The following is a 144,179-nucleotide window of genomic DNA, read 5'->3' as shown; positions in this document are numbered from 1 at the left end:
TGTTCTCCATCCATCCATCCTTCAGATTTCAAGGACAGCTTGTCCTGAGCAGGGTCACAGTGAACGGCTGTATCCCGGAAGCACTGGGTGCAAGGCTGACAAGGGTTACACCCAGTACGGGACGCCAGTCCATCGCTGGGTGTTTGTAAATCCAACCACCACATTAGAATCGATGCAAGCAATAAACAATTTTTTGAAAACAGATAAACGAAGAACATACAATAAGTTTCCAAATTTTAAGGAATGTTGTTACGCCTTCAGTTTTGTTATGTAAAAAGATTCTGATCTACGTCTTTTCCTACATATGCATTTCTTCCATTTAATGTTCAGAAAACAAGAGAATTGTTCACTTCAGCACTCCTTTAAGATGAAACCGATTAAATGTATAGAATCAACTTAAATTTTAATTTTCTTAAATGCATCAGCTATGAATATCAATTCAGAGGAGTGTGTTTCCCACTTTAGGAGCGGTAATAGGGAGATGTGTCGTGAACTAAGAGCTGCGCAATGGAGACACTGAACAGCAGAGACAACTGGGATGTGTCTGGTGGTGGTAAGCCCGACCGAGCTGTCCCGAGCAGGGTGTTGGGGTGGCAGGACGGCCGCTCTCATCAATCCCGCGCTTTGTGATGAATTACAGCTCAAATGCCATGTGTGTGGGCAGGCGGTGGAGCTGGGGTGGGCTGGGATGAGGTGGGGTAGCGGTGCTGATACTCAGATAAACGCATTGGCTGCACGGCCCGAAAAAGATCTTTCTTTTCACATGTTGTGCGTCTTTTCGCTGCTCCCACTACAAACTCAGCAGATTTGTCATGGCGACACAGCAGTCGACATCAGCCCGCCGCCTCACCATCCCTTGAACCAGGTGAAAAAGACGGCAAGACGATGCCCTAGGATGGAAATAGTAAATGTCAGAGTTGACGGTTTGCAAAGCTCAAAATGCACAGCAGAAATAGAAAGACACACACACACTCACACACACAGAGAAAGAGGAGCTGTTGAAGATGCAGACGGGCTTCTGAGCGTGCTTTAAATCTCACACCTTCACGAGGATCCGGTAAACAAATGCTCAATCCCATGGGTGCGATGCCCTCACAACCGCAGAGATTTCATTTGCTCCCTCTTGTCTCAGTCTGCGGGCTTATTTTTAGCTTTTGAAGGCACAAAGGTAGCAAAAAAAAGAGAGAAAAAAAAATAATAAAAACAGTTCCCTGCATTGGGGGACTGAAATAACAGGCACCTGTTGCTCTAACCACAGTGTTTACAAAGAAGTCAAATTAGAACGTCGCCGTGGCAACTGCGAATTTAATCACAACCCACAACACTTGCCTGGAACCCAAATGTATTTATTCAAAGGAGCCGTAATGCTGATTTCATGACTGCCCATCGCCAACGCTGATATTTGCGGTACATTGGCAGGCAAACAGGAGCTCCATGAGAAAATATGCACACGTACATATACAAACACGCACACAGGGCAAACAGTATTCAAATCTACATTTCCAGTTAAAAGTTTGAGTGCACCTGCTGAAAGCTGGTTTTACTGTGTTTTCTGTTTAAAATGATTGACAATGTACTGCATCGTTTTTATCAATAGTTAAAAAAAAAAAAAAAAAAAAAGCAGGTTTTCTAGTCCCCAGAACAACTACATTTTGCTTTACTAACAGCTTTGGTTCTGAAGTTGTACTCAAACTTTTGACTGGTTCTCTAGTTTTACAGACCCTACTTTGGCAGTTTTTGAGTGAAACAGAAAAAAAACTGAAAATTGAAAAATGCATTGACTGAAGTACAAGTCTTGTTTTGAGCCCTGCTGCATTTTGGCTGTGAGAGCAGTAATAAGAGAAGTAACTGTCTAAGATTTCTTAGCGTGTGCAATGTGTGCTCTGTTACTATGCCAGGAGGACACGTTGCCGGTATCTCATCTTTAAAAAGATCTGAAAGGGGATGTTGTTCCAAATGACTGGACCCGTGGGAAGTGAAGAAGTGTCTGCGTCCACGGGTTCAAACCACGGCACTTACAGCGTTTCCTTATCTGTGCTTTCTAAAACACTTCTGCACCTCCGTGGCAATATTAGCTCCTCTTCAGCGATGCAAATGAGTTCTGCGTTAACCCAGGTGCCCTCGATGACAATGTTTAGCGCACTGACGGCGCTTGCTGGGCATAACTTGTCAGGGAGTAGAAGTCTGGCCCAATGGCACAGCAAGTGCCTAGGTGGTGTGAGAGGATGTGGGTTTGATCCCCGCTCAGTCTGTGTGAAGTTTGCATGTTCTCCGTGTGTCTGCCTTGGTTTCCTCCCACTGTCCAAAGACATGCTGTTCAGGTTCCCCCATAGTGTGAGTGACAGAGAGAGTGTGTGTGTGTGTGTGTTCCACTGGTGTATGGATGAGTGACCCAGTGTAAGTAGTGTATTTAGCAGTGTAAGGTCTTCTGGTGCTCTGGTTTCCTCCCACACTCCAAAGACATGCTGTTCAGGTTCCCCCATAGTGTGTGAGTGACAGAGAGAGACAGTGTGTGTTCCACTGATGTACGGATCTAGCAGTGTAAGTCACCACGGTGAATAAGGCGTGTGGGCTGATAGCACTACGTAGAGCTCGTTGGAAGTCACTTTGGAGAAAACGTCTGCTAAATACATAAATGTAAATTCACAGAGTCTGCGCTTGAAGTACTCGGGAAAACACAGAAAACCCAATGCATGGGAGCCTGCTGTTGTACCTTTGTGTGAAGCATTCAATCTACACCGTTCCTGTTAAATGCCGCATGACCATCAACACTGCTCATCACTCACTATGCCTCAACCAAACTGCTGCGCTCTTCCACCTCTGCCCACTCGGTGGTCCCATGCCCAAAAGGTCCAAATGGAAAGCACAAGGTTCTCAGATATGGTGGATAATCTCCCTCTGCTCCTCAGAAGTGCTGAATCCCTCTCAAGTTTCCAGAAGGGTCTCAAAACACATAGCTTTTTGGACTCACTTCTCTGGATCTCCTATCTACTCCATAATTTTTTATAATTTGTCAGTAATACCCATCAGCTGCACATGTTCCTACTCACATAACATTACAGTTCATGTAACCATTTTCTAAAAGCCTGTTGGAAATTCTCTACCAATTCTGTATGCAACTACCCATGCCGGTTTAATCTGCGGCATCTTTGAATGTTGTGTGTCTGCATCTGGCTTTCCATCTGCTGCTAAAATGCACTTCTCTTTTTGCTTAGTTGTATTTTGCTTTGGATAAATACATCTGCTAAATGAATATATGTAAAACATAAATGTAAAGTATCCAGCGGGTGAGGTTTGGGCCGTGCCGGACAACAAAAAAAAGTGTCAACAAAGCAATGTGATATAAACAGCGATACACGAGGAGGCCGGGGCACGCTTGCTTTGGTTTGCACAGGAGCCGTTAGGAGCTCGGGACGAGCGGCCGGTCCAACAAGAATGCCGTGTTTGGCAGGTCTCTGACTTTGGCCTGAGTTACGGCGACAAAGCTGTTTAGAGGAAGGGTTCACGAAGCCTCCCTCGTTCCTCACCCCGTATGTTAGGTGCGTAACGCAGCCCAAGAGGGCAATAGAAATGGGTAGATATGGAGGCAAAGACCGAGACTGTGCATTGTCTGCTTTCGGCAGTCAGGCCTGTCAACAGGAAAAAGACTCCCTCGGAAAAGTACTCCACCGTAGACACACTGTATTATTGCGCGAAAAAACTTTTGACGTGCATAGATAACAAAGGTTAGCTGGTTTTCCTCTCATTAATCTCTAAAGCAGTGGGAAAGTGATTGTTTATTCTCTGTTTAATCAGACATAGTTAGTCTAAAGCTGTCTGAAAAATTTAGTTCTATAGCATAGAGCATAAAAGAACGTTTGTAATAATTCCAGATTTAACATTTTCACTATGTTAACATTAAATAACATTAAATTTTATCTTGAGTTCTTTGTTCCAAGTCTTGTTTATTCACATTCTACATATAATATTTATTATTAGTATTTAATTAGTATAATTATGGGGGGGCGGTGGCGCTCTCTGGTGGTTCTGGGGTTCAAGTCCCGCTTGGGGTGCCTTGAGACAGACTGACGTCCCATCCTGGGTGTGTCCCCACCCCCTCCAGCCCTATGCCCTGTGTTGCCAGGTTAGGCTCCGGCTCCCCACGACCCTGTACGGGACAAGTGGTTCGGGCAATGTGTGTGTGTGTGTGGTATAATTATGTACGTTAGTATAGTATTACGTGTTTCAGAGTAACTTTCAACAGGGAATTATATTAATTTAGTAGATGGGAGGAGATGTAGAGTAACAGTGGGTACAAACACGGCCATTCACGTACCTGTCATCACCATGACAAAGAAGCAGATGAGACTGAAACTGACCGCTTGTCCTCCTTGCGGGCCGACATCCTGTTTTGTCACCTTCAGGTTTTGCCGGATTAATAATTACTTAAGACATGTTATTAAGTGGCTATCGGTTCGTTGGAGTGTCTTGTCTGCACTCTCCACCAAGTCCAAACGTTCTGGAGGAATCCATAGTCTGGACGGGTCCTCCTTTGAGTTTCCCAATCACAGAGCACCCAGGCCTTCCTCGTCCACTGTCGCATGGCATCACGGACCTCGTCCAGCACTCGGCAACCCGTGGACAGCTCCTAAGGCTCATCTTCATTTACTTTCTGGCACATATTTGTGACTCATTTACATTACATTCATATTTATTCATTTAGCTGATTTCTCCAATTGGTATTGTTGGTACTTCACGCTGTTGTACAGCTGGGTAATTTTACTGTGCTTTCACTTATCTACCTAACGCACCATTACTACCGCACTACTCTTGGCTTCGTAAAATCTAAGTGTGTGATATTCTAGATGAATCCCACGTTTATCACATCGGTTGGCCTTTTACACACAATGGATGCGAAACCCTGACGGAAAGGAACCTCTACAGCGAAGCGCTCGCTGATATCTTGTCGACGTGCCGTGACACCGGCCTCCGGCACCGAACGAACACGGTTTGAGCTGAAGGTAATGTAGATCAGTGCAGAATCGAGTGAACGCACTCTGGATTGCAGTACCTCTAATGAGTACAGTACTCACAGTACTGTCAGTACTCTAGTGAGCAGTCACCCAGCGCAGTCCAAATCCGGAATGAAAGGATGGACTTTTTGCTGTGCGCGAACAGTGGGGTCGGGTTTCCCCTGCTGGTGAAATCCTGAACTGCAGCGACTGAATTTCACTCGCAAACGTTATGAAGCTCAACTCCTCAAGCTCTTACCTACTACCTAACTGCACCCTTCAGCAGTGACTGCATAAATAATACGCATCTCTACTTCCGTTCGGTTTAATATCAGCTGGATTTCAGAAGAATTTTCATCGGTTGGCTGAGTCACTGATACATGATTTATCTATTTCCCTTTTCTTGTGGGCACTGTTCAGCGGGAAACGGCGCTCTTATAAGGGTGAATATCGAGAGTGAGTTTCCGAAGAATTCTGCAGAGGAGACCGCATGCAGCACATGAAAAAAGTCCAAATTCAGCACTTTCTATCCCCAGACCTCTGCAAATAATTCGATGAAAAAGGTAATAAAGCCAGAAAAAGCAGTAGATATAATAGAGCTTAGTCATCTCTTAGATACTTACATGTACTATAATGTAAGATAATGCAATCTTTAGTTTTTGTTTCATGCTTGCAGATTAATACAGCGTGTACATTAATATTCACTTTCGTGCTTTGGCTGCTCATAGAGAGATTTTTCATTATGCTACATTGAATTCATTTTGGGAGCGTGAGGTTTCATGACACCACCTCTGCATTTAAGGAACATGACTCCGTTGTGCAATTTCTTTTCAACATAATGAACATTCAGCTGAAGACAACCATTTGAAATTGCAGGTCAGTGAATAGCGATGCCGCTGAACTTGTGTCCGAGGGGCAAAACCGCGGGCCATTAAGGGAGAGATATGGGGTGACTGGGGCTCTTTTTTTTTTTTCTGTAAAATGAAATAGTAATTGGAAGCACATGTTGTGTGGTGGGCATGGTGAGAAGCAGCTATTGTGAGGGGGCTGTTGTTGGGGAGAGGAAAGGCAAGGGCAGTTTTTAAAGTGGGGGAGGGAAGGTGCTGCATACACATGTGTGTTAGGACCGTTGCGAACGCAAGCCTGGCAGAGCAGGAGGCCGGGAGGGAGACAGAAGCCTGGTCTAAGCTCGACCCTCTGCTGCAGAAACCACAGCGGTCAATGTGCTATTAGTGGACAATAAATAAATGTTCAACCCCACGGAGACCACGATGGTCTGTTGTATCACACATCTCCGTCTTTAGAATACAAGCGTTGTAGAAGAAGCAGAGAAACCAAAGAAAAGCCACAGTAGATAATAAATAAATAAATAAATAAAAAAATATAGACACACACACACACACACACACTGTATATACATACAAATATATATATCTTTTGCATATAGCAAATTATGTTCAAATGAAATTCTGTTTCTGGGGGTGCGGTGGCGCAGTGGGTTGGACCGCAGTCCTGCTCTCCGGTGGGTCTGGGGTTCGAGTCCCGCTTGGGGTGCCTTGTGATGGACTGGCGTCCCGTCCTGGGTGTGTCCCCTTCCCCCTCCGGCCTTACGCCCTGTGTTGCCGGGTAGGCTCCGGTTCCCCGTGACCCCATACGGGACAAGTGGTTCTGAAAGTGTGTGTGTGTGAAATTCTGTTTCTATCACTAATTAGTTTACATTACTGCCACTTTGTACATTTCTTCTATAGATTTACTTTAGGTATATTCATATTACTTTTTAAAACCTACTGTACATTCTTTGTCCTTGAACAGCAAGGAAGAAAAAGTTTGTTTACATATCTGAGACATGAAACACAGTTTTATAGCATCAAGATATCATCTAAATTATTATCTTCATTTGGAAGTGATTGGATCATGTTGGGCCAGGATGCTCCTTCAGCATAAACAAAGGAGCGATGCACTTACCTTTTGCAATTCTGCTGCCTCTTGGATATATATTACTTCATTAAAAAATCAGACAAAATCGTCTGGCTGAAGAAAAATACTTAATTTTCTTTTTTGGTTGCCAGCCAAGAAAGTAACAGTTACAGTCTGGCTAAAACCAACTGCTTTAATTTATTGTAATAAATTAGAAGATAGAGTGAGCAAGAAGGGAATAAAAGATTATTACACATTAATCTTGTATATAGCGTGGCTGAGGCGGGAATAAAGACTGTTCCTAAGCTGGATCTGACACCAGGTCCGGAAGTCCCCCCCAGCCCTCCTCCTCAGCATCTGAACTCTGGGTCTCATCATAACTACCTGCCAGGGATTAGCCAGGACCTGCAGCGTCTCAAGCAGAACGGGCCCTTTCCCGAGGCCTAATGGAAACCAGCTGGGCCTTCAAGGGCGTGGGGGGCTGAGACAGACCCATTCATAACCTTCCTGTGTTCTAATGAAGGCGGGTCAGAGAGACCCCCCTCCGCACAGCGTAAGAACCCGATACCTGAGATGTGGCGCAGATGTGGCCCCGGTTTGAGATTCGGTACCGTCATTTTATTTTGCCCCCCGTCTCATCCTTGGAGTTGGGATAAGCGCTCTTTCAGCACCTGGATACGGGGGCGCCTTAGAGCCTGTGGGCATAAGTAATCTAAAAAGCAGGCCGGTAAAGTGGCGCAAAGTATCTGCTCAAGCCAGAATTGCGCACCGCAGAAACTCCTTCTCACGGTTCTAAGGTGCGATGATTTTCACAAGGCCACGACGCACGGGATCTCGCCCACGCACGTGTGCCCTGGCAACAGGTCTTCGCTTTGCATGAACCCTCACTGTTTAGGTTTGCCTTATATACCCTTGCCCACTGTTGTAAATGTTTGCTCTTAACATTATCCACGCGTCAGTGCTGATAAGATACGGGAAGTGGCCGGGTCGTGTTCGGCTGAAGTTTAGTTTGCTCTCAAAGGGCTTGGGGAGACAGGGTTCGACACGGCTAAGAAGCCCAGATACCATTTGCACTTTTTGTAATTTGAACTTCACGTCAGTCATAACTGAGCGTGAGACGTTGTCCACCTTCGAGTAACCTTGTGCGTGGTTGTGGATTAATATTGAAAGTGAGCCAGTATCAGTGCTCAGCAATGCAAATTGACTGCAAATTCAGAGTTTATTAGCATACAGAAAATGCAGTGGGTTCTTCCGTAGTACCCCTGAGCAAGGCAATTACCTTTAATTGTACTGCAACATGAACAGCTCCATGAGTGGATTGAATTTTTAGGCAAAAATTGTCACATAGTCAATGAGGCAATAAAAAAGGAACATGAATATTTCTTCTTCTCAGCTAACTGTTGTCCTTGGTAATTTCTTTTCTTTCTTTTTTTTTGTATTCTTCCTGTTTGTTCTTGCTAAAATAGCCATCGGTAACCGTTGCCTGTCTAAATTCAGCTTTATCCTTGACTTTGTCATTTAATATTTCAAAAGAAATGGTTGTTTCCGTGGTTGTAGACCTCTGAAATAAAGGCACCCTTCGATGACTGGCAGGAATAAGATTTCAAAGCTTTCCTATGGTGACAAGGGCTAACAGCCAAATGTAACACAAGGGAAATGGAAATATTCCTCTCTTTATAGACAACGTAACTGAAACCCTGTCTGACGCCCCCCTGCTTTTGTTTTTCGCTCACCCAGGTGAATTCCCCTCACTGTCCTCCTCTTTCATGGGTCTCAATGGTTTTATTGCCCCCTTTTCCCTAAGGGATGCACGAAGGCTTCTGTGCATCCCATGATGTGCTCATGATATCTGCTATTCCTCCAGCAACTCACCAAGAGTGTTTTTGCAGGTTCTTGCCTGGTTTTAACTCAACAGAACTATGCAGCTTTTCCAGTAGACCAGCCTTACTGCTGGGACTCAGCAAACCCCCCGGTACTGCTCAACTTCCTGTCCGAGATGTCTTCTAGCGGTCATAACCCCACTGAGTTTCCAAAAATAGACACTCTGGAAGCACTAACTGTGCACACTAATGCCGTGTGGTTGTTTCTTGTGCTAAAGTTATGATATCTGCTTCACAGACCTTCACAGAGCTGCTCACTCCAGGAATCGTGCATGTTAGTCAGTATGTTACCCTTCACCCAGAAACTACCATGGAATTAAAAATACCATAAGGGTTTTGAAGATGTGGATTTGCCATCTGTTGAACCTGCTGCTTTTTATTGACGGTTCATATCACGAGTAAGGGAAGCTAATCAAACTCTTTCCTCACGCCCAGTAAAGTTTCCTGTTATGTATGGTTTCTTGCTATAGGGTGTCAAAAATGGAAGATGAAAATGAAGTTCAGTACTTCAACATGTAAAGAGTTCAATGAGATTGGCTGTCAGACCGAGAGAAAAATGTATTATGGAAATTAAGGAAAATCTGCTTTTTTATGCCACCTTTTCCAGCCAAAGGATCATCACTGCAATTGCTATATTTCAGTATTTTCCCAAATATTTTTGCTTCCTAGTTTGCCACTAATAACCAGTTGGTGCAGACAGGTTGCCTGAATACCCACTTGACATTTTCCAAGTAGTTTCTACCCTCTAGAGCCAGAGGTTTTATAGTAAGTCAAATGGAGGAGGGTATGTGGACTATACTGGAATGATAAGCCTTATAAAATAAAAATAGCTAGCAGAGTTTGAGTGCTTTATCACCAGAATCATGACAACAAAATCAGCATTTAATAAGATTGTTTCAACCCCCCTTGGTCTCCTGTGCCAGAAAGGAGACAAGAAGGGCTGTGTTTGTCCAAGCTGCCTATGTTGTTTCAGCGCTTCTGAGATGGGGTCTTTGCGAGGTCATTACAGAGTCATTTCAATTATTGTAGTTAGGCCTTTTCTTTCCTTGAGAGCTCTGAACTATGAAGCAATGATACCAAGACTTTGGAGACCCCAAATAATGACAGTGCCCCTTCGCTTGAGCAAGGCTTTGACTCAAAAGTAACTAGAAATCTCACACTACCCAATTTTTTTCACTGTAGTGTTTTTTGGCAAAGGTGTGTTTTGTTCTCAGGTGTTGTAGTAAACAGAGCCATGAAATCTCCAATCTCTATATGCTGCTAACAGTTATTTACCCATTTTGCTAATTTTTATGGGAGCAATGCAATGCAAGTAAATTGATCAGGGGTGACTGCAGCACTAGTGCAATTTACATTCATTTATTTAGCAGACACTTTTCTCCAAAGCGACTATCCACCATATCTGAGAACCTCGTGCTTTCCATTTGGACCTTTTGGGCATGGAACCACCAAGTGGGCAGAGGTGTAAGAGCGCAGCAGTTTGGTTGAGGCATAATGAGTGATGAGCAGTGTTGATGGTCATGCAGCATTTAACAGGAACGGTGTAGATTGAATGCTTCACACAAAGGTACAACAGCAGGCTCCCATGCATTGGGTTTTCTGTGTTTTCCCGAGTACTTCAAGCGCAGACTCTGTGAATTTACATTTATTTATTTAGCAGACGTTTTCTCCAAAGCGACTTCCAACGAGCTCTACGTAGTGCTATCAGCCCACACGCCTTCACCGTGGTGACTTACACTGCTAGATACATTACTTACAATCGGTCAGTCATTCATACATCCCTGAAACACACTCTCTCCGTCACTCACACACTATGGGGGAACCTGAACAGCGTATCTTTGGACTGTGGGAGGAAACCAGAGAACCCAGAGGAAACCCAGGCAGACATGGGGAGAACATGCAAACTCCACAGAGACTGAGCGGGGATGAAACACATGTCCTCTTACACCACCCAGGCGCTGAGAGACAGCAGCGCTACTCGCTGTGCCACGGCGCCGCCCGGTTTGAACCCAGATCCTTTGATAGAAAGACAGTACCGTTACAGGTTAGTTATGAACTATGGAGAGAGGACTCTACTTAGACTAACGCCGTCCTATAAAAAGAAAAAAACACACTATTCAGGGATTTCAGTCAGTTTTGCCTTTTCACTTCGATTGACTTTCACGTGCTCTAATCCATGCCAGAAAAGAAACTTTTCACACAATGATATATTTCTTCCCAGAGCTGATCCACTCTTCACGGCTGGCTCATTCTGCTATACCCAAATGCCATGCTAAAGTTGAATTAATTAGCAATGTATGAGGATAGACGTATTACGATGCGAAAGTAAAAAATAGCATACATACATACATTCAGCATCTAACAGCAATTGGGAATGAAGGGGCAAAAAGAAACAGAAATTAAAATGAATAAGTTAGCGTATCATAAACAGTTCCAGCTAAGCGATCGAGGAATGTAAATACGAAAAAGTTCAAGCCCCAGTGCACAAACCCTCGGTCAGTGTGCCTGGGCCAAAGTAACCTCTGTTTACAAAGCCAAGAGTCAAACCTCCCTGATCGCAGAGAGTCCTGCCAACGCCACCTCGGGGGAACAGCGAGCCCTGCGTTCCCCGCGCCCGTACTGACCGTTCTCTACTGGCCACACCAGCAAGGCTTGCGGATTATTGGCCTCCTGCCGCTAGGCGCTTGTTCAGGAAGGGCGAACGCTAAGGCAGACATTAAGTTAGCAAAATGCCACCGATAGCAAACAATGCTAAGCTAATACACTGTCATCCCAAATTTCACGCAAAAATGGAGGCCTTGACACATAAGTAGAAAAAAGTAATTGATCAAACACACTGGAGAGCGCCTTGTAGGATAGACATTTTTATTAAATTGGTATGTGCACGTTAAAATCACGACTTTTATACCAGTGTGGTCACGAAGGTCATCCATGCTAGCAACGCTAAATGCACAAGCATATTCATACTAGGCAACTGTAAAAATATTTGTTAAAGCTGTTTTTATGATTTAAAATTAACATGTTTAGCACCTTTTACCAAAGTTTATAATGTACTACTTAGTTTGTGATTTAGAATTACAGATTGTTGTGATTGATTGATTTGGAAAGCAGGAGAGGGAAGCAGGAAGTTTGTCATTGTTGGCTGGTTATTTCGTGTGGCTGTTTTAAACCGCTTTTGAGAACTATCTGTCTCCGTCTAGTGTTGATTTTCAGATAATGATCCAGATATGACTTTTTTGAATCCCGATTTTGCTCTAACATAGTACATCGTAGCCAGACCACACACCACCCAAACAATGATGCATTTTTTTATGGAAGACAAATTTCATACTCCAAGTTATTTCAACCACCATATATCATGTTCATATTTATCAATTTAGCTGATGCTTTCCTTCAAAGGTACTTACAGTGTTAAGCTATCTGCACTTATTTACGCATTTACACAATTAGGTAATTTTTCCTGGAGTAACTCATGTTAAGTACTTTGCTCAAGAGTAGTACAGCACAAGGAACGAGGTGGAATTCAAACCGGTGTCCTTCAAGTGCGAGATGGCTGTTCTAATCACAGATTATTGATTATCTGCTGCCCTAGGCTATAGACATACTCCCTTCACAGAAAAGTCATAACCCTATAAAACACAATACGTTTTGGCATATTAAGAAAGACTGAAGATGTCTGCTGACGTGGTGTTTCGAGAAGAGGCGTCAAGACCCATTTAATGTCCAGATTCCCTCTGCCAGCCACAACGAAGGGTTGCACAACTCTGACGTGCCACAAGAGCTTGTTTTAATGCTTCAAGTTAAGCGTCACTTTACATGACAAAGTGGTGCTTCCCAGCGCATTTTCTCGGACGTGCCCCCGAAATGCCTGGCCTCGACTCGACTCAGAAACGTCACGGAACGCAAATGGGCGGCGATGTGACATCGTGGGGAGCCGGGGCATGTCCCGCACACGCAGGCACCCTGGGCTCATGCTCAGTCGGAGGAAGTGCGAGCGCCGGGAGTTCCGCACGCATCCCGAGTGAACTCCCTCTGTGGTTCTCCGTTGCCCCCTGGCCTTTGCACACAAGAACTGCAGCTCTTACAGTATTCTAGTTTGACGACAGATTCAGACGCTAGAAGATATACAATAAAACACAGACAAAGACAAAATTAAAAACATTTTCATAACAAGATCTAAAGATGTCTCAACTGGGCTCATATATAACTTAAACACATACAAAAACATGAAGAAGGTAGCAAAATAGCTAAATTGAGAAAAAAATGAGCAATATCTAAAAGGAGCGCAGCTGCTCTGCCGTTCTGTATCTTGCTCTGGCTTTGTGGGAGAAAACGGCTTTCCGCAGACGTTTCAGCTCTGAACAGTGCCTTTCTGTCATACGATTTGCCTTTAATTTGGGCCCGCTTCTCTCAGACGCACATGTGTCCCAAGTATGCTGCTCAGCAGTCCAACGAAAACAGGCTACGTTCCAGCCCTCGTGTTCTCGGGCCTCGCTGGCTCTCGCCGACGCCGGGCAGCCGGGCCGCTGGGAGCGGGTGGGGGCTGTGGTGATGGTGAGGGGGTGCTCAAAGTCTGCGCGTGCTGGAGTGCCCTGGATTCCGTTGTGTCCTGATGTGCCCGTACATGGGGGCCGCACAGCTGGATGGCAGCCACTCACTTACTAAAGAAAACTGTGTTTTACAATACAGGTATAAAACACAATCTTCACAGCATAGTGACAGTTTGTTCAGTGACACCATTTTTTTTTGTCAGGGCACATTACACCAGTAGTTTCACACACACACACACACACACACACACTGTCCAAAACTGCTTGTCCCGGGGGGGGGTCCAAACCCGGCAACATAGGGCGCAAGGCTGGAGGGGACACACCCAGGACGGGACGCCAGTCCATCGCAGGGCACCCCAAGCAGGACTTGAACTCCAGACCCACCGGAGAGCAGGACCCAGCCAAACCTGCTGTACCACTTTGCCCCCCATCCAGTAGTTTCAGAGAGATTTAATAGACAATTTAATGGTAATTGTAACAGACGGGCTGGTGCAAGTTTATAGAGCAAATACGACTACAAAGAGTGGGAGTTGACGAGATGCAGTTTGAGACCCTTCTTGAATGTGGGAAAGGATTCAGCTGCTTTGAAGGACACAAGCTATAAATAGATTATGGACATCAGAAGACGTGTGGAAAAAGGTGAGAATGGGTCAGAATATGAACTAGAAACAACCAAATTTAAGGTGCACGTCTACTCTAGCATGTATCGTGTCCCAAATGTTACTGGTCCAGGACATGAAGGTGACTATAGCGAATTAAGTCTTTCTGTTGTACTCTTTTAATGCAGCTGGACATTCTTTTTCAGTACAATGTTTGAACCAGCAGCTTTCAGACTCTACATTGTTTCAAGGGAATGCGTTCCAGCCCTTCTCGTGTTGGGTTAGATCTAGCTCTCTCATCGTTTTCTTAAGAGGTGCTGGAAAAACGCTTTAAGGCTTGCTGCTGAAATGTTAATGCAGCAGAGCGATAACAGGGGTCAAGCCTTTCACAACACGTACAAAACACTTGTTCCCGAAGGACATCTCTAGATTGCTCAAACCATTGCTGGTCATTTACATCGAGATGCCTTCACTCCAACCAGTGGAACTGCTCTGCTTTGAACTCTGGCTTCTCTCAAAACCACGAAACTCTATGTACTTTCCATCAATATTTCTATCATCAAGAGTTTGGCTTCAAGCTGACAGTTGGTGCACAAGAAAAAAGCTGTGGAATATGTTGGAATCTATTACGTGTCAAAAACCGCATCCATCCATTCCTGAAAGGAGAGCACAGTGGACAGCTGGCAAAAAAGCATGACAATTAAATAGATTTTCTACAAAGATAAATGTTTGGAATCTAAATAAATCGCAGAAGGAAAAGATATAATAACGTGATGTAAATAAAACTCCAGACAATGCACAGTCAACATGTTGTGACGGCGCAATATATATGGGCATGTCCAGAGGGCCATACCTCATATGTAACCTATTTTTGTTGGCCTGAATTTATCATTCCGAGAAAACAGAAATGTTCTCCTATTGTGAAATTCAATGTTAATGTGTAATACGGCAGCACTGGGAGAAATGATCTATTTGCAGCCGGGACCGATTTCTTATTCTCGTTTTTGTGAAGGGCGCTAAGTATAGAAACACTCCCATTCAGCATTCACCCAGAAAGATCCCTTTTTTCGCACTTTCAAAATAAACAACAAAGACGGCCCCGAGACCTTCTGGTTCTAAGCGGACGCTCTGCTGCTGCCAGATGTGCGCCCCACAGCTGTGTGACAGACACAATGAAATTTTATATCGTTCTATAAATACCGACACCACATGTTTCTTATCAATAGGTGGAGATTACTAAAATGTGCCACAGATTAAACTGTGCTTATCATACAATTGGCAATTAATAACCATTCCGGGTAACGGGGGGGAGGAGCTTACAAAGGGGTCTTGTGAGGAGCAATAACAAAAAGCGAGTGTGTGAGAGTGTGTGGGGGGTGAGAGGGCGTGTCACATGTTCGTTTTTTTAACATGTGTGACTTTAAATGGACCATGTGGTGGGCCAATACAACCACAGAACATTCCAGCAAGGAGACTGGATTCCTAGCCTGCCGCTGCGGTACCGTGGTGATGTCTGTATGATGGAATTGGACCGATCATGTGACAAAAGGCTACGGTCCTGCAGACAGATATGACATTGTCCATTGACGTTTTACTAAGGAGCTCTTTGACCTCCCGAGGTCTCTCTTCTCACCTGACGCTCCAGCGAAGCTCCACGACTCTGCCCCACGTAACCCACTTTGTTCGTGCACCTCCACCCCCCGCCACAACTTGCACACGCACACAAAGACACATACGTGGTTGCAGAGAGATAAAGTCACATGCGACTGCACGCCGTGTTCAAAACCTTCTATGCTCACTTTAAGAACTGAGCCCGAGGATGACAAACCTATAAATTTTCTTGCTGGTCTCTAACGTGCTGGTGACACAGGTTTGGGAGGGGAATGATAAAAAAACCACAACGCCCGCAAGCTGGCTTGCCTCCCTCTGCTGCATTGTGGGTGATCTCCCAGTTAACACCACACACGGTGGTAGGAAGCAAGGGGCTCCTGCTGACCCCCTCGCAATCTGCTCGCCCTCCGTGCCTAGCCTGGGACACAGCACAGTGACCAGCAGTGGACCACAGGGGGAGTGGACCCGGAATGATTCAACTGACCAAGGCCTGACCGACTCACCCCACCCGACTTATCGACGACCCGTTCCCATCGCTGGGCCGCCCTCCCCACAGCAGTTTATCATTAAGAGCCCTAATCGCAATCCCCTTATCGTTTATTAGCAGGTCACTTAGTGGAAAGAGATCAGAGGTTTTCAGGCTGTGTGGGTGGGGGGGGGGGGGGTCACTGGCGGCCAGAGGAGCCTGTCTCATGTGACTTCCAGCAGGAGCGCAATCTGGGAGCCAGACATCAGGGAATGTGTGTTCCTGAGGGGAGGGGAAAAATGGCTGCAGATTGAAGAAGGATGGGCAGCGAGGCGGGTGGGGGGTGGTGGGGTGGGTGGGGATGGTGGGAGGGCTGGTTGAAAGTTGGGAACCTCTTGTCCAATAAGATGTGCTGCCATGCTCGAGCTGTCAAGCCAGAACCAAATGACACCCGCTGAGTGACGGCCACATCAGAAGCTTGCTTCAAAAAAGAAAAATCTGCCTCGATTCTAATTTTGGCAAAAATATATGTGTGTGATTGGGGGGTGCAGTGGCGCAGTGGGTTGGACCGCAGTTCTGCTCTCCGGTGGGTCTGGGGTTCAAGTCCCGCTTGGGGTGCCTTGTGGCGGACTGGCGTCCCGTCCTGGGTGTGTCCCCTTCCCCCTCCGGCCTTACGCCCTGTGTTGCCGGGTAGGCTCCGGTTCCCCGTGACCCCGTAAGGGACAAGCGGTTCTGAAAATGTGTGTGTGTGTGTGTGTGTATGTGTGTGTGTGTGTGTGTGTGTGTGTGTGTGTATATATAATTTTCTTTCTTTTGTTTCTCTTGATGTCTTTCCCACAGCATGCTTCTGTCTGCCTGTGTTTGCGTGAGAACCGACCGGTTCGGCTGAGCATTTTAACATTTGCACCCTTGATTGGCATTTGCTCAAAACTGTTGCAACCGAAACGGTTGCCTGAAGCCATACACCCTACCACCCACTGCCAACCCCCCCATTCCAGCTGTTTCCTTCCTCTCAACTGCTGCAGCGGTGGCCAAGGTCCCGGTGCTGGCCTGATGCAAGTGCTCCCCTCTGCTGCCCTGCTACTGGTAACCTTGCAGAACTTCCTGTTCCAGGCAGGTCATTTCCTGCCTTCGCTGTGCAGGGGGCGGGGATCGGGGGGGCAGGGCAAGAGATTTGGTTTTGGGAAGCCACAGGCCTGCCAGGGGAACAGGGTCGGGGAGGAGGGAGGTGTGTGTGTGTGAGCGTGTGAAGGGGGACAGACTACACCACATACACCCCTGCCCCACCCTTGGCCTGCTTCCCGCCGGCTCCCCTCGCCTTCAGTGGGGTACTTTCTCCGGCTCCCTCTCCCTCTTGCACAACCTGACAAAACCGCTGTCTGGGCCATTCTGTCTAACCCAAACATCTGCCTCTGAGGGAGGCGGTGGACTGAAAAAAGACCTCCGCAGTCCTGTAAATCACCGCTTGCATGACAGCTGGGAGCCGAATGGAACAAGATGGAGGTGAGTCTACGGAGCTACAGACCGTGGGCCAAAAAGGCTGGTGGTCCTGATAAACGTCACAAATGTGCTGTGAGATGGATACAGGTGTAAACTGCAACTGCAAAAGCACAGTACAAAGGAGCAGATTAAGTCTAAAGAGTACGTGGAATACCTAACGTACAGAGTAGACAGTGTAGAGAGTACATTGAATACATTGTATATAGCATATATGGAGTACAGAGAAAATAGAGTATACAGACTACAGAATGGGGTATAGTACAGTCCATTTATTCATTTAGCTGACACTTTTTTCCAAAGTGACTTACAATGTTGAACTACCTACAATCATTTACCAATCTATACAACTGAGTAATTTTACTGGGGTAGTTTAAGGTAACTACCTTACTCACAGATACTACTGAGTAACCCCTTGTAAGTAGTGCATCTAGCAGTGTAAATCACCTTGGTGAATAAGGTGTGTGGGCTAGTAACACTACATAGTATCCATTGTAAATCGCTTTGGACAAAAGCATCTGCTAAGCAAATAAATACAGTCAGAGGTGGGATTCAAACCTGTGACCTTTGTGTCCAAAGACATAGGTCCTAACCACTATCCATAGTACATAGATCGCATACTCTAATGTAGTATACTTTAGAGTACATAGATTTTATACAGTGTAGAGTAAATAAATTCCTTAGACTGTAGAGTACATTTAATATAGAGTGTATATACACAGAAGATAGAGTGCGTGGAGTGCATCAAGTAAGTAAAGTATAAAGTACGTAGACTATATGAGTATAAATTACACAGAATACAGAGTACATAAAGGATATAAAACATAGAGTATGTAGAGTAAATAGAGTACCTATGGGGAGTACATTGTAAAGAGTACATAAGTGCAAAGGTGATCATGCTGTTTCCCCCGATGGTGCAAGAGAAAAGCACACTGCAGGTCTCGGGGAAATGAGGAGGGACCTTGGCGCGGCTCACAAAGCAAAATTTTCTCCATCCAAGATGACATATGGAAAATTATTACAAATTGCTGTTTATCACCCATTTCGCCCAAAGTAAAACAACTGTTTGGAAATCGGAAAACACAGACCGCCGAAATATTGTTTGAAACGCTGGCGGAGACATCAAAGCAGCCCGAGTCTGACTGGTCATAAACAGTTTGTCTCGGAAATGCGCGCGGCGCGGCAGCACAGAGCGAGAGCGGGTGAAAACAGGGAGGGTTCTGCCAATTAGGCCGATGCCAGATAGCAGCAGGCGGGCCCACAATCGGCCGTTCCCATCGGCCCCGCACCCGCTTATCTGCCATTGTGATTTGGGAGCAGGGGGCTAATTAAGCCCAGGGAGGGGTTCTGAAGGCACGCCCAACCCTAAACAAGGGGCATCTGTTTGCTGGGCTTGCACGCCGCAGCCCATGGGGCACATGGGGGCTCGAGGGCTCGGGGTCTTGGAGGGCGCTCTTCTTCTGGACCTTGACTAAGAGGGTGGGAGGTATGAGCCGCGCGGGTCTCTTTCAGGTCATTGCCCCCGAGGAGACCTTCCAGCCTCCTTGTGTCCACCCACTGGAGATGCCATCGCTGCCCAGCCGTCAAAACAAACAAACGTTCTGCTGATCAGACAGAAGAAGACATCACAACCAGTCTTCGTGGTATTTCAACAAAGCTGAGTGGAGCTTGATTTTCCGATTCTACCCATCAAGTTCCGGAACGGTCCGTAGGTGTTTCTCTTCACCGAACGAGCGAGTCGAAATTGTGAATTGAATTCTGGCATTACGGCCCTCCTGCTGTTATTTGTCAGTAACTCATAGCGGCAGCTTAATTTCTGATGACAGATTCAGCTTTACTCGTGTTTTCCGGAGATAACTCCGCAAGCGAAATCCTGGCGTTGATTACACGGGAAAGTAATTGAAAAACCATGTGTGAAAACCTTTCCTCCAGATGAGTTTTCCATCAAGCAAAGCAAATCCTCATTCCATATATATTTTTCAGAGAATGGCAATAACTGTATACATCAATTCCACTCCGCTACTCGTGAGGCTGTGAATATTCAGAAAAAAAAGTATCCCTTTCATGTTGAAAGAATTGTTAGTTATTTTCCCATAGCCGAAAAAACAAATACCGTTCTGCCATCTTGTGGAGAGCCGTCTAAGTGCAATGCTCTGCAGCGGGGCTGGCAGGTTGGGATACTCTGTCCATTGTGACTCCCCGGGGCTCATGCCGTGAATGTGGAAAAACGTCTGCAGCGCATTAGCGGTCTCAGTAGTGTGAAATACTGCAGACTTTGGCAGAAAGGCTGCAGCCAGTTAACCTGGCAACGAACGAGGCACCAGTAAATCCCTGATCTCTTCGCTGCCTCCGGATTTTACTGGTACAGCTTCATTTGTGCTTCTTCCTCTCGCCCTTTTAATTCTTAGCGAATCTTAACGTTTCACACTTAAGCCTTTGTTTTGAACCGAGGTTGCAACAATGTGGAAAATGCAGTGCTTATTCAGCCCTTGTCGTTCCAGTCTCGAACAAAGAGCGAAGAATGGTCATGCCAGTAGGCTGCAGGTTCAGGCGAGGCACATAATCTGAATCCCTCCAAATTGTATCCAACTTTATGTCCTGTGGGCAGCTGTTAAAGAAAAGTAAACCTAGATAATGGCACTGAATTATCCTGAAGAACCTGGCACCTCTAATCTTTTTCAAATGTTCTCATTATCAAGGCCCTACTTTCTCGGAGGGAACAGCCAGCACTGCACTGGACCACAGCAAAATGTGGTATTTCAATACACATGGTGAAAATGAACTGGGGGGGGGGGGTCCTGAGGAAATGTTACTTTTAACCATTTGTTTAGTTTAGCTTTCTCAGGAAAGCACAATCTTAAGCTCTTTGCATCGATTCACCCATTTTTACAGCTAGGTAACTAGGTAATGTTTACAGTATCATTTCACGAGTCCCTTGATCAACAGCACTGCAGCAGAAGGTGGGATTCAAATGTTACCTCTTTGAATGCAAGGCGACATTTGTAACCACTGCACCATCTACTGGCACTGTGTCTGCAGCACAGTTGCTGCCCCTCCCATCCACTGAAATACAGGGCGAAGTTATGAATTCATTTAAACAATTAAGTAGTGAGATGCAATGGAATACACTATACCTGTACACCTGCTTTGAGGCCTGGTTTGTGGACTGGGAGGTCAAATGTCCCACTAAGGGCTAAGATAGTCTTTCAATGGGCCTATTCCAGGATAAAAGAGTCTGGGGGACTTTTGATGAACCGCGCTAAAACAACACATTGGGGGACTGTGGGTAATTCGGGAAGCCAGGTGGAACTGCTGGGATACCGAGGCTCCACTTCCAGCTGTCTAAAATAGGAAGGGAAAGGTTAAATCTAGGGTTAGGGATAGAGCAGAGCCGAGAGAGAGAAAGAACCAGTAACAAAGGAAGAAAGAGGTGTTGGCAGCTGCCAAGGCTTTGACTGCTGCCAAAATATGGACTTCATTTGCCTTTATTTCGCTGTTATTGGGAAATTTCCTTGGGAGTTGCATCCCGTCAACATGAGCAGGTGGTAGACAAGATTTGGATTGGAACACACAGGTTCTGGCCCTGTGGAAAACAGGATCTGCATCTCACTACAGGACATGCCTCTGGTGGCCTCAGGTTGGCGATGCAGGATCAACTCGGGAAAGCAGAAATTGGTGTGGCCTCGTGTATGAGTAGCTCCGAAAGAATAGTGATATATTAGCCCTGGACATGGAGGAACAACAGCACTGCTCTAAGCCAAGTCCACATCTTCACCATCTCCTCGCAGTCATTTTGCGTAACAATGAACTTGGAGGAGTTTCGTTCACTTTTGCACATGTATTTTGTTATGGTGTCCCTTCTTCACAATGGAGAAGCACTGTGTACAGGAAATGTTTTAAATGGTATTTTTAATTTGGCAGCACAAAGACACATTGAAAGTGTAAGCTTAACCCTTACCCTATATCCCTAATGTTGAACATTGATTTACCGGCATACAGATGGTAGCTACGGGAGACCTTAAGGCCGGTGCAATCGGCTGCACCCGTCAGACCTTCGGAACCTCGTCACACGAGAAATGGTATTTGTTTGTTAGTCTCATTCCTTGGCGAGACCCCCAAATGTGAATTTCTACAGGCTTCATTCAAGTTCTGCCAAGCTGCTTTGTGTCCTGCTTGTTTTCTGGAGAAGATCTGAACGCCTCTGAACTCTGGAGAAGATCAGAATGCCTCTGAAACCCTTCCTGCCCTTCCAGCAGGACACAACCGATAACACTTGAAAGCCAGAAAATGCCCCACAAAACACTTTGATTCTGCACCATTCGTTGTGCCTCCCTGATTTGGTTCAAAATCAACAATAGAGCAAACACATCCTCCGTGTACGTTCAGGGTGTATTAATAGTCGCAAAGCAGTGCCAACAATGCAAACAAACACATTCGGTGAATCTGGGAAGTGGTCATAGTTGGCCTGCCATTACAAAGCAATTACCCGACATCAAGTCGTCTACGGAGCTCAAAGCAGTTGCTGGAGAGGCAGGATTTTCAAAGGCGTTTCTAACCAGGCTTCAGACCAAAGACAGAAGGTGGTCCACTTCCCAGGAAGAGCGGCTGCATTTTTGCGGCTGTCTAATTAGCGTCTGCCCTCCCTCACAAAGCCGATCCAGCCAGCTGCCCTGGCCCACGACGAGAAGCTAGCGAACCACAGGCTGCCTCATGACTGCGGTTCCATTGCAAGCAGAGGGAATTGGGAACCTGTCGGCCTCCTAAAACTGTCTCCTGCCCACCCATCTACCCATTCCCTCCAAAACTGCGGGCAAGGAGGCCGACAGTCCTGCACTGTCTGATCCCACCGCCCACCTGACTGCCCCGCAGCTGCCCAGCTGACCCCCTCCCATCCTGTTTTGAGCCTGTCAGACTAAGATAAGAGCCAGTGGCTAAGAGTGGGGTGGGTGGTGGGGGTGGTGTGTCGGCCTTCACTGTGGAGAAGAGCTGAGGAAGCAGACTCTCCTCATGTAGACAATGGGGAAAGAGGAAATCATCAGGCTGAAAAATGGCAGAAGGCAGTTGTGGGCCCACAGCCTCCAGTCTAAGGTGACTGCAGGATGGAGATCACATCCCAAGCCACATCTGAACCTGAAATCATAAGTCTTCTATGATTAGAGCAAAACCTGAACTGCAAGGAGAAATACACACACATTGACTGAAACCACTTATCCCAAGTGGGGTCACGGCAAGCTGGAGCCTAATCTAGCAACACAGGGCATAAGACTGGAGGTGTAGTGGACATCCCCAGGCCAAGACACCAGTCCAGCGCAAGGTACCCCCAGACTCAAATCCCAGACCCACCAGAGAGCAGGCATAGGCCAAACCACTGTGCCACTGTGGCCCCAGAAGAAATACAACAAAAAAAATATTTTTTTTGTGTGGAAAAAGACTGAAACACTCTAGGAACAAGGCAAAAGTTTTGATGATCTTCTTAAACAAGGTGAAGGTTTAACATAGGGTTAAGGTTATTTTTAGGGTTAGGGTCAGGATTAGGGATAGGGATAGGGATAAGGATTGGATTAAGGTTAGGGTCAGGGATCGGGATAGGGTTAGGGTTAGAGTTAGGGATAGGAATAAGGACAGGGTTATGGTTAGGATTAGTGTTAGGGTTAGGGTCAGGGATAAGGATAGGGATAGGAATAGGGATAGAGATAGGGTTAGGGTTAGGGATAGTGATGAGGTTAGGGTTAGAGATACTGATAGTGTTAGGGATAGGGATAGGATAAGGGTTAAGCTTAGGGTTAGAGAGAGTGATGGGGTAGGGTTAAGGATAATATTAAGGTTAGGGATTGGGAGAGGGTTAATGTTAGGGTCAGGAACAGGGTTAAGGATGGTGATAGAATTAGGGATAGGGATAGGAATATGAAGAGGTTAGGGTTAGGTTTAGATTTAGGGTTAGGGTTAAGGTTAGAGTCAGGGATAGAGATACTGAAAGTGTTATAGTTAGGGTTAGTGATAGGAGGAGATAACAAAACCCACCAAAATACATCTTTGGTTCACTTTGATATCATAGCTTTGACAACTCAAGATCCTGATTGTCTGGGCAGGGATCAGGGTGTTTGACATTTTGTGTGCGTGTGTGCGTGTGTGTGTGTGTGGGCGTTGTGCAGTGGGTGGGGCCCCTGGTGGCAGTTACCATCTCTTACATTCCTCCCAGAGGTCTGCGGCTGAGGTGACAGATCACTGACGTGGGTCTCCAGCTCTCTGATTTATTGTCTGTCTTTTATCAGGAAGGCGCACACAGAAACTTGTGGTGTTACCCCCTCCGCAAACACACACACGCACACACACTTCCAGCCCATCAACCTCCACACACCTCCCCAAGGCAGTTAGACCCTCTTTACATCCCTGTCCTCCACACACACACACACACACACGTTTGTTGATCTGCAGGGTCTGTGTAAATCTCCGGCCCTGAGCCCGTGTGTCGCGGCTAACCCTCACAGACGAGTGTGCAGACCCATTGCTCCCCCCAACCCCCCCCCATCTGTGCCAGAACAACACGGAAAAAAGAGGCCTGGATCCAGGCCAGGAAAGCGGTTAGCGCACCAAGCTCTGTGTGTGGCCAAGCCTTGCACAAATTCACATTACAGTTGATGCATATTCATAGGGGGCCTCTCCTGTTTGCGTGGAAATAGATCTGAACACCGCATTAAGCACGTCCAACGGGAGCCCCTATCGATGTTTGAGAAATCCCATCTGACCGTGATACGCTGCTGTTTCCTGACTCATATACTGAAATAAACTGCGTGGAAAATGGCAGGAGACATCTTGGATACGCTCTCAATTCCTGTCCTTGTACTATGCCAGCTGAAGAGATAGCAAAAACAGAACAACTGTCACTTTTTTAAAGACCTATATAAATAATGCAAAAAAAAATTGCTTCACAATCTTTTTTGAAATACGGCTGCCTGGGAGATTTGCGCTTTCGAGGCTGAAAATCTCGCCGCGAGACGCTCCGTTCTCTTTTCGACGCAGCCGCCCGGCGGCTCCGCAGCGGCCGTCTGCAGGTCGACATTCGAGATGGGGATGCGCTCATCGGTCCCATCATTACCAGTTGTGATTAATAGGATGCGCCGACCTTACGGAGCGCCGCTCCAAGTCTAGGATTTCACCCCTCCCTCTGTAAACAAATTCCATTACGCACCCGGAGCCGCAGGCCTTGCGCTGCCAGGTAGGTTTAGCCTCTCACTCGCTGCCCAGTTCACCTCTTCCCAGAACCACCAGTGACGTAATGTCTGCACTTCTAATGGGCCACTGAAAGGATCGAGTCTTTCAGGCTGCAGCTTTTCCACTGCTGATGGAAAGGCTTCCAAGATCTCTCTCCTCACCCCCCATCACTCTGGAGCTACTGCTCACATTACTGAGCTCATCCAGACCCCCGACTGGAGAACATCTCGCAGTCCTAGAGGTGCCATATGTCATAATTACACATCAGTCTGAAATGATCTGATTATGTGGACCTTAGCATGCGGTATGCTTTAGTCTAAGCCTTCAGCATGTTTAGTGAGTCCACGTGCTGGTGGTTCGAGTCTGGGGCAGCAGGTGGTGTGCTGGTGAGTGCTGCCATTTCTGGACTCAGAGGTCACAGGTTCAACTCCTACTTTCTGCTGCAGTAGTCTTGAGTCCAATATTTACACTGAATAGCTCCAGTAAAAAGTACCCTGCTGTATAAATGTGCAAATCACTGTAAGTCACTTTGGAGAGGGAGTCAGCTAAATGAGTAAATGTCAATGTAGAGATGAGGGTTACACGCAGAACTGATTGTACCGAAACTTGGAATGCTCCTCCTGGTTGACATACGAAGGCGGCTCCCAGCTGCTGTTGTCGTTAAGCGCAAAGCCGTTCTCAGTACTGCACAGCCATAGTAATTTCATTTATTATCATTTTGTCCAAATACTTTGCTCCTTGGCCATATTGAAAGTAGCTTAATTCATCCGTTTGCCTCCTTTTGAGCAGCTGCAGCTACTCAATCTTATTGAGAAGCAGCCACAAAATATGACTGTACCCCATCCCTCTATGATGACACATCGCAGAACCGTGCTTTTTTATTCCCTTTTCACTTGGAACAGTAAGAATATAGTTATAATATACACACACATTTTCAGAGCCGCTTGTCCCATACGGGGTCACGGGGGAACCGGAGCCTACCCGGCAACACAGGGCGTAAGGCCGGAGGGGGAGGGGACACACCCAGGACGGGACGCCAGTCCGTCGCAAGGCACCCCAAGTGAGACTCGAACCCCAGACCCACCCGACAGCAGGACTGTGGTCCAACCCACTGCGCCACCGCACCCCGCTTAGTTATAATATAGTTATTTTAAAATTGTGCTGCAACACAATAGTTAGAATGCTTACAGGTGCAAAAACCCAAACAACTCAAAATCATGAGAAGGAATGAAACATGTCAAGTAAATACAAATATTGGCAAATGTGAAATAAAGCAAGACTGACACCAGTCAAAACAATATATTTGCATTTTTGACTATGGAATCCATCACACTTTCCAAAAAAATCAAGAGATACTGTACTGTGCTGTGACTGATGATGACATGGAACAGAACTGCATTTTGACAACTTTACCCCTTGTTCCACTTTGAAGAAATGCAGTTATTTTCAAAATGGAATTGCAGCAAAAGAATAGGGACAATGCTACTGGGTGCAAAAAACCATAATCATAATTATATTCATAAATGTAATTTTGGAAAAGTGAAAAAGTACACAAAACTGACAAAATAGAAAATACTTAAGAGAAAACATATTTATTTACTGGTCGCACAGATCTTGACATTTCAGTCAATGGATGCGCTGTTCCAATGATGTATAAGAAAAATGTCTGAGCTTACATCATGAAAAAATTCTCTCAACATTGCATGGGCTCAGTGAATAGTCAACCTCCTGCAGATCGTCTTTCAGACTTTTGGTCATCTGGGCAATTTTCATCCCGAGCCAGAGACCACAATAAAATATAAGAGGATTGTGGTCTTTCTAAGTGGCAGGGAATCCACAAATGTCACACCTGTCTGTTTTCAAAGCAAATACTTTTGATGGAGGCCTTATTAGGTCTAAATCTCATTTTCCACAAACATCTGATCTCTTCCCGTTGTCCTTTTCTAGCTCATTTTCATTTTGAAAGCAATGCATTTTTCAGCTGGTGCTGCACATTCCGTTCGGCGAGAGAAAAAATCGATGATAAATAAATAAATAGAAATTATTTAGCATTGCTCACATTCCTAGTGCTTTTGAAATGTCACTGGCATTGTGTTCTATCAAAAAGAGATGTTCCATGGAATGGATTATAAGTGAGTGAGTGAATGAGTATGTATGTGTGCTCATGATTTGATCAGTCGTACCCCATTGTAGTGGAAATGAAAGGCGGGGGGATAAAAAAAAAAAATATATATATATATATATATATATATATATATTTACATTAGATTGATTCATTTAGCTGACATTCATCTCCAAAGCTTTTCTCCACTACACTATACATATATATATATATATATATGGAGGTCTTTATCCAGAGGCTATTTGAGAATCCACCTCACCTTTGAAAACTGATTTAGGAATCCTGCCTCTGAAGACCTGGGAGTTACTGGCAGTGAGCTTCTTCCTCCTTTCTAGAAATGAAAGTCACACATTCTGAGAAAATCCCTGTATATCCAAATAGGAAATTATTATATTTGAAGTTACATCTGGCTTTCCTGGACTGGAGGATTGATGATTTAAGAAAAACAAAAGTGATGTCTGGCAGACAGACAAAGATGCTCCCCCTCTGTCCCCAAACGTACCACACCAGTGCATTGCAACATGTGTGTGTGTGTGTGTGTGTGTGTGTGTGTGTGTGTGCGCGCACGCACGCGCGCGTGTCTTTCGACACATGAAACCGAAAGGTGGGTCTATCTGGCGGAAGAACTGAGTAGAGCCATACAATTAATTCAAGCCTTCAACCAGTCTCCCAAGTAGATAAAGGCTAATCTCAACTCTGTTACACGACTTCAAACCATTTACTTTCATCTGCACTTAAATTATCCACGAAAAAGACACAGACGCAACGGGTCACAACAACATGAACTGTTTTTACGCAATACTTTTAATTAAAAAAAAAAAAGACCCTAATAATGAAAAAGTTTATAATAACTTTAAAGCAAGACTTTGGTGTTCTAAGAATTTAAATTAAATGCCAAAGGAAATTATTGCCTTTTTAATATTTCCCAAATTATTAATAATAAAATACAAAAGGCCATTTGGCTGTGTCTAGGTTCTAATCAGAAGAGAAATAGACTATATTGCCTAATACGCCAAGTTAAAACTGAAATAGAAAGGCCAGGAGTTAAAAATATTCTAAATAAATAAATAAATAATTAAAAATATTCATTTAGAGTTTGTGGAAAGGGTCTGAAGACCGCAGCCCTGAGGATTTTCATTCACAAGAGACAAGAAATAGGGCTGTTTTCATTGTCAACATGTGCCACCGCAGTTCAGACGAGGTCAGACATGACAGACACACCCATGTTGGGTTTTATTCCAGTCTAATGATTATGAATAACTTTGCAGCTTACAATAATCACGACGCTAAGAAAAACGTGCGGGCGCACGTAGATGCGTGACACTCGGTTTAACAAGGTACGATTCTCTGAGGTCACATTCTACTGGGGTCGTATTTCTGCATCTCGTGTGAGATGTGCGGTCCGGCCCTCCGCCGCACAATGCCGTCGCCCGTCCAACTCGGCAAAGGTCCTACGAGACAGTGACGCTCGGCGCGGCGTGTGTTTGGAGCCGAGGCCTCGCACGACTCAGCTGTCCCCCCGGACGCTTCCACCTACAGAGCTCTCCGAGCGCTAAGTGCTCCGTTGTCTGTCTGGCCGCAGTCCAACACAAATGCGAAATGCCCCCGCGATTGTTTCTGGAGCTCGGTAATTTGCCGGCTGTGGTGCGTTGGAGGGTGATGGGGTGGGTGCCCGCCAGACGACCGGGGGACAGGAATGGCCTTCAGCGGCCGGAGGATTGATGGGGTCTTTCCCACCGAGTTTGCGGCAAAGCCCCCATTCGCTACAGCTGCCTGGGTAATCGCCTCATTTCCTCACGGCATAAATCCTGCAGGAGCCCCGTCCCTGCAGCGACTAACCCTCCCTGCGATCACTTCCAGGAGATCAACCCGCTCTGCACTCATTGAGGTAAATTATTATCATTGTCGTTTATTTACTTGACGCTTCTCTTCAAAGTCACCTACTCCGGTTGGTACACAAATCTGCTTACAACGAGTTTCCCGTTTACAAAGCTGGCTATTTCCTACTGCATCAGTCCAGGGTAAGTACCTCGATGGGACTCAAACCCACATCCTAGAGCTGCAAGATAGCCATTTGAACGCTGCCCCTAAACAAGTGAACTTCTTTACCATATGTGTTTCACACCTTTCACACCACAGAACAAATAGAGTCCCTTTCTGGTTGATGAGCTGCTGAAGTATAATTTACCGCTTGTACCCCGGTTGCATCTATACTTTACACCCACGCACATTGACTGAAGCCGCTTATCCCAAGTGGGGTCGCGGCGAACCGGAGCCTAATCCGGCAACACAGGGCGTAAGGCTGGAAGGGGAGGGGACACACCCAGGACGGGACGCCAGTCCATCACAAGGCACCCCAAGAGGGACTCGAACCACCGTGCTCCTCGATACGTTACAGGTGCTTTACATTTTCATCGATACCTTCAAACACATCCCAGCTTTTATTATGTTATCAAACTGATTACAAAGTCTGTGCTCTTCGCTTGAACCGGTGCCTACGCTGCAAATCTTTCGCAGGGACTGAAATATCAAAAGTAGCTTTGTGTGTGTGACTTGAGTTCATGGAGTGATTGATAAGGATTAATATCCGCCCCCGATCCCCAACTAAATTCACTCTTCGCAAATTCTGGCGAGACGCAAGCTTCCAAAGCTCCACAGCGTGTTTGCTGCTACGAGGCCGTGCGCGTTCTCCGGCTCGAGACGTGGCGAAGCGAAAGCCGGGCATTCTGGGGTGAAACCTAACCCTGCTATTACAACCTGACGGGCCCCGTTTGACATCTGGGAACACATTGGAACAGTTAGCGGAGGCCCGACCCTTGACCCCTGACCCTTAGCATCGCTGACACATACAAGCGGAATCCCCCTGGGAGGCCGCAGAGTGGGGTTGGGGGTGGTGTCTGGAAGGGTGGTGGGGGTGGTGGTAGTTGGGGGTGGGGTGTCAGCCCCTCCCCTTTGCTCCTGTGGTTTGGTACCTTCCGTGCTTCCACACAGTCTGACAGCTCTGCTCTCTGGTGGTCACAGTGGGCTGGGATCTGTGGGGAAAGTGGAAGGGGGTGGAGGCTGCGCGTTGAGTTCAAAACCCCCTCGGAAACCTGCATAGCCAGCAGGTGGCGTAGTGGTCGATCCAGCTACGGATCTTGGGGCTCAAATAGATCTGAATGCACCGTCGCATTTGTGCTGGGACGGTGAAGTCCCTCCTCCCCTCATGAGCTGATGCGCCAACGGAACGCAAGGCGTTGCGCGGTGGATGGAATGTGACGGCTCGGAGAGGGCTCGGAGATGGACCCGCCCCCCCCTTGCCCCCCTTGCCCCCACAGCCGCTGGGATGAAGCGTGCGTGAAAAGCCCTCGGTTCTGTGTGGGAACCGTCAGAGCGGAGAGACCCGACTCCAGCTCCTTCTGCCGAGTCCCCCTGCCTTCCAGCCGCCTTCCTCCTCCCTTGATCTGTGGCTCCCTCGCGCCTCCTCCTCTGCCCCTCCTCCTACGCCAGCGCTGCCCCACATCCCAGAAGTCTGGCTTTCCTTTCCTCAGGTAATAATGCTTAGACTATGAAATCATCCACCTACCCCCCCTGCCCCTTCTCCCCTCCCACCATCTCCAAGTCAATTGCAGCAGGGCTTTTAATATTTATGGCGGCGAAGCCCAGGCAGGGGTGGGGGGGGGGGGGGTGGGGGTGGAAGCGGGTGCGGACCGCTCTCTCCCTGGCGTTTGTCAGCGAGCGACCCGGCTGGCTGTGGCGCAGGCCTGCTGCGGACCCGATGCCCCCATGCTGAAGTGATTAGAGTACAGGAAGTCAAGGCTGACATTGCTGACACCAGGCCCCACTGGCACATCCTGCCCGTGAGACCGTCAGTGTGCCGCCATCTGATTGGCTGTGACGTGGCCCCTGACAATTTCTGTCTTCAGCTTCCAGAGAATGAAGATGGTGAATAACTGAATTGGGGTGGGGTGGGGGGGGGGCTCTGCAGGAATGCAACTTTATTTTTCCAGGAAACCAAGTAAGGAAAACGCCCGTTCGTTAAAACTCCATTCATTGTCTTTGTCCTTCCTGTTGTGATTACAACTTTCCTGTTCCCGCATTTATTTTTTGCACAGCCCGATTATACCTGCTATCTCAGCGAGCAGAAGCGCTATTATTACGATGAGCTATTAATCATTCAGGAGTGACAAAACACTCGAATTGCTGCATTTTTCGCTATTGTTGTCACTTGTTATCTGTTTAAAAAGAGGCACTTTATCATGTTAAACAACTTGCATTTGTGTTTTTTTTTTCTCTTTTTTTTTTCCAATTTTTCTAATTTGCACATATTGCGACATAGCTGTTTTTTTGTCTCTCCACATTGACCAACGGCAAGGGTACACAACAGTCAAAACAGGGTAAGATACTCCTATACGCTGAGGTTACAGTTTATTTTAAGCAAAAATTCAGTGTTCAACCACTACTTCCGCAGTAAGACTTAGATACACAGCATCCATCCAGACAGTTGATGTGCACAGATTTGTGTCGCTACATGTCCCTCAAAAGCCTGTGCTTTAATAGCTGCCTAAAAGTACAGAGCAGTTCAGAAGTGCAGTTCTGCAAAGCCAGGCTGAGAAGTTTTTTCCAGCTCTGCTTACACCAGCAGGGTCTCGGACAGACAGCGAGCTGAAATAGGTGGTTCACAGGGTGGCGGGAATAAAAATCGTGGTTTAGAGAAGAGAAATGCTTCCACCTATTGAGCTGCAGTGGTAAATACAGGGTGGACCACTTTGCATGGGGGTCAGCAGTGGATCCCAACTCCTTGCAATTTGCAGATTTTCCGTTAAAAACAACAAACCATTCCGATCCACTGCAGGAGACCCCCCGCGGACACGGAGATGTGTCACTTCCAGCTGTAGAATTTAAAAAAAAAAAAATTAAACTAACATTTTCTTCAAGAGTTGCAACATCGAGGTTCATACATAACAAGGCATTTGTGCTGTGTGCGTTCATGTTTGTACCTTTCTCAAAGGTTAATTACATGCTTACACTCACTCATTGATTTTTTTTTTCAGAGTCACTTGTAGTGTTAAGGTATTTCCACATTTAAACAGCTGGGTAATTTTATTGGCGCAATTAAAGGTAAAAACCTTCCTCAAAGGTACCACAGCCAGAGGTGGGAACCAAACCTATAACCTTTGGGTCCAGATGCAGTAGCTCTAACTACTGCTCAACCAGCCATCCTCTACTGCAAGCTGCTCTAGCAGGAGAAGGGATTCAGACCTGGTTCCTTCAAGCACAAGACAGTGGCACTAACCACCACACCAGCCACTGTCTTGGCTGCTGCTGCGGTTTGCTTGTTTGAAACCTAAATGGTGCCATGCATTAGTACCTGGACAGTTTCCTTCACCAGTCACTTAAAAAAAGCAGTCCTGCTGGAGCAGGACAACAAGGGTAAAACACACCCGTCTACACGGTAACTTCACAGGCCCTTCCGATACCTCCTGCTGCGGATGTGTTGGTGGCGTCCGCCAACTATATTGTGCAGTGGAACGGATACGAGGCATGCCTTACAAAGTTCAATTAAACATTTCTCTTTTATTCAGCGTTCGCCTAACTGTTTCATTCACTTTCTGTCCAAATAGCGCCGAAGGAACAAGTCATTATAACAAGAAAGGAGGGCAGGTACGCTTATGTAAACTAGTGTACATCACTCTGGCTCGTCTCCTTCACCCACTGTACCGTGAGCTCCTCCAGCGCATATTAATTGCTTAAATGATTAGAATGAGCTTGATACCCGAATCGCACGAGCAGCAGCTTAATTAAGTCCGAGATGAGTCTGAGACACGGTTCGAACGGTGTTGTAATATTCAGGGCGGCTGAGACGGAAGCCGAGCAGCTGCAAGAAATCTGGCTCATATGTGAGAAATAATGATTTATATGCTGCATCTGTGTTACAGTAAAGTGGCCTGCATTAAGTATTTAGGTAAAATTGCAGCTTCATTTATGTTTCATGTACAGCCATGTGTCGTTGTGCTGAAAAATGCTCCTTCTGTATTTGCTGCAATTCCTTTTGATAACATCTGCTTTAAATATTTATATATACCGCGGTTCTGCATTATATTCTATTAAAAAAGGCAGAAGTAACTGAAAACGTGGCGCTTGCCAAGTCATGGCATCTGTTTGGGTGCCTGTATATTTCAGCTGAAGAGAAGTGCCACAAATTAACAGCGACATAACGCACGTGGACAGACAGATAAGAGAGAGAAGTCATTTTTAAACATGCAATTGTTTTATTAACTGTACTTTCCTAGGGAAATGTTTTAATTAGCATGACATCCCTCTTCCTGACACTTGGGAGTTTTCTAACTGTCTCAATTTATTTTAGAAAAAATTCTCTAACTAAACATTTCTTTGGAAACGACGCGAGATACAAGGCACATGCTGCGCTACTGGTAAGCCCTGTTACCTGATTGGCTGGAGTGGCATGGGTGGGCGGGGCAAAACAATCATTCTGGGATCATAGTGACAAAATGCATATTCATTCTTATGCAAATGAAATGTAGCTGTGTAATGCTCATTTTCACGCACAAGCGTAGTCAGAATTAACATTCTTAATAGAGTCAGAAACACAGTCTCTCCCAAAAACCCTGTGTGTACGATTGTTCCAATATTGCAATTGTGTAGAACATAAAGGACATTGTGGCTTCTTAGACAGAAAGTTGCACAATTTTCTTCTTGGGTAAGTCAGCCATCCATCCATCCATCCATCCATCCATTTTTAGGAACCACTTATCTGAGTCGGCTTCACAGAGGTCCGGTGCCTATCTTGGGTAAATAATATTCTCAGGTATTTACGCCGGCAGATAGTTAAATTACCTTGCTCTGCATAAATCCCTATATTCTTAGGGTATAGCGGCTTGAGTGCATGTTCATAAAAATGCCAGAGAGGTTTCTATTGTAAATTTTGAGTCACACAGCCCAGCTCCTGAAGGATATCAAGAAAATCTTTTCAAGGCTGACTCCTAAACAAATTCAATAAACAATTTATCAAGCTTTCGACAAGAAGTTTCAATGCTGTCTGAGGAACGCAGGCTTGTCGAGACTTCAGAGCACAATGAAGACACTCAGAGCCTTCGCCACAGCTCAAGGATGTAATGGTCTGCAGACTTTAGATGGGTTAATAATCAAGAATAATAATAATAATAAAAAAAAATCCAGAGGTTTTGCTTCTGTCCTTATGCAAACACCGGCACTGACAAGAGACTCGATGTTGCCATGGGGACCGAAGAACTTTGCAGTGGTCAGTTTCATTGTTCCTCAGAGTCCCGGACTGGCTAACGGTACACAGTAATTAATGGTGCAGAATAATTTCTCCCTATTTTTTCCCCCAGAACGGTAATTAAAAATGAATGTAAAAAAAACTGTACTGGACGCACTAAACTTTTCAGTGTCAAGACCACCAGAAACACTGTGGTGAATGCAGTGAGTAGCAGATTTCATATTCATCTGAGAGAGAGAAATATCTTATTCTTCATCAGAATCCCATTCGGAAGCAATATCTCATTTTTATGATTGTAAACAAGTAAACCTCAACGCACTGAATTCCTTTCCTATGAAACTGTAATGAAAGATCCTGTGGCTTATATTTCATCACTTTCCGGCTCAGTTCATTTGGATGAGTTTCCATATTCTGAAAGGATTTCTCAACTTAATTCTTATTTAGACCCTTAGAAATAATTGATATAAGCGCGAGGAAACTTGTCATAAACGCGCCATGTATCGGTATTTCGTGTGAGCACAGATTTAGGTGGGGGCGATATTAGGAATATCACTTCAAATGTGATTAAAAATCCCGTTTGGATTTCAACGATTCGGCCCAGAGTGCCAGCCGTGGTGTTTGTTACCTCTATTTTACCTGTGAGAAAATCTTCACTTGATCCCTTGAAACCTCAGCATATATTCAGCATTTTTTTTTTTTTTCTCTTGTTCACAGTGAACTCTTTTTTATTTCTTTTTTTTTTATTTCTCTCATACTGAGGTGAAGGCAACTTAGCGGGAAAAAAAAAAAAAAAAAAAAAAGAGAACTCACAAAATTCACAGGAGGGGTGACCGATTAGTCAGAGCAGCCAGAAAGTGGGAAGGAATATAAACTTAGGTTTGGAACTGCAAACCACCGGTGGTAAACAGGCAGGTTTTTCCAGAAGAGCCACATGCAAATGAACGAGCGAGAAGACCCTCCGTGGCCTCGACGCTGCGTCGAAAACACGCGGCTGCCCCCGTGGTCCCCGGCGCCTCTCTGCCTGCGTGCGGCCTTGCTGATGCGCGTCGAAACAAAGCGGGGCCGCGGCGCGGCGCGCGAGGTGAGCCGTCCGCCGCCGGGGCGGCATCTGTTCCTGTGCCTGTGTTCCCACGCACTCCACTTAGCGAGGGCAGCAGCAGCGACGGGCAAGCGGAATGCAGGATAGGGGAGGGGGGCTGCAGCCAGCCAGCCTGGGGACGAGGAGGTGAGTATGACTCAGGTGTTAGCTCCAGGTGACTGCGGCAGCGGGGGTGGGAGACTACGGGGGGGGGAGGGGGGGGGAGGTCAGGGAAGAGATCCGCACCGTCGTTCAGAACAAGAAGCAGCCGAACTTGTCGGTCTGCCTGCACTTGAGGAGCTTGAGGAACGTCTCCATCTTGTGAGCATCCTTCTTGAAGCAGGTGAGCAGGGTGTAGTCCCTGAGGACCGAGTCGGGCATGTCGAGCTGCACGTCGTAGCGCTCCAGGCTCGCCGTGAACTCGGCCGACGTGAACACGCCTTCGTCCAGCATCTGGAGGACAGAGCGACGAGGCAGGGGGAGTCGTGTTGCTCTAAAACAATGAGGCGAACGTGGACAATGGCCTAGGGGCTCCGAAGTCTGGGGGCGCCGAGTTTAAAAACTAAAATCAAAAAATAAATTGTAATCTTGAAAAAAAATTAATAGAAAACCTTACTTATTAATAAACATTTAACTAGAGAACTGAAGATCTGCCACCTTACATGTTAAATAAACCTCGTATGACATGTCGCTCCCCTAACTCTTTACAACTTTGTAAGTAACATTTCCTGTGAAACACACTGTTGGTCTAGGCAGTAAAGAGAAGATGTCTATTTGTTCCCTTAATGAACTTCAATATTCGACAGTAATTTCCAGCCCTTTCTCAGGCACGGTACAAATTTGTTCGTGCTGCTTTTATAATAATTGCATATGTGCTATGCAAAACATAGCCGCATAAACAATTACATAATATGTTATCGATACATTCAAATGTAATTTTTCCTTATTCATGATCCACATCTATCTATCTATCTATCTATCTATCCATCCTACCAATACCACCAGCTCCACTGCTACTGCTACTACCCCAACAATCTCTACTATGCATCTAAGTATTTCTCCCACCGCTGCTTCTACAACTCCTACCCCTACCATCAAGAATTGTTGGATTTTGCTAATAAATTCTATAACTTAAATTCTATAAACATTAGATATCGGTAGACCCGGTGTTTAACCTCGCTGGAGTTAGGGTTTTCGTAGGACTGCGATGTAACAATAAAACGCAAACTCTGCTGTAAATGTAAAACTAATCAAGGACACGCCAAGAGCGAAAAAGAAAACAAGCTACCCCTGGAAGCAGAAGGAGCGAAGACTCATATTTCCACTAATTTAACGGAGCAGAACGACTTTTATGGACCTCCGGGAAGCGTGGTTATTTTAAGATTATTTTTAAGTTAGCGGTGCGCCGCTGAAATTTACGCGTGGCCGAATGTGAGAGGAGCCTCTTGCAGAAACTTCTCGGGAATTTACAGCCCTCTCTAAGTGTTTGCGGCCTATCAAGAGGGAGAGCTGCGCAGTTTTTTTAATTAAACATGTCAGTGCGGGGAGAGAGAGCTTGATCTACGTTTACAGGCAGAGGCTTAGGGGTGCTCTTCCAGCACAGCGGACTCAGTCTGCCAGGAGATATAAAGACTCAATTAGATGCGCATCTGAGGAGGTATAAAGGGACGTGATAAGAGGTGCAGCGATAGGGGAAAACACAACAAGACCCCACTGCTCCACCTCGGAGATATTTTAATTAATCACCAAAGCTGGCTCACAACCCTTTTCCATAAAGAAATATTCCTTAATTTTTATTTTCGGATACGGTGAGGGGAGGAGTATCATGTGAGTGTATTTTGGCCGATCAAAATCTGACTGGCAAGCTACGTTTGGTCCAGAGAAGGCTTCCTGCATGACCGAGCCCCTCTTAACGGAGAACGCGCAGCCAGTCGCACTCTGAGCGCTGCTACTTTGTAAATCTGGAGGCTCCGTCTCCTACGCGTTCAACGGATCTGCCTGGGGTTTCTGCCACGGCTTCGCTGACCTTCCTGATGAGGACCGCGACCCCCTGCTCCAGGCTCAGCAACTTGTCCGACACCCATTTGGTTTTGTTGAGGAGAGCATCAGGAGCATCGTCATAGCGTTCCAGCGTCGTCTGCAGGTAGATCATTGGCTCAATCCAGGACTGGATCAACATCAGGACGGAGTGAAGAAGCCATTTGTCCTATGGAAAAACTAACTGTGAGATGACCACAGACTCCATCACTGTGGTTAACTATGCCTAGTGTGTCACTAAGGCACACCGTTTAAACAAATAATAATTTTCATGGCGACAGGTAAGAAGGCTTTATGAGGTTTAGTTAGCAAGGGGGTCTGGTGGCCGCTGTGTGGCAGGACTGGGGTTTGAGTGCTGCTTGGGGTGCATTGCAACGGACTGGCGCCCCGTCCGGGGTGTGTCCCCTCCCCATTCGGCCTTGCGTCCTATGTTGCCGGGTTAGGCTCCGGTTTGCCGCGACCCCACTCGGGACAAGCGGTTAAAGACATTGTGTGTGAGAGGTTTAGTTATGTTCCACCCATGCAGGAGGATTTAATGATTCAGCAGAAGCAATTAGCAAAATCGAATCAAAAGTTTAAAGATATTTAAATGTTTTGTTCATCGTGGCAAAAAATAAATGAATAAAACTAAAAAGTAAAAAATACAACATTAAACAAAGAAACAAATAAAGGGGCTCTCCAGTTATAAAGGTAATTTGCACTATCTGAAAGGTCACCCGCTTATCTAAGAGAGACATCACAGAGCTGGGTGATGAGGTAAGAGTGATGGTCTTAAGTTTTCAAAGCATGTTCACTTTGTGGATAAAATGATGATTAGCAGTTATCGATATTGTCGCCAGCATGCGGTTATGTTTTTGCCGTCTGGTCGCAGGAGGAATAGCAGTAGAGCCCGTGTTTGTCCTAGTCAATTCATTCTCCTCTACGTTTTAGATGGTCTCTGTAGCCATGTGTTCAGGGTTAGGGTTAGGGTTAGGGTTAATGTTCATCTCCTTGCACCTGAGGCCTGGATTCTTTGGTGAAGAAAGATCTCAGTTATTGACTTTTGAAACTAGAGTGAGTGGAAGCTGACCATTATAGAGTTGACCCTCGTGACCTGCTGTGTTCTGGGATTTTACAGAAACTTTACAAATTTCTCAAAATCACTGCCTAAATGTGCTGTTTTGGAGTAAAGGAAGTGCCAGAGGGATGGAGAGATTCACTGAGAGAGAAAACATCCATATTGGAATCAGGGTGTAGTGGCTAAAACCCAAAACTTATTGATTATAGTACACGGAGGGGGCTGTCCTATTAGAGTACTGAGAAAGGTCTCGAAGCTGAACACCTCCGATAACAATGTCCAGCTTCAAAGATACCAGCAGCTTCTAAGCTGGATTGAAGTTGCAGATAGGAGCAAAACATTGAGGGAAATCTGTACTGTCCGCTTACCGAGATCTGCTGGAGTTCACTTTTGGACCCTGGGATGGCGAAGGACTTGGTCATGCACATGTTTCCTCCTCGGTTGCGCTGGGAGTGCAACGCAAAAGGTACAAACATGTCCTCCTGCAAAGCGACGCCATGGCATTACTTACATTAACCACACAGCTATCATTGGAAGGATCATGAACATCTTTTAAGATAGTGTTATTCCTCTAATGAGATAATGCATGAATCTGGAATTCTTCTTCTTCTTCTTCTTCTTCTTCTTCTTCTTCTTATTATTATTATTATTAGCATTTACATTTACATTTATTCACTTAGCAGACACTTTTCTCCAAAGCGACTTACAATGGGTAGTGTTACGAGCCCACACACCTTATTCACCAAGGTGACTTACACTGCTGGATACACTACTTACAACGGGTCACTTCATCCATACATCAGTGAAACACAGTCTCTCTGTGTCACTCTCACATATTATTATTATTATTATTATTATTATTATACACTGTATCTATAAACACTTGTCCAATGCAGAATCATGGTGATTCAGAGTCTATCCTGGAAGCTTAGGGCACAAGGCATTCACAAACTATCCCCAGAACTGAACCCATAGGGTAATCTCTCTCTCTCTCTCTCTCTCTCTCTCTCTCTCTCTCTCTCTCTCTCACACACACACACACACACACACACACACACACACACATTCACTGAAACATACATACAAAAAGGGAAATTCAGAGCCAGCAGTTCATATGAATCCACTGAAACTTGTACCCTGGCTTCCTCCACAAGTTTGAGTGGACAAACACCAAGGCCATCCTTGTGCTTCCCATTCATGATCGTCACAACCTGTGAAACTCTTTTGCCCCCATTCTGGAACGATGTTGGTGGTATTGCCTGGCAGCACTTTCACTGCAGACCAGAATCGTAAAACACGTGTGCAGACTGGACCCACTCTCCAGCTCTGTTCCAGCCACTTTACTGACTCATTTTGTCCTCGCAGTTCTGAAACCGGGGTTGTGCTTTCACATTGTTTGCAGAGCGTTTGGGGGGGGGGGGAGGAAATTGTTCTTCTAATGCCTTTTTTGGGCAGACAAAGAACATTGCTGGCAGCAGTCATATGTACCCACAGGACAGCTTGACTGTGCACAATATCAGCCAGATTATTCACTGCGATTATTATCTAATTTACTTGATATATTACATAAATTGGAGCCTACACTCGTATGCACGTGTACTTGCCAAGCTGTACAAACTACGTTAATTTTTTGCTCTGCTGCTATTCAGACATAGTAAAGAAATTGAACAAAATGAGCCTGTTGGACTTATTAAATGTTGCAGCAGAAATTGTACGTATAATATTATTATATTTTAAATTGATACCAATGAGGGTTTTAAAAGTATCATTCCGCACTGGAAGCCGCAGGGCCTCTCCACTGACTACCTCCATCTCACCTAGTGTATTAGAAATTAAAAAATACACACACACATCTTCTGAACCACTTGTCCCATACAGGGTCACGGGGAACCGGAGCCTATCCAGCAACTCAGGGCATAAGGCCGGAGGGGGAGGGGACACACCCAGGACGGGAAGCCAGTCTGCCGTAAGGCACCCCAAACAGGATTCGAACCCCAGACCCACCAGAGAGGAGGACCCGGTCCAACCCACTGCGTCACCGCGCCCCCGAATTATAAAATAAATTAAAAAATAAAAAATTTTTAAAAAATTAAAAATTCATGAAACATATTGTTTTATAAACATGTGTCGTGTCATTTTGTCCCATACACCAATTTCCTGAAAATACAATTTTCATCCCAAGCATGATGACCCAGGTATTACTGTATTATGTTCAGGTGCCTTCTCTTACAACCATTGAGCTAAATTCTTACTTTTTTGCAGATGTTTGCTTTTAAATTCTTTTTTTTTTTTTGGTGAAAAGTTATTGCAGCTATGTAGTGAACGTGTTCAGCTAAATGAGAGGGCTCTGGCATCTTATGCTTGCACCGAGCATCCTGTGCCACTTGGCGCAGGTGGTCCCACAGTATTTTTCCATCACAATCTCTGAATCAAAAAGATTGACAGGTTAAACCTGACCTCCTTTGAATATGTAGCTTCTAAATTGTTATGTTTTTCACCTCTTGTTTTTTTCTCCACCGCCCACCCAGGGCCTGTTCTGCATTTTTATTAAAGCTACTGGAGCTGCTCATATTGCTGGCTCTTCATCTAGGGGCCTGCGTTTCCTTGGCAATTTCAGCGCTCCTGTTGACTCTTCAGAAGGTGCGTTTACTGTCAATTTTATGCAAATACTGGACTGCCTCGATATTTTTTCTACAATACCTTGCAAAGAAAACAATGTCATATACTGGACATTATCGGCTCCACTAGATTCTGCCGGCCACCTTGTAATATTATTCATTTTGACGTTTTAATCTCCTCCACGTCAAACTCAAAATAAATGGGCTATATCATTTCATAGTTAATTAAGAACATCTTTGCAGACAATGGTGTTGTCTTGAAGAATTGGTGAACCAGAAAAATAATTCACTGTCTTGTGCACGGTCATCAGAATTTCTTCAATGATAATAATAATAATAATAATAATAATAATAATAATAATAATAATAATAATTTGTTTATGCTTTTTTGTGAGCGTTACATTACTCTGCTGTACAGAAGGGTGTATGACTGTATGGAGTTTACTGTAGCGTGTCCAGCATTGTAATTCACCTCGGATAAAGCCAAAAGCCATTGTATGCTCCTTTGGGGGGAAGTGTCTGTGAAAGGAATAATGTAAATGTCTCTGGACTGTGGGAGGAAACCAGAGCACCCCGAGGAAACTGACAGGAACACAGGGAATACATGCAAACTCTACACAGACTGCGTCGAATTCAAACCCTAGTAAAACCTACAGCCCAAGAATTGTGAGGCACTAATGCAACCTGTTGTGTCATCATGCTGCCCTTTATAAGTTATTATTAATCTTTATTTGGCTGAGTCCTCAAGCATAACATAAGAAATAAAATGAGGAAAAATTTAAATTCAGTGGACATCTATGTAAGGAGTTTGGAAAAACTCACTTAGAAAGGATTGCTAAGAAACAGAGAGTTACTAGTAAAAAACTCTGCCTAACAACCATAGCAATGGTGCAGTAAATAGCAGAGCTTTACTGTAATTCTACATCATTTATTTAATTCTTAAATTGTGCATGCACCCCCTCCGCCTTGTGCACACCTTTAAAAAATAATTTTTCGTTCAGTTCTCAACCGATTTGGTTTGTACCCTTATTCACACAATCCCCGTGACTCAAGCTGGGCTTGGAGCTGAACCTCGATTTATTCACTAAACTCCCACTCCTATGTCCCATTCCAGCTAAGATCTAACAACATGCTGTGTCACCCCCATGGCAGCCTGATGTACTATCTAATGATTTATTCCATGTACCGTGAATGAAGGACTAGCCCATGCGTCCTATTTAATACCACACTGAGTGCGTCGCATTATTCAGTGTCAATTTGCCTGCGAGCTAAATGCGTTCTGGTAAACACCTAGCAATCTTCGAGTTCTCGCAGCTCTCTCTCAGACGAGCTATGTAATTATGCGAGTAAATGATCATTTTCGTAGGCCTTATCTAACGCTGGAGCAACCTCTTTTGTTTCTGCTGAAGCTGACGCATAATGAAAGAGCAAGTGTGATGCGTAAGAACATTTCCTATTACGATAATTGTTCCTGTTTCTGTTCGGATCGATTATCTCAGAACTTCTTCGAGTGAACTCGGCATGATACTAAATCACGTTTTATCATTTGGTGAAAGACCATCAAGAAATAAATGAGGTTCGTCACTGAGTATGGCCATGGAGTGTCGTTCAAAGAACTGCGCTGTGCGCGGAAACTGATATATGCAGAATGTCAGGTGCGTGTGTTCGGAGGAGATGGTGCGCGGCACCCTCGGGACACTCACGAACAGCGTGCAGGACTCCTCGGACACGCGGTAGATGAGCTCTGCGTGCTGGATGACTCGGTCCAGGAGCTTGTCTTGGGAGATGGAAGTGCAGCGCGTGATGCTGCCCTGGTCGTCCTTACAGTCCAGGGGGTAACCCAGAGAGCCCAGGCTGAGCCACAAGAGCAGAGTGCACCCGCAGCCCTGAATTGCTGACACACACACACACACACAGAAATAAATACACTGGTTACCATTCAGTAAACAAGCATGACCTGCACACAAAGGTACGCATTGCTCGCAGCATAGAGCCTAAAGACATATCATAAATTCGGCATCACTCCTTTCGCTACCATTCATTATCTTTTTAAATGTCCTATATGCAAAAATTCACACATGCCACCTACTTTAAAGTGGATACCATACCTTTCACTTTGCTCATCCTGTGGTAAATATCCACCCTTCCTACATTTGCGGCCACGGCTGATTGTCTTTATATAGAGCTTTATACAGGATATGAATGGATTTATGCTCTACGCACATTTGTAACCTGTGACCTGTGTAACAGGATATTTTCTTGCATATCAAGTGGACATTTTCATTATGCATTGTCTTCAAGCCGAAGAGAAGCTTCTTCGATGCCAGTAGTCATGGAGTGACCTACGTTCCGCTGAATATACGACTTTTAAAATGACAACATTCTTACATGATGGTTCATTGACGTAAAGTGCGGATCAGCAAGGTGTGAAAAAAGAATATATAAATATTGGTTTTTATTGTTGAACAGACACAGCCTAAACGTATGCCACTGCTATATATATACATATACATATATATAGGGGTGAGGTGACGCAGTGGGTTGGACCACAGTCCTGCTTTCCGGTGGGTCTGGGGTTCGAGTTCCCCTTGGGGTGCCTTGCGACAGACTGGCGTCCCGTCCTGGGTGTGTCCCTTCCCCCTCCGGCCTTACACCCTGTGTTACCGGGTAGGCTCCTGTTCCCCGCGATCCCGTATGGGACAAGCGGTTCTGAAAATGTGTGTGTGTGTGTGTGTGTGTGTATATATATGGGTGCGGTGGGTTGGACCGGGTCCTGCTCTCCGGTGGGTCTGGGGTTCGAGTCCCGCTTGGGGTGCCTTGTGACGGACTGGTGTTCCGTCCTGGGTATGTCCCCTCCCCCTCCGGCCTTACGCCCTGTGTTGCCGGGTAGGCTCCGGTTCCCTGCGACCCCGTATGGGACTAGCGGGTGTGTGTGTATATATATATATATATATATATACACACACACACACAGTATATATCTGGGCTACTTGAGAAAAGCTGGATTATTTCATTCTTTAATTGTTTTCCAAATGAAAAGTGTAACTGTTAAGTTTGACTTTGCATTGGTGATTTATATAGCCTAAGATCCAGGATATGTTTATGGATATGTCCTTGCTGAAGTGACCCTCAAACATCCTCTGCAAGAGTCAAGGGCACTAGGGACCAAATGGACTTTGCTGGAATAGATCTATAACCAGGTTAAAAAATGAGAATAATGATGTCATACAATTCTCTTGTACCCCTCCTTAGAGATGTGATTGGATCACCCCCCACACACACATACACACACATAGACAACCCGCACACCAACCCACAAGAAACTATTCTTTCAGCTGAAGCTGATATTCTTAATGACTCAGAGCACGGATTTCATGGGATACGGCTGTGCCAAGCAGGAAGACTACTTAATAAAAGTAATTCACACAGGAATACTGAAATAAACCACAGTGGGTGTGTGGAGGAGTTCATTAAATTGTGCATATTGTAAATTTGCCCTTGATTACTGCACTGTATGTTTCACATATAAAAGGACCCCTCCTCCATACCATATTTCTAAGTCTTAATCCAATTGGAAACTGGAATGGATGATTACTGTTGGCCCATTATGTAATTAAAAACCTGTTTTGTTTGGTACTGAATATTTCAAGGACACCTTTTTCAATGCTTATACCATTCTGCTGGGAGAGCAGGGAGCTATATAGAAATATCTTGCACTTCCCACGCAGGAAGAATATTGTATTCCATCATAAAAAAGGTTTTGCAACAATGTCGCTGCATTCAGAAAGGATCATCTGTGCCTATAATGGCAATTAGGCATTAGGGAAGAAAAAAAAAAAAAAAAAACCTTATCTCAGTGTCGATTGCTCAGTTGTGATTATAGGCTATTTATTTTCATGAAGGTTTTATCCCAAACAGATTTACATATTGGTTTAAATGCATTTACACCCACAATTAATGTAAAGTGCTCTTAACACGAAACTGAATTTATTTCCAATTGAATTACATTTTAATTTATGTATAGATTTTTCTCTTCAAGATTTAATAGATTTGTAATTAATCATTGATGCAATGGGACTTGCGATTTAAATGTGACTGCTCCATTTAGATAGTCCAAACTGGCAAATAGAAAGCTTTTTCCCTTTCAGAATAACTATGTTGGAGCAAAATAATAATAATAATAATAATAATGATAGAAAGATAGATAGACAGATAGACAGATAGATAGATTATTCTGAATTACTCAAATAGAAATTAAACAGTAAGAGGAAAGCTCAAAGAAGACACTTGTACTGTACTCCGAGGGCACACAAGTAGTATACTTCATCCAGTTAACAATACCTTTTGAAGACGCAATGGAGGACGCTTTCTAGAGGAGGAAGTTGAAGTATGCCCACTTGGCTGCTGACGTGAGGGAGTGAGGCTGGCAGTGCTTTATTAGACTGGTGGAGGTAGTTGCAAGAGGGTTTGTTGCAAAACCACGTCGCTGTTGATGGACTTCGGTTTTAGGGTTGGTTGTTAAAGGCAGCAGTAAAAAGCTTGTCTGAGGCAGTGGAAAGATCTAGCCAGTGGTTGTGGCTTAGGAGCACAAGGGTTTTGATATCTTACCCTGTGTATTATTGTATGATATCAGCTAATTCATTCAAGAATTTATGGGAAGAGTAAAAATTACAGTCATTGCTTGTCATCAAAGTTTCTGTGTCAAACCCCTGCACCTGCTGTAGTACCCTTGACCAAGATAATTACCACAAATTTCCCCAGTAAAGTGGATTAATAATTGAAACTTAGTTCTCAAAGACAAATTAATAAATTGTCTTGAACAAAGGTAATAGGTAAATAAATTACAGTATCAAAGAACGAGGAAGCAGAACTTCCCACTTTGGTTTTGATATTAGTTAGGTAGTAGTAGTACTAGTAGTCATAATAATAATAATAATAATAATAATAATAATAATAATAATAATAATAATCCACAGGATTGTTATCACATCTTGAAGCTGAAGTGGGTGCTTCTTAACTATGGTTATACAGGTCTCATGCTACAATAACGCTACCGTAGCCCTGCCTATGGGAATGCAAAACTGGGTAGAGAAGTAGAATAAAACTGAAGAAGGTAGAACTAAGTGAAGATGTTGCTCACCTTGCCTACTAAATTCATGTATCTTGCCCAAGACACCTGCCTTTGACCTGACCTGTTAGAGGAGAGCAATGTCATGTTTAATCCATGTGGCCTTTTCAAGTCCCTGATGTCTTACGCCCGTAGTGAGATTGTGTTTCGCTCCTTTCTGCTTGACCTTTGTTTATGCCTCCACTGAAATAAAATCCCCAGATGAGTCCAATAAAATGTATATTAAAGAAGAGAAATTAAAACTTTCCCAGCATTTCTTGAAGTAAACAACAAAAGCACTCACAAAAGCATGCAAACAAGTCAATGTGTTATTAGTCGGAAGTACAAATAAAAATTCCTTGTGCTCTCGCTAATGTAAAGCTAATTTCCAAGTGTCGCCATAATAACGCAACAATCCTTCGTGATGAAGAGATATAAATGCCTAAAAAAACCTATTCATCTAGCTCAGCAAATCATTGCGCTGCATGAGAATTCCCCGGGGTAGTATAATTATTTGGCGCAGCTAAGAAACAAATAATGAGCAATAATCAGGTCAGATTAGAGGGGGGTTTAAATTACGTTTTATTTAAAGAAAAGGCTTGCCTTGATTCAGAACTGCATTCATTACTCAAAGAACAAAGGGGAATTGCTCAATTGTGCTGACACTGCTGCAAATGCAAAGGGTGCAATTACAGGATACAATAGCACTTAACTATACATCTACTGTACTGCTCTCCCCTTGGTAGCTAATTTTATCTTTTTGATTCTAACGCAGCAGTCTTGGGGTTTTATACTGAACAGTGATTTTTTTTTTTTGAATTTTAAAATTTGTGTTCTTTACTTTTGGTGGTTCTATGGTTGAAATGGGTGTGTGATTTTGTCACTATGGACAATGTGTGTCCTGTAGCATCTCGTGATAGTTTATCGATTTTGGAGCAGCAGGCAAAGTTGTTGCAGAATTTTTCATGTAGTTTTCATGAAGTTTGCAATAGGCAATGGTTTCTTTGGCTCCTTCTGAAAGCAGTGTCCCAGCAGTGTGCTCCGTGGACTGCTGCAGGAGTCGGTGGGACTTCAGTATGTTTAGGACATGGTAATTGCAGGATAAATGTGGTGTGTCCAGCCTGAAAGGTGATTTGACATGGCCCCATTTAAGGCAAGACCACTGCGATGAGGGTCCTGGCTTATTATTAGACCTTGGAAGATACAGCGAGCTAAAGTTTGCTCAGCTCCCACCCCGGAGGAGGCAGCCCGGGGTGAGCACTTATGAATATTTATCTATCGGGAGCAAATTCAGGCCAATTAGGCAGCCTGCATGTCTTATCCTGGTGGCTGATTGACATTCTTAATAATCAATTTAGGAATTATCAACTCACTGATTAATCTCAGGGTGACGGTGTTGGGAGGGGAGCGAACAGAGTCCTGCTACTCATAAGTTATGGATTGCATGGACACAGGTCCGGATGCACAGAACACAGTACAAAGGATGGCATGCAGAAATGTGAAATGCACAGAAGAAAGAGCACTAAAAATGGTTTGTGTGCATATTCAGAGGGAGATGTCTCTGCACACACACACACACACACACACACACACACACACACACACACACACACACACACACACACACACACACGTACACATGCACACATGCTCAGACAACTGTTAACAGTCAAAGTAGAGCCATCTCCAGGGTCTTGTGCTCCAGCACAAAGCAACCTTCATAATCCCAGAGCAATTAATTACCCACCCGATCAGTTAAGGCAAGGAGGCAAAACACCCCGGCATCATAAAATCAAAATACTCCAAAAAAAAGAGAACAAATGAGAAGGTAGGCAAGAAAGTCATTCTAAACGAATAGACCCCGAAGTCAGGATTTGGGGCCAAGCAGCCCATTTATTCTCACATTAACCTTGGAGAAGGACTTCTCACACCGCCTTCCGCGTTGCTGAGAAGGTATCTGAGGACTGGGAGAATACACCCAGGGCTGCGCAGCCATGTGGTCACCCTCGATAAAGCCTGACTTCGACAAGGAACAAATTAGGTCTGGGAGAAATAATTAGGCACGGGTGACACCGCAACTTACACTGTGATCAACGCGCAAAATATCTACGAGTCGGATGGCCTTCGTTGTGACCCCCGGAAAGAGCTCGCTCTGTGCTCATACATCACACTCACGCAGATTACTAACTCTGGGTCTCTGTGGAAATAAAAAAGTGGGAGCAGAGTAATAATCTCCATTCCTGAAGGTAAGAAGGGCCTTCAGTCGTCACGCTTGCAGTCTCTAATGTGTTTATGAAGACCCAGGAACTAACCTTAGCATTTGTGATGCCTGCTATTGGTGTAATTCCCATAATTCTTTTAATCTTGCAACTAATAAGGTTTTCCATTTGGCACTGGCTTAACTAGATCAGCTCTTAGTTTGGCTCGGGGTTTCACTTACAAAAAAGTCTTATTTGTTAGCGTAACACATAGAACAAATCCACGACTTTCTTTAATGAGAACTTTAAGATGCAAAGAAGACAAAGTTTGTTTTGCGTTGTTATATCTATAGTCCTCCGGCAGCAATAAAACACACACATACACAAGCACACACAAGCATTTGTACCGCTAAGGTTCTTTTTAAGAGTGTTGCAATTAAAAAGTTTTTTTCTTTTTTTTCCCTGAGGAAAACAAAACGACAACAACAACAACAACAAAACAAAGAGAACATAAACGCATAATAATTCTGAATAATGCAGTCTTTCAGTGAAGCATTCTGTGCTCCAGTTAACAGAGATGAGCATTTGGGGTTGGGGTTAATGAACTGAAATATTTAGTTTTACCAGAATATACTGATGTAATATCGAAAAATAACAAATTGCCACATTAGCACATTTAGTCAATGGATGAGCGAATATCAAATTTCAGTATTGAAGATACACTTGCAGTAACTAGCGTGTGTGTGATCATGTGAGGGTGACTGTTTCACATCCATCTGCTCTGTGTAACAGTTTGATATCACAGCTTGTCATCATCATGTAGGGCCAGCTGGTGGCAGCGTGGTTAGAACAGTTGCCTAGGATCTGAACCCCTACTCCTGTTGTAATGTCCTGACATATAGTATTTAACCTGAAATATTTGAGTAAAGGACCTGCTCTGTGTTGGGTCTGGGGTTCGAGTCCTTCTTGTGGTGTCTTGGTCCCCTCCCCCTCCAGCTCTATTCCCTGCGTTGCCAGGTTAGGTTCTGGCTCGTGGCGACCCTACTTGGGACAAGCAGCTTCAAACTGTGTGTGTGTGTGTGTGTGTGTGTGTGTGTGTGTGTGTGTGAGGTTTTTTCCCCCATGACACATTGTGTTAGTTATCTTTTGAATGTTGCTTCCTATAGGAGAAACAGGGAGACCTCACTGCTGCAGAATGCTGATGCTCTGCTCCTCTGTGCTCCATAGGCCGGTTTGGCCAAAGCTCTGCTGCACTGGACTGACTTATTGGACTCTAGATGTTACCTGACAATGGCTGCCACGCAAGCAGCATGTGAGGCAGCAGGGTGAACATGATCATCTTTGGTGCAGCCGTGTTGCAACGGAGTTTACATTTACAGGATTAATTTAGCTGAAACTTTTCTCCAATCAGACTTACAATGTTAAGCTCCTTATAATTATTTATCCATGTACACAGCTTGGTAATTTTACCATAACAATCTAAGGTAAGTACCCTTCTCAGGTGGGATTCAAACCCGCAACCTTTGGGTCCAACGGCAGCCACTTTAACCACTACACTTGCATCTGCTCTAGAGTTCTACTGCTAACACTGTTAAACAGCTGACTTGTTAGCACAGTCATTTAAATGTTCATCCTTTAACCAAAAATAAAGAAGTACAAATGGTTAAGAAATCAATTTTTTCCCCTTAATTTGTTGTGCTGTTTAGTCTTGATAAACATATGCCCTGAGTCAATGCGTATTGTATGCCATTCAGAGGCATTTGTTCTCTGGTGGTTTATCGGGATTACCTGCTGTGTGCCCTTTTCCATAAACCAAATTACTCCCAATTAAAGTCCCAGTAATTCCCTGTCTCCTTTTTTGACAGTGATCACTGAGCCAGCTGACACCCAACTGGGAGTTCAGAAGGCCACCAAGGAGTGGAGGGGTTCAGGGTGGGCAGGGTGAACCGCACCGTAACCCAACTCTATCCCTGGTGAGGAATACCCACATCTGAGGCAGGGAGCCACATTAATATTCATCTGTTTGTCTCTCCGGAGAGGAATGAAAGTAGAAGCCTGTGAGGAGATGACATGAAGAAAAACAATGGTTCCAAGATGCTTTCACCTGCAGCCCATGTGAATGGGTAAAGCACAATAACCATTTGGATTATGTGTTGCTCTAGTCCTCTAGTTTAATCCAGAGACTGCTGGGTTTCAGATTGTCCAGAACTAATGATTTCATTTAAGTTCACGTCATGACCAGAATAAATTAATATTTTTTACCAAAAGGGGGTCCCTGAACTTTTTATACAAACTCATTAAAAATGATAACCGATAAGAAACAAGATATAAAGGGAGGCAGCCAGTAGGGTGATGTTTAGATGTATTGCCTTGCACTCGAACAACTCGGTTTCAAATCCTACCTACTGCTGTTGTGCCCCTGATTAAGATATTTACCCAGAAGTGAAACAGTAAAAATCACAGCTAACCCTAATTCTAACCCTAAGTCATTGAAAGTAATTAAAGTTGTAAGTCACTTTTCAGAAAAGCATCAGTTAATTGAATAAATAAATTAAAGAAACTTAACTTGCAAAAAGAAGGTCTGGTCTGTACCGGAGGTAAAAAAAAAAGTGCAGTTTTCTTTAACAAGAGATTTAGCATAATTTGTTTCAACAAATATCTGGATGAACCCCTAAAACTGAGAAGTATGAGCCACTTCCATTAATATGATATGATCTATGGTTGGTCATATATCTTTGTCTAAAAGATTAGACATGCATCATAGTGTGCATCAGGTTAAAATAATTCACTATGTTATGATATAGACATGGACTAATAAAGGTCTAATATGCTATTTAAATCAACCCCCTACACTCAGACAAAGGACAAAAAAAAACACTAACTTAGTTGTTTGAACTGCGTAGGCTGCTCTGTGTTTGCCCAAGACTAAGACTTGACTCCAATGGCCTACCAATTGTGCTGTTGGACCATAGTTGTTGAGGGTGCAGGTGGAAGTGGGCGGCGAGCGGAGGGGTGGCGGGCGGGCGGGCGGGGGGGTATTCTTCAGAGAGCGGAGGGAAAGTGAGTCAGCTGGAAAGGTCAAACAGGAGTATCAACCTGGAAAGCAAATACGCTCCAGAAGTGAAGAGATTAAGGGTTCCCAAGAAGCTGTCTTGCGTATTCATAAAGCATCTCTTAAGCGCCATCTGGCCTGGCTCTCGGGCGATCTCCCTTTGAAACTAACCGCCGAAGTCCAAGCTGCGCCGATATGCACTGAGTTCGCTGACTGTCCCTCGTAAGCCTGGTATCACCAGGAGAAGTCTCGGAATGCTAGCTACCACGGTCAGAGGGGCCAGGGGAGTTTTTTATGTGCAGCTGTCGGATAAAGAAACTGATAAATTTACAACTAAGCCAGTGGAAGTAAACCCTGAAATATGGGGTTCTGGGTAGGTGTGCCTCGAAGGGGACTTTAAACGCACCCATTGTCATGTCCAAAAGCTTTTCAGCAAAGCTGGCCAAATGTGAGCATCTTCCTGAATCCCTCTTTGAAGGAGGCAAAGCCTCCCTTTCAAGGGCGCTGGGCTTTAAAGCACCCTGCCGATTGGCATCCGTAAATTTGAAAAATCAACTTGAATATTGCAGACTCTTAGCCTGCCTATAGAATCATTGGCATTTATTGTCAGAACTGGCACGAAAAGCTTGAACGATGAGTTAATCTCATTCTTAATATTGTACGGCTCCCTCTGGATGACCACCAGACTGGTTTTTGTGGATTCTACATTCTGATCCCTAAAACTGAAGCCAAGAACTCAAAATGCATCTCTTTTTTGACCCACTTCTCTCTGCATCTCCTAAATGATTAAAAAAAACATGACATCATTCTGACCTGTTCACCTTTGTATTTCCAGTCAATTCTATATATGCTGGTTTTGGCAAACTGACTGTTTTGAGAGTCACACATCTGCATGCACAACTCTTCCTCTGCTGGTGAAACGCACCTTTATTGCGCACCACTTTGGAGAAAGGCATGTGCTGAACGGATACATGTAAATGCAAATGTAACACCTTCCAGCAATGAAAATGAGCAGTGAGACGAAAGGCAAACATCATTCATCTCCTCTTCCATGTTGATCGGTGGACACAAAATTGTTGCCCCTTACTACACCCACATCATGAGAGGACAGGAGCAGGAGAACATGGGCTACTTTTGTAAGAACAGATGGACACAGTGGAAGAAGCCCGTGTCTTATTGTGGAGAATCTAATTAAGCCCTGGGATGAAGCATGAATGCGTCTTCAGCATATTGCCACCCATAGCTCCACTCTCTATGATAGCACTGTCCAGGGTGGGGGTGTCTGGAGATAATTCTATACCCCCCCGTTGTCCTTGGCAAGCTCGTCGCAGATGCTGGTGCACTCAGTCAATATTGACCGAGCGCCCTTGAGGAGGCAGGAGAGGCGCAGGTTGTTAACCGTGACCGCTGTGACAGATGCCGGCTTTTCTCCTCCGTGTTCTTCACACGGCCTTCGGAGGCGTAATATCTCCGGTTCAAAAGGCCGTGGCACACTTACATCAAGGCCGAGAAAAACATTTTGAGTCCAGGTTTCCTTCCTTTACTTTTAGGCATACAAGCCAAGCAGTAATCACGTCTGTGTGCTGCCCTAAACACTCCAGAGTGTGTGACTCAGTCGGTGGAAGTAATCATGTCTATTAGTTGCGCTATGCAGGCTAAGGCAGCGGGTCTAAATGTTGAGATCATCTTGATGTGTACATTGGTACATAGTCGGGAGTCTGCAGGTCAGATTGCACCCACCCACCACTAAATTGGGACATTATAAACTGGGTTGGATGTGGGATACCACAAACTGCTGACACCAAACCCGACGCATAGTGGGCTATTTATGTTTCAGGATAAAAATGTTTTTAAAAGGTTTGCACATTCACGAAGTGCGTGCGGTCCACTGTATTCATTACTGTACTTTCAGTTCAGTTTTGCAAGCATTTAACTGACTGCATGTCTTTTATATTTTAGCCTACGCGATGTCTTAAACAACCCTTAAATAGTGCCAGTTGCAGCCATTCAGGAAACTTCCTTTCAGACGCTTAAATCAAATGGCATAATCCGTTTTAAGTTTGGATTAGGGCTGCTAGTATGACAGTTTACGCACAGCAGACATGCAGAGAATGAAAAGGAAAGCCAATAATCCACACGGGGCGTGAAGTGGCAATGCAATAGAGCAAAGAACAAGGCAATGTGAGTGTTATTAATTGGTTGTCCAGCTAGAACTCCTTCACCCTACTGTTCTAACTCCAGAGCTAATTATGCAGTATTGTGGAATGGATGGTTATACATGACAGATCTCCGTTGCCCAATGAGAAATCTATAGGCGTTGAAGATAGCCTGTCCTCTTTCTGGGAGAATCGTGATGTGAGGAAGTGAACTCTGATGTGGAGGGAGAAGGGCCTTTCCGTGTGGTAGGCGAGCTGAGTGGGTCCAAGGAGGCTCAACCTTGGTGAGCTAAAGATGTACAATGGCTGTGTGCTGTGTTTCGGAGAAAAGACCATAGAAGGTCAAAAATGGGATCACACAAGTTTTTGCAAGATGTCTTGTTACAAGTACATGGGGCATCATGTGGAGTTGTATACAGCACCAGTCAAAAGTTCAAGAAGACCTGCTTGAAACCAGACTTGCCTGGGACATAAAATGAACAACACAGACTTTAGAGCAGTGGATGAGGCCAAAAGTTGTGATATTTGACTTTGACTGGTGACTTGCAACACGTAAAGAGGCTGAGTGCAAGAGCTGTCCCTGCCTGGCTCCCAGTTTTCAGCTTGGAGGGTGCAGTGTCATGGTCTGGGGGAAGATTTACTTGTCACATAGCTGGTTTTCTTTACCAGGTTCAACCAGCGAGTCCTGCTTGGGCTGCCTTGCGATGGACTGGCGTCCCATCCTAGGTGTGTTCCCTCCCCCTCGAGCCTGTGTTGTCGGGTTAGGCTCCGGCTTGCTGTGACCCCGCTTGAGACACGTGGCTTCAGCTAATGTGCGTGTGTGTGTGTCATAGCATATTTTAGAGCCATTCTGTCCCATCAGAATTATAGCTAATTGGTAGACCTTCATTCTTCAGGAAGAATAAGGCCTGACACATAGCTCAGAATCGTGTAGGAAGTGAAAGACAACTCCATTGATGATTTGGAGATAAAATGTCAGATATGATGAAAAAAGATGTTTCCAGCATGCGTACTCAAACTTTTGACTACCATTGTGACTGTAAAAGGACAAGCATTTGTAAGCGAAAAGGTTGTCCCGAACGGAGCCTTGCTGTAGTTAAAGCGCATCGGGAAAGGCAACACAAGCCAGCGTGTTCGTTTGGAAGGAGTAAACAAACGGAAGAAAGTGATTGATGAGTGATATTGCCGGCTGTTCCAGAGGGGGTGGCTGGGGACGCGGGTGAAGCTGTGCGCCGTGTTCGTTAGGCATCCAGAGAGAAGGAGGATTCAATTAACGCCGCGGCCGTGTGCTGCTTCTCAAAGAGGCCCCCTCAAAAAAAAAAAAAAAAAAACAAGCATGCGTATACACACACAAAACAGTTCCCGACAGGCACCGGAGAACAGTGTAGTTAATGAGAAGAAAAGCACAAATAACGGAAAAGGTCACCATGGATTTTGGAATCGCTAACCAGTACATCTCCCTTTTCAGGTGACAAAACCGTTACCGAGCACCTCTCCAGGGTTTGTTTTCGGTTTGATTCCCCATTTCTGACAATGTCTCTGGCTGCTGGTGGCAATGGCAGGCTCCCAGTACGGTGAATGGTTTTGTAGCGCTTATCTGTGCTGGGGCGTTCTGAGAAACTAGAAAAAATGCAGAAAACGAAAAACAGCCATCGCTGCCTTTCGCCGATATCATTTCATCATCCACGCTCCCATTGACGGGCAAGAATCGCAAAAATTTTTTTCTTTTCCTTTTTTCTGTTTGCTCTTTTGTTGCCGTCCTCCCAAATGTGAGCCACCCAAGTGCATGCGTGTGTGTGTGTGTGTGTGTCTATTCTTTGAATTTAATGGGATTCCTCAGGCTTTATCATTTATTGGATGCGCGCGATTGACAGCTTGAAGGAGTGGCATCCCGAGACGGTTTCCGGGTGGGCGGACGGGTGGGGGGGACTTGGTGTGGTGGCTCACCTCGCGTTTGTTAGGGAATCAATTAGCACGGCGGTCACGCTCGACCTCTCGAAACCCCTCAAAGATCCGCCGGTGGCACCCAGCACGCATAAGAACGAGTGGAGTTAATGAGACAGAAACAAAAACTCTCTCTCTCTCTCTCTCTCGCTCACACACACACACACACACACACACACACACACACACACACACACACACACACCACGCATAGAAAAGGTCATTCTGGATTTCAGGACTCCTAAAAACATCACATTTTCTTTGGCGTGACAGTAAATTAGGGTGCTGTGGCATGGCGACTCGGCGGACCCGCCGTCCAGGTTCTCCATGCGATTTTCAGAGTGAAACAACATGTCAGCTGATTTCGAATGACGGCTGAGGACAACAGCCTGGGAACGCGCACTGCTTTGAGCGCCACAAACTGGTGCTCTTCTCTAGTCCTGCACAAAGACACACTCCACCGTCATATTTACTATGTTAACATCATATGATTCATTGTTGCCCAGTGTCTTTGACATGTTGCAGCTCTATACATGACATTTTCCTTAAAGCAAACTGTCGATCTACACTGTAAATAATACATTATCTATCTGCGAACTTCAGTCTTGAAAACAAGTTTGGTTTCCAGTCCATTTATAGATTTGTGTAAAGTATAAATTTGTGGTCTGTGCATATACAATGTACACATACACACATTTTCAGAACCGCTTGTCCCATACGGGGTCACGGGGAACCGGAGCCAACCCGGTAACACAGGGCGTAAGGGGAGGGGACACACCCAGGACAGGACGCCAGTCCATCACAAGGCACCCCAAGCAGGACTCGAACCCCAGACCCACCGGAGAGCAGGAATGTGGTCCAACCCACTGCGCCACCACACCCCCATAAACATAGATAGTTGCTTAAAAAATAGCATTTGTAAATTAAAATTGAATTTTTTTCTCCATCTGGACCTGTGTGTATATCTAAAATACGATTTGTCATATACATGTATGCATATCTTTATTAATTTGAGGATAGAAGTCTAAGGGACTGATATTTCCGTCAGGGTGCTGAAAAGCCTAGCGTTACCCTGAACACATCTCCGAAAAGATTTGCGCCTAGCCTTTTTCTTAAAAGTGACTTCCAGTATCAGTCTCTATGCTACGTACAGTTATTTTCCCATTTATATACCTGGGTTATTTTGTACTGTTTCAATTCATGGTAAGTGCCTTATTGAAGGATACTACAGCAGGAGCCGTATTCAAACCCAATTCCTTCGATTAGGAGGTGGTCGCTCTAACCACTACGCCCCCTGGATGCACAACCTGCTGTCACTTTGCAATTCATCATACTGCAAGTACAAAGAACACGTCGACACACTCCAATTCTGAATTTCTGTGCGTGCTCACGAGATTACGGATTAACAATTCGCAGAGAGGGACGCTTTAATAGGTAACATGCACTGTAAAGAACCTCATAATTCTTTGCTAAGTAAACTGCCAGATTTCATTCCAGGTACACATGGATAAGGGTATCTGATTACCCTGAGCTTATTTCCTTCAGTCAAAGGGACGCTTTCATGCACTGGAAGGTGATGTCAGGAATAGACTGCACTATTAACAGGTGTCGAACCCTTGGCACCGTCATTACCGAGTAGACGTTCACATTTATGCATTTAGCTGATGCGTTTCTCCTAAGCAACTTCCTATTTTAAGCTGCGTACAATGATTTACCCATTTATACAGCAGGATAATTGTTACTGGAGCAGTTCAGGCTAAATACCGCCCCAGAGGTACTACAACAGGAGATTCAACGTTATTGTTACGCAGACCTGTTGGCAGTACAGCAGGAAGTGGGGTTCAAACCTGGGGACTCTGAGCCTGGAGGCAGTGACCTGAACCGGTATGTTACTTGCTCCAAGCAACTGATGTCTCTTTCAGCAGCCGGTTTTACATCTCTCCTTAGTTTGAGGTCCTCATCCTTCTGGTCAAATTTGGAGTCAAGCAGAACCAGTCCCTGATGTCCCGGATGGTTCTACATGGCTTATTTAAGCGCTTATTAGCGAAATGGGCACAAGCGCATCCCTGACTGTTGTGGCCAACCTGTCAGCCCGCACCTGCTGGGGGTTGGATGTGGTGGTGTGGGGGGGTTGCAGATCATTAGTACTGATTACGACCGGGCCCTGACCATCACCGCAGTCGTTTTCCATCTGCTCCTGCTTTCAGGATCCAGGTGGGGATTGGGCGCTGAATAAGGAATTAAACAAAGGAAGAGGCAGACAGGCCAGCGGCGGGAACAGGGTTTCGCTGTCCAACGTGCTCTTTCATCTCCCCGTCTTCACACAAAATCTGGGCTGCTGTTCCATTGTGCACCTCCTCACGGGGGAGGAGCGCGGGAGCTTGCCGAGGTTTCCCCCATGCCCTGTCCATCCCCTGTGGGATGGGTTTGCCCTTTTGCTGTCCATCACGCTGGTGCCAACGCGGTAACCGCCCCCCCGCCACTGATACTCACCACTAAAGGAGACGCATGAGCAAAATGATGAGCAGCGGGAAGGAAAATGAAGAAGGGCAACTGCCAGAAAAAGCACACAACAGGAGGGCGAAGGTGTTTTGACTTGATGAAGCAACAGTCATGTCCCTAAATACCCTCAACAAATGGCAAGGAGACATAACAGCAAGACATCGAAGGTCAGAGCCTCCATCCAGTCATATCGGTTTTGATAAATGGAAACGTGGGGGACTAAGGCCAAGTCCGTGAACTAATGAACACGGAACAGCTTGGCAACATCTAACGTATAATGATCTAAGAAGAAACGTTAATCTCATACACTCAAAAAATATTTAATATTAGGTGTAGTCGGCTCTTCATTCATTTACATTTACATTTATTCATTTAGCAGACACTTTTGTCCAAAGTGACATCCATCTCAGCAAAAGTACAATTTATGCATCACATTAAGAGAAAGAGACATAGCTGCAGACACGAAAGTCTCAAGTGAAGTCTCATTCATTTAGTTTTCAACATACTGGTTCAATCTGAATTTACAGAAATCAACATTTTGGTGATGAAAGAACATAATTCTACTGATGCTCATATTTGTCCTAGAGGCAGTTTAGCTAGATAGATAGATAGATAGATAGATAGATAGATAGATAGATAGATAGATAGATAGATGCCCCTCCAATATGGTCCCACAACATGAAAGCCACAGGAAAGCTGACCTCCGAAAGAAGCCGAGACAGCTGCTAAAGGATTTGGAAAGAACAGTTTGTCCAGCTCCTTTGTCATGAGATCTGTTAGTCTGAGCTCTATTGACTAAGGCTAATCCTGTTTCCAAATGCTGTTTGCCAGGCTGACCACTAGGTGTCGCCCAGAACCTGTTGTGCTCCCTCTGCATGAGTCCAGTGGATTTGTTTTCACTTAGCTGGGGGGTGGGGGGGGATGAGGTACTTTCTGATCTTATTGTTGTTTCAAAAGACATCTTTTGTAAATATTCGGACAATAAACAAAAATGTAACATAGGATTGCTACACATGACGGGGAAAATCAAATGGGGTGAGGTGAGTGTGCTGGGTTTGACTCCAAGGTGTACAGACGGAAAACAGGATATTTTCCATCCAGCCATTTTTCTGAATATTATGAAGTCACCCCACTGTTTCTCCGCAACTTTAGCAGGACTAAGAAGATGAATAGATTCCATTTCCTGTAATCTACACAAAATTATCCTTTGTATTCTTACACAGTGTCATTGTTGCTTTATCATTCTTATCGGCCAAAGTGACCCTGGAGAAATTATATAAGAATGCAGCAAGAATCTCGATTTGCCAAATCACCTGTGATATAGAAGCAGAGTAAAAATTTATGACCTTACAGTGTATAATATCAGCAGACGCTCCTTATCCTTGCCATTGATAGGGATGAGTTTTTTTTTTTTTTTACAGGCCTCGTGAAAGGGTTGGCTATTTTTAATTAAGTAAATAATTGTTTTTGTCTGAAATCAAGTGCTTCAGACCACCCAGGAGAAGCCCTGCGGGGTTGTTCTGCTTATAAATCTGTAAGGTCTACTTACGCTTGCCACAAAATGCCTGTCTGCTGATGTTGCGTTGCACACCTTGTCCATCACCAGGACGAGGGCTGGGGGACACCTGCTATACATCATAATTTCCATAGCAGATACGAATTCCGCTGCATGTCTCCAATAAGACATAAGTTATGGGAAATGGTCTTCCGCACACTTTTTTTTGCAAGTGTGTTTTTGCAGATATGACAACGTGGAGGTGCCAAATACGACACCGTGTCCTGGCCCAGGTAGCGGGCCGGCCGCCTGCTTGAACGAATACCGAAGTGAAATTAATTAGTGGCCGGGACAAGGTTACGGCCACGTAATGAAAGTTATTGGGCATGTCACTTCATCACGTTTGCAGCCTCCCTATTACTTTCAATCAGGCTAGTCGCCCGTGAAATGGAGTTTCGCGTGATGCTACAAATATGCCGGCGTGTTTCCCGTTCCCCTGGCGGATTCTCACATGGATGATCAAGGCACTTACTCTAATGTGCACGGCGGAGGGCGATAAGGAAAGAGGAAAAAAAAAGCGACTTAATCCAACAGGTGACATCATTTGAATCCAGACTCATCAGCTGGACTTGGCTTTCCTCATCGTTCCTCGGCACTGCGGTCAAAATCTCAATTCAGAATTCACAGGTTAAAGCAGACAAAACGGGAGGTATTTATTTTCGCCTACTGAACACAAAGGATTTGAAAAACTCACTGCAGCTTCATGAGGAGGGGTGCCTTGTCAGCAGTAGTTTACATATGACTAAAGATAAATGACAGAGGAAAGAGCAAAAAAAAAGTAAAAAAATCATACACAACAACCTACGCTCGTTGCCCGGAGAATTCACAGCAGGAACTCTTTGGAATTAAGACATCTGCAAGCTACACGTACACGTCGCACTGAAATATGCGGATTAAATGATCTTTTCTGCCGTGTGAAGGACACACTTTGCAGAACGAGTGCTCATTTGTACCTGAGGACGTAACGCGAACCGTGGCCCAAAAAGCGCGGTAGCCTCATTACGGCCGCCGACTTTTGCCGACTCTATTCCAGCAGCTCAGCAAACAGGCCATCCGCACCCAGAGCGCAAACACAGCTGGGCCAATAATACCACGGATACTGGGCTCCATCTCTGTGATTTACTAACTCTTTATGAACAGGACCTGGCTTTTTATTTATTTATTAATTTACTTATTTATTTATTATTGCCGGGGCTTCAAACAAAGTCAATAATAACGGCCGAACAAACATGTTTCTATTAACTGGGGTTTACGCCGTCAGAGGGAGAACTTTCCAGGGAGCCGCGCGTAAAGCCGTACAAAACCAGACTGTCACGGCTACCAGCGGGACTTGTTTGTGTGTGTGTTCTTCCCTTCAAAATCCACGTGGATCTCATGCGTCGCTCTCTTCTGGTGAGGCGCCAACTGACTCACTGTGATTTGGTTAATTTTCGATATGCAACTCATTGTTACATCATGGGAAAGCAGCTAGAAAACTTGTCAAAGTGCTACAAACACTGAATAAACCTGCAGCTCATCTCTTTTGGCAGCCAAAGGATTTATTTGGGGAACATTCTGTCCGGCAGATCCACGAGTCTGCGAACAGATTTTGAAAATCATTAACCCCCCTTGATTTTAAACACATTTAGGCCTAGATAAAGTGGCAGCAGTTAGTCGTGGCAGCATAATTATCTTGTTAATTGGTTGTGTTTTGATACCAGGAAAGAAATAAAACTGAACATAATGGCAGATCATTAGGCGTCTGAAGGCGCCTGCACACAACGAAAGTGTCCAGGCCATCATTAGTCATAAGTGGTCTTTGATGGTGGTTTTCCAAATAGGCAACAGAAAGCGTACAAGTGGCCTGCTTATCATAAAATTACTGATTTAATCAGCATCAACACCGAACACAAAAAGGGAATCAAAGGAAAAACAAAACCAAACAAAATCTCCCAAGAAGTAATTTTGACATATGGTGAGAGCTGCACAAATTTAGTTGTATTTTCAGTTTTATCTCCCTGCCTTCGTTCAGCTGGACTCGCACAATAGAGAGGCATTTCGGACAAAGAGGCATAGCTGTCTGATCCAATCCCTTATTGACTGGACCTTCCCTTTGATGCAGACGCGGAAGCAAGCTGGTATTTCGGACTCCTATGCTAGCCTGACTGAAGAAATAAACAGCCCTGCTGGCAAGAACAGAAGAGGGGATTATTGACATACATGCTGTAAATCTGCCTTGGATCATAAAGGACGTGCATTATCTCTTGCCTTCTCTCAGGTGCATTTCCAGGTCCCATATGGCCATGCTAAGAATAGCCATTTTCCTGGGCTCTGAACGGATTCCAGTCCGTGTACTTGGGAAGGCATTTTCAACAATGGCGTAAAAGAAAATCCTGCCTGAAGTTTCGCTGTTTATTGATTGTAAATGCAGTGAGAGCTTAATTGATTTGCTCTCCCAGATCAGCTGCATAATCCCCCTTCTTCAGACTACAGTGCATTTGCAGGTAAACGGAAAGCGCAGAACAGAGAGAAAGAAAAATACTGAGGCATTTTTAACATTTTAAATACTATGTGAAATTTAGTACAACTGTTGTGATCAATTTAGAAGTTTTGAAAACCATAATAATTATTTTTTTGAGTACTTGAGCTCCAAGCAATCATTGAAATGCGATGTCTTCTGTCCTGACATTTAAATATTAGCAATAATTATTCTTGGAATTTGAATTTGTCATTCATCTACCCAGCCTAGAGATAAAGTGTATTAGGTGAACATGCAAATCAAAAAGTGTTTCATTACTAGTCTCACACATACACACAGCTGGAAATAATTTCTTAGTGATATTTTCTGTTCCCTATTAACCAAAAGGCAAATCAATCAGGAGACTGCCGGTGGAGTATTGGAGGGGGACCAATGACTATATCATTCAGAAGTGAGGAGAAGTCCAATATCATGAGAGGGGTGAAATATCACCCACAGTTCTCTGGGTGGGAATGAGACACGTTTCAGCATTCCTGACAGACGGGTCTGCATTCAACCCAAATGGGAGGCTCACAGAGTGACGCACGCCGGCACTGTGCCCACCAGGCGGTTGTGCGGTCCTCCCTCTCCCCTTGTCTCTTGCAGTGGGTTTTTTTTTTTCTAGGCTTTCTATTGTCTTCTTGCCAGGATCCAAGGCTCTCCCTCCATCCATCTGTCTGCCCTTCTCTAGTGCTCTCTGCTTCTACTGAGATGGCTGCTCCTCATTGCCTCAACTCCTCTTATGCCTTTGGAGAAGTGCCTTCAGCAGGCCCACTGGCCCTTTTTCTGCCCACTACTGTTCTTATTGTAAGCTGTTCTTTACCAAAGGGGACTTGTGTGCCTTGCCTTTTCTCTGTTTTGCCTGGGCCTCAGCCTCCACAGGGGTCAGAGAAATGCTTGAGGGAGGAGTTGAAACTGCCACACAAACAGAAGGACTGCAAAGCTATACGGAGGCTTTCTCCTATGGTGGATGATGCTGGGGAGGGTCCTTCTTCTTAACAGTGTGGTGGGTTTAAAACCCATTTCAATAGAAGAAAATGATCAGAGTGGGGGAGGGGGCTGGCGACCATCCTTCTGAGTCCCAAAAAAAGAGATGATTGATCAAGAGTGTTCTCAGCCTGAGTAATAACACAGTGCTTCAAGCACAGAAACAAGATCTGAGGGAGCATGTCATTATGGTTATACGTTTATTGTCAGAATTATGGGGGATCACTGTGTTCCTCCGGTCTACTCCATTGTGCTCAAAGTCCCTGAACTTGCATGCTTCCCCCATCACTTTAGCAAGAAAATCTCTTTTAACTTCAAGAAGTGAAATGAAAATGACCCAGGCAACACATGACCAATGCATGTTCATGACTTCCACGTTCATGCTGGGGCTTGAATCTGTGCACCAAAACAATAGAGGATTCTCATTTTGAACCTTGACCTGCTTTTATCCTTTGCTTCTTCCTCTCCTGCTTCTTCAATGATTAATAAAACAGTTTTCTGGGGTTACGTAAAAGGTATTAGTAGATACAAAGAGTTCAAGGCAAAGGATAACATCCAAATTATGAACAGTAAATTATAAAGGACACGCAAGCCAATTGGATTACATTATAAACAACACAGTAATGCCTTATAGCTAAACAATACAATAATATTACTTAACAATGGTGACTCACTAATGCAGAGCCTCAGTCCAAATAACGTTCTGCTGCTCTAACAATGATGTCAGGTCAGTCCACTGCTGATGCAGGAATGAGTTTGTGACCTAACTCTTGAAACAGGGTGGTACATATGAAGAGGCGGTAGTGGAGAAGTATGAATCAAGGTACTGAATGTGAAGGGCTGCTGCTGTTGGCCCAACGGATGATATGGGGAAACATCTGGCATAGGAAATTTATGGAAAGGACGAAAAAACTTCAGGTGGAAAGTGAGTAGAGTTTGGGGACTAGTGTAAAACTATAAGCGAGACACTTCACAGGGTAAACCAATTCAAAGAAAAATGTCAGAGTGAATTGCAGTTGAAGTTTCCATAAAAGCCAAATGCCGTCAAACAATCTTTCCACCTGTTCTCTCCAAAATATGGGACCATAATGATTTGTAAAATCCAGCCAAGGTGATATTCCTGCATCTCTAAAGTGGATCGGGATATTGCAGACTTATAGCTTCAAGGCACTCAAAGGTTAAGAAACACAGAAGGGTGGGGGAGTAGTCTGACAGGATTATATTGAGTGCGGCCTAATGGTAAAAATAACCTTAAAGGCATTCTAGGGCATGTGGTTGCTATCGTGGTGCGAAAATGTCACAGTCTGTCAATTCAGTCTCCACCTGCCTCGAAAGTGGCCACAGCTGTTTGCCGGAGACCAACATGGGCCCAATGTGGACCGAAAGAGGAGGAATTGCTTCCCCAACCGACATTATCTTCCTCGCCCCCGTACACATTACATTGCATCCTTGGGCCAAGACTGCCTAGAAAGAGGAACAGAGGTGTTCAACACACTCTTTAAATCCAATGAGGAACTGAGCCAAGGGTAATAAATAGCAGGCAAGGCAAACCAGGATAAATTTGTTAGGCACTCTGGGTAACGTGAGTGTGTGTGGGAAACTGGGGTAATTCACAAGATGTTGAAGATACGATTCAATACCTCCAGTGAGAGCATTCACCCCTCCACCTATTACATGTGAAAACTTTATCGGGGAACTCTCAAGAAACTTTCTAAAACAATTCATTAATAGCGCATTTATGGCGGCTGTGCAGCCTCCTTTGTAAAACATGATAAAGTAGGGGACTTAATTAAAAAACTCATTATGTTCTGGCATTTTGTGTGTGTGTGTGTGTGTGTGTGTGTATGTGTGTGTCTGATGGAGGAACTTAGGCGAGCGGTTCCAAATGAAGGTAAAGCTGCTTGCCCCTCCCTTCCCTCAGTGTCGTAGCTAACGTCTCTGTGTGAAGTGAATGGGAACATGAGCCTTTCTGCTCATTATTACAATTACATTCGACTCCCTCTCTCGCTCTCCCTCCGTCCTTCTACTTCAGTTCTTCGACAGAAAAAAAAAAAAAAAAATTAATTTTGGTTCCTCTCCGCTGAGTGGGCGCTCCTCGGAGAGAGCCAGCTTGCTGTCAATAAGGAGAAGGGAGGAGGCTGTATGCTTGTGGCAGGTAGATAGGTCCACGTTTGCACACTTTAGCTTGTTTTCTCCCTTTCTCGTCATCAGAGCAGTCTCTTTCTATTCTCTTAAAGATCCCTTTGATACCTTTGCCATTGCATATTCTGATGTAGAAATTTGAGATATTTCAGACACATATTCCTGCTGTTAGGATAATTTCTTCTGTGTTCTGTCGCTGTTTTGTTTTACAATCCAGACAGTTATGTTATTAGGATGCTCACATGGCATTAACAGCAAGGTGCTGGCTACAATGACTCTGCAGTCCAGGTATAAAAGCACGATGTCGATAATCCGTTTGTCTCCCAAGCATCCGCTGCAGCCAAAAGCGCCCCCCCCCCCCCTCCACCTGGGGACGGGCGGCTTTGCGAGGCTCAAACAATGTTCCCGCCAACGCTCTGCTTACAAAGGGGGCACCCGGGGTGGGGGTGGGTGTGTGACCGAGACCAGGTGGCACACCTGGGATGAGGGGAGCCGGCATGACAACGGAATAAAGGAAGGGCCATGGTAAGAAGGGATTGAGGGCGACAGAGGATGTCTGGTGCCGAATCTATACAGCCGCTCTCAATGCGGGCCCCATCTCCAGGGGTCTTCCATTGTTGAGGCCTGTTAGTCCTCTCTGCTATGGGACACATATTGAAAGGCTGCAGTGGCTTCCATGGAGACTCGGGGCTACGGAGCAAAAGCCAACAGAATAAAAACAGTAACAGGGTGATGGTCGTGCTGCTGTTTTCTTCCCCAGATTTGTGACAATCACAACATTTCCTGAATCATGAAACACGAGTCTACGTAAAATCCATCACTGTAGCGGAGATTCTCTGTTCCAGGGCATTCTTGGATCCCGAAGCCGGAGGATCTCAACTGGGCGGAAGTTTGCCCACGAGAATAGGTTGCACACACTTTGCACGCACACACACACACCTGCACGCTCTCTCTTTGTACATCTCTCCCACTGACTCCACCCTGCCAGCCCACGGCTTCCCAAATCCGTCTCTGTCCCAAATTGCTTGTCAAAGGACAGATTTGAAAGTAAAAAGCCACAGCTGACAAACAAGATTACATGCTGTTTGCACCTGGCCGTCACAATTAAAGGCACGGAGATGGGGAGGGTGCCTTCGCGGTGCGGGGTCTCGGGGTATGGCGGCATGTCACAGGGAGATTAGCCCGTCCTTGCCGCTGTTGCAGAGACGCGTCGTCTCTAATTCCAGGGCCTTAGATTACATCACCGTGTGAGTTTCAAGGCACCCGTGTTCACACATGCGCGGGAAGGGAGATGCCTCACTCACCTGAAACTCTGCAGTTTGTCATCTTTGCGCTGTGTTCACGCTGTCTCCATTACATCTGATTTTACTCAAACAACACCGTGCTGCAAGCGCATTCAAAGCACCAAGTCCTCAAAATCCTACAACGCCGGAGTAATATATTCCGTTTCGTGGGAAATGTACTGCTGCGTGGCATGTTTGAAACAACCCGACAACAGGCTTGAAAAGGTGAATCCAGACGAATGACAGGAAAGGTTACCAACAAGGCTCCAGAAGAGAGCTGCACATTCACTTCTTTACAGTATTTGTTTTGCGAGTTCTGATCAAATGCGGTTTAACTGCAAGATTTGCATAAATGAGGGAAGGAAAACATTTTAGCGTCTTAAAAATCCTACATTGCTGAATCTTTAACTCCAGCTAAATGATTGTACGTGTTATTTCTCTCTCCAAAGCACGTTGGTGAAGAGTTGATCAAGGGACGGGATGACTGAGCTTCTCAGTGAGCTGTCATCAGATGTATGACTGCCCTCCTTTGTATCCGTCACGGAAGTCGGTGCAAAGCAAACTCTCGTGGAGATATTAATAAATATGCTTCCATCGAGCTTTGGCACATGAGGATGACAAATTAACGCTTCTTCTGTCAGTTTAGCATAAATCCCGGAGTCTGATGCTGGATCACATTCCTCCGCACCGTCCCTCAACACAAGGGAATTTCCTAAAAGCATTTAGTCCTGAAAATGTTTTATTTTGACTGACAGTGCGTGAGCCAACAAGAAAGGTTCCTACATCCTTTTCTCTTGTATTTGTTTTATTTGCGCTGGAACGGCAGACCCGAACCCTTTCAATAAACGTAGAGGAGCATCATTATTTCATGCGCGCCAAGATGATGGGGATAAATTATGCAGAGCGCATTTGGGAAGGAGGAAAATACTTTCTTCACATAGGCCCTGTCACTCAGACAGGGCTCTTGGCGTCCGTCGTTGGACGGCGGTTTGATTGAGCGCCGCGACACGGTAGCTACTTCGTCGCTGGAAGGTTTTTCATTTCCCCCCTCGGCCGCATTGCCAAGTACAGGTGCTAATTTGACGACCGAATGTTAAGGAAGACTTTGTCGCGCGGAGTGCCTGCACTTTCCGAATTCCTGTTTGACGGTGCTTCAGAACGCCTGGTTGCATGAGAGTGGCCTGCCTCGAGTGAAAGGGGTGGTTCGTAAGGATTCGTCTTGGTTTGAGGTTAGACGCCTGCTTTTGGCATCCACAGTTGTGGTTACTGCTTGGGCTCATGCCCCAGTCTCCCATGGCAACCCCATCTTTCTAAGTGGCTTTGGCTGCCTGTGTGACCTTAGCCCATTCTATGTCCTCCACCTCGAGTCCTGCTCCATTCGACAGGAATCATGGGGATTCCCTTTCCCATGCCCTGTCTACATTGAGCTGTAATGTCAATGTCAGCTTACAGGGCCAGTGAAGCATTATCAGCTTACCTACCCATTAATTCTGTTATGCTATGTCACGATAATGCCGGTGCATTTAAAGGTCTACAGTCAGTCTTATTAGGCCCCGTAGAACTGAATAAATTAAATACTGACTGAATTTCTCATTTGTTCTGCATAACTTACTGACACCACCTTCTTTTGAATCTTTCTTTTTGTTTTGTTTTAAAAAGAACTGTGTTCACTCAGACACTGAATATCTCCCTTTTACGAACTCCAAATTCCTGGCACAATATGACACCGCGCTCGCTTTGCTTAAATAAACATCGCTGCTCGAGTTCATTTACCGGCTCTGAATTAACAGAGAATGTATTCACTTTGCGACAAACGAAGAGCTCTGTTCTTTCACAAGCGCAGGGCCACAGTCGGTTGGGTGGCATCATTTCTGTGCCATCTGGAGCGGGGACGACGATTTTCCAGGAAAGCCGCGTGCTCGTCGAGGCGGCCGGTCAGCCGAAGACGTCCTGTCTCCAAGGGGAGCCGGAGCAAGAGTCAGAAGGAGCGCGGAGCAGCAGACAGTGTAGCAGATGGAGTGTTCTGCCCTGTCTGTCAGAACTGTACCATCCTGTCAATCTCTGAAAGGTGGGTGGTTGGGGGTGCCCGTGATGCACACCGCATCCAGGAGACACTCGGCAGTGGAACGCTCCATTACGGTGATTATCGCTGCATGCGTTCATATCACCAACCGATCCTCTCCCGGCCCAAATGTAGGGGCATGCATTACCACCCCCACTTTACCACCCCCCAGGGGGTCACCGCCATTCTCCAGTGCTCATTCACCTTGTCTCGAGTGCAGAGAGAGGGAGGCAACGTGCTATGGCAAATTTGGAAAATAACCTCCCCTGCTTTAACACGCCACTGGGCTGTTTGCAGTAGCGGCCCAGTGCAATAATATCACTCCTCAAATTCGAGTTCCATAAATGGGGATTGAGAGCAGTAGCGCTGCTGCAGTCCGCGGCTAGATCCGCAACCCCTCCAGTACCGACAGCCTCCAGAGCCTTTCCCATTATGAACTGTCATCCCGATTCAACACCCCAGTGTCACAGGTGGTCAGAAACCACCCGCACAGTACCCACAGGAGGCCACAGCTGCTCAAACTAATAAAGAGAAAATAAAATAATTAAAGAAAAAAAAACATGCACACAGTCTCAGATAGAACAGCCTGCAGACAATACGCTGTCTTCTATCTTCTGTAACGGGAGGTGTGAAAAAAATATGCATACAGAAAGAAAGGAGAAAAATGTCAAACAGCGGTAAATTTTGAACTTGTGATTCATGACACCTCCGACATCCAGGACTGTTTATTGCTCTTCTCTAAAGAGGCTTCCAGCGATTTACTATCTTTCTCCTGTCTTTAATATCTATTGATGGGGAGTTTGGAGGTAAGATAGAATTCTGGTGAATGTATATGAACCTGTCCAAGAATTTCTGGCAATATTGAAACTGTCTGAAATGGAAGTGTTCAGCTTTCACCTAGAGGGAATTATACAGTCATCCATATATTGGCAGAAGAAAATAAAAATAAAATCAATGTTTTCATATAAAAGTTCTCATGATTCAACAAAACATTTACATAACGCTTTCTTGGAACAAAAACCCTTTTAAAAGTTACAAGTTGGGCAAAAGGTCGAGATTAGAGGTTGGTCAAAGTGTGTTTGTGTGTGTGTGTGTGTGTGTGTGTGTGTGTGTGTGTGTGTGTGTGTGTGTTAGTGTTTATGTATTTGACTTTTATAGGTGTGCACAATTATTATGTGGAGGTTTTTAGAGGTTTTCTTCACATTTAATTTACCATAAAAACAATCTCCAGTTAATGCCAACAGCAAAGGGGAAAACAGAGCTAGTATAATTGTGGTTTAGACTATTACGCCATTGGACAGTATTTGGCTTCTTGTGGTTTCTTTCTTTAATTTATTTGTTTATTCCTGCATTTGTTTGTTTGTTTTGTGTTTTTTCATAATTCAGTTGTGTTCATACACCTCATATTTAATTTGACAAATATTCATGCTTGCTTGGAAGGAAAATACATCTGTGCTTGATGTCAATTTTCCAACCTCAAAAATGTCTTCGGTAATTCATCCCTAGATTATATATCTATGCATAATTTTATCTTGAAATATATCACTGTATGCGGTGCAAGTGCTTATTAGAAAAGTTGTATTTCATCTGTTAAGATCACCACACGTACACTGCAGTATTTCTGCATCTGAAAATTAAAATTTGACTTGTGTTGGTGCATCACTCTTTTGATAAGCGTGCATTATAAAAATAAACTGAGTTGAACTCAATGAGTGACAGCTATCGAGGTTTGTCACTGTGGCACAGTGGCATAGCTGGTGCTTCACAGTGGCTGGGCTGTATGATTTGGGCAATAGTTCAGTCCCCACGCAGTTTGTACATTATCTTCATGTTCACATGCGTTTCCTTCAAGTGCTCTGGTTTCCGATATAGTAGTAGTGTGCAATCTTTGTCGCTTTGGAGAAAAGAATGGGGAATGATGAATGCGTAGATATAGAATTGAAACACAATGATTCATCATATGGCACGAGCCTAGTAGAACACAAACATTTGTTCTTGCACGTTCCACATTTTTCTCGTGTTTTTATAGCCAACACTTGGCACAATTTTGACAATCTATGGCCATAAGACCCAATTGGGTCTCCATGTTCCAGTGCATTCCTTTCTCACAATGTATTAGGAAGACTACAGTATCCATCGATAAAGTTGATAGTTAGTCATGACAGCAAGTGTTACCTATTTAACAATATAAGTCAAATGAGTCAAGAACCTTGTTTGTAATAATCTTTCCAAGTGTTGCTCATGAACTACCTACAGCAAACCCTTGATTTCCATAGAAAAGAATGCCAGCAACCACACTCTTTGTGTACATTGTTGGCTGTGGATGAATTCCCACGCGTGGCAGGCAGACACGCCACACTCCAGTGAGAAGACGAAGATGGGTAATTTCCACACTGACTTTATCCCCCTTTCGAAGGTCAGTACTCTCCCTCTGTTATGCAGTGGGTATTAGGCTGTGCCAATATGAGTCACACCAATGGGAAATTACTTTGGGATTAATAGGCAATGGGATGTGGCATTTAGCTGAGAGTTCCTTCTATTCCTGGTCATCTGGGTCTGTTGTCACTCCCAAAAATGTTATAAATAGCTTCATACAGCACAGATTGTATGGAAAAGTGATGTACTGGAAAATCATCCACGTTAAACAGCGAACGCGGGACTGCATTTGCATAAATTGTGGAGAGGCATGTCATGAATTTAAATGGCAGGAAAAACGCTTGAAATGTTGTTAGATTAAAAAAATCTCCGGATACTGCTACCATCTGTAGAGCATTATGTAATGTGGCCGATCCCTGGTGGAATCGCCGCGAGTTTTGGCGGAGTCCTTTAAATGTGATTTCCAGGCATTAACTCCATCCAAGCATAGGCCACCACTGACCGACAGAGGACGAGTACAAGGTGGCTGAAGCAGAGGAAATCCAAACATTGAATGGAGCAAGCATTGACGGTTATGAGATTTTGTACCCCCCGATCCTAATTTAACAGTGGCATGTTCATTTTCTTTAAGCTGGCTTATCTGTTCCCAGAGATGGGGAGGAGGAAATCTGCTGCAATCGCCCTTAAAGGAAACACGCATTATGAGCTGCATTTAATTGAGTCCTATTTTAAATCGTAACCTAAGGTTAAAGATGGGAACACTCCGTTTCTCCAACTCCATAGGTCCATGGGACCCATACAAAAATGATCAAAAATATAATTAAAACATGTAGAGATAATCACATCATGTGGAAATTAACATATCAAAAGGTTGTAGATAATAAGTAATATAATAATAGATATGAAAGTGTTCCACCAAGTACAATATTAACAAAGTTATATATATATATATATATATATATATATATATATATATATATATATATAAGTACTTTTAACATTACTTTAGTATTCTGTATGATGACATTGACCAGTGGTAACATACTTCATTCATCTATAACTTAAAACTTACCTTATAGGCAGGAAGTCTCTTCAAACTGAAATTTGGCTATGGAAAATGCATTTTACTTAATTTATTGTCCAACATTTTGGCTGTAGATTTGCCCAGAACTTTGAATATCCCACATATTTTAAAACCAAGCATTACCTTTGTTATCTACACTAACTACTCTGAGTTCTACATTATGTAAATATATAGTTTGGTGAATAAGATGAAAATTTCCCTTTATCTGAGAAGGAATTTAAGAAGGTCAAATAATTTTGCAGTTGGACTACATTGTAGTAAAATTAATAGATTATTCTAAATGAAACTTTTCTCCAAAGCTACCCAAAACAGATGATGTATATATTATGCAGCTTTATCAATTTATACAACTGGGAAACTTTTACTGGAGTAACATAGGGTAGGTGGTTTAATCAAGGGTACTAGACTAGGAGCAGAGATTTGAACCCAGGCCCTTGGATTGCACCATGACACATGCTGCCATATGTTGCATCCTTGTTAATATGCTTTTTGGGTCCTGCCACATCCCACAGTGTGAAATTATTGCAGCGATTCTGTGCGCCTTTTTCGCCGATCGCTGTGAATTGTGTATTGCTGCCAAGACCAATATTTTTCCCTTGTCTTTTACAGGCCTTAATACTTCTCACTGCATAACACTTGGGAGCACATCCTGGGAATGCATTTTTGTGCTGTTGTTTTCCCCAGTTCTGTTGAGACCACCAAAGTTGATTTCTTTTTTATGTGAAGCCTGGTTCTAAACAAACATGTAGATGACACGGGGACAGGAGCGACTCTGCACCTCAAGCGTCAAGAAGCTGCGTCCTTCGCCTATTCCCAGAAAGCCCAGCGCGCAGACAGCTTCAGCACCGTTTCTCCCACAGCGACCCAGCGGGTGTCCCTGACTGGATCTTGGGGGAATTGCAGTCTTGCGGAAAGAAGGACGACAGCCCAACTGTTTTCCTTTCGTCTTTCTTCCCCCTTCTTTGTTTTGCTATCTACCATCATGTTTCACCAGGTTGTCAGGTGCAACAAAACAGATTGCCGAGCGACCTCCTAACCAACAGTTGCACACTCATCTCCATGCAAATTCCTCTTTCATAAATGACTCACATTTGGCAGCCAGTTTATAAGAACTAGGTGCCCCATATGTGAAATTATGTCAAAGCTTTTGAAATTACTTAGGAGAACATATTGCTTAGCAGCAAAGTATATTAGCTGTTTTTTATTCTTCACCAATAAATATAAAACAGCTAATATACACACACACACACATTTTCAGAACCGCTTGTCCCATACGGGGTCACGGGGAACCGGAGCCTAACCCGGCAACTCAGGGCGTAAGGCTGGAGGGGGAGGGGACACACCCAGGACGGGACGCCAGTCCGTCGCAAGGCACCCCAAGCGGGACTCGAACCCCAGACCCACCGGAGAGCAGGACTGTGGTCCAACCCACTGCGCCACCGCACCCCCTCTATAGCTAATATATTATAATGTATATTTTACCACCTCAAGACCAACCACATGGATTCGCCAGTCAAATAAACAAGATGATGATTTTGAGCTTAAGTACAAACATTTTTTTGTTTGCGAATGACTGCACATCTTTGAGTTTCACCCGCATAAATTGTAGAGTACACAATATTTACATATAGCTGACACTTTTCTCCAAAGTGACTTACAATTATTCCCCCATTTATAGAGCTGGGTGAATTTCACTGGAACAATTTTGGGTAAGTACCTTGCTCAAGGGTACGACAGTCGGAGGTGGGGATCAAACCCATTCCTGTGGAATACAAAGGCAGCAACTCAACTCACTACACTACTAGTTGTCTCTTATGTATCTCTGTAGCATGTATGTAACATCATGGTAAAGACAGAGCTGTCCCTTTATATAAATGTGCCCTGGCTTTTTTTCCTGTAATGCACTTTCCATGCTTGAAACTGGACTAAAATCATCAAAGAGGGACCATCACTCATTTCCAATTTATATTTTAGTTATAGTGCTTTTTGCATGGTCATATGGTTACATCTAGATGAGCGTAAGCTGGCATTCACTACATAAATCACATTTATAAAGAATGATTCCTGTTGTTATCTGTCGGAACTTGCGACAGAAGGAAGTGTTCAACAAGAAAACTTTTAGCTGTTTTATTATTTATTGATTACTGTACAAGGCCACATGACCTCGATGCTGCCTTTCAGGGTCCCTGCCCGTCAGACGTGATAAGATCTTGCATATCTGCTTAAAGGCAGCTGCAGGCAAAGAAAATAAATAAATAAAGTACAATGTAATAAAACACTTCACATGAAAGGATGTAGACCTGCAATTTGCCCATATTTGCCCTCTCCACCAGATGGTAAAGAGGTTAGTTTTTTACGGTGTCCTGTGACCCAGTGACAACTAAAACTGCACATGGACCTTTTCAACCAACCTTGTATTCTCCTTGGCCAAAGGGCTAACCCTAAACTGTGCTGTCTACATTAGGGTCTTCAGGTTCCTAAGACATACTTCTGCAGTCTTAATGTACAAGTCTGCAACTTAACTAATATAACTTGGGTTCATCCTTGATGAAGCATCTTGTTGACCAGAATGAAGGTCTTACCCTTGTAGGGTCAAATGACACTGAACAGTATTAGATCTGACGAACCATCACCAACACAACTCCCCACTGTGATGAGATGCCAAGTTCAGTAGCATGTACGAGTGGATGTGTGGCCCAGGACCTTTCCCCCTCAAATTTAATGAGAGTCAGGATTAATTGCCACCCTGCTGTAGTCTGTTATACAGTTGGGGTGTTCACAAATGCCAAAGGACCTCCATTGGGCTTAGGAGTGATCAATATGATTTCTGAAGACCACGAGGAGAACTGGGAACCCCTGCTCCCACAGCAAAGCGGTGGAACATTTTCAGGATTGTTACTGAACTAAAGTTATCGGGACTAATTACTGAGAGGTTTAAATGTTCACATTGCAAAACAGATTGCAAAATATAAAGTTTTACTTCCTCCAGGTCCTCATAAAGAGCAAATGCTAACATTCATTATTATTAATGCCATTAACCAGAATCCATTGAAGCTTTCTTCCTTCTTACTTCTGCTTCAACAAAAAAAAAAAAAAAATCCTTTTGCAAATGTAATAGTCATTGTATTTCTCTGTGAGATGTACGTTGCTTTGGAGAAAAGTGCCTGCTAAATGAATAAATGTATGTAAATGTGTTACTTACGTGGTCTCCCATCTCCCAGTGAGCTTCTGCTTATATACACTAGTTCTATTAACTGTTTTCACAAAGATCCAGTCTCTGCAGAGCACACAGCTTGCTCTTCTCTTGTAAACCTTCCATATATAGGAACTTGCCTACAGAGTCCAAGGTCAAAAGTCAGAACAGGTGTCCAGTGCTCCTGTGGCCAGAGGGTTACTGCCATGACGTTTAGCTTCATACCCTGTTGATCTCCTGCAGTACCGGTTCTATAAATTCCTAACCTATAGCTCTGGTCAATAACTGTAACATAAAGCTAGGTTCACGTAAGGGCAAAAGTGAAAAGGCTATAAAGCAATCCACTAACAATGAACTTATACTTTTATGCATACCATGCAAGTATGAATGTATGAAAGAGACCAGGAATGGTTTATTGTGTTTATGCATTGCTTATTACTTATAGTATGAAAATTTAATGGCCATTGCTATTATTCTCATTTTTTATTAATCTTCCATATATTATCCTGTTGTTACTGTACAGATCATAGTGTTAAATTTATTTCCAGAATGAACTCGTGGACTCAGAGTGAACCACTGAGGAAGTTTTTATTTTCTAATTAAAATGAATGAAAAATTACATATGTATAAAGCTTCACAAAGTTCATAGAATTAAATTTTTTCTTTTAAACATGTTGTGAGGTGGTGGGCTGTCCAAATCAGGTTGGTAGGTGGGAGCAGCAAGACGAACAGTTCCCAGGTACCCACCCCTACCCCAAGTCAACAATGACAGCCGGCTGCCAACACTTAAGGACAAATTAAAGGGACTATAAAGGAAGCTGGAATGAAGGCTTTAGGATGATAGCTGGTGAAGGAGAAGGGGAAAAGGAGTTGCGTTTAGTTGCGTTTCTGCTGCCCTGAAAATGAGACTGTTTTGTTGGTTTTATTTATTTATTTTTTTTTGTTTAAAATAAACCTGTTTAAGGTCCTGCTTTCTTGTGCTTGAATCCTGCCCATGTGGCAGCTTCTGCCCCAGGACAGACCACAGTGTATATTTATAATTCTTGTTCTGGCCATTCATAAAATGGCACACAGAAATAAAAAGATGTCATCTTCTGACAACAGGGAAATACAGAGAAAACAGAGATCATAATGAGTTATGACAGCAGCTGATTAGATTTTCATGCATTTTTGCAGTGAGGCAAGAATGTTTCAGTCTTTTTGATTCTAGTGCTCTTTCTAACCTGTTGCTTTCCATTCAACAAATGTATTCAATGGCTCTCCATATGAGGCCTTTTTACTTTCTACGCATGTATGCGCATATGTAATAAATCTGGAGGTGTATAATAAAATACATAGTTTAGGATGTTTTAGACAGAGCTACTTTAATGAATCACTGTGCACTCAAAATGCAAGTGCACAACTTATTCTTTGCATTTAAAGGAAGTCACTGTCTGTTAAATGATTAATACAATAAAAAAGAAAAAAACCTGTACAAAAGTATGCACTATGATTACGTGCTTGAATATTCTCTACACTTCATTTGTAGGTGACGGTATTCAATATGAAATATATAAATATATATATATATAAAATAATAATGTTCGTTCTCCGGTGATTATAAGTGAAAGAACCTTATCGCAGCCTAATATTAGCCGCTGATAAATATCCATAACCTGCTTGTAATTCCCAGAGGAAACTGTATAAATTAGCAATGTAATTGGTGCTGAATACTAATTCCACTTCCGGCTTGTGCATAAATGAGGATCTGAATGTGACAGCCATTCTGCCCTGTTGTTCTGAAGGCCCAGAACAAACGTGGTGCAGAACAATGACAAATTCAACTGAAACCTACCGCCTGAGGACATTCAAACAGATTACAGATTTTGTTTTTTGTATTTATTTGTGCTTCTCTCTGTGTCAGAACTTTTGGTTTCTCTCTTCATGCTTAGAATGAGATGAAGTCTAATCTTACGCTGATATAAATCGTTTTAGTTGCAAACCTTCGCAGGGGACTATTTTGACATGACATAAAATGAATAGAATGACATGAAATCTATGCCTTCGCTTTTTCACACACACACATTGTCTGAAACCATTGGTCCCAAGCGGGGTGCCGGTGAACCGGAGCCTAAGCCGGCAGCACAGGGCGCAAGGCTGAGGGGGGAGGGGACGGGGACACACCCAGGACAGGATGCCAGTCCATCACAAGGCACCCCAAGCGGGACTTGAACCCCAGATCCACTGGAGAGCAGGAGCCGGCCAAGCCCGCTGTACCACTGCACCCCCCCTTTCTCTTTTCATTTCTTTTAATTTATGTGAAATGTAGAAACTGACAGCAATGTTTGTAAACGCTCTGTAAGAGACGTAGTATTTGAACTAGCAGCAGATTTAATCTGTTCAAAATTATAGATTTGGTTTTGGGCAGTGAACATGATATTTGCATTCCATTGCATATACAAATCCTTATTATAATAATAAAATATGAATCACACATTACATGGTATTAAAATTTTAATAAGATAATGCGTAGTGCCTGTTTTTTTCCCCTCCCTCAAATCAGGGCAGAGTGTACAGATTGTCAAGAAATTTTCATTGTGTTTTTCTAATCATTATTTTGAAAGACCCTCACTCTCGGACCACCCAAGCATTCATCTTTAAAGACTCTTCCCCATTAGAAAAACTTAAGAAGCTTGATTTGATGATCAAACGCAGCTGGATTCTCAGTCTCAAAGCCTCAATCCAGATTTTGCGCGTTGACTTCTCTGACCTTAACTGGAGTTTCCTTTCAAATGACGGTCTGTCGTCAACTTTAATTACCTCCGACGCTGCACTTTTTCTTGCGTTGTTAAGCAGAAAAAACTGAGGGGAAGAAAGAAGATGGGTGAGAGACATGGGGTCCCCTGCTGCTACTCTTACCACCCGTCCCCCAGGTCCACTAGGAGCTCCCTCACTTCCTGCCTACAAAGACAACCACTCTGGCGGCTCCCTCTCCTGGGCTTTCAAGCTGCTCCATACCTTTGAAGAGCGCTTTTTCTGCAGCATCTGCTGTTCTTAACTCCCCTCCGAGTCCCTCATCCCCATCTCCTGGCCCAACGGTGCTACTTGGTAGCATTGGTGACACATTGTGCCGTTGCGCTTGAATTTTTCCTTCATCGATATACTTGAATTTCACAAGTGAGCGTTCCCTTAGGGCCACGTGAAGGGCTGATGACCCATCCAGGCTGTGCTCTGCCTAAGTGGGCACCCTATTCTTCCTGCTTTGAGACAGTAGTTGTTGATGGTGTATCAGCCGTTGAGTTCTTTTATGCTGAAGTTCCAAGCTGTGCTGCTAGGTAATGCAACCCCGGTTCACCCTGTGACTGGCCGTGTCACTTTCCGAGGAGCTGCGTGGTGTTCATGCTTTGGCTGAGAATCTTGGTTGGTCTGGTGTCACTTTGGAGACACTACGTCACTGCGATTCAGTGGTGCTTTGATCAGCCTTCAGAAACTGGACAACATCAACTAAACAAATTATCGGCGGTACTTACACGCTTCAGGTTTATAATTGCCAGAGCACGAGTCTGGCCAAATTTCACAGGCAAATAAAGCCATAGGTAAAATAAAGCCATGAAAATCAACAGTGATCTGATGCAGAATAGTCACATGCCTTTGGATTCAAGCAACTGTCCTAATTTTGTTGTTGCTGTTAGTATTTTCATATAAAATCAGATGGATTTACTATGGAGTCTATACCATAAAATTAAAATGACAATAAAAATGCATTTACATGGCATTATACATTGTGTGTTTGTGTGTTAACTATAATTTTGTTTCTTTTTCACAGTTTTTCCCATGTTACCCACACATACTTTAAATGTCATAGAGTTCTATCAAAACATAGTGTTGGGACCCTTCTGAGGATTTGAACTGGCACCTTTAGTTTATAAATGTGTGTTGTTAATATGAACACCACCAGCTCCCCCGTATGTGTAATTGACAGTAAAACCATAGGGTATAAAGGAACTGAACACACAAAAAGCCACTCAGTTATCTTTGGGTGAGTCCCAGTCTCACCTAAAGTCTATGAACTTCTGGAAAACAGCAAAGCCATGCATGACTCTCCCAGTTCCGCTTGTGCTAACTTTGGCACATTTTATTGCTTTGTTTTGCAACAAAAAAAAAAAAAAAATGAGGACACTACATTTTATGTAATTCCTTTGAGAGCTTCAACCATTATGTTTCTGCTAAATTCTATACAGACCATGGAAAGAGCATCTGCTTATCAGAGGCTCTGAATAAGATTAGAATGACAACCTCCAGTTTATGTGAAAAATGGATAGAATCTCAGTTTTGGAATGTGTTTTGTGCTGAATGGAACTATAGCTCCTGGAGGAGAAGTGCTGGAATGTTTCAAAATTGGTCTCTGCATTGACATGTCATAACAAAGTTCTATACGAGCACAAACGAGTAGCGCTGCTGTCTCACAGTGCCGGGGTGGTGCGAGACAGCGTGGGTTCGATCCCCGCTCAGTTTGTATGGAGTTTACATGTTTTGTCAGTGTCTGCGTGGGTCTCCGGGTGCTCTTGTTTCCTCCCACAGTCCAAAGACATGCTGTTCAGGTTCTCCCATAGTGTGAGAGTGACGTAGAGTGTGTGTGTTCCACTGATGTATGGATGAGTGACCTATTGTAAGTTGTGTATCTTGCAGTGTAAGTCACCACAGTGAATAAGGTGTGTGGGCTCATAACATTACATAGAGTTCATTGAAAGTCACTTTGGAGAAAAGCATCTGCTAAATAAATAAATGTAAATTAAAAAAAAAAAATAAAAATATATATATATATATATAGGGGGGTGCGATGGCGCAGTGGGTTGGGCCACAGTCCTGCTCTCCAGTGGGTCTGGGGTTCAAGTCCCGCTTGGGGTGCCTTGCGATGGACTGGCGTCCCGTCCTTGGTGTGTCCCCTCCCCCTCCGGCCTTACGTCCTGTGTTGCTGGGTAGGCTCCGGTTCCCCGTGACCCCGTATGGGACAAGCGGTTCTGAAAATGTGTGTGTGTGTGTGTGTGTGTATATATATATATAAGCCAGAAGCATAGCTGCATGTTTTTTCTTACACTTTCATGCTTACACACGCGGGTGTAGATTTTTAACGTGGCATCATACTGGTCCAACCATACTATTCCTGATGGCGGTATGGTGCAGATTTGCAAGTAGCCAAAATCAACATCATTTAACAGCCTACTGTACACATATCTGTCCTGAACTCACCAGTGGTCACCTACAGTATCGTGCCGTTCACTGCCGGAGAGTTGTTTGTGTGTTTGTGTGCGAGAGTGACTGCAACGCTATTGGGAGTAGCTACGCGGTGCCATTAATTAATGATCTAGCCGGGTCGATGACACTTTTAAAGCCGGTGTGAACCGGAGGAGGGTTCTGCAGAAGGGTGAAGCGGGAATGATCACGTGCGCGTTTCCAGCTGCCGATGTCTGTGTTAACATTCGTTAGCATTAGTTACGTTATCGATTGCGAGATCTGAAAAATGCCACTCGCTGCAGTAACGGCCACTCGCTCAGCCATGCAGGTCTCAGTTATATAAGTAGCTCTTACCCTCCTTGTCCTTTTCTTGATTTCATTGTTTCACTCCAAAGTCCACAGGCAAGTGGAGCCCATTCTCTGCTTTATGTAATGTAATTTCACAGTTCATTAGGGCCGTACTTCAGGCCGCTGCAGAACTGAATAATGACACTATACAGATTAGCCTTTACCGTGTTGGCAATGGTCAGTCTTGGGTAATTTTTTTTCTCCGTCTTCTGTTAGGCGTTACCTGCCTTTGTCTCTCCTGCACAACTGACAGTATGTCAGCAACACGTTTTTTTTTTTTTTTTTTTTTCCTGCTGATGTAAACAGAACACTGTGGTAGAACTTTCTGAAGGCTGTCTTTCATTAAAGTTCAGTAGAAAGGTCCTCGGCAAATGGGTTCAGCCTCAGATATCGCAGATTGGATCTGAGAAAACATGTTTTGATTGCAGTTAAATGAAATGGAAATTAAGTGCGGGATTTTTGATGGATTTGTACATTTCGTTGACCATGACGGCGTGCGAGGAAAGATAACGAGAGTGAATATGCATGCACGTTTGTAGCGGTATCTTTTCAGCAATCTTTGTATCAATATTAAAAATGTAAATAGATGTCAAGATATGTGCTTAGTAATCAATTCTGACATCACAAATGCAGGAAACGCATTCATTTATTTTGTGTGTGTATGTGCTTGTGTGAGAGAGAGAGAGAGAGAGAGAGAGAGAGAGAGAGAGGGTGCGCATGGATGAGAGTGTTGGTTCTTTTTGTGGAGAAAATGTCATTTTCCAACCTGCTGTTGCTGGATTGCAGATAATACACAGCAGGTCATAGGATCAAATGAACTAATTCAGGCTACACCAAACCAGTTTATACTTTTGCATTACCCTCTGACCTGCTGGTATTTGTCTCCACTGGAAAACGCTGCTCCCTGGAAACATGGTCTCTTGTGCCCCACAGCCCCTCCAGCCCACCCCATCCCACTCCATCCCACCCCATCCCGCCCCATCCCACCTCATTCGCTGTTTCCTTGCCCCTTTCCTTCTTTTCTCTTTCCAACAGAAGCAAGCTGTGCTTCCTCCGGGTCACCAGTGTCGGGGTCGTGGACTCACTTGGGCACGAACAAGTTGGATCCAACGGTTATTCACATCACAATGCAACGTGGACTTTTTGACCGTTGCACATTTTGCACGACCCCATGATACTATTTCAAAAAATTAGAACAGACTTCCGTGGTCAACGGGGTATTCCACAATGTTTACTGGATAAGATGATCTACTAATATGATGATTTTTTTTCTGGGAAACAATTTTGTGATCCTACCCTTATTACATAAGTGGCACAGCATGATTAAAGGCCTGATATGGCTCCAAAAAACCTTTAATCATCTAGTGCCATTTACGCTGTAATAGATACCGTTGCTTTTTTAAGATTACCGCAGTCATACACTCGTACACGCACACAACAAAACATAAAAGAGCCGACACGGAAAAATATGAGCTCTAGGAGGACTTGGTGATGACAGTCCGATTTATCTGCAAAATAAAGCACATCTTGCACGCATTGGAGAAACTCGAGACGACGAGACTCCCTGCCTCCCAAGCAGTGCTGTTGGTAGCGCTCAAGCTCTAATGAATACCTCTTTGATTCCATAAGTGTGTCAAGCAGGCAGTGGGAAGGCTGGTGGCAAGGCAAATTTGATGAAATTTTGGAGTTATCGGTTTAGGGGGAAACAAAGTAAAATAATAAAAAAAAGGTTATTATATAAAACCCTGCACTAAGAGCTAGAAATGAAACACGTCTCCTTTGCGACTTTCTATATTTATGCAAACAGCCATGTGCTGTGACAATTCCGTAGTACAGCGGATGTTTTGTTCCGAGAGTCTTCGCTACCTCTCTCGTACCACAGTACATTTGCGGTAACACGCTTGTTGTTTAGGGAATATTCCTCCTACCTGCGCTTGCTTCTTGTCTGCATGCTGTGATTAAAAGTTTATAAAGGTTTTATGAGCCTTTGAAAGAGACCTGAGTGTGACAAGGCATCTCTAATTCCACATGAACAGAAAACAATTGGAAATGTCCTCAGCATGCAGGTGGGGATGGGGGGGGGGAGAGGGGAGTAGTAATTACATGCAAATGTAATTAAGCTGTTATGAAAGATTAATTGAAAACAAAAAAAATGACTTTAAAGAGAACTTAGACTGTTAGCATGGCCAGATCTTTTAACAAAGCGAGAGAGAGGAGCACAACTGCAGCGTTCCATTCAAAGGCGGGTATTTTGAACAAATAACCTTTAAAAAGCTAGGAAAGTAATATTTTTCACTGGCAAAACTCACAAAGTGTTGTTGCTTGTTTCTATGACTATTAATGTGGCAAGGTGGCACAGTCAGTAGCACGGCTGTCTCACGGTGCCTAGGTGTTGCAAGAGGATGTGGGTTTGATCCCCACTCAGTCTGTGTGGAGTTTGCATGTTGTCTGCGTGGGTTTCTGCTGGGTGCTCTGGTTTCCTCCCACAGTCCAAAGACATGCTGTTCAACTTCCCCCATAGTGTGTGAGTGATGGAGAGAGTGTGTTCCACTGATATATGGATGAGTGACCCAGTGTAAGTAGTGTATCTAGCAGTGTAAGTCACTGCGGTGAATAAGGTGTGCGGGCTGACGCTACATAGAGTTCATTGGAAGTTGCTTTGGAGAAAAGCATCTGCTAAATATATATAATGCTGATAGCAGCGGGTGTTAATGATAATCCTTTACAGTGTTCAGTGGCAGCCAGTGTGTGGTGTAATGTTTAAGGAATTGACTTTATAACCTCGGAGGATTGGACCCTTTCTATAATACTTTCCTCATACTCAGGGTACTTAAACACCAGGTTTGTAAACGAGAAATAGGATACATCTCTGAATTAAAGCACTAGTTAAACATCAGATTAGTAATGACAGTACAGGAAGCAATGGCACTGAAATGGAATTTTTGACAAAGTTTTTGCAGACACAGTTTCTACTCAGAGCTACTTAGGGCAACATACATTTCTCAGGAGCTGCCCCAGACATTTTCCATCTGAAGCCTCTCTAAAATATGCAGATAAGGTCTATTTCTTTCTGCGTAATACAACGAGCCTGAAGATGGCAAAAAAAAAAAAAAAAAAGGAAATAGATTTTAGTTCTTTCACCAACAAATATAGATTCCGAGAACTTCTGAGTAGAAGAGAAATACATTTCCAAGTTTTTTTTTTTTTTTTTTTTTTGCTTTTTATAATGCTTTGGTGCCATCTGTTCAGTATCCTAATTTGAAGTTGGATCTCCGTTTGTGCACTCAAAGAGACAATTATTCGCAAAATTTCATGCACAAAAGGTATAATCCTTAATTAAATATCAAATCTGTTCAGGATCTAAAATTGAATATGTTTTGGAAAAATCTGCAAATATTTACACCAACAGTAGAGCACCCTGTTCCCAGAGTGCGAAAATCCTGTGGATTTTCTTGGTCTCTCTGGGTAGTTGAACCTTTAGTCAGCTGCTTTCATTAAATGCGGTAATTGAGCCAATTAAGAGCTTTACGGATTTGCAGAGCACCAAATGCAGAGGTTTCTCAAGCACTCCAGAACCATGGTAGTTTACACTGTACACAATGTATGCAGACTTCATGATTACAAACACAGAGCAGCTGATTGCATAGTGGTTAGAGCTGCTGCCTTTGCATCCGAAGGCTGCTGGTTTAAGTCTCACTTGCTGCTGTAGAACCCTTGAGTAAGGTAATTGCCCTAAATAGCTCCAGTAGAAATTACAGAGCTGTGTAAATGGATAAACAGTTGTAGGTGGCTCAGTTTTATGAGTGGCTTTGGAGAAAAGTGTCAGACAAAGAAGTAAATGTAAATATTCAGAAGGTTGGTTTACTGATGAACTGCAAATACAAACTGCTCTTAGTGTGATAATGAGGAACTGAGAAGGAATTTGCTAAAATAAAACTCAGAGTTTGAAGGACTAGACCAAAAACTGGCTATGTCCAGCTGTCAATCAAGTACAAAATACATAACTGCCTTGTAACCTTTATGCTCCTACAGGTGCTCTTTTCCCCAATCCAACCACCACCCCATCTCCACCTCTCTTTTCTTTAACACTATCAATGAGGAGGTGCAGCAGGTGTCAGCAGGTGCAAGCCTGTTAGTGTTCAGAATGCAAAAATGAAAAGTACACTAAGCATTTTCCCAAACACACCATCAAAGTCTAACACAAACTTTGAATTTATGGATTTTGTGAGTTTTGAGTCAGGAATCAGTGATCACAAAAGGCTGTTTTCTACCATGTCTGGTAGAGGTGCCGATAACTCAACCATAAGTTTTATGCCGTCAAGTTAGCGATGACTCTTGACAACCACTCATGAGGTTTCCAAGCTAAGGGAAGCTACTGCAGAGGTTTGCCACTGGGGTCTCCCACATGTCTTTGGAGTGTGGAGGAAATACACATGAGGATCACATACTAATTCCTCACAGACTGAGCCAGATTTGAACACAGATCCAAACCCAAAAGCCAGGAGCTCTGATGCAAAATTGCTTTCTGCTATACCATCATACTGCAATTCATCCTAAACAACAGATATTGAGTGAAGTTTGCAGCTGACAAATCCCAGACACTGGTAAATGGAAGGGAATGAGCATCGCTACAAGCCTCAAGACTTTTGAATAATACAGTAAATGTCTTTTGACTCAACTCGCTTTAAAGGAAAGGAATGCTCATAGAGCTTAAGGAGGTTAAAATTTCATTACTTGGATACAGACACCATGGTTATGGAGTTATAAGTGCCGTGAAGTGGACATGCCCCCCCCCCCCCCCCACCCACCCAACAGTGATTTAACAACAACTTGATATAAAATTACAATTGGTAAACTGTATAATAAACTTGTTGTACATGGCAGCTTAGTTTCTGAAAGAACCAAATGTCCTTTAATATTAAACACATCATAGAATGCAATACTGTATATAGGCTTTACAGAGAGGGTTTTCACATTCTGCATCTTTTTTTTTGTGTAGATATGTCAGCGTTACACATAGGGCTGCACTCAGTATTGTGAAAACAGCTGAAGAATTGTGAGTAAAATGAACATGTCTTACCAGGGAGACTTTCAAGAGCACACAGTTCTTTTATATAAAACACGACCCGTACATTTAAAATTTTAAGTGCTTCCCTCCGGGCAACATTGCCAGACCTAGAAAATTAGGAGCTACAAAGCAAAAATAAAGCATCTCTACCAAGTTTGATATCTCTTTTAAAAGAGCCAATAAAAAGTTATATATTTGAACTGGTTTTGTCTGTTGTTGCTGTTTCTGAATTGAGTTTTTACTGTCTCAATATACTGGAGATGCATCAAAGAAAATTTCATAAATGTATTATTACTAACCGTTTAGTTGATGCCTCTGTCCACAGTGCCTTAAAATGTTAGGCTCATGTCCAAAGGCACTTGCAATTATTTACCCATTTATACAGCTGGACATTTCACCAGAACAGTACAGGATGTGAGCATGGATATTCAGTTGGAAGACAACAATTCTGACCACTCTGCCCCATGCTCTACTATTCAATACAGGCATAATAAAGTAGTTATGTAATTATCCATCCATCTTGTTAATCGGTTAATCCGGCAACTAATTATGTAATTCTCATTACATTCATTCATTCATTCATTCATTCATTCATTCATTCATTCAGTTCATCTAATTACACAGTATTATTGGAAATTAGTTATAAAAAAAGTCATTTGCTTAAATATTTCAATCATGCTAAAGCACAAATATTAAGGTGGCTCTAGTGATCTGTAGCTCTTGTGTGTTTTTGGGCAGAGAAAACTAATTCAATCAGTAATAAGGGCTGTCACTCTGTTTACATTTTTTAGAAATTTTCTTGAGATTAAACTGTCTTTCAGAAGAAGCCCTTTACTCTGTTAGCAATACAGGATTTCAAACTACAAGCTCTATAGACTTTTCACAGACTCATTTTCTGGTAATGATTATGACTTCTCAATGCTATAACCCTTTAATATGACTAAATATGACAAATCTGCCTTTTTTTCTGCTAATCTGCATTGAAAGCACTAGGGTATTAAATTTTGTTTATTTTGCAAGTTTTCCCAGCATATCAAAGGTAGGGGCCTGGGATATAATATTCAAGTTCTGTAGAACTGATTTTTTTCTTACTGATAGCTGTTTTACCCTTTTGCTGTGGTTTAATCACATAATGAGCATATTTATAGGGCTCCTCTGGAGGTCATTGAACAAATTTGCTGTGAAGTGAGAAATGATATTTGAGGAGGAAGGGGTCTCGGAAGGTTTTAAAGTTATGCTATAATTTTTAAAAATGCTAATCTATTTCATTTGTTGTATCTTACCCTACATTTATATTTTATATATCATAGTTTGTCTAGAAAGCTACTAAGTTATTTCTGAGAAAACAAGAAGGTACAGAGCCAGAACTACAGCAATTAATACTTTTTTTGGCACAAACAAGGAGTCATTTATATTTTAAATTCTCTTCTTATTATTTTTTGAAACTTGTAGTAACCCAAACCTTAATCCTAACCCTAAATCTATTGCTGCAAAGTCCCATCTCACAGTAATACCAGAAGAGATGTAAAGCCTCGGGTTTGAGAGGAGGCCAGAGATTAGCAGACAGTGTGAGGCATGCTTTGCTGCCTCAGCTGAATCCCTGCTTCTCCATGAAGATCGAACGGTTTCCTCTCTGGATCTACATTGAGGATCAGCACTTCTTACAATACAAGCACTTCTTTGGAATCCACTGACGCTATCCTTGAAACAAGTATGAATGAGAGTGAACTGCGCTGGAGGTCATACAGGTGATGATGAAGAAGAAGATGAAAAAGACGCTGGTTGTTGTTGTAGAACATGATCATAAAACTAGCAAGAACACGCAGGACTAATTGATTACATCATGACCTTTTGATTTGTCCGGCATTTATGTATTGATTAATGATTGATCCACTAAAACATATTTCTTGCTTGTGTTTTTCTCTTTCCACAGCATGGTAGCACAACTTTAAATTTTGTCATTAAGCAGTGGGATTGGCAGTACACTCAAGAATTATCTGGACTGCCGGGTTTGGGGATCATATAGATTAAATGCCACAGTGGACTGGGAAGCTGAAGGAAAAGACTAGTGCACACTAAAAATTCTGATCACATTCAGACTTGCTTTAAATATCAATGGTAAAATCAAATGATGTATAATGATATATTTCTTTTGACACATACCATCCTTTTCTTAATTGGCCCACACAGGCTAATATAAAGGATAAAGTGAAGGCGAGAGGATGTGGGATTGACACTGGAACATAGAAAAATGACACGAGAGAGGGGAAGGGTGACGTTTTGGGTGACTGGATCTTAAATCTGCAATCATTTCTTGAGAGAACTCAAAAGCATATGCCTGCTGTAGAGACAGGCTAGGGTGGAGGGAGACTGGCATGGTACATAATTGAGCTGGCCGCATTAATAACCCACCTAATCAGTACGTTTCATAGGTGCACACTGTGTGTGTGAATTGGACTCGGGATTGATGATGTGGGGAAACAGTGAAGCTGGAGGCAAGCACCTTCAAAGTTCATCAGATGTCACTTCTGACATGCTTGGGTGCCTTATTAGAGGATAGGGCAAGGGTCATCCGAGAGGGAGAAAGCTGCTGTAGAAAATTAAATTTTATTTTTTTAAATCTCATACTGGAAAGCTCTTTTAAGACCAACTCAGTATTTTATCTAAATCAGGAGTGATTATTTAATTGTCATTAATGGAGCTGTTATGTGAACAGTTTATTTTCTGTCACTGTTAATGTTGATCTGAACACCACCCAATTCGATCAAAAAGTGTGTCTGAGTGCCCAGTCACAAATGTGGGGAGGGAAAGAGGGTAGGGCATGGTTTATGAGGAGAGAAGCTTTCATAGAAAATCCTCATTATACACCTGGGTCTGGGCAGCAGGTAGAGTAGTGGCTAAAGGTGTTACCTTGTAACTGAAATACACTGGCTCCTCTCCCTACCTCACTTGCAGTGCCCTTGAGCAAGATATATATTGAACTGGTCAGCTAAATATTACCCAAAGGCAGTAAATTCATTGTTAGTACCTTAAAATAAATCTCCCAGTTTACATTGCCCTGGATGTAAGGTAATAAATTAACAAATCTTTTCAAACAAATTTTTTCTTGATAAACATGTGCATTTTAAGAAAAAAAGTTTTGGCAATTACCACCAAGTTTCCTCAAGTCAGCGATTTACTTCCAGTAGCCCTAGAGCAGCACTACCTTTGCCCATTTAGAGATGAAAGATCCATTTTAATTCCCTTGACAGTAATGGAGTTTTACAAATGATAAGCTTTCAGATGTGATGACTGGCCAGATCTCAGGCAAGGGGACCCCAGGGCGAACAGGAATCAGGTTGCCCCCTGTGCAAATGAAATCTGCATGAAATGATGGTCTGATTAAAAAGATGACCATCACTGTGCATTTCTTGCACTTAGGTGAGCTCCTCCCAAGATATATATGTATATATTTTTTTTACATTTTCTCAATAAAAATCTTTATATACTGCAATACATAAAGTCCTTTAACTCAGTTCCATCCAATATCCACTTGTGCCTCAAACTATAATAATAATACAACAACACAATAAACTATAGTGTGCTGGTATTAATTGTGCTATAAATAGCATGCACTTCTGTACAAAACTGAACAATGTTATTTTCCCTGCAGGGATTAATAAAGCATAATTAGTTAATAAAGCGTTAGTTAAAGTATAATTAAAGGACTATCCTAGCCTGTCCTGTTCTTAAAGGTTTTGGTTGTTTTGTAAAAAAAAAAAAAAAAAAAAAAATCTAAATTATTACTTTGTAAGTTGCTTAAGAGAGAATCTATAAGAAGAATCCACACACTGAAAAACTTTGAAAACTTTTCCCCCTGTTAATAAACCACCTTTATTCAACTGCACAGCTACATCCCGTTATTCCAAACCACAGTGGGTCACAGGATGCAGGTTTGCATGTCAGTGTTTTTTGGGTTACCTCCTTGTCTGTTTACTATAAGAAACACTTGTACATTACTTATGCAGCTTATCGAGAACAGGCATCGTGTTGATATGCTTGCGTTTGGGTCTCACCTTCCAGCACACTATCAAAAATGTTTCAGCTGATACTGCAAGCTTTTGTCTTTTTTCCAGCTTTTCCTCCCGTGCGCCATTACCTGTGTGTCAGGGCCGGTTTTATTTTAGGGATATGCGGCATTCAATCTCAAGGTGACATCAAATTGAAAAGCTGGCAGGGGAAGAGAAAGCCATCCGGTGCAATGCTACATAATGAATAGATGTGTGCAGTATGGGGCGGGGAGGGGTAAAACTGAAAATAGATAATCCATTCTGAGCTTGTGGTTGATTTTTTATATATCAGTGAAGTAATTTAATGACAAAAATGCTCTTCCCTTGTGTCAACCTTATCGCTCAGCTTGCGTTCGTACAGCTGACACATAAACGGAAGTCTCCTCAAATGGGGATGTCTGGAGAATATTTCAGAGTTGGAGGAAGATGCTCAGTTTAGCTCTTGGTTTAAATGATAAATCTGCTTCTCATCTTAAAGACTAAATTCCCCAAGTACCCCTAAAATATGTAATTACCACAGTGGGCTAAGTCTTGTATTTATAGTTAATCACAGGTTCAGTTGGGGAAGCAGGTAGTACAATGGTTACAGCTGGTGCTTTGCACTCAACAGACACAGGTTTGAGTGCAATCACCTGCTTTTGTACCCTTAAGCAAGGTACTTTGCCTAAATTACACCGTTAAAGTTTACCCTGCTCTAGAAATGATTGAACTATTGTAATAAGCATAACACTAAACTGCTTTGGAGAAAAGCATCAGCCAAAATAACTTAATGTGTGATTCACAAATAGCTTTTGTTCTATGACTTATTTTAAGGAAATGAACGATTTAATTTTTTTGTGTTTCTAAATTTTTGAGAGAGATTTTAATAGCCGCACTGTCTTGTGCTCCAAGAGGTAACAAAATCAGCAGCTCAGTTCCTATTACAGGTCTGCTCTAGGAGCAGCTGCTGCACATCAGCAAAGGCCCCTGGATTCAGATCTGCAAAAGACCATATCTCCAATAAAATCCTTCCCCACCTGATTCCATCTCGCACGAGTTTTGTACTCTTGCAAGGCTTGCAAGGAAGTCAAAATGATTTTTAAGAGTTACATGCCAACGGCAAAGGTGTTTTCCATATTTTTCTTTTTTTTTTTTCGCCTCTCTCCTCTGGCAGTAGCGCTGAGAAGCTGGAGAGAAGGACGCTGGGGACAGAGACAAAGTTTGAACAGCACAGTGATCGAGCAGGGGAATCAGTGCCGAAAAAGTGGCTGCCATGTTTCACTCTCCCTTCTGTACCCCAAGGTCCTAATTAGCACAGGTTAATCACGATCTGGTCTAATTGACTGCTGTTGTTTCTTCTTTTCATCTAATATTTTACTGCCCGAAACCAAGCGCAAGCAGAGACTTTGTTTCCGACATGCAGGGCTAGGAGGGGCCCAATCCCCTCATTCGATTGTTTTCCTCGCTCTTGTCGCCTGTGCGCCTTTGTGTCAAGATGTCCACATTTCAAATTATCACAGGTTCCCTGATTACAATCACATTTGGCATTTTTTATATCAATTTGCATTTTAATGTTTCTGGAACATACAGGTATTTAAGCTAATTATTCTATCAGACATGTAAATGAATTGAGGAACTCAAAGGCATGCTTAATGGGAAGGTACACTGCTGAAAAATTAATCTCAAGAACAGCTGATTGCCTTTTCCCAATGCAGGAGAACAGAGGAAACTGCTTATAAGATTCCTCCTCCGGGCTTCCTACCTCACAATGGAGAAATGGGCCAAAAGCTCAATTTAAAAAAAAAGAAAAAAAAGAAAAACTTAGGCTTTGAATGATCTATTTTGGCAGCGAAGACAGTAATTCCTCTATGCGCCTGGAAAGCATTCTTACAAAGTGACCACTGTTATACATAATTAAATTATATCGAACATTGTTTTATTTTCTGTTACTATTTAACTCTGTGTTTTGTCACTTTTTACGAACGCGACAGGAAGGGAGAATTCTAAATTACTTATTTAACTGATGCTGTGTTCCAAAGTAAGTTACAAAGTCTGGTTTCTGTATTAAACTACTTATAATTATTTATCCATGTAGAGGTGGTCCCCAATTTACGATGGTTTGACTCATGATTTTTTTCAACTTTACGATGGTGAGCTGACGATAGACATTCGGTAGAAACCGTACTTCAAATTTTGAATTTTGGTTTTTTTCCTGGGCAAACGATATGTGGTGCAATGCTGGGAAGGGCAGCAATCTGCATCTCCCAGTCCGTCACACAGAGGTGTGTATTAGGTGCATTAAATGCATTTTCAACTTATGATGGGTTTTGCAGAATGCAACCCCATTGTACATCGGGGACCACCCGTATGGATCATTTTTAAAGATAATTTTTATTGTATCAGTTTAGGGTAAGTGCCTTGCTCAGGAAAGACTTTAAAAGACTGTTTCAGGGGTCTTTTAAGAATAGGATGCAATGAACATCCCGGGAAACGAACTTATGAAAAGTGGCTCAAACCAAGCCAGAAATTTCACTGCAATCACAAATAATCAGATTTGTTTTATTTTGTCATACTTCGGCACATAGATTGGATTACTTCGAGAAGAGTGTATCATGTGGAAAAGTTGGAAGACGAGGATGAGGAGGCAACCAGTAGCCAGATAGATGGAGTCAATCACATTGACACTCCACACACTCATTTCGACACTAGTGGCACAAGTGGAGGAGAGATCATTGTGGAGACATTCCATATATGTGGTTATAACCAATACAACACCAAGGAGTAAAAAAGAAAAAAGCAGTCACCTCCAGGACCCACTCAACCGCTGCTATTTCATTTCATATATACAAGTTCTAACTGAACTAACTGCGCCATCTTGCACATTACATTGTGTTATTGCACACCATATTGCACTGCATTTCATGCTGCACAAATAATTTATAATCCATTGCACATCTGTTTATAGATATTTCTATATTTTGCTTTTTCATTATATATGCATATATAGATTTTATATACATTTTTCATTTTACTACTTGTTATTTTTTTTAATTGTTATGTCGGACAGTTGTACAAAGCATTTCACTGCACGTCGTACTGTGTATGGTTGTGTATGTGAGAAATAAAATTTGAATTTGAATGGTAACCTTAACACTTCTTTATTGGGGAATATACCATTATGGTAGGGGTGTTCAAATGTATTGGAAATTGTTGATAGCAATTGTTAATGTGAAATTTAATATTTGTGTATCTGTTTTTGGATATGTTATATTAATCAAATGAATATCCACACATATTGTGTTTTTTTTATTGTGTATTTTATGTTATTCTATGTCTTGCATAGCCATGAAATGTAGTCTTAAGTATGGTATGGTCTGAAAGGGGTGGGGCTTGTGCCATATAAGGTAGCCCTAAAGGCAGAGGGCGCAGAGGTGAGGTCTTGATTGTTAACGGGAACAGTTGTATAGCCCCTGTGCTCGTACTATACTATGTTTTATGTTATTTATTTGGTCTTGTAAAGTGCCTGCACTACTTTGTACGAGAACATTAAAATCTTTCACTGGCACTACACTTCTCTGTCTATGACTTTTGCTATTCAGGAAATCATTGGACCCAATCTTCTCTCTTTTTGGCAACACTACCCTCACTGAGGAAACATGGTGCGGCAGTGATAGTAGTGATCACGTAGCGGTATTGTTTACATTACTAGATATGTTTTAGAGTGTCATATGTGATGAGGTTCAGACTGCTCAAACAATATAGATGATAATAAACTGTTACAGCAGTGCAAGTCATGAATTTTTCATTCAGACAATTTTCTTTGTGCGATGACATGATATTATGCTACCCAACCCATACATTTTTTTGTGTTATCTCGAGCTTTTATGCCAATTTCATTCGGTATTAATGGGGCTTTTTGTCTTGAAATTGATGGAATCCATCTGACAATAGACCAAGGTACTGAAACATCTCATTGACTGGGAAGAATGTACTGACAGCAGTAATTAATATTTCAAAATACTTTATCTGCCACTATAAAGAAATTATGAAAGAAATCACCACAGACAAGATGGATTCCTCACTATCTTTGAGCATTAATCTGACATGTCTTATTCTCTGTTTTCATTCCTTTTTCTGCTTTTATATTGTTACTGATAATGATCACTTTAATTATGCCAAAAATAACCGAGTCCAAGAGAATTGTACCATATAAAAGAGACAAAAAGGTGGTATCAGTGCAATTATTTAAAACTCAAATGAATCCAGAGTTCAGTGGCAGCTGCTGACGTGACCACACGTTGGTTTCTCTCAGGGTTCGGTATGACAGCCTTGGCGCCCTCCCATCGCAGTGAGTTCCTGCTTCAGAGGGGACTTTCATCTGAAGCAGGAGTGCAGGAAATCACTCGCATGGCACTGCGACAGAGAGACGGGGCCCAGCGCTCAGCTCAAGAACACACTCAGACAAAATTGGGCCCAGCGCCGGTTCAGATTTGTTTATTTGTTTTGTCACATTTTAATGCAATCACTCCCTCAAACGAAATCTTTCTGGGAGTGGGGGGCAGGGTGCGAACCTAGGGTACATGATTAAAGCTCTTCCCTGGATGTGTATGTCTGCTGGTTTTCTCAATGTTGCCTGCTGGGTTTTGAAAGGTGTGTGTGTAAGCTAGGGGATTTAGGGGGAAAGGGGGGAGGGGGGGGGGGGGGGGGCATTTTTTTTTGTCTCTTTTTTAAACTGATGTTTTCACCATAGATTCGGCGAGGATGTTTTTTTTTTTTTTGACCATGCCCAAGAAACTAATTGAACCTCAAGATGACACAACATAAAAAGACCCACAAACACTCGCAGTCTTGTAACTGCCACTCACGACAACCCTCCTCCACCTCTTCTCCATTCTAGATATAATTTACTGTGGTCTAATGGAGGGATCGATTCGTCTCATTCTGACAGCCAGATGCAATTCCCGTAGTGGACTTAAACCAAACATCATATATGTAGTGTGTGCTCACCATTCACTTATACACAAAGCTCACACTTAAAGGAATGACGAATTTTAACCCAGAGAACTGGTGCAATGTCATGTCAGTTATTACAGAGTTACATAGTAGATTTGTATTGGATGGTCTCGCTGAATATAATAGGCAAGAAGGCAAAGAGTGGTTTTTCAGGATCCACACTCCTGCAAAGCAAGCAGTTGCCATCAAGATTCTTGCAAAGTGGATAAGGATAGCTGAGGCAGGAAAAAGTTCAAAACCTGTGATATGGTTGGGCTTGTCTGTTGGTCAGTAGTAGACGACATTTCCAAGATTCAAAAGATGGTCCATTCCATTCCATTCCATTCCATTCCATTCCACCATTTTAAATCAGTTCACTTTATCCCCACTAACATATGTAACTAACAACATTTGTATTCAATTTTTTCCATTTTGTGCAGTTTTCAGTTCCAGTCAGTATGGGGCAATTGTGGAACTGGTGCCCCTTTCTGACATGATAATGGAGTGCCCGTTCTGTATTTGTTTTGTCTTGACGTATAACCTAAGCTGCCTTTTAGGAAAGGCTCAGGTGTAGTGCCCTGAAGAACCCCTGAGTTGCTCCAGCAAAGTATCAAGATGCATGAGGAGGTAAAATTGCATTCATTTTGATTAAAAGCTTTGGTAAATACAACAAAACTAAACTATTTTTTCACGTAATTGTGCCTGGTGTAGCTTTACCCTAGACAAGAAATATAAAGTATGGATGTCTTCTCAGCTTTGCTTGCGAGCCCATGTGTGAATATTAAAAAAAAAAGCAGAAAAAAAGAAAAGGCCAACAAACACCAGAGAGGAAAGCACCCTAAAAATGTGCCAGACAGCGATTTTCAGTCACGCTCTTCAAACCCAGATGGACAGCTGACTTTTTGATGCCGGTAAGGCTGAAAACAACACGTAACTAATTGGAAACCTCTGTGTCTCCTTTTCTTTCTTTCTCTAATGTGAAAACAAAGAAGTTCCTCTTGCCTCTGTTGGTTGTCACAGTCATGGCACATTCATGTGTGCCCACCAGTGCTTCGCTGGTCGCTTTACTCTTTTCATAATGTTCCTAAACCAGAGTCAGTGGAATGCAAAGTGAGATATCAATTATCTTCACCCTGTTGTCACTGGTATCTTTCAATTTCTTCTTATTCTCTGCATGGAGGCAACAAACAGTGACTTTTTTTACCTGACTGAACTCCAGGTTAGTAATGACAAGGATGCCATCTAATACAGACATGTAGAAAAAAGTAACAAAAAACCAAAAAGGCCGCAGATCGTGGCATGTGCAGTGGAGCTGTTTTCAGTTGTTATATATAATCATCAACAGTTCTTGCAGCATACCACAGGGAGTTAATTTACTAGAAATGTGGCATGGCATATTCATCTACTTTTCCCTTCTTTTTCTGGGTACTTCTATCGATAAAAGATTCTGTGGTATTTCTACTGTAATAGTTTTTAATTTTTTTTTTTTTTGGGGGGGGTGGGGAGTGGGGACTCAGTGATTTACAGCGTCTTTGACTGATTTCATTTTCAATATGTAGATTATTCATAAAGTTCATAGCCAAGTTTTTAATTTCATTCGGAGTAAAAATTGTCACCATTCACTTGTGTTCATGGTTTCAGGATTTATGTGGGTATCGGAAGGACAAAACTTTCAGTTGGGACCAGATTCGTTTCATCTGTATGTAAAGCATTCATATACTCTCTTGGCTTTGCCATTTGAAGTTTACAGAAGACAGAATTCCAGTCCTTTTCCGTTGAACAAATTTTATTTTGTCATAATGTCTTTACTTTTTGCTCTAGTTGCTGGACCGCCTTACCCAGACTCACCTCATTTAAAATGTTCATGTCTCCAAGAAAAGTACCTCTGACATGCTTTTATAGCACCCCACAGTGTTAATGACAAGAGTGCCCATGAGAGAAGCAATATTAAGAATTGTTTTATTGTGTAAATTTTATAAATGAAAATAGGTTTTGACACAATGATAAAACATGACATTTTAAAAAATAAACATATGGTGGAATGTTTTATAACACATTGTGAATCGTCTCTTTCATGCTAGCAAAGAAAAAAGAAAAGAAATGAACTGCCTAGTTTCACCAGTTTATTTCACCAAACCAATATAATTATTCCAGAGAAGTTTCATTTAATCATGGTAATACTAATAAGATTAGAAATAAGTATATTTTCAGTGTTATAAATCTATGTTTTAAATAGACTATCATTTATTCTAATAAAATCCTAATTACATGATTAAAGTTTAATTTGAAAAATATGTTAATGATCCTTATCATTTTAAATCAGAATCTTTAAAGCAGCTCATGAAATAATTATGTAACAGAAGCATTTAGCAAATAATAACGGCAAGTCAGTCTCAGGAAGCTCAAACTTCATCAGACCTCATTGGATGTTTATAATTCATAACTGTTGCAGTCAGGTCACATTTATCAAATTTGTTAAAAGTAATCAAAACAATAAAAGCAGGTGTGGAAAGTAAAGTTATGGGCTCAGTATTTTGGGTTGATAATTATTTCAAATGAAAGGTTTTGTGGAGAATAAATGTCCATCCAAATCCTAATTATGTGCAACAGCGAGCATCCATACTCCAAGAAAACAGATGCAATAAAGTTTCAAGAGGTAAATTAATCACTTCATGCCATTGGAGGAGTCTGCGTGCGTGTGTGTGTGCGTGTGTGTATGTATATATGATTTCCTGTGGTCGCTTTTGATTCCTGGGACTTTTAATATCCTGTCTGGTATTTCACCCTTGAACAAAGTATTTTACCTCTATTTCTTCAGTATATATCGAACTGTTTAAATTGGTCCCCCTGGTACAATAGTCTATATTTTTTACCCGCAGTATTCCCATTGGTCCATAACTCTTTCGTCCACCTGAAGCTTTTTTTAAAAAAAACCTCATGAATATTTCAGGTGTTAGTTGTGGTTTTTTTGCATTCACGTACTATGATTGAATGAATGAATGAAATTTTATTAATTCTAGAGGGATATTCCATACGGTTGCAGCATCATGCAATGTATAAGATCATGCAGTTTGTAATTATTGCACTATTTCATTATAAAAGAAAAGATGTCACATAAGTGGATGGTGGACAACCAACTGTTACAACCCTTCTGAAATCGTCTCCATTTGAACACTTTAGTATGGTCTACGGTTTCTCCTATCTGCTCTCTCAAGTATGACATATCTTCTTCCTTTAGAATGCCATTCAAGAGGCCTATCATGGACAAGCAACTACATGTTCCCCCTCAATTATAAAAAATACCGTTTATGAGGTCCTGACATTTTTCTCGTTTGATCTTTACGCTCTGTGATGGCGTTTGAACATTTCCTGTCAGAAGTGCTTTGCGAGACAAGCTTCTCTTTAAAGACACATCAATCAGTTTTGGACGAGACACATGTTCCGCTTGCCTTCTTCCCCTGCCCTCACCTCCTTTCGCGATCTCCGCCGTTTTTATCCTCTGACGCGCAAAATGCGTCCCGATTATGCCAGCTTCAATTAGCAGAATGTCAGTGGCAAAAGTAAACAACCGAGACGAATGGACGAAGGACGTCTTTAAGCAGATGTCAGAACTTGCACGTGGTCTTTGACAGCTACTGCATAACATCTGTTTTGCTCATCCTGGACATCACGAGGGGAAGAAAATGCAGAAAAAAAGAGGATCACTCAAAATGGCAGCAAATAACAAGAATGGGAACCATGGGGTTGTTTTTACAGTTTTTCGCTGAGCATTTACTTCCGAAAAAAAAAAAAAAAAAAAGAAAAACTTTCATAAAACTCACAACTGCTTCCAAAATACATATATGACATATATCAGCAAATGAATTAAACATTACAGTGTTGAAAATGCTTTTCTGTATGAAAAATTCAGATCACCCCGAGTACTCCCCAAAACCACTGGTTGTATTGCAGCTCTCAGACAGATCACCTCTGATGTGCCCTCCAGGGAAAGCTCACATATCTGAATGACGGCAGAGCAGAACGCCTAACGGCTATCGGCGAAGCCCATTAGTCACACCTTAATATTTATGTCCCTCTTTCCTAGCGCTCAGAGAAAAGGCCTTTAATGTGCAATCATTAAAATTGAGCATTTCTCGGAAAGGGGGGATGGATCGGAGGATGGAAGTACAAGAGCAATACATGCTACAGTACATCTCCTCTAACATTCTTCACTTCTGGGGTTCTCTTAATATTCCTATGAATGTCAGTTCTGGGATTTTAGATGAAGTTCAGTCTATGTATGCTTTTCTATTCCGTTTTAGGATTTCAGATCTTTTCCCAAATCAGACGTGTGGCAGATGACGCTCCAAATGTTTGTAAAAGAAACTTGGCAGTGACGGTTTTTATATGTGAAAGGGCACAGAGGGACTGCTGTACCAGATACTTATTTAAGGACGTTCGAGTGCTTGCTGGCACTTTTTTCTTCTCCCTTAACATACAGACATGTCCATTTGCAACAAGCAGACTTGATGTCTCTTGGGAGAGAAGATCAAGGGTAGCAGAGCGAGCACCACACAATCGATACACATTTAAAAAGATGCACCAAAGCATGAGGCTAGCGCACGAAAAAATCCTGCCGACACACACCCCAGCAGCCCCTGTGTGTCACTACTGAACTTTTCACGGTGTCTTGTTTGTCTTTAAACGGCAATATGAAGCAAGATGAAAACTTTGTCGCAAGAACCAGGCAGAAAAGTTCCCCGATACTAAATGATCCAGCTTCTTCTCACCGACAGGAACCTGGATAGTTAATCGAGCAGTTTCGGAATGATACATCTGAAATAAATGACCAAGTCGTTGCATATTGTCTTTTTTAAGAGGAAGACTATCAGAAAAGAATGTGCCTTCTTCGTTGTGCCATTTTACTAAAATGCATTGATTATCTGTCTTCCTTTTGTTCAGCCTTAGCAAAATGCCCCGCTGGGAAGACAGGAATAAACTTTGTTTTGCTTTGGGGATTCCGTGTCGCTGTGAGATGGAGGACCAGTCAAGGAAAAGCGGTCTCCCACACACATATACACACACGCACAAGAGGACAAAGCGAGTCCCTCACGACTAGGCTTGCTTTAGTATTGGTACCTATTTGTTCTATAATGTACAAACAGTGCAGATGCCTTGGCAGTTCATCAGTAATTCATCAGTGCCTATTTTAAAACTGAATTGAATGTCAGATGAGATCGACTCATGATAATGATTTTCACATACACCAAAGACTGTTCTTGAAACCTCAGAACATAGTTATGTTGCTGGAAGTCACATCTACAGTATTCTAGCAGAATCCTTATCTGTAAACAAGTTATGGATTCACTGTCATCAGGTGATGGTAAAGCCAATGTGGATCACCTTCGGAAGTTGCAGTAAGGGTTTGGTAGCATTAAAATTAAAAGTAATAGGCAACCTTTTGACTTCATCCATCCAATGACTGCTTGCCCTGAACAGGGTTGTGGTGAACTGGGGTGTATCCCGGAAGTACGGGGTGGAAGGCTGAGGGGCGGTACACACTGGATAGGATGCCAGTCCATTGCAGCATCACCAATCCACCTGAACTGCCTGTCTTTGGATTCTGGGAGGAAACTGGAACAAACCCATGCAGACACAAGGAGAACTCTTCAGAGACTGAATGAAAATCCAACCCACATTCTCCCACGCGAGTCAGGTGCTGTGAGGTGGTAGCACTGCACCACTGTGCAGCCCTCTTTAGGCTCCAGTAAAATATAATGTACTCTGTTTAAATGCAATGATATGGAATAAAATGAAACAGCACTGAACTTGAAGGCTTCAGCTAAAGTGAAAGCAGAAAAACATGTTGGGAGGTATATTTTTGAGGAAGTAAACAAGGAGGCCTACGTTCTCAGTGGGAAGCAGAGAGGGTGATCCAACTCCTTGTGAGCAAAATCCAATTCAGTATGGGTGTTGGCCAGTGCTCAATAGCCACCGTGAAAATACAAGCATTTCAGTCATTTGATTTACTAAATTCATAATATATCAGTATGATGACTTAATTGCTTTTCTGTTGTCTTTGTGTAAATGCAAATTTTTTTGTTTAGGAACTCCTTTGTTGAAATACAGGTGCTTAATAACCAGGAATGGTTAAAAAAAAAAAAAAAAAAAAAAAACAGTAATGATACAAAACTTGGCTGAGATAAAACAATAACACACAATGAAAACCCTTCTTACAATAGTGGAATACAAAGAAAAAAAAGCATCAAAATAAAAATAAAAAAAAAACTGTTTAAATCAAAAATCACAGCCCAGCTGTAGCAGAATACACAGTAAACAAATTACCTAAAACCCCTCATAAACAAAGATCCTAATTAACACAGTAAACTTGATATTACAAAACCCACAGAGGTTAAAAAGCTGAACTGTCAGAATTTAGACAACATTGAGAGCTTGGCTGTGAGTTTGTCATTGCAGGTGACGTGTGCAAAAAGAAAAGCAATGGAACAATTTAATGTGGAGTCTGTTCAGGGTTTTGGTGTCAAAAAACCATCTGAAGAGGTTTTTTTTTTTCCCCTCCAGTCCTGGTAGGTGGGACAGACTCAGGTCATACTAAGACCATTTCACCACTGAGCACACAGGGCTGGGAAATATAATATGCAGAAGATTTTTTTGTTGTATTTCAGTGGTGGCATAGCCTGTTGACCTGAAGACCCAGAACACATGGCCCTTGAGGCTTGTAAATTTGAGGTACACTGCAGATATGATCCCCTTGCAGTGCTGTAGGCCAGCACCAGGGTGTCGGCTGTAATGCTGGCTTTTATAGGAGAGCGGTGAATGAAGGTCAGGAGGCCATGACATGGGAGAGTAATGGGAGCTTGTAGATTAGCTGCATTTTGGATGAGCTGCAGAGGAATGAAGGTACAACACAGGAGTCAAGGCTGGGTGGGAGCTTTAGTCCAACCTTGATATTAGCACTTCGTGCAGTAAGTGGTTCTGAGTGATAACAGAACTGTCATCCATGATTATGCTCAAACTCTTTAAGAGTTTTGAAGCACATTGCTGTGGTGGTTTCCAGGCTATTTTGAGGCTACAGTGCAGTTTTTCTTTTTATTTATTTTTTTATACAAAGAAGCCGTTTACTTAGACAGCTAGATGCTTTATCGCAACATTTCAAGGTTCAGTTACAAGTAAAATAGCCAGGGATCTTTGGCGATTTGAACTAGTGACATTCAAGTGCCAAAATTTCATGTCACGAGCTTCTGTGTTACCCGGTGCTGTCGTAGTTGTGCTTAAAACATCAATTTCATTGTGGTTTCCAGTTTATAAACTTTCAAATGAAGCATCTTGAAGGAAGCTATAGGACTAGACAGTGTGTAACAGGAATGTTGTGTAATATGTTAATTAGAAGTAGTACATTAATACTGAATTGATGTTTCATGGGAACATATAGCAGTATAACATTTTTTTTCCAGTACCGTGTGGGCAGCTTGAGAATAAGGTACTGTGATACTGAACTTTTAACATCATAAACAGAGGGATTATATAGCATTTTTAGTTGGACTAACAAGGTTTCCCCAAGGGATATAATGATCAATCTTGTCAAAGGTCAACTAAAGCAAAACAGAAATAAGTACAAATTCTCATATACAGATATGCATTTTCATTGGTCTCAAGTTTTTGAGGTCATTTGGTGCTTGGGGGGATTTCTTAACACAAGGTTAAATTAAAGCCTCTTTCAAAACCCCTGGGACACATCCTCAAGTAAAAAAAGTGTTAATGATGTTCAGCATAGATTTGCCAAGGGCTGGAAGAAGTTCTTTAACAACACTTGTTGAAGTAGTCTGACAGAGTCCGACATTGAGGACAAAATATATCGAGAGGCATCTTTAAGTATGTTAGCTCGTCTGTTTGGATTAAAGCTGTTTAAGCACTGGAACAGAGCATAAGTAAATCCAAAAGACTTTTGGAAGGTGCTGTTAGGCAGCAAGGAAAATTGGGCCTCTAACTGAACACTTTATAAATGTCTTTTACTTATCATTAAAACATTCTTCCTTGGCACAGACTAAACTCAGAGTGAACACTTCATACTTTTCCTGTAAAGGAAAGGCAACGACATCATTATCAATCGGTCAATCAATCAGTCAAGTTTAATTTCTTACAACATATTTCAGTTTAACAAAGCACAGACAATCTCTGCTGTAAATTGTAGAATGTGGTGATTTTGTTAATACACTTGTGACCTTGGCTGTGAGTGAAATTGATTTAATTACGGCGAGGTTCATGGGAAGACTCAGACAGACACAATTAATCTGCTGTCCTGGAGAGAAAAGACACAGTTAAAAATAAACAAATGAAATTATATTACTGTTCAAAATTCCTTCTGTAAGTTGTCCCTAAGGTCTATATGTCCTGGTGTCCAGGCATATGATTAATTACCAATTAAAAATAGCATTTTTTACTGTTCTGATTTATTAATTTGTAAATGCTAATTTGGACAGTTCAGACAATAATTTTTAACGGTGTAATAATTTGTATAATTTATAAGAATTTATAATTATTTTAACTTTAATTTACAGATACACATCTGAAGTGTGCTAATTTGTTTTTATTCAGAAAATAGTATAATATCAGCACTCACATTAGTAACAATACACACATATCAATAAATAAAACATATATAAAATAAAACATGCATACATTGGCTAAAGCCGCTTTTTTCCTTCCCCCCAAGAGGGGTCGTGGCAAGCTGGAGCCTAACCTGGCAACAGAGGGCATAAGGCTGGAGGGGGGAGGGGGACACACCCAGGACTGGACACCAGTCCGTCTCAAGGCACCCGAAGTGGGACTTGATCCTCAGACCCTCCAGAGAGCAAGAACTGGTCAAGCTCGCTGCACCACCATACTCCCCCGTGTGTGTGTGTGTGTGTGTGTGTGTGTGTGTGTGTGTGTGTGTGTGTGTGTGTGTGTTTAATTTATTTATATGTTTTATGTTATATTTATATGTTTTATTTTATTTACATGTTTTATATTATATATGTTTATATGTGTATGTGTGTTTTATTCAATGTAAACACAAATTTGATGCTATAATATGAACATATTTCATCCATGATCCTTCTTCCTTCAGCCTGTATGGAATATAAAGGTAAATAAAACTGCAGGTTTCTGGAAGGTGGGAGGAAACCGGGGTTGGTTGAAAAATTTGAAAGAGGTAATTGCGCAAAGCTAATATTCTACTCTGTTTCGGAGAAAAGCATTAGCTACATGAATAAATTTACGTATGCATGCACGTTGTCACATATTGTATGAATGACAGCTACTGTATGTACAATAAAACTTCTGTGGCCTTTTTGGAATGTAGTCATCTAAACAAACAGCTGTGTAAAGCAGTTTCATAGCATCACTATCAAAGAATTTACTACTCCTCTTTTTCACTGTCATATACATGAGAGGGGTCAAACATGCAGCATGTGTGCTGACTGGAATGTAAAGCTTTAACAACACGTGTGAAACATGCTTTGCAGCCATGTGAGCAGAAACATCATGATTCGACTGCGGCGGCTCGCTGTTTTAAACGGAGGCAGATTATGCAATGTACAGTTAATATAACATTTTCACTGGTTGTCGCTGTCGGCATGAACATCCTCTAACTGGCTCTGCAAAGAATTAGAGTGAAAATGACAAAATTACAGCTGGAGACGTCTTGGTATTCGACTGGACGTGACCTCATTTATTCCGATAGGAGTTGGAAATAGCCGTTTAGCCTCAGCTCTTATACCTATGCATGTCAGATACACAATATTTTGTATATTCTTAGTCACAGCTCCCCTCCCCTCTCCTCCGTGCATAGGGGCCCACATTTCAGCCAAGGAAACCGACTTCTCGATTCAAGTGAGGAAAAGCAACAGCCAGAATCGCCAGTGCAAAACCTGGAGACGGGTGTTGCATTTCGAGAGCGTCAGCTGCTTGGCTCCTGCCGTCTTCGGGCATTCTGACAAAGCGCTGGTGTCCCACGCAAAATCGAGAGAATGGAAGGATTCTTGAGGGGGAGTGAGGGGGGTTGTAGGAGATTTTTTTTAACTCTTTTCTCCTTTTGTTTGTTCTTTCAGAATAGAAGGATGATCAGAGTTCCTGAGTGCTGCGAGGACGCGGTGCTCTGTTGCTAGGAGGTTGCTGATATAAATACCGAGCGTGTTTGTATGTGTGTTTCTGTGTCTGTGTTTGCCTGTGTTACTGTGAAAGGCACCAGAAAATCCTCATTTGGATCCTGGGGGCTCTTGTCGCTGTGCGATTGCGTGCAGTTCTGCCAGTTCCTGTGGTTGAACGTTCGCCTGCTTGTTTTTGATTAAAACCAGGGCGAACGGCAGCAAGCAAAAAAAAAAAAAAAAAAAACCACACACACACACACACACACGCACACACACACACGTACACACACAAGTGAGGAAATCAAGAGTAATCATTGCAATGGTACGGCAGTGGTACTCCATTGGTCACAATATGGCACCCGGCCGATGCTGGCAAAGACAAAATGGATGGAAAAAAACAGGCCAGGGTGGGTATTTGTTCCTGCTTTGGATCGGCACTAGAGAGGAAAGGCATAAAACATCGCCTGTCAGACCAGGAAATGCTGAGCGGCTCTAGACGGACCGGAGAGAACGCAGGGTATTCAAGTCGGCTTAGTGAGTTGTGCTTTGTGCATGGCAGTGCAGAATATCGAAATTTCCCTCCAACTGTAATAGCTGCAGTCACACTCATTTCAAGAAATTATTATGCAAACTACCTGGACTGCTCAGAACATCCTTTTGTTAAAAGAGCACGTATCATGCAAGAAGTAATTTGTCCTCTTATGACAGATAAGGGTAGCTTAACCTAAAAGTACTGAAGTGAGAAAGAAACTATGAGTCAGTCAAGGAGCTGCTGGATGGTGGGACGTAATTATTGTGCTGTGGTTCAAGAGATTAAAAAAGATAACCCCCCAAGACTACCTGTGACCCACATTTAATTTGTTCGACGTGGACGCGACTGAAGGCAACCACCAAATTTACTCATGTATGTACCACTGGGTTACACAGAAGAAAGGGCAATTTTCAAGAGGTCTTCATGTTTATCTGCACAAGTAGTTTAAAGTGACTAATCCTGGCTAATTTACAGCAGTTCTAGCAGATTTTCCGCTTTGTAAAATTGTTTTAGATTTTACAACACCAGCATCGAAAGAGCAACTAATACTGAAAGCATTTTCTCCCCCCCTAGAACCTTCTGCCGATACTGTAATAGGGATATACTTTCTAATCCTCTTTCATTTTTCATAAATGATCTGGCTTTGCCTTCTTGGGTTGTGTAGACCTACTCTAAACGGTGATTCCGGCAGTATGTTAGACAAGAGGCATTTGGAGTCAACCCCCCACCCCCCGAGAACCCACCGACTTCTTCAAGCTCCGTGTAATATTTCCCACTTTGTAATCCGACAAAATTCGCCTCTTGACCGTGCTGTTGTCCAGCTGCACCGGCCCATTTGGGTCTCGAAATGATTATCTGCCAAGTTCCTCTCAACCTTGTCACTGCTGTTGGCCTCAGTCCACCCTTACCCACACTCCCACCACCCATAATGCCCTTCTCTTCTGAATCGCCATCTCCCAATCTTGTTACTGCTGGACCTCAAGTCGGTCATCAGTCTGTTTCTTTATTTGGGTCACTGTGCCATCTCAACTTAGAACAGAGGCCCTTATTACCTCCACAGTATGAGGTAATGAATCACTGTCCTCGAAAAAATGAACCCAGCCAAAGTTTAAAGAAATATGAGCAGGCTAATACAATTATAGGAGGTTAGGCCTATATGATATAAGGAAATTGTCATATTTTATGGCTTCCAAGATGCCTATAAATGGCAGGTGAATGGAAGCGGGTGCTATTCTTCGATACCCTAGGAGGGCCATGATTCCTATTTCATGGATGGGTGAACACATTCACGGAGTCTGTGAGGGAGGTTGCAAGTTGGGCTCAGAGTCACCCAGGGTACCTGGGTCCCAGACGTAAAGGAAGAAGGGCATACACCACTCATCTGTGGGGGCACCGTCTTGCACCTTGCCCACCACTTGACATAGCAGTCTGAAAATCCATTAAAACAAATCATCATTTCCTTGGAATGGAAGGATGGGATGAATAAAAACCTTGAGATAATTCATATTGTGTGCAAATAAGACAAAAATATAACCCTGGCAAGACGATGGCAGTGTCTAGTGATGGTGATAATGAATACTGAAAAAGTACCTATCATTATAATCAGTGGCATATTTGTATGTTTTGGGGATCACAATCAACAAATTTACAATTTCAGACATTGTAGTATTTAAACAACATCTTGCATGTCTAATTCCTCTTTGAAGATGTTTAATTATTGCTGCCAGTGGCCAAATTAGCACTGTTTTCGTATTGCTCCATTCACATGTGCCATCTGCACGGAGCACTGTATGATTATTATCAACTTGAATAATGGCCCCAGACGTCACTGGAATCTTGTAAATAACTCACATGTGGGCTGTCATTCTCTGGGGAGGCTCTGACCACTCCATAATGGAAGTGCGCCTGTCGAATTTTGCACTCATAGGGACTGAACGCTTTTGGTTCCATGCTTCCCAGGCGGCAACGGAATCTGGAGGGGATTTATCTGCCGTTTATGCTGCCTAATTAGCCAAATTCCCTCTGCTGCTTTCCATGCAAGCCACATGTACTCTACACCTTGGGAAAATAAAAAAAATGAAATAAAATAAAATAAAATAAAATAAAATAAAATACACACACACACACACACACACACACACACACACACACACACACACATTGACTGAAACTGCTTGTCCCAAGTGGGGTCACGGCGAACCGGAGCCTAACCCGGCAACACAGGGCGCAAGGCTGGAGGGGGAGGGGACACACCCAGGACGGGACGCCAGTCCATCACAAGGCACCCCAAGCAGGACTTGAATCCCAGAGAGTAAGACCAGGCCAAACCTGCTGCGCCGCCGCACCCCCCTCTAAAATAAAATAAAACAAAATAAATAAGCATGCACTACTGCCACATTCTCCAAGAATTCCCTTGTGGTAACGTCTCCAGGAATCTCCCAGACTGATTTGACTGATCTGACCATAACCACTACAGGACCTGAGAGGTGGCAGTAAACAACACAAAAATGCCCAATAAATCCATAGATGACAAAGCCGTCTGTAATGTAAATAACAGGAAATCTTTACATGCAGGAAAACCTTATTCATTTTACACTGCTTTCTTTTTTTTCCCTAGATTACATATTTTAAAGGATTACATGCACAAAACATAAAAAATAGCAACTTGTTGTGTCACAACATGCAATGGAGTAAAGCTTGCAGTAAAATTTGATCCTTAATACTTAAAGAAGATGACCATGTTCTAATTTGGACCGATTACCATCTGTTTATTTCATTTTGTTTGACCCATATAGCAGCAGAAGCTGTGGCAGATTAAAGAGCAGCTAAGCTGTTTAAATTGCATGTGAAGAAGTCCATTACTGGCCAGAAAAAAAGCAAAAGTATTATATGTGCTGCTGCATGGATGCATAACTAGGGGCTGTGTTTACAGCTCACCCCTTGGATTCGTGCTGTTGTAATCTTATTATGATGCCACCGGGCTTTCACATCTCCTGACTCAGCTCACAAGGATGTTTCAGCAACACACCAGCGACATGAGTGTCCCCCAACTTAGCAATTTGGGACACAGCCTTTCAGTATGACAGTGTAGGATTGCGGAAAGTTTGATCACCCTGACCTTTTCCGAAGCTTATCTGTCATAATCACAGATCACTTTGGCGTTAGCTGGCTTTCTCCTTAAGGAGGCTGACTATTTTGATCTTGGCTTGATGTTACAAATTCAGACTGAATATATGACCATTGAAGGCAAGAGTTTTTTTTTTTTTTTTTTTTTTTTTTTTTTTGTCTTGCATCATTAGATTATCGTTATAACATGAAAAAAGAAACACCTTCACTCAATCTGGTTACCATACATAGTAGTGCCTTGTTCAGTGAGAACAGAAGGGTGGAAATAAGTACATAAATAAACAAGGCAGTACATATCTCCAGAATCTTTCAATATGTTATTTGTAGAACCTACTGAGACATATTTTGATAGTGATTATATTTATGTTATTAATGTATTAGGTGGGCATAGCGGTTAATGCTGCTGCCTTTGGACCCCAAGGTCACAGGTTTGAATCCCACCTTCAGCTAAAGTACCCTTGAGCAAAGTACTTACCCTAAATTGCTCTGTTATAATTACCCAGCTGTTTGAATGAATAGATAAGTGTAAGTTGCTTTGGAGAAAAGCATCAACTGAATGAATAAATGTAGGTGTGCAAGATGCACAAAAAAGCTGGGTCATGACTGTTAAAATATTCAGAATTAACACTTGTGAAACTGTAGACTCAGACTCACAAAACAAACAAGCATGCATCCATTACTTCAATTAAACTGCCTGAAAGTAAAGCGACGCAAAAGAGCATTGCTGCCAAAAAACACTGCTTCCCACATTGACTTAGTGTCTACCCAAGTCAGGTAGGAATATCCAAGCAATCAACCAATGTTTATGACCACTGGTCCCAAGCAGGGTCGCGGCGAGCTGGAGACTTACCCGGCAACACAGGGTGCAAGGCCGAAGCGGGGGGCACACACTGGATGGGATTCCAATCCACCACAAGGCACCCCAGTTAGGGCTCAAACCCCAGACCCACCACACAACAGGCACTGGCCAAATCTGCCATGCCACCGCCTGCAAAAATAAGTTTACCAACCAACAATTTGCCAACTTCATTCACTCTGGGATCTGCCAATGGATGTATTTAACTTTATTTTTCCTTTCTTGCTGATTCAGTCAAAATAAAAAAGGTAATAAAAATAAAATAAATAAAGACTGTATATAAGCCCAAGGCTGGCTATTCCAACGTGAGAAAGTATGTTGTCGGTCAGGCACAGGTGTTGTATCCATTCCCATTAAATCGATGGGTTAATAACATGTGGTCCGTCCAACCTTATTTTCCAGTTGGATCCTGGGGCAAATAGTGAAAGGACCTGTCTTACAGAGTTACTCCTTACCAAGAAAGGTCCTACAAAAACCCTGGCACAGTGAGATCAATAGCAACTGAAGCCATACCTTAGTGTTTATTGTACGAACAGAAGTGATCTTTACACCTGCTGCTAAACTCATTCACCACATCTAATTTTGACCCATGCAGTTTAGCATGAAAATGGAAGTGCTCTTTCTAATGCATTGCAAAAGATGAGAAGGAAATGCAGTTTACACGATTTGCTTAGATTTTTCTGTCTTTTACATTACTCACCAAAGCTTTTACCCTCTATGAATCCTGGCTCTTTGTCCATAGTTCAAAACCTGCCATTGTAAATGTCTGCCATAAACCACAATTGACTTATTTAACTGCAAACAGTTCTATTCTTCCCCCAAATACTTCCACTCTTCTGGAATTGTATATTGACCTTCTTCAGCAATGTTATTTAGTGAACTTTAAAGGACATCCTCTGGGGAGTCAGTGGAATAAAAACTACAGTGATAGCTTATAGTTACTCTGCTCATTAGTTGTAGGGATTCATGTAGATTTATTATGCATTAATTAATCAGTAAAAGACAAGAGTGGCATCTTGATATTATTGAAATACATGTGTTGAACACACACTAGATCCAAAATCACCCCACACATGGGCATCAACTCCTATCACCTGAGCAGGGATGTGAGCTGGTGCAGAAATGCATTGTGGGACCTCATTGTGGGACCTCACTTTAAGGTTTGACTGGAAAATTGTAAAACCAACAGAATACACACACACACACATTTTCGTAACCGCTTGTCCCATACGGGGTCGCGGGGGACCGGAGCCTACCCGGCAACACAGGGCATAAGGCCAGAGGGGGAGGGGACACACCCAGGACGGGACGCCAGTCCGTCACAAGGCACCCCAAGCGGGACTCAAACCCCAGACCCACCGGAGAGCAGGACTGCAGTCCAACCCACTGCGCCACCGCACCCCCCAACAGAATACAATGTACTACAATTGGAGGTGGCTTTTTATGCCGCATGCAAAAACAACACATGCAAACACACAACTCCCCATGTCATATGTGTGTTATGCATAATGTGTAATATTGGTATTTTGCTTGTGTATTACTTACCCATCAGCATTGTTTGCTTTCACACCTGACAAAAGACCAAAGCAAGGTTTTAGCAGGTTTTAAATACTGTCTGTTTCAGTGTTGCACATGCTCAGCTGGAGATAAATGAGAAAACTTTTTGCCTGGGGAAGTTTGTAAGGAATTACTTTTATTAATAATTGTATTTTATGACAGTTGAATTTTAACATAAGGGAAAATAATAATGATGTGGCTGTAAGTACACATACATGTCTTCTTAGTTGGCATGTCTTTTCAGTTCATCTGGAGCAGCTCTCAGAGATGTAAGACACTCGTGGATCCTTTTGCTTTTGCTCTTCTGTCCATTTCGTCTCATACAGGTATTTTCCAGGTTATCTGGGTGTACTCAAACTTTTGGCTTGGCCTCAGTCGTCCACATTCGCATACATTCAAGAGAGCATGAATTTAGAGAGACGTGAGAGCATGTCTGAGGAGCATGCCAACCAACAACATCTGGTAGTATGGTAGTACAGTGGAAAACTGGGGGGTGAGAATTAAAACGATAAACCCAGTGAGGTTTGAAATCTGTCCTTTTATTCATTCTCACGCTGCTGATGTAATTAATTTTGCTGCAAGGCACTGCAGAAATCGTAACTGAGACACGGTGTAACCAGTACTGAAAGGGCTCTGTTTGTATCTGCTCCTGTTAGGCTTATGTTCACCCTTGTTTTTTACACTAATTGTATCTCTTGCCTTTGCGGCCATGTATGTCGCTGTGGATAAAGGAACCCGTTAATAGTACAAATGTAAATGCAAATGAGGCAACAAGGAGCGGCATCCAATGTTTCGCCGAATGTCTTCGACTTGTCTGATTAAATTCTCCCATCTGCTCCAGTCTGTGGATTCTTGGATGGCTGCAGAAGGAGGGACTTAATGCTTTGGCCAGCACTGCGAGTGTTTCAACGGAGCAGGTGCACTGTATGCTTTGAACACGGGTGCATGGATATGAAAACAGAAAAGGGTTCAAACCAAAGGGGGGGGAGAAAATGAACACACACCGTACAAATCGGGTGCCCAAAGTTCCCCTATTAAGTTTTGCAATGGTGGCGGAGCTGGTGAATAATGAATAGCAATGAGTTCACTTGCAAGTGGGGTGTCAGGCAAGTATCAAGTTGCTGTGGCAACCTTATTGACCATGAAGCAGGGTCTTGAGTCCTGAAAGTGTAACCACGCCAACCGCTCGATGCGGCTGCAACTCATCTGACGTGGGACACGCACTCGCATTAACACACACAAAGCCGGCAGTTTTCTTCTTTCTCTGTCTTATCCAATACGTCCATACGATCAATGTCCCCCCCCCCAAAAAAGCCCAGTCTGTAAAGGTTATAACCTTTTGTGGATCCTTCCCTGTTTGCTCCATCAAGCACTAAGGTGTGTGTGTTGGATGGGGGGGAGCGCTGCAGTCAACAGAGTGTCCTTGGTCTCTCTGGCAGTTTCCGCCTCTGAAGTCATGACCTTGCCCAAGAGGATCTACGTTGTCTTCCTTCAAAAAAAAAAGGTAAGATGAGCTACCTGTTGACCATAAACTGCAAACACATTAAGCAACTATGAAGAAATAAGAAAAAAACATCTAAAGAATGGACTAGGCTGCTTTTTCATCCAATCAGATTATGGCTTGGAATACCTGACATGTTATATGATTTAAGAAATTGAACAAAAGAAGAAGACACTTATGTATATTTATTTTCTTTGAGTGCTAAAACAAAAGTCCTGTGCATTACAGAGTCAGAAAATATAGTGACAATGAAATAGCACCTTAAATCAGTTGAAATTGAGTATTAATCTTCAACTCTTGGCTTTAGAAATTCACCTCTCTCTGTGAAGTATAAAAAAAAATGCCAGAAATCCGCTTTGACTTTGACTCAACTTATGGCAACAACTATGTAAATGTATAGTAACACGAATTGCATAATATTAATTTAAAAAAATAATAATTTTCTTATGTTGTGCACTTCAGTATCATTGCCTAATGTTTTTACTGGATATGAATAAATAAATGTCTTTGTCATGTCTTTTTCAGAATATGGTTTATCAGTCAGTATTCAGTGTCAGCATTATACAAGAATTAACTGCAAGTATTTTTCTTTGTTTACATTATAATAAAGTGATGCAAAGACATCACAGGAAAGGCTGAGGTAAGAAACTTTACACACTGTTTGTGGTAAGCCTGACACTTATGGCAAATAACTTGGAATATAACAAACAAAATCTGCGCATGCACACTCCCTTCTTTATTTAGTTTTTTTTTTTTTTTTAAACTTTTCACCTGGTCAAATTTACTGTTTGCTTTATGTCTTGGGCTCTCCCCTGAAAATGAGATCTCAAGATGTTTTATGTTTTTGACTGTAACAGTGCTCAACAGAAGCACCTACTCTAAGTTTTGTCTATTAAATCAAACAAATTAAACACAGCTTTGGCTGAGGTTAATGTTGTGGTTGTTTTAGGACTCTCCTACCTCCCTCAGTGAGGATGGGAAACCTCACACACAGTGTTATAAAGCAAACTACCAGAATCACACTTGATATTTGCATTTCCACACATGAGATGAGGATAAGATGAGTTGTGCAATGCTGTATAAATGCTGCCAGTACACACCTATATAATATGTGGAGTCAAACTAAAGGATGACATGCTAAATTAAAACAAACAAACTTTAAAATAGTTGGCAATCGTGAGCTCTGGCATGCAATATACATTTTCTAAGGAGACCCTAAGCTTGCCAAAGTTTTAATATTTTAATAGTCTAATTTAGGCATAATATACAACAAGGTATGCTTTTAGCGTAATTAATTTTAATATGGAAATGTTATCATTTTGCCATTAGATTTGTTGCAGTTCTTTCATGTTCACATTTTGATTGCACTTCGTCTAAGGTTCTTTGGTGTGGTGTGAAAGAACGCTTTTTATTGCAGGCCAGGTATTGATGTTGTTCATTACTTGTTCTCAGGATAAGAGCAAGAAGGTCGGCAGAAATAGCACTGAAACAGAAGCATCCGTAGCCGCAGGCCGGGGGGTGGGCTATGAACACGGAGGAGGTTATGTTAGAACTGTGTGCCACCGACAAGGCAAAGCACTTCTAAAGCTAGATTTTTTACACATTTAAAGTTCAATATCCTGTATTGCTGTGCCCTTGACTTCAATATGAGCGTGTTTGGGATAGATGGCATAGTTAGCAAAATAAAGGTGATACCTAGGCGGCCTTCTTCAACAGCACCAATAGGGGAAAAATATAGTACTGCAGCAGTTCTGCTGGAAATCTCCTTCTGGCTGGAAGATTTCCACACCCTATGGGTTCACTAAAAGCAAGGACAAACTGATGCGGTAAAAATATCTTGGAATAAAGGCTTTTTTTTTTATAATTTCATCCTATAATGAAATTTGCGAGGATACTGTACTCATGGATAGTCTTCATATTGATCCATAATTGAATGTTCATCCATCCAATTTCAATAACCACTCTTCCTGAGTAGGGTCGTGGTGAGTTGGAGCCTATACTGGAGACACTCGCTGTTCCACCATGACGCCGGCACTGAATATTGAACATATTTTCTGTGTATGATCCCTGTCATTAAATCTCATGAACACATGACTCCACACTGTTTCCTTTGCTGGGGACAGCCATGTGTCCTGTAACCAGCTTCAGAGTCTTTGAATGCTGCACGTCACCCTCTCTCAGGTTTTCTGTACTGCAGCTATCAGTCTGACCACATCAGTGTATAGGGAGACACAATTTGTTGTGCAAGCAAAAACATTCACAAACACACACAAATGGGCCTTTCGCAAAGTTTTTCTAGTCCAGATTTTAAATTTGCTGTAGTTCGACACAGGGGCTCCTTCAGATCTCCACATGTATTGATTCCCCATCTGCATTCTTCCTTTGATTTTTCCCAGGGTTGGAAATTGATAAGCAAATCACCTCTTCAGCTGTGCCAAATCACCACCTTCATTGAAGAGGTGACATGGCCTTTGTGTCATGCTTGCAGCCACAAGTGTCTCCCTTTTGCCAGCATGTGATCAGTTAATCATTGCTCTGCATAAACCCTCAGTAAATGTCCATCCATCCATCCATCCATCCATCCATCCATCCATCCATCCATCCATCCATCCATCCATCCATCCATCACTAACAACTGCTTGTCCCAAGCAGGGGCAGGGCAAGCCAGAGCCTACCTGGAAACACAGGGGGTAAGGCTGAAGGGGGATGGGACACACCCAGGATGGGACACCAGTCCGTTGCAAGAAACCCCAAGCAGGGCTCAACCCCGAGACCAGCCACACAGCGGACAGCGGTTGAACCTGCCATGCCGCCACGCTGCCACGCCACCAAGTCCCCCATGCTAAACATAACCTTTGTAAATAAAATATTACTTACATTTATTCATTTAGCCAACAATTTTCTCCAAAGCGACTGCAAGTGCTAATCTATGTATGGTTATTTACCCATTTGTACAGCTGGGTCATTTTAGTAGAGGAGTTTAGGATAAGCACCTTGCTCAGTAAAATTACCCAGCTGTATAACTGGGTGATTACTTTTAAGTAACTTAACACTGTAAGTTACCTTGGACAAAAGCGTCGGCTAAATGAATAAATATAAATAATGGAGATTGTGACACACGGTGTGATGCAAGGTTACAAGATCAGGAGAGAAGTGGATGTGAAAGCGGCCCATTTTGACACACTCGTAGAACAGTAAAAAGGATTCAGCAGTTCTGAGCGGCAGAACTAGAAACCTACAGACCTTTGATTTTGGACTTCTTGTGAGCGGGACCAACATGAGGCCAGAGGCGGAGGAGCATTTCTGTCGTGCAGGGAGAGATCAGGGCCTATAGGTGTCATGGTGTTGAGTAAAGTTTCTTTCCTGCTTTACACAAAGGGGTGACAGTGACAAACTGCACGGATAAACCGCAACAGACACCTGTTTCACGGCACAACACCCATCTTGTAGAAATGATTTGTCGTAAGACCCAGACATATGTTTTTGGGTGTGAATGTGTCGACTTCATGCTGTTATGTGTTCCCATTAGCACAGGAGCCCAAGGTTCCCTGGCAGCACGCGTACGAAAATATAGGGTCGGGATCCGGGAGGGAGATACATCATCTCTTTTGAAATAATATTCATTGTGCTGAACTACAGCTCCCTGGCCAGGTGAGGGAGGGGCAATCAGCAGCTCTGTGTGCCGAGACTGGGCCGACCGTCTGCTCCGCGCTCCGGGTGGGCCTACGGCAGGGGACAGAGAGCAGGCTGGCAAACTGATAACCCCCTGCTCACCGTACCGGAACCACCGCAGTTTCAATTTGTTGGGCCCGGAAACTTGCGTTTATTTTCTGGGGGGTGGGGGGGTGAAAGGATGCATTTCAATGATGCACAAATGCTCGTGTATTTTAATAAAGGCACCCTTCTAGGCAAATTTTAAGATGTCATTTGTTTTCTTTTTTAAGAAAATTCATAGGGACGCATTGCATCAAACCTGGGGTGATAGACTGATTAATATCATTTTCATACTGTTTTGCACATCGCAGTACACTCATTTACTCTGTATACCTGGAAAGTATTTAAACGTTTTCTAAAGAAGTGTTTTGTTGTGTACGTCTGTAAACTATATAAATATATATATATTTATATAATTGCAGAGCTGTCCTTTCAGAAAGCACACAGGCTGTCAGTATTTGCAGATTACTCTCATTGCAATATTTTGAATAATATCTATTTTTATCTATGTGTCTCTGTTACAAGATCCATTCAATTAATATATATATTTTTTTTTTCGTGTTTTGTGAAACATTGAAACACGAAAATGCATTGAACATTGAAAAACATTGAACATTGAAAATGCATTCAATACACCTAACCTACTGAACATCGTAGCCTAACATGCGTCCAAGGGTCATTATGAACTTGCAGTCTTCATGCTGGGCAATTATCTTGAGTTTCTCCTCAAGAGTAATTGCCCTCCTCTTCTTCTTCCCACCAGTAGCAGGAGACACACATGGGCGTTTTGTAGACATGATGGATGCACGAACCACAACGTAGAGACAGGGGGGTATCCAAAAATACGCTGGAAACACAGAACACTGTATCAGTTGTATACACTAACGACTGCGTGGCGGACTGGGAGATGCGGATGACTGCCGCTGCCCAGCATCACAAGAAAGTATCACACTGCATGTTGCTTCCCCAGGAAAAAAATCAAAATTCACAATTCAAAGTACGAAGTTTCTACCGAATGTCTATCTCCAACTCACCATCGTAAAGTCAAAAAAAAACCGTGAGTCAAACCATCGTAAATCGAGGACCGCCTGTACAGTTTGACGATAATGCACTAAAATAAATACCTACCTCTGAGTATTCAGCTATGGTAAATAATAAAAATAATAGTAAGCATGCTAAGAGGTAAATGACTATGTCAAATGCTGATGCAAATTCTAGGGATGTGGGCCTTTCATACATAAACAGTTGTATTTGTTCATTTTTCGGATTATTGATTTTGGTCACTCCCCATTGAGAGAACGGCAGGATAAAAGGTAAGGCATTTGATTATGGATAGAACACGGGGGAATTGTGGCACCAAATGGTCGTCCATTGTGTGAGAAGCTGTGGCACTGTGCTGATTAAGAGTAGCGATACTTTATGGCTTGTCATCACAATGTGTAAATCTGTGCCGTGCTGTCAGGCGACGGCCCGCACTCTGTGTACACGGGGAAGATTTACTGGCCCGTTTCACCCAGCAATGGAATCTGTACAATAGTCTAAATGGAATGCATTGAAAGAGAACCGGATTCAGAATTCAAAATGTTATGTTTGGACTCTCATGCCCTAAAATTGCTTTCATTGCAGTATTCATTTTTTTTCTAATTTTTTTTTTTGTATTAGTCGGACAAGTTAGGCAGAGAACAAGCAAGGCAACGTGAGAACAAGATTTTTTTTTAAATAACCAAGTTTGTTTGTCTGTAAGTACACACACACACACACACACACACACATTACTGAAACCGCTTGTCCCAAGCGGGGTCGCAGCAAACCGGAACCTAACCTGGCAACACAGGGTGCAAGGCTGGAATGGGAGGGTACACACCCAGGATGGGACACCAGTCCGTCTGTCTATAAGTAACATCCCATTATTTAATCCGAAAGGTTTAAAAATCACAGAGCTGGTTTAATTCTATGTAGCATATTCAGGCAAAATAGTAATCATTTCACTAATTATTTAAAGTTAATTCACAATTAAATTGGGAATATTTCACACGTAAGGGTAATACATAATACTAACGTGATACATTTGAAATGACATGTACTGCGATAGAAACCCAGCCATCACAAGTATGCGATTAGTACATCCACTTACAACTAAAGTGAGTCATGGGTGTCGTAGGGGGTGCGTTGGGGTACAGAGTACAATTTCATCACACGGAATACTCACATATTACAGAAAATTAGAGCAATTTATGCACCCAAACAGCATGTGTTTGGATTTGAAAAGGAAAGCAGAGTTCCCAGAGAAAACACACACAGAGACTTGCAAGTTCCACTGAGATGGGGCTGGATTGAAACCCACAACCTCAGAGCTGCGAGGCAGCATCACTGCCCGCCGAGTCACCATGTAGTGTTTTTGTAAAATAAGCAAATAGCTGGAAGATGACAAGCTGTCTCCTACTACAGGGCCCCGTGCTCACAAAAAAAAGAGAAAAAGTTAAATTCATGCCTGCCCGTAGGTTCCTTTATGCCACAACAAAAGGAAAGTTAGCCTTGAGTTACAGCTGGAATCATCTGTTTGACAGCTGTGACACAATCTTTGTCATACATCTCAGATTTTTGCCGCGCACAGGCCTGTTTTATTTTAGGGAATTTATGCCACGGTTTGATCCTGTCCCGCAACGTGCGACTGCGGCTGCGACAGTGGCGTCGCAGTGGACCTGTGAGCAAATGACACGCTTAGCAAAAAAGCCAAATGTTACATCTGTTCCCAGCGGCACAGAGACTCTGCGGCGTGACGTCAGCCTCACGGAACACGTAACGACAAGGAAAGTTAAATTTACTTAAGCTTACAATAATACATGGAAGGAATGTGGTTCAGATCATAGTAACCCTTGATTTTGAAATTTGATCCCTTTTGATAACCATGAAAAAAGACATGAAATAAGGGCATTATTCTGAATTTGTCAATATTGGCAATAATGATTTTTACAATGTAGAAAAAACAACTCTATCTATCTATCTATCTAAAACCACAATGGTGAGCTTTTTAAAAAACATTCTATTGAAGCTAAGATCTTACCAGTTTTTGAAACCATATCTTCCCACCGCTATACTACATAGAGGTTAAATGGCTACACGGAGCACAGCTTTGTCAGGACTCAGATGGCTTTCAGTAGATGCACTTACTATGTTGAACTGACTTAATCATTTGCCTACACCCTGAATTAGCGTAAATGACAAAGGGACCTATGTTAAAAAAGCCCATTAAAAATTACATCACTCTCCCATCAGCACACTGTTACATTTTTTCCTCCTGTTGCACGAAAGGCCTTTGATTATCCAGGAAGGCTTCCCGTTAAAAGCCACTGATACACTGAAATCTAATGTTTATATGGCTGTCATGGTGTCTCGGGGAGCAGGAGGCGGACCTAAGTGCGGAGCTCTCCGGAGTCAGTGGGGCGAAGGCAGAACTCGTAGTCAGGGACAGGCGTGGGTCTTTTCCGGCAAACGTCGTTTAATGGGTAATCCAAAAGTCGTCGTCAAAAGGAGCATGCAAGGGTCAAAAACACCGATCAAGAAATCACAGGCAAGGGAGGATAAACGGGAGAGGGCTTCGGGTAGTGGACAGGGGATGAGGATGATATCAGGGAGAAGGTTTGTTCACACACGGACGCTGTCGAGGTTTGGCGAATCAAGGTTCCGCGTTTGTCTTGGTTTGCCTTCTCCCTTTTATCTTGCTGGAGCCAGGTGTTGCCTATCCCTGCGACGGCAGGGGTGTGGCATGACCCCCCCTCCGAGGAGCGGCTCTAGACGCTCCCCTGGGACCCGGGGGGCGACCGCGGGGCCGGGGGGCGGGCCTCCCAGGATGAGCCCTGTGGAAAGCAGAGATAAGTTCAGGGTCCAAAATATCACGGGCGGCTTCCCAACTGCGCTCCTCCGGCCCGTAGCCCTCCCAGTCCACAAGGTACTGAAGGGCTCCCCCCCGGCGACGGGAGTCGAGGAGCGCCTTAACAATGTACGCCGACCCCCTCCCGTCGGGCAAGGCGATCGGCGGTGGAGGAGCGGGCTGCGGTTGATGTAAGGCCGAGGCCAGGGGCTTCAGGAAGGACACATGAAACGAGGGGTGTATCCGTAGGTGCCGGGGCAGTTGCAACTTATAGGTGACCGGAGTCACCCGTTTCAGCACCTTGAAGGGCCCCAGGTATCTAGGGCTTAGTTTCTTGAACATGTACGGCCCTTGTAAGCCGCGGGTGGCCAACCAGACCCGCTGGCCAGGGAGGATGGCGAGCGGTCGTCGTCGTCGGTCCTCCTGCCGTTTCAACTGCCCTCGGCGCCGGAGGAGATGTTCGCGCACGGTCTTCCAAACCTTCTGGCTGTTCCTGTGCCAGGCCTCCACCGCTGGCACGTCACTTGGATCCGGACGCCATGGGAACAAGGGCGGTTGGTATCCTAAAATACACTGGAAGGGAGATAGCCCGGTTGACGAATGAGTGAGGGCATTGTGGGCGTACTCTGCCCAGGGCAAATACCTCTCCCACTGCTGGGGATTGGCGAAACAGTAACTACGGAGGAGTCGACCAATGTCCTGTTGTAGACGTTCCACCTGCCCGTTGGCCTGGGGATGGTAACCTGAGGTCAGACTTACCGTAACCCCGAGCCTTTTCCAGAAGGCCTTCCAGACCCGTGACGTGAACTGCGGTCCTCGGTCCGAGACGATGTCCTCTGGCAGACCGTAGAACCGGAACACGTGGTGGAAGAGCAGTTCGGCGGTCTCGAGAGCCGTGGGTAATTTTGGTAGTGGGACCAGACGACAGCCCTTTGAAAAGCGATCCAGGATGGTCAGGATAGTTGTCTTACCCTCAGACTTGGGGAGTTCAACCAGGAAATCGATGGCTATGTGGGTCCAGGGACGTCTTGGGATGGGCAAGGGTTGGAGGAGTCCTGCAGGCTTCTGGGTCGGGACCTTTGTTTGGGCGCACACCGGGCAAGCCCGGACGTAGTCGAGCACATCCTCCTTGAGGGATGGCCACCAGTATCGCTTCTGGAGCTGTTCCTGGGTACGGCTGAAGCCGGGGTGACCTGCAGCGGGGTGATCGTGCGCCCATTGGAGCAAGGTCCTTCGCTTCTCAGGGGGCACGTACTGCTTACCCTCCGGTCCTCCGGGCTGTTGGGTTGACGGGTCCGGGGGCACTCCTCGGTTGATTTCCCATAGCACAGGCCCTAGGACACAGGCCCGGGGCAGGATGTACCCGGGTTCATCAGTGGTTGGGTTTTCTTCATGAAGGCGCGAAAGAGCATCTGCTTTGGTGTTCTTCGACCCCGGCCGGTAGGTCACTGTGAAGTGAAATCGAGTAAAAAATAGCGCCCACCTGGCCTGCCTGGAGTTCAAACGTTTGGCGCTTCGCAGGTACTCCAGGTTCTTATGATCCGTCAGTACCAGAAACGGATGTTTTGCACCTTCTAGCCAGTGTCGCCATTCGTCTAAGGCCAACTTCATCGCCAGTAGTTCCCGATTCCCGATGTCATAGTTTTGTTCGGTGGGTGACAATTTTCTGGAAAAGAAGGCACACGGATACAGTTTTTCTGGCTTACCCTGGCGTTGGGAGAGCACAGCGCCTACCCCTGTTTCTGAGGCGTCCACCTCCACGAGGAACGGTAGCTCTGGATCCGGTTGGTGAAGGACAGGCGCAGAGGTGAAGCGGCGCTTGAGCTCCTCGAAGGCCTGTTGCGCCCCAGGATTCCAGGGGAGTCTGTGGGATCTGTTGGCTGTTAAAGCGGTTAGCGGGGCCGCGATTGAGCTGAAGTTCCGGATAAACCGGCGATAAAAGTTGGCAAACCCTAGGAAGCGCTGCAAGGCTTTGGTGGTGGTCGGGCACGGCCAGTCTAGTAATGCCCGCACCTTCCCTGGATCCATGGCGACCCCCTCCGGTGTCAGTATGAACCCAAGGAAAGAGATCCGCTGCTGGTGGAATTCACATTTTTCCAGTTTTACGTACAACCGGTTTTGTAACAACCGCTGCAATACCCGTCGAACCAACTGAACGTGGGGGTGAAACTCTTTGGAAAAAATCAATATATCATCCAAATACACCAGTACCCCACTAAGCGCCAGGTCCCCCAGCACATGGTTGACGAATGCCTGAAAGACGCTTGGTGCATTGGCGAGTCCAAACGGCATGACCCGGTACTCATAATGCCCCATTGTAGTACTAAACGCGGTCTTCCACTCATCCCCTTCCCGGATACGGATCAGGTTGTAGGCACTCCTCAAGTCTAATTTCGTGAACCACCTGGCATCTCGGACTTGTTCTAGAGCCGCGGTGATCAAAGGCATAGGGTGAGGATACCTGACCGTGATGCTATTCAGGCCCCTATAATCGATGCACGGACGCAGTCCACCATCCTTCTTCTCTATGAAAAAGAAACCGGCAGAGGCAGGAGATGTAGACGGTCGGATAATGCCAGATGCAAGAGCCTCGGTTATATACTGCTGAAGAGCCTGATGCTCAGGTCGGGCCAGGGGATACACTCGGCTACGGGGTGGCGTGGTACCTGGGAAAAGATCGATCGCGCAGTCCCAAGGGCGGTGCGGAGGCAATTCAGCGGCCCTACTGCGGCTAAAAACGGCAGCCAGATCTCGGTATTCTGGGGGCACCGGAGCCGGTTGTGCCGATTCATTTCCTTCAATGGAGGTCGCCCTGCACGGCAACCTCAGACATTTCCCTTCACATTGTGCCCCCCACGATGTGAGGTCTCCGGTACTCCAATCGAAAACGGGGTTATGGGTCACTAACCAGGGAAACCCCAATATCACTGGAACCTCGGGGGTGGCAATTAGATAAAATTGTATAGTCTCCTGATGACACGCCCCGATCCCCAACTGAACCGGTGCTGTCCGGCAGTCCACATATCCCTTGCCTAGGGGCTGTCCATCTAACGCGTTGATTTTCAGTCGCTGGGGACATTTCTCTATCGGGATCTTGTGGTGCTGGGCGAAATTAAAGTCTAAGAAACTGCCTGCTGCCCCCGAGTCGACCAACGCCTGGACGGACAGGTTACCTCCCCCCCACGACACGGTAACGGGGACCGTCAAACGGTCGCAGTGGAGGAGCCCACTTACCTGGGCCTTGGGACGGACAGGGCACTGGATCCGACGGTGTCCTGGTTCCCCGCAGTACAGGCACAGGGCCTCTTGGAACCTTCTCCTCCGTTCCGTGGGTGACAGTCGTCCCCGGCCCAGCTGCATGGGTTCCACCGGTCCGTACTCGTGTCCGGATCGTTCTGGAGTGGACCGGCGCCGTGGTTCGTGAGGTCGGACTGCGCGGTCAACGGCCATTGCTGTTTCAATAAACCGGTCCAGGCTCCACTTGTCTCCTCGGAAAACCATTTCCTTCCGAATACGCGGGTCTAAGCCCCGGCGAAAACTGGCCAGTAGCGCGGAGCCGCCCCAGTCACTGCGGGCAGCTAAGGTGCGGAATTCGAGGGCGTAGTCAGCGACTGTTCGTTCCCCCTGTCTGATTTCGAACAGCCTCTCGTTCAGGCTGTCATCCGACGGGGGCGGTCCGAACACCGCTTGAAAACGGGTCTTGAAATCTTCGTATGTTGACTGTGAATTAACCCCCCAAGTGGCCGTCGCCCAATCTAGCGCACGGCCAACAAGGAGGGAGGTGATATAGGTGACACGACTGAGACTGGTGCCGTAAACTTGAGGCAGGCTAGCAAACACAAGTTCGCATTGCATTAGGAATCCGGCGCAGCGTGTGGAGTCACCTTCAAAGCGGGTCGGCGGCGGGAGACGCGGATCTTGGGACGGAGGATACTGGGACAAGGGGGACGGAGGTCCTCCGGAAGGGTTTTCCGGTCTGGATGACGCCGCGGGAGCGGTACTTGCCGCGACGAGCACACCTTGCTCCTGCATCGATCCGACGAGGGACTGGAATGCTTCCGTGAGATCGTTCAGGGTTTGTTCAATCGATCCCAACCGGTGACCTTGTGAGGCGAGCGCCTTCTTGACGCGGTGGAGCTCCGCTAGGTCCGTTGTGCTGGCGGAACCTTCTGTCATGGTGTCTCGGGGAGCAGGAGGCGGACCTAAGTGCGGAGCTCTCCGGAGTCAGTGGGGCGAAGGCAGAACTCGTAGTCAGGGACAGGCGTGGGTCTTTTCCGGCAAACGTCGTTTAATGGGTAATCCAAAAGTCGTCGTCAAAAGGAGCATGCAAGGGTCAAAAACACCGATCAAGAAATCACAGGCAAGGGAGGATAAACGGGAGAGGGCTTCGGGTAGTGGACAGGGGATGAGGATGATATCAGGGAGAAGGTTTGTTCACACACGGACGCTGTCGAGGTTTGGCGAATCAAGGTTCCGCGTTTGTCTTGGTTTGCCTTCTCCCTTTTATCTTGCTGGAGCCAGGTGTTGCCTATCCCTGCGACGGCAGGGGTGTGGCAATGGCAACCAAAATTATTTTTCAGCACATGTTACACATGGCTAAGTCCAGAGAGAGTGGAAAGCAACCATGGCCCTTTGGTTATGAAAAAAAAAAAAAAGAAAAAAGACACTGAGATCCCTCATTAAGGATCCCAGTTGAATGTTCCAGTACATTCCGTGATGGTGCCAGAGTTTTGCTGGAAAATATTCTAATCTTGGAGCAGGAATGGGGGGACAAAAAGGAGGAGAGAAAAATAGAAGATTTGGAAAGGATTTAGGCAGAGAAGAGATTAGAAACCCATATCTGTCTTATCGCAGTGCCTCCACACTGGGGAGCTGAATGAAGCAGCTGTCAAATTTGAAACATACAAAAGCAGTAATCCTACAGCAAACAGAATGCTGGGTTTTAAAACAGAAAGCAAAGCGGGGTGGGGGACTGGGAAAAAATAGACTATCACCATTTGAACAGTCTGTTTGGGAAAAACTCTCCGCGAGGGGAACCTGCAGGGTCTGGTCCGGAGCGCCGGAGCCGACGAAGAGCCGAAAGACGCTGGATTTCTGAAGGTCGCACCCATCATCTGGACCGGTGATGGTGCTGGAGGCAGGGGGAGGGGCGTGGGGGTGGGTCTTGGAGAGCTTACATGCATCAGGGGAGATTATGGTGTCGCTAACCTCCAACTACGGTGTAAATACAGCGCTGCGTTTTTTCAGTGCCGTGACAGAAAAGCGCGCTGGCGGTGAAATGGGACACGTACGACGGCGCTCTGGCATAGCGCTCACTTTGTGGCGCGTCCAAGCCCATTGTTTGAGGTGGTTGTAAACACGGACTAGTGGAGGGTCCTGCTACCAGACGGACGGATCCCAGGCCAGGTTTGGATCTCCGTTCCCGGGGTGCTGCCTGAATTCCCAGCAGTAAGTCCCCAAAAGTCATGTTCATTCAGTACCACCAATCATCACTCACATGGGTCACAGCATCTCCGCACACACTGCACGCAGATCTATAGTTACAACTAATTCCTTCACCTGTGTGTCATACTGTTAAAGTAAACTTGTCAGTGTTCCGGTAGCAGGTAGTAGCTAATGCCATGGCCTTGCACTCAAGGGACCTGAGTTCAATTCCCTACCATCATACTCTTAAACAAAGTACTGTGTTTACCCAGGATTACCCCATTGAAAATTAGCGAGCTGAAAAAGTGGGTGAATAATTGTAAGTAGTAGCATTGCAAGTCAGCTGGGTATCAGAAATCAATACACAAGAGGAAAAGTAGAATCTCGGCTGTACTGAGGTCAGTTTCAACAGGTCACCATCCTAAGCATCTTTATCTTTACCTATATCTAATTTGCCACAGAAATTGTGGCCAAGGATAAAGGCATTGCCTAAATACAATAATAATAATAATAATAATAACAAGAAAAAGAAGAAGAAGAAGAAGAAGAAGAAGAAGAAGAAGAAGAAGAAGAAGAAGAGGAAGAATGAGTGGTAGCTTTGTGAGGCAAATTATATGAATGTCCAGTATGTAAAGATATATTGTACAATATATGAATAAATATTAGTACATATATAATAGTTTACACATTATCAGGTCTCAGGCTCAGTTAACACAGCTGTCAAGAAAGACAGTTTTAGAGTTTATGCAGTGCTCTCTTCCACAAATTAAAAGTTGCAATTAATAAAAAAGATATTAAAATGGGTTATCATAGAACCCTTTCTCCCTCATTCTCTCAGTTTCCGCTGCGGTGCAGGAGCGCGACATAACCTTGTGTTCAACGTGCTACAGCGTCGGAGAGTCGCTGGAGGTAAAATTAACAAGCTGAAGATAAAGGTTTGAGTGTTTCGGAAAGTGAATGAAGAAAACACTTCCAAAGAGATGGGTTAAAAAAAGGGAAATTTAAATTGCTTCCGGGATAAAATCTGCCCACCCTGTATCTCTCTATTGAAAAAAACACCATTCTTCTACTGAACTTTCCTTTTCTCTAAATCTTGCTGACCAACTCGCATACTAATCAAAACTGGCATTGCAAAACTACGAAGAGAACTGTTGAGCTGTTTAGCGGTCGTACGTGTGCGGAATGTTAACGCGGCGCTGACTTTCCGTAACCCTTTCGAGCGTTCGTAGGTAGGCGCCTCCGCAAACATCAAATGACAAAATTCTGCACGCTAAACATGTCTCCGCTTTATTTTTGGTTTGAGGGCAGAGGAGGCCACGGTGCTACAGAGAGTGGCGGAGGCTCAACGCGTGAATGGGCCCCCAAACCACCCCAGGACAGAACTGTGCTGCTGTAACCGCCTGTAATTTCATAGCAGGTCATTTGTCTATGCAAATTCAGCAATGTTTTTAATATATATCCAACCCTTTAGCAGCAAGCTGAGGGGGGTGGGTCTGCTCGATATGCATGGTGTGCTTGGCCCCCTCTAGGGCGTCATCAGCGCGGGCTGATGTCTGATGAGAAAGACGAGACCCCCCCCCCTCCATTCCCTACAGAAGTGAACATCATGTGCTCTGCTATGAGGGGTTGTCCTGGGGCCCATGCAGCACACATTAGCGCACCTAGAGATACTCGCACATACACACACATCAAACTGAAACGGTAGGTAGCTGCTGAACATATAACCCCTAAAATTACCTGCCACACTAAGCCAAAAATCCCCCCTGCTGCCCTGATGGAGGTGGGTTGCTGCACATTTGCCAATCCTTCATTATGCAATGTCATTGACATCGTCTTCCTCGCCTACGCAGTCGGCTCGAAAGCTTCATGGGCCGGTGTAGGTCAGTGGAGGTGGGGGTTGTTTGGATGTGCTCGGATGAAGATAGCTGCTTAGGATCCCTGGCTTCAGTTGGGCAGATGTGGGCCTTGCTCCCAGGTCAGCTTATTGGCCATAACTCCTCCAAATTACAATATTCTGACCTGAAATATTAAATAGCCACAGCTTCAGAGCTCATAACCAAATTGCACTGCCCCACAACTAATAAAGGGAGTCAATCTGTTATGCAAATCCCATTTGCGCTATTGGAAATTAAAGGAGGAGGAAGGATGGAGGGAAAAAAGAAATAAAGAAAGAAATGAAGATTGCTGTCAGTGCCGGAAGCTTCCAGAAATCCTCGTTTTACTGAAGCTTATAGTTATCTTATTAGATATGTCTCTGCCATACGCAGTTATTGTGCTGGGAGTCTTTCAAGGTCCAAATCCGGTCAAAACCCATAATAATCTGTCAGATGAGGAAGATTGTCCCCACAGACAAGGGACCCTAATCCACCCAGATCAATAGCACACTCGAGCTGGGCTTTCGGCTCCTCTCTGCAGTGGTCCTTGCGGTGACAGGACCAATTGTGCTGGCTGTCTCCCCAGCCACAGAACCCATTCCAAAATCCTCCATGGGCACCGAGGAGGTTAATGGGTGGATAATTGACACCCACCTTAAGCATGGTTTGACCTCAACTTGGGGTGGCCAGAAGTGCCGACAAGGCCAACGCACAATGAATATGGGAAGGAAAGTTGAGTCTCATGGAAAATACCGTGGCCTTATTTTATTTACTATACTTTGGGGCCTAATCACAAGTATCCTTTGTTCAGCCAAGAGAGATTCTCCATAACTATACTAGAGGTAACAATTGGTTCTCTTGTTCCTTCTAAATGCAAGTTTGATTGATCACCACTTTGACTTGATTACTCAATGTGGCTCGTGTGGTTGAGTCTGATGTTCAGTTTTTTGCCAAGCTCAGCACATTTGGTGCAAATTTCCCAGTTGAGGTAACATCAGCCACCTGAAATACCAATTTTCTGAGCTTTGGGCATGACACACTGAAATAAGCAGGATTGCACACGGAAACAATTTGTCTTGCACTGGCATTACCTTGAGAGATCATCAAACATTTGCACAAAAAATTGCAAGATCACTGTACTCGATTTTCAAGAACTTTTTTCGGCACCTGTTCATAAACACAGATTTTTTTTTTTTTTTTTGCTAACACAAGATCCTGGATTGAAATATATTATCCTAAAGAATTATCTTTTTGCACATGCAGTCTTTAACTTCTTATATTTTTGAACAATTTTGAAACGGTTGGAAAAGTAAATCGATGACTTTTGAAGTTAACCCTTTTTCTGTTTTCCGCCATGTCTCCATGTTTTTCGTCCACATTCGCAGACGGTGCTTATTTTTTAGGGTGTCTGTTACGTGGGTGTGAGCTTCTCTCCAGGTCACCCCCCCCCCCCCCCCCCAAGCTGGTCCTTGCCGGAGCTCAAACGAGCTTGGTGTGAGAAATGGAAGTAAGGGGATCGCCGAGGTCCATTTGTCAGCGATGAGTAACAGCGGCTGCCAACAGCGGCACACGTCGCCATGGCCGGGGCATTAGTCTCCAGGAGGCATGTGTGAAAGATCTAGGCTGCTGCTGTCACCACCACCAGGAGCATGGGGAGAGGGGTTAGGTAGGGAAAGCAGCTCTTGGAGGAATTCCATCCTGTTCGTGATGGTGATGGAAACACCACTGCTCCACCTGGCCTAATGTCCCTCGACTTTAATGGGGGCTCTCACTATTACAGCAGCCTTACCGACTGGAATGATGGCGAATCATAAAAGGGTTGCCATCGCTGAGGGCTTTGCTTAAAACGTGTTTGTGGGCTGGCTTGATGCCAAAGCTAACCTGTGAAGCATCCTGCGAGTCTCTGCCAGCCGATTTGCCTGGAAATTGGGGCTGGGGCATAATGGTGTTCAAAAGGAAATGATTAAATTGTCCTCGATTGGCTGCTCGCCGGCACTGCATTGCGACTCTCTGCTCTGTGGGCTGCTGTCGGAAGCCTTAGAAATGAAGCCACACCATAGAGTTCCTTCTTCGCTCTATACAATTAGACGACCCAAAACCACACCCTAGGATTTGTGTTGTTTAAATGTATTCAGATTCTAAAATTGCCATCAGAAATTCTTTCACAGAGAAACATTGCTGAGGATATGCTGTGTGGTCTTGGTATTTTCATATTCTGGTAGGTGGTAGACATCCACTATTGGAGTCTATTTCAATGATTAGCCCATCATACTAGAATCACATGCCTGGCCCCTTCTCTATCTATCTTCTGTGCCCTAATCATTACAGTAATGGAGAGTGTAGGCAGACTTGTTTATGTAGTCAGTACTCCCCTTCCCAAACCATGAATGATTGCTTTCCAGACATGGACTGGTTTCATGGGTCATTTTTGCTGTAACGAACAACTGTCTATGATTCATGTTGTTCTGGGACAGAGCAGCTAATATGAAATATTGAGAGACTCCCTAGGGGTTGAGGTGGAAGTGGAGGAGACGAAGAGTGTATCATTGCCCTTACGGATACTTCTTGTTTGTACTTCATTTCCTCAGCATGTCTTTTTTTCATGGTGTTTAGTTTGTAATTATGAACAGGTTGCAAATGTTTGTCTTTCAGGAGCTGGGAGGGGAAGGCCGATGTGTTTTGAAAAAAAAAAAATCAATGTCTTCTCTAAAGCCACGGCTTTTTATTTTTATCTTGAAGTCTCGCTTGACATTTATCACCAAACTGAGAATAACAATAATTTCAGTTTCAGTTTATTTATAGAATGCTCTTATCAACAGAGAAATAATTAATTGTTTATCATATATAGGGAGTCTGAACTATTAATCACTAATAATGAAGAGTTTTTCTGCTTTGTACAGTGCATCTTCTTGTAACCTAATATAATGCAACAGACGCATACACACACACACACACACAAATAATTTCAACAACCGCTTGTCCCGAGCAGGGTCATGGCAAGCAGGAGCCTAACTTGGCAACACAGGGTGCAAGGCTGAAGGGGGAGGGAACATACCCCAGATGGGACACCAGTCCACCACAAGGCACCCCAAGCAGGACTTGAACCTCAGATACACCAGAGGGCAGGCACAGGCCAAACCTGCAGTGCCACCACTCTCCCAATACAACATACACAGAACTTGAAATTTAAATAAAGTGCATTAAAAAATCTGTCACAACAATGAGTTGGAACACAGTGAGATGGACCTGGGTTCGGGATCGGTGATTGAGGATTTGAGTGGCTGAAGTAAATCTTGTGGTTGGGGGCAGGCGAAGGTCCGTACTAGAGGGGCAAACGTTGCATCTGGGAAAATCCAGAGACGTGGTGGACGGGACAGGGCAAAGGTCATGATACGGGAACGAGAAGACAGACTGGGGAGTGAGGAAGGCAGATGCAGGAAGCAACTCAGGTAGGGCGAGTGGAAGTTTCAGGAGTGCAGAAGGGACGATTCTCTCAAAGAGATTCCACAGCTTGGAAGCAGTGGAATGGTGCTCTTTATGACCTGTTGATTATAGCCAGGTGCTTGCGGTTGAGGTGTGGACATGGGTGTGACAAAATCCTTGTTTCATAATTTTTATGTCTGGTCTATATTGGAACGTTGGTGATAAATCATACTGGTTGGTAGGATTACTTAAAGTAATATCACAACTATGTGAAATATAACAGATTTTTGCAACATGGCCTTCTAAAGAACACTGCTAAATATAGATCATACTTAAATATGTGGCTTCTTTGTTTCAAATGTCACATATCTATAATTAGCAGAGTGTATATTCCTATTTACACAGATTGCACATGCATAATACAAGATTTATGGGTGCTATAAATCTCAAAGGTATTCATTTTTGTTGCAGAATTATCCATTTTAAAGGGGAAACACTTAGCGTGTGTAAAGAAGTAGGTTATTAAAGGGTTAGAGCTGCTGCCTTTGAACTTTAAGGACCCAGGATTCAATCTCACTGCCTGCTGTACTTCCACTGAATAAGGTACTTCAGTGGAAGTTGCTTATTTGAATATATATATATATATGTATATATATATATATATATATATATATATAAGTAAATCATAATATGTTGTAGCTAAGGAAAGTGTCAAGTAACACAGCAATCATAATTTCAATATATTCAAGTTCAAGTGGTTTTTATTGTCATTCCTCTGTATAGCTTCTACAGAGTAGAACGAAATTTTGTTTTTCCGGGGACTATTGTGCAACACAGAACAGTACACAGGGCTACATAAAGTGCAAATACACAACAGTGTGAGACGAGTACAGGACAATAAATATACCTGACATGGGCTGTAAGCTGTTCGTAGTGTATGGAGTCATGCTGGGTTATTACATATGATGTAATAAAAGTTGTGTTGTCATCTCTTTTTCCAGTGGTTAAATATTTCAGTGAATATCTGTTGACATGCGTTTGTAAATTGGGATGTTGTTGGTCACCTATTCTAATGAGCATCCAGCTGTTGGGGTCCCAGATGGGCATCTGCTGTGTGTTTCTTCAGTTTGCTGCTGTGCAGAGTGTAGAGTTGTTCAGTTGTACAGTAATGAGGGCCAGGGATGCTCAGCGGAGCCAGGGCTGCTCCCTGGGAAGTCAGAGAGAAGCTGCATCATCGCTTAAGCTACACACACACACACACACACACACACACACAGATAGACAGACAGACAGACAGACACACATACACACACACTCTCCCTCTCTTCATTGTACTGTCCTTCTTAAAGGTTCTCTAACCAAAGGAGAGACGAGAGCGATATGTGGAATGGCACAGGGAAACTGAATTCCCAGAATTTTAAGGCTGGACTGAGACCAATCAAGCACCCAGGCTGGGATTGTGTGTGGGTGTGTGTGTGTGTGTATTTGTCTGTGGGATAGGGTGCTGCCCAGGAGGGACTAACAGCCTGCCATAGATTTAGATAGACCTACATGCATGAAAAAAGAGATATGATTTTTCCCTTGTAGCTAGGGGCAGTTGTTTTTATATGCAAGGGAGGTTGCTGATTATTTCTGAATAATCATTATATTACAAGTAAATGTCTCAGGGGCACACTGCAATTCCTCAAAATAAACATGTTTCCTCAAGGCAATGATTTTACATATAAAATGTGATACCAAGTTTTTCACAGCACTGGGGAAGAAAAGAAACAAATGCCTGGAACACAGCATAAACAAGAAAAAAAGCATTGGTTTAACATCTAAAATAAACTTATAACATGTTTAATCACTTTTTTGACATATCATAACTTAACAATGTGACAGGAAACACCATCAAGACCTGTGCCTTTAGATCTCCTCACAAGTTAGTTGTAATTTTTCTTTCCTTTGTTATTATTTTTTCTTAAATTATTCTAATAATTTCTTTTTTATGGCTATCCTGTCTATTTGTGGTTGATGTGAACTGCAGAATCTGTACCCAGTATAAGGTAAAAGGAAATTTCCATTTCTCATTTTTGAAAACAAAATGTGTGTTAAAGTATTGGAATTCACTTTTATCAGACTGCCTGCTTTCCCTACAGTAATGGTACAGACAGAAGGTGGCATGGTGGTTAAAGACATCACCCTGCAATCCAGAGACCCAACTCAGAATCCCTGCTCCCGCTGTAGTACCTTTAAATGAGGTACTTATACTGAACTGATTAAGTAAAATTACCCTGCTACAAAAACAAATAAATAAATCTTAGCTTGTAAATCTATTTTTTTAAATTGCTTTGGAGAACAGCATCAGCTAAATGAATAAGTAGTAATTATGAACTGTGTGGTCACTGATGTGTTGACAGCCTAATGGTGACTGAAAGAATAACAAGTCTTCGTTATAGCAGGGTTACTTTACCACCAGCCTGGTTGCTTTCAACCACAATCATTTGTCCATTACATCTAGACAACAACTTCAAGTCGCCAAGCTTGGTAGGTGGGACGTGACAAATAGACTTCCTCGACTCCTCTGTGGTACCTGAGGACAGTTACCCCGGCTCCGAGCTCCTGACCGGCGTCCGAGGCAATGAGGCTCCGGCAGCGTCCTCCAAAGATGAATCAGACTGATGCCTCCTGACAGGTGACTGCGGTCAGTCAGGGAGGTCAACCATGAGGAGCACTTTGCCTGAGCGTTTGCCGAGGGGTATCCTCCTGCCGAGTGCAAGATGTACGATCAAAAGGTTAAAAATAAAAATCTAAGGTAAGAGAGGTCACAAATGCAAAATTCAGACAAGAAAAAATGACCAGTGACACAAATTAAACCAAGGGCCCTTTTCCCAAAGTGCAAAAAAAAATCTGCAAAGGGCACCAGAAAACAATGCCAAGTCACAAAGTCAAACTAACCTCATCAAAGTTTGACACCAAAAGTGTTGCTAATCTCTAAAATATACTTTACAGAAAATGCCTAATAGGTACTTCTTAAAGTATTATGCATTAGTTGGGGATTAAATACTTCATATTCCAGGTGCATAAATAAAATCAATCTTTTGATCAACCTGGCAAGTGTTTAAACCTTGACATCATTTTTGAAAGGTGTTTTATCGTATTCCTTACATGGATAGGGTTAGGGTTTGGGTTACCTTACATGGAGGGACCTACCATTGATCTCTTTATCTTGTAGTTCTGAGTTAAAACTGCAATTAGGTCTTTTCGAAAGGTTGTTTAGATGACCAGATTGAATGGACTGCGATTGCAATTGAATTTTTTTAACAAGGCTCCTCTCCTTTTCCAGTATTTAGACAGGACTGGGGTCATTCAGGGGCGCCATGTTTGCATCGTCAGATATCACACCTCAAACTGGTCACCCTGCTTGTTACACAGCCAAACCCTCCTCCACCAAACCACTCTGTCACTGTGACACAGTAGAGTCCTTTTCTACTCCAGGGTCTCTAACCGCTAAATTAAGACACTTTTCTGAAAACCCTGCAGTTTTAGGGTCCTAAAGTTTTTCATGGTTGATTCTGAAGATGCAGCTTTTCTCCTCAAACACTTCAAAAAACTCGATGTTCAGTTCAGTGCGGTTCAAACCTACTGCCCAGAGCCCCGAATTACACCATGCACCCGGTCTTTGCCACAAGCCTCTTTTGGTCCCTCTTGTCCAGATTGGGATCTCAGTAGATGGGGCCAAAGGGGGGGGTATGGTGGGGGTTGCCGTGGACTGACAGGTTATTACAGGCTTTGCAGGGATTAATCCATAAAAACCCCTCAGCAACGCATGCCGGCATGGCCACAACCGAGAAAATAAGATAAAATAATCTCTGTAAAAAAAGGCTGAAAAAAATAAAAATAAATAAGAACAGCATTTGGGAAATGCATTAAATCTTCACTCTGTCCTAATTTCTGTTGTTTCAGTAAAAAAAATAATAAAAAACCTAGCCTGGGGACATGTCAATTGGAATGAGATTAAACTCCCACAATATAAACATGGAAAGCTAAGAGGAACATATCTAAAACGCATATAACTCTCCTTAAGCAATGTAATATCATGTTTTCTCCTTCAATGGATGAGAAAGTGACTCATATGAAACACTCTAATTGGCCCATTCTTTAAGGACCTGGTAGTTTCTGGGGGCAGAGAGGTTGTTACAAGTATATAATACATATCTAAATGAACTACTTGAGTTTCAATTCATATGAATGCAAGATTTCATTTTATTTTTCAATTTTATTAATGTCACCAAATTCAGATTAAGTTTAATTTCTTCTTTGTTCTGGATAAAAAAAAAAAAAAATGTCTGTCCCTTTATTATCAATAAACCAACCAACGTCGAGAAACGCTTGTCCTGAGTGGGGTCACGGCAGCAACATAGGGTGCAACACCGGGGGGGACACACACCCCCAAGACGGGATGCCAGCCTGTCGCAAGGGGCTCGAACCCCAGACTCACCACGCAGTGGGCACCAGTCAAACCCACCGCAACACCATGCCCCCACAACCCCCAAGTATCAGTGAACCTATAGTTCAAATGTATTTTTAAGAACTGATTTTAATGCTGACTCACCTGCCACCAACTCCCTCTCTATCCCTTCATATAAAGTATTAATCAGAATACAGGTTTCATGTAGATTTGCATCATCTGTATTGAATAGCCACTGCTTATTTCTAGAGAATGTGGATATGTTGTGTGTGTGCATGTGCATGCGTGAGTCTACGTGTACACTATATGAGCGTCCAATATGAAACTCACCATGGTTACAGAAATGCATTACACATATGGTAATTTATTTAATCTTTCATTCTTTCTGACCTGACAATAGCAGCACCAGGCCTTAAAGTAGATGAATCTGGTTGAACAAAGCATCCGGAAAAGTGACGATACTTAACCTTCAACGTTTCAGGCGTGCTCTTTGGATCAATAAAGCATCATCAGTCCAACAGCAAAATCTTTTACGATTTGGAAAGATCCAAATGACATAACGTAATTCTTCACTTTCATTTGGTTAGCTAACAATTGTGAATTTTACTGGTGGTTGCAATATGTTACGGAGTCTATTAATTAACATTACACAGCACGTTTGCTGCTTAAAAATAGGGGCTGTCAATAAACTGTAGATCGTTACTCAAACTGTATTTATTTTGGGTAGTTAATTAGAAACAAGTATGTTTTACAGGTGCCCTGAATCTGCCCACTGAACCTGTCTGCTTTTATAGTCCACAAAAGCATACATCAGATTGGTTTCAAATTCGGGATGAATTAATCTCTTTTTACGAGTAGGGGAGGTCAGCTAGCTTTTGGTAGTTGCTCTGCTGATGATGTCAGTGCAGGGTGGGTTAGGGATGGTGGGGGTTGGGAGGGGGGGCAGGCTGTAATATAAGGCGGAGAGAGACTGCGGGAAAAAGCCTCTTTACTGTGCTGTTAAAATATTTGACAGTCTAAAAAAGGACATTTATCCCGGAAATGAACTTCTCTAGCCGTGGCGAATAAAGTGCTTTTTGTCCACAAAATTAAGTAGGCTGTGCCACACCTCCATACATCATGCTGGAGACTGAGTTTTTTGGATAGCTGAGTTAATATAAAAGTCAGGAAATAACACTATAATTTAAGGCAGAGAGAGAAAATTAAGTATAACTTGGGCTTATGAAAAGAAGGTAACCTTAAAGAAATAGTTATGTGTCGGGCAATAGAGTAAAATTCAGGTAAAACGTCATCTGGAAAAGCCAAGTTGGGCTCCTAAGGTTTGCTTGCTTTGATTAAACCCGTCCAAAGTCAGTCTTTAGGACCTTTTTAATTGCGTTGGAGCCTGGCCAAATCCGTAAATATTTGTAGAGAGCTCTGACCAAATTTGGCGCCGACTGAAAGCACTCCAAAAGAGGAGATAAAGTTTAATGGCGAATTTGACAGAAAAATGACTTTGCATATTGATCATATTAATTTTTATGCATGTATAATTACAGCAAAAAGAGCAACTTACCAGACAATAAGACAATGAACTTTTAAAAATTACAAACCTGAACTGTCAGCAAAAATAATAGTCAATATTAGTTTTAAATTGGCACCGTTCTTTGCCTTCATTTGCGATAACACAGTTTTTCCATACCTGTTTTGTCTCTCAGTTAAAACTGTGATATGGACATGCAGTGACATTTATTAATATTCATGAATTCTAATAATATGTCTGTAAGAAAATGTTGTATTAGAACCGAATAGGTTGCAAATGTGCATGTGTGTAGCTGCCACAGAGGCTTCAGCTGTTAAATTAGAAATATCATTTTTGAATCCAGTTCTCTGATTTATTTTTATGAAGCATGGAAGATATTAACTTTTTTTTTCCTTTTTTCTTTTTCTCAGCAGTCATCCATCTACCAATCTGTGTTCGTGAAATGCCTGTCCGGTCAGGGTTACAGGGGTCTGGAGCCTATCCTGGATTCAATGGGCAAAAAGCTGGGAGGGGCTCTTCAGTTCACACACACACACACATTTTCAGAACTGCTTGTCCCATACAGGGTCACAGGGAACCGGAGCCCAACCCGGTAACACAGGGCGTAAGGCCGGAGGGGGAGGGGACACACCCAGGACGGGACGCCAGTCCGTCGCAAGGCACCCCAAGCGGGACTCGAACCCCAGACCCACTGGAGAGGAGGACTGTGGTCCAACCCACTGCGCCACCGCACCCCCTCTCTTCAGTTCAGTTCAATTCAATTCAATTTATTTTTATAGAGAGCTGTTCTCACACAGTGGCACAGAGCACTGAACAAAGGGATAAGACAAATAAAGAAATACATAGTTGGATATTTACTAAATTACTACGATATCCACGCAATTATTAAAGCTGTAAGTATGCCTACTGGTCATGAAGGAAAGGAACAAAAAACTACCAACCAAAAGTCAAGGGAGGGAGGCTATGTCCTGGAAGGGATGCTAGTCCATCACAGATCTTAGTAGTCAGATTTTACATTTCTGCTGAGAGCTAGATGTTGTCACTTTTTTATATTTTACATTTTCATGTATAAACTTTACGAACATGTATATCGGTCTATTGAGGTATAACAACAAGAAAATGTGTAGGTGTTTTACATACAGTATATCCAAGAAGGATGACTGATGAGCATTTTTTTTTTTCCCTTGAATTGGAGATCACAAAACAGAGAATGAATAAAACAGAAAAGAAAAGATATTAAGAGGCCTAAAATAAACTACTATGCTCATATATACATATATATAAGTAAGAGTAAGAGTAGTAAGAGAAGTAAGGGTAAAAGTAAGAGAAAAAAGAGAAATCAGTTATGTAATATATAAACCTAGAGAAGGCATAGTAGGGCAGCAAGTAGCGATGCCGTTTCAGTGCCTCTGTGGTGTAAAAGGACGTGGGTTTGATCCCTGCTAGCTCTGTGCGGAGCTTGGATGTGGGTGTCTGGATTTCCTCCCCCAGACCAAAGACATACAGTGGAGGTGAACTGGTGACACTAAATTGTCCATAGCGTGTGTAGGTGTGGCTACCCTGCAATGTCCAAGGTCTGCCCCTCAGCCTTGTGTCCAGTGCTTCTGGGGTAGGCTCTGGTTCAGTGTGATGCTTCTCAGGAGAAGAGGTCATTGAAACTGGACGGGTTGGTTATGCAGATCGCTACAGAAATTGAATGCGATGCACATACTGTATCCATATTGTCCTTTAGCAAGGAGCTGGTTTAGTCTGACTTAAGTGTGATCACACTGTTGAGAGTTAGTGTCAGATGTGAGTCTCAGACCTGAGAGTTACCCGTGTGATGCTGACACAGAAAAAAAAAGAAATACATTTAGATGGAAACAGGTACAAAGAGATTATGAATGGGCGTTAAATTCATCACCTAAATTAACCGACTACTAAAGACAGACTGCAAATTTGTCGATATGGTTAACCGTCGCTGTGGAGTAAATTACTCACACACACATTAACTGAAACCATTTGTCCCATGCGGGGGTTGCGGCAAGCCGGAGCCCAACCTGGCAGCAGAGGGTGTAAGGCTGGAGAGGGAGGGGCCACACCCAGGACAGGACACCAGTCTGTCACAAGGCACCCCAACCGGGACTTGAATCCCAGACCTACCAGGACCCGGTCAAACTCACTGCGCCACCGTGCCCCCCGAGTAAATTACTGTAGGAAAAAATTAAAAATAAAAATAAAGTGAACAACAAAAATTAATTAATAATAATAAGAAGAAATACACAATACAGACCATTTTCACATTTCAGAACCGCTCGTCCCATACGGGGTCGTGGGGAACCGGAGCCTACCCGGTAACACAGGGCGTAAGGCCGGAGGGGGAGGGGACACACCCAGGACGGCACGCCAGTCCGCCGCAAGGCACCCCAAGCAGGACTTGAACCCCAGACCCACTGGAGAGCAGGACTGTGGTCCAACCCACTGCGCCACGGCGCCCCCTACAGATCATTTTAAATTGAACAAATATTCCTTTTGCAAACATAAACTGTGCCTTTCAGCCACTGTCCAAGTAAAGTAGGAACAATCCAGCTCAGATCCATCTTCAGACTCTGCACTGTTGTCATGTCAGAGAAGAAGGGAACCATTCACTGAATACATTGTCCTTCCATTAAATGATTTTAGAGGCATCAAGATGATATTAATCATCAACTGTGTGAGTTTTCATGCCACATGATCACTTAAGGCCTTTACTGACGAGAGAATTTTTTTTAAGTGAACTAATTTCCCTCTCTCTCTGCACATGGGTTATTAGTTGCTGGAAGAAAATCTGGGGGAACATGCCTGCACTCTGGTCCACAAGGACCAGCACTGAAGGAACTTGATTTAAAGAAATAAGAGATACACTGCCTTGTGCAAATATAAAGGCTCACAAATATAAAGGTTGTTTTATATCCGCTGCTGGCCAAACATGCAGCAAACCTGGGACCTCCACAGAAACATAATATATTGCCCCTCACAGAATTGTTTGTACTGCATTTCAATAAAGCAGCTTTGTATATAGTATAAGATCCCCACAACACCACCTTCTTAATGTTTATGTAGCACCTGTTGGAAATATAAAGTTGTCATCTTTCAGATTAAGACAGATAGGGGAGTAACTCTAACCATTGATAACCTGCCCTGATATACGAACATAAAGAGACACAACAGACTCCGCAGGGTAACAAGTCAAAAAAGGAAACTCGAAGGGTTGACTTTTATTAGGGACATTAAACACTACGGTGCATTCGGACACGACAAACCCCACGCCTCCCCCAGAACCCCACTTTACAGCATTGGTAGAACTGCCAAATTCTGGAGGAAACACCACTGCAGTTTCACTGCTGAAAACGAGCTTTTTCCCCATCAATTGTTCTAATGTGGTGCATCTGAGAAGATATTCAGCAAGGCAGCATATTTGCTGGGAGCTGCCAAGGACCCTTGAGTCTAATTAGAGGCAGACAATAAGCCGAGAGCTGGAAGGGGACATGTGACTGGGGATCCTGGTGCGACACACTGCACGGAGTTCAGGGGTGACACCGTGGGGAGGACCGCCGACCCCTGTGCTCTGTGGCAGGAGGTATTGGCTGTATTTATAGTAAAAGAGAAAATCTCGGTCCTACATTTAGCTGCCATTGCTACCTCCTGCGCCTCCTCCCCTCACAAAGAGGGACGGGTTGTCGCCGTAAGCGCCTTCCAACCGACTCCCACATACCTTCTCCCGCTCGCAAAAGTGCCTTCGCCAATCCCTTTTCAAGGCTAAGGTTTTAGGCAAATTATGGCCGTTGGTTTTTGCAAAAAGAACCCGGGGAAAGTAAATCCTTCTGGCACAAGATGTTGCCAAATACTGTGATTTCGTTCTTTCTTTTCCTGTTGTTCTTTTTAAGTAGGATGTCTCATTCTCCATTTTATCGATGGCTTAATTAGTAAGCCAACTAATTAATGGTGTCAACTTTTAATTTACCGTTAAGCTCCTCAGTTAACTAATTTAAACAAATTATGACAATATCTGAGGAGTCATTTTTATTATTTTTATTTTCACATGCCAGTTCTCTAGGATTCCATAAAACCCGGAGCTGATGGACGTGCGTGCTGTCCCACTAATCCGTAATGGGTTCCCTGCCTGACCTAGTGAAGATCACTACAATCCAGAGTGTCCAGATGGGCATGTCATCACTCCAGAAACTGCTCACAAAACACTAACATTTTCTTGTGTTCGCATGCCCAGGAGAGGTGTTCAGCCAGTTGGTCTTATACTCCCTGCTTCGAGAGGTTTTTTTTTCTCCTTTCAGCAGCCTTTGGAGATTTGTTCTTCTATTGCCTTGTGGCTTTTTCCACGCTGGTTTTGAACTGTGTATTGTTGTTATGACCATTTACATTCCCAGTAGATGTTTGCCTTCAAAGTGTTCTACGGTTCAGTGGACAGAACTGAGAGTCAGATCTGAAATACAAAAGATAATCACGGCAGTTGATGTGATGCAAAATTATCTGTCTTTGACAGAGATGTACTTTCAATCACTTACTGAATGCTAGAAGGGATCCAGCAGCTCTGAGGGACAAAGGGAAAAACTGAGAACCTGCAGACTTTCAGTTTTGGACTTGCCATGAGTGAGAAACTAAGCAGTCAGAGGTGGAGGAGCATAACACTCTTGCTGTGATATAAGAACTGATCAGATCCTGTAGGTACCAGGACTAATTGTCATTGCTGCTGATACTCTATGCATGGGCAATCGAATGAATGGAAGAGAACTGTGGACAGAACACTGCTATAGGCCATGGCAAATATTAGGTACACATTGTGTGTTTTGAGATGAAAAATGTGTGGGGATGTATGATGATAAAAAAGGCGGCACATTAAACATCCAGCTATCAGTCGGGCTTGGGCTGACTGCAAAAGTCGATGCACAAGGACTGATGAAAGTGGGAATATGAAATTAATGCCTCCACTAAAGTTGGCTTTCATACAAATCCGATATCAAGAGGATTTCAAGATAGATACATATCAAGACGATGCTTTTCAGAAATGCTTCTGATAATATCTGCACCTAACAGTAAGTAAAATTAAGTATTGTTTACCAGCAGGCAGCACTGGAGCCTGGACATTGTTTCATATCTGGCCAGAGTGTGTGCCTGTAGCATGTGCATGTATGAGTGTGTGGGATTGCCCAACCATGAGCTAGGGCCTCATGCAGGGTGTACCCTACTTCACCACCTATGTATATGGCCAGGATAGGCTCTGGACCACCTCCTTGTATTAGGACAAACAGTTATTAATAGCAAGTGAATGAGCAATAAAAATATGGCAATTAAAGTGCAGTTATAAAGCTTCTTTTAGAGCGGTAATTTCTGAGACATTGCATTAAAAATACATCTTTCTTTTATAGCAGTAAATTTAGGTCATCGTTACATAGATTAATTAACTCACAGTAGGGGATAATGCTATGCTTAAATTACATCCACTTAAATATTGTACATTTTCAATTACAAAGTAAACTTATTTAAAAAAAAAAAAAAATCTTTTAGACTGTATTTGCTTAATTTGCCTCGTCATTCCACTCCAATAGTGATCTGCTTTCATAAAAGAAGAGGTTTGCTTTAAAGCTAATTTGTGGGGGAAGCACACACACAAATATCCAGACACACACAAAAAAATTTCTGCTATGTTGAATTTTATAAGTCTGTGTAACTAATGTACTGTAACAGGAGTTATCCATTCATACTTTTTTAATAAAATATATGAAAATGGGTTCTGGGAATTGAAATATGCTTGAAATTACATTGAGAGAACAAATATAATTTTATATACCACTGATACGATACCGTAGCTATTATTACATTTCAGAATCTTCTGCTAGCATTACTTGTGTTATAATATACTAATTTAGAATAAAACTACACTTTTATGCCAATTATCACTGTTGTAGCACATCTGAGTAATATGCAAGCTAGATTTTCTAGAAATTCAATAGGCCATATATTAAAACATTTTGGAGCTGTTGACTACAGAAATGCTTTGATTGTTTAACAGTTAATTTTGAGCAATAAATAACTGGCAGACTGGAGCCCTGTGCACAGTCCTCTCCATTCCTCTGGCTCCCTGACTAATGGTTGTAAATGATAACTGATTAAGGAAGAACAAGCACCAGGTGTGGCCAGTATAGCCAATTGAAGATTTCTTAAAAATAAAAAAATGGGGGGAGGAAGAATTTGACAGTGAAAATGAAGTTTGGTGTTGGAGATTTTGTTCGGGTCTTATTTAGAGCTGAAGTGCCGTTTAATTTAATCATTCACTAAAGACTGATTGTTGGGATGGTTGGGAACGGTAAAAAGCTCTCTAATTTCACTACTTGACACCTGATAGGTGGTTAAACCCTGAACTGAACGTACGTACCTCTACAGGTTACAATTGTACTTTTCATTTCACGCCCATGAAAGATATGTGCTATACTGCATTTAAGTATCTTTTCAGTTCTTCTGGGTGAATGAGTGTATGCACGGTTGTGGATACAAGACGCAATTGTGCGTTTTCCTTTCTGACTTTAAAAACTCTACCTTCACATAAAGGATTGAAACGAACGAAATAATGTCAGAGAGCTGCCTTAAACCAAGTGAGCGTGAAGCACACCGCTAGAAAGACAAGAAATATCTGGCGTATTAAATGACAGATTTCGGAATTCACAAACTTGGACCTTCTCCTAAATTAAGAGATTTGTGAATCATGCATTCAGACTAATTTTCCTTCTAAACGAACCAGCTGCATTATTCACGATTTCATTTTGAACATTATTTATGGGTATATTGCAGCATTGGGTCATTTCAGGACGTACAAGTTCCCAGCATCCCAAACTGAGAACGGGAGGAAAAAAGTAGAAAATAGATTTCAAAAGACCAAATGAGAAAAAGGCCCCAATACAACTGACCTTTAACTGGCATTACTGTGAGCAAGCGGCAATGATCAGATCTCTATTGCCTTTAAATCTATTGGCTTTTAGGGTTGAGACGGTTCAGGTACTGCGCTGGGTACTTTATTACTGCTGCCTATCTGAAAGTTCTTTCATTTAAGCAACGCTATAGAAAATCAGACCAACATAATTTTATGCATATAACGTAAAAAGTTCTATATGTACATAATTTACTTTTCCTCATTTAGCTGATGCTGTATTCCTAAAGCAACTTACAGTGTTGAGGTTACAATGATTGACCCCTTTATGCAGATGGATAATATTATTAGAGCAATTTTTTGGAGTAGGTATCTTGCTCTAGAGTACTACAGCCAGAGGTGAGGCTCAAACCTGCAACCTTTGGGTCTAAAGGCAGTAGCTCTACCCACTGCACCATCAGCTGTCCCTCTAGATTACTTTTACTAACAATATAGACCATAATTGAAATTATATTTCTTCTCCCATAAGAAATGTAGCATATAGACTGCATGCAAATCAGTATGTGCTACAACCAGAAAACAAGGACAGAAATATGTACAAGGCTGAAACATATTGACCCTGACACCATTAATAA

The 144,179-nt window shown here is 43.4% G+C and overlaps 1 protein-coding gene across 1 annotated transcript; it reads right to left on the bottom strand.

Annotated features, from left to right (window-relative positions):
• Positions 1 to 35,415: 35,415 nt before the first annotated feature.
• Positions 35,416 to 107,275, bottom strand: LOC108932297 (somatolactin-like). The gene is made up of 5 exons (XM_029255886.1): positions 107,177 to 107,275; positions 42,579 to 42,803; positions 38,626 to 38,739; positions 37,190 to 37,369; positions 35,416 to 35,616 (listed from the first exon to the last, which is right to left on the bottom strand). Exons 1-5 carry the CDS (start codon positions 107,273 to 107,275, stop codon positions 35,416 to 35,418), a joined length of 819 nt encoding a protein of 272 aa, XP_029111719.1.
• Between the last annotated feature and the right edge of the window lie 36,904 nt (positions 107,276 to 144,179).

Source organism: Scleropages formosus, chromosome 10 (genome assembly GCF_900964775.1).
Source record: "Scleropages formosus chromosome 10, fSclFor1.1, whole genome shotgun sequence".
NCBI classification, from domain to species: domain Eukaryota; kingdom Metazoa; phylum Chordata; class Actinopteri; order Osteoglossiformes; family Osteoglossidae; genus Scleropages; species Scleropages formosus.
This window is presented reverse-complemented; position numbering and strand designations above follow the sequence as displayed.

Coding starts and splice junctions, on each gene's coding strand:
- LOC108932297 (XM_029255886.1), bottom strand. CDS start 107,275: ATGGAACCAAAAGCGTTCAGTCCCTATGAGTGCAAAATTCGACAGGCG. Junction 42,804..107,176: donor CAGAGAATGACAGCCCACAT/GTGAGTTATTTA, acceptor AATGGTAACCAG/TGTATTTATTTCTGTGTGTG. Junction 38,740..42,578: donor AGGAGTCCTGCACGCTGTTC/GTGAGTGTCCCG, acceptor GTCGCTTTGCAG/GAGGACATGTTTGTACCTTT.